This window comes from Natrix helvetica, assembly GCF_964273705.1.
Source record: "Natrix helvetica genome assembly, chromosome: 3".
In the NCBI taxonomy this organism is placed as follows: Eukaryota; Metazoa; Chordata; class Lepidosauria; order Squamata; family Natricidae; genus Natrix; species Natrix helvetica.
Window position 1 is genome coordinate 104,307,847 of NC_138549.1, and position 144,179 is coordinate 104,452,025.

A 144,179-nucleotide genomic window follows, 5' to 3' on the forward strand; every position below is an offset into this window, starting at 1 on the left:
AGATAGTCCTAGTACTTATGGGAGGGAGGGTTTTTTTTGTCTGGAGTATCTTGCAAGACTAAAACCAATCTTGCAAGTTCTCTTCCTAAGCAAAGCAGAAGATCCTGTATAGAGTTTTAGAAATAGTCTAATTTCTACAGCTTCTCTTCTTCCTCCTGTCTCAAGGATATTCTCATAGACCATTACAGAATGGGATCTCACTTACTTTCTATGTCTAAAACTTATAGTCTATAGCAGGGGTGTCAAACTCACATTTTCACGGTGTCATCATGTGACGTATCGGGATTTTTTCCCCTTTCACTAAACCTTGTGTGGGCATGACCAGCACGGATGCATCTGACCTGCGGGCCAGGAGTTTGACAGCCCTGGTCTATAGCATTTCACTTTTCTTCTCCTCCCTACAAAGAGGATGAGCTGGCTTCCCATTTGAGCTTCCTGTTTTTAGAACCTTATTATAGTTTTATTACTGCCAGAAAGATGACTTTTTTAAGCTTAATTCTTGGTGATTACATGGACCTGTTCTTGCAATTTCCTTAGTAGTAATGCACAATTATGTTTCCATGCTTTCTTCCAGAATTCCTTAAGTTAATTAACCCAACTTCTCACTTAGTTTATAGACCTAGGTATTTCTTAGATATTTATCAAGTGTTATGTAACTCTTTATTTTTCCAGGACAAATCAAAATTCACTAACTGCTGTAACCATTATTTTTAGTTTAGCCTTGTTACTTCAAATCCTTTCAACTTCATCACCAAACAAAGAAACTGAGTAAGCTGCGATGCAAAGAATAATCAGACACATGACAAGATTGTGTTCATATCACACACTAATTTATTTTTTATTTGAACCATGGCTTATGGGATTTACCCAATTGGGTAGACCTGCACAACAAATAAACTAATCATTGAGGCTGAGATTATTTTTATTTTATTTGTATCCCACCTTTTTCATTGTTACAAAAGCTAAAGTGATGAACGTATCCAACATACCTTCCTCCTCCTATTTTCCCCACAACAACAATCTTGGGCTGACAGACAATGATTGGGCTGACAGTCACTGATTGGCCTAGGGTTGCCCAGCTGGTTTCTTTGAACCATAAACTAGCTACGGTAACTACATCTTACCCAAAACTAAAATTCATTGGATTGAATTCTGAACTGTTAATCAATTATTGCTTCTATTCCACTATTGATATTTAACAAAGATATGATACTTAAAAGATTTGGAGAACATGCATGAATGGGAAATGGCTTGGTATAAACATCACACAAACAAGGTACCATATTTTTGGGACTATAAGATGCACTGGCGTATAAGACACACCATGATTTTGAAGAGGTAAATTTTTAAAAAAAGTTTTTGCACTCTGCAAGCCTCCCAAACCCTCTGCACGCCTTGTTTTTTGCAACAACAAAAAAGGACATGCAGAGTTTTGGGAGGCTTGTAGAGTGCTCCTGGGAGCTGGGGAAACACAAAAATGAGCAAAAAATGGCCTGCTTTTTTGCAAAAATGAGCCATTTTTAAAATGGGGGCATGCAGAGCTTTGGGAGGCTGGTAGAGTGCTCCTGGGGGCTGGGAAACCCAAAAATGAGTAAAAAATGGCCTTTTTTTTTTTTGCAAAAATGAGCCATTTTTTGGAAAAAAATGGGGGGCATGCAGAGCTTTGGGAGGCTGGTAGAGTGCTCCTGGGGACTAGGGGAGTTAAAAATGAGTGAAAAGGCCCCCTTTTTTGCAAAAAAAGGGGGGGCATACAGAGGCTTTGGGAGGCTTGTAGAGTGCTTTTTTGCTTGTTTTTGCCCTCCTCAGCCCCCAGGAGCACTTTGCAAGACTCCCAAACCCTCTGCATGTCCATTTTTGTGAAGGGGGTGGGGTTTTGGAAGGCCAAAAATGCTGTATTCACTGTATAAGCAGCACCCAGATTTTCATCCTCTTTGGGGGGAAAAAGGTGAGTGTTATACTCTGAAAAATACGGTAGTTACTATATGAGTAGTATGTTCTAAAAGTATAAAAGCCAAAATGATGTTGTTGAGCCAATGCAGGTCAGGGTTATCATAAGATTAGGAGTCAGGCTTCTATTGATGGGTATTTTGTCATGTACATTTTTTCTTTTTTTTCTATCTGCATACTATACCAAGAGTTGGCAATGCAACACTAGCAATAAACATTTTGATGGTTTATATTTTTGAAAATCTCAATACATTACAAAGTCATGATACTACACTCCAATCCACACAAAGTCTTCCAGATTTTATAGATGTTGTTGATTTGATTTTTGGTAAATAGGAAAGTGGATCTTTAACTCTTAAGAGCAGATATTTGTCCCTTGAGTATGGATTTACATAGATGAAAACTGGAAATAAGTTTCTTTTTTTCTCTCTGTAAGTTTATAGCTTACACATTTGTTCTTTTTTCACTGTCAGTCACAATCCAACTATCACCTTTGGTGAGGTTGCAACAGGGAACTCATAACCAAGCTTTTTGTTCCTTGACCATATTGCACCCTGGTTATGGGTTGTTTAATGAAATAAAATGCTCCATGGGGTTTTTTTCCCCAGTGGGACATACCATAATGGATGTATTCCAACAGTGGCTTCAGTCTAAAGCAGGCTTAGTTTTGTGCTCAACAATTGTTTTTTAATTATTTCATTTCTTCTATAAATTAAAATACAGCTACACCAAACATCAGTATGAATGCCTTCAGCTTGACTGAAGACAGATTCTGAAATTACTAGCATGGTTTTAATTTCAGAACTGACATTTACCGTACTTGTCTAGTGTTCTGTTACCTCTGAAGTTAGTCTATGAGATGGGCTCTGAGATAAATATAGCATTTCAATACTTCTTGCTCTTGAAGGTTATATAAATCTGATATCTTACTGAAATTTTAAGCTTGTTTGTAGAAGAAAGGCAATAGATAAGGCTATCATCCTTCAGACTGAATAAACATGATAAATAAATGAAATAGCAATATTAATGTTAACAAACATTGCATTTTTAAAAGATCTCCATTCACTGAACAGAGCCACTATTTTCCAGTCTTTAAAATCTGGAACTAACCAACATGCTGCATATAATTTATATAACCACTCTTTCTCAACATTTTTCTATGCTCAAATTTGAAAATGTAATAATGGAAGTTATAAAAATATATATTCAATGGTGATGCCAGGATTCTGGAGACTATATTTATAGTTGATAATGAAAATATTTTCATTACTGAAACCGACAACATATTCATTTCAAACAATTTGAGGTAATGTTCATTTTTTTTCACAAACCTTATTTCATCACAAACTTACTCAAAGATGCAATTTATTCTGTGAGATTCTATTGCATTCAACTGGGCCTTTTCAAGTAATCACAAGAAACGTGGATAGAAACAGAACATTGCAATATATTGGGATCAGTGCAGTGGTGGGTTCTGGATTCCGGTGTCATCCTCATACAGCGCGTAGCACGCGCGCACACATGCGCGGTGCGTGCATGCGTTGTAGCTGGAAATGACGCTTCCGCAAGCCTCTGTGACGCTCCAGCTGCTCAGCGGAGCGTCGTGCAGGCGCTCTACATGCCATGCACTTGCGTGGAAGCGCCGACAGCTTTAAAACATGGTAGGGAGCGCGGGCGGGCAGGTGGGCCCTCCGGAGCACCGTACTGGAACGGTATCCGGTGCTCCAGGCTGGCTCCGGTATGCCCATACCGGGGCATACCGCCTGAAACCCAGCATTGGATCAGTGGAAAATGAGTGAAGAAAAATGGGGAAAAAACCCACTAAAACCATCATAGTCATTACTTAACTTAAAATATAAAGAAGACAGTTACGAAGGATCAAAGAATAGTATTTACTGTGCATAATCCCTTATTTCAGAAGATTTCCATTAATCATTACCCTGTTATTTAGGATTCTATTATCTTTCAAGGGCTTCCAAAAACCACGGACGGGAAATAAATATCTGGTCTCCAGTAACAATACTATAAATTAGGGGTGTCAAACCGGTGGCTTACAGGCCGGATGCATCACGTGCAGCCACACCCACCCCAGCTCCATGAAGGGAAAAAAACATGAAACGTCACATGATGGCAATGTGATGCTGTGAGTCTGACACCCATCCTGTAAATCAACACTTCAAAACCAATACAGTCTGCTAATTCGTTAAGTGCAGGTGAAGCAATGATACATCTTCTGCATGATCATTTTTCCTTTAAAAAAAAAAGCCGCCTTTAGATTTTTAGTCAATGGAAGCCAAGATATAGCTGAGTAAAAGAGTACAGAATAGGATTAGAATAGTGTAACTAGAGTCTTTCACAGGGTGCAATAAAGGATGGGTTTATGATGCTCATAATGAAAATAGGGCTGTTGCAACCATGTCCCAAATATTATCTGTAACATTTTGGAGAATATAATAATTCATTCTCAATGCTGAGAAAAGAATAATACAATAGCAGAGTTGGAAGGGACCTTGGAAGTTTTCTAGCCAAACCCCCTGCCTTGGAAGGAAACCCTATACCGTTTCAGACACATGGCTATCCAACATTTTCTTAAAGACTTCCAGTATTGGGGCATTCACAACTTCTGGAGGCAAGCTGTTCCACTGATTAATTGTTCTGTCAGGAAATTTCTCCTCAGTTCTAAGTTGCTTCTCTCCTTGATTAGTTTCCACCCATTGCTTCTTGTTCTACCCTCAGGTGCCTTGGAGAATAGTTTGACTCCCTCTTCTTTATGGCAACCCCTGGATTTGGAACTGCTATCATGTCTCCCCTAGTCCTTCTTTTCATTAAACTAGACATACCCAGTTCCTGCAACCGTTCTTCATATGTTTGAGTCTCCAGTCCCCTAATCATCTTTGTTGCTCTTCTCTGCACTCTTTCTAGAGTCTCCACATCTTTTCTACATCATGGCGACCAAAACTGAATGCAATATTCCAAGTGTGGCCTTACCAAGGCATTATAAAGTGGTATTAACACTTCACATGATCTTGATTCTATCCCTCTGTTTATGTAGCCTAAAACTGTGCTTGCTTTTTTGGCAGCTGCTGCACACTGCTGGCTCATATTTAAATGGTTGTCCACTAGGTCTTCAAGATCCCTCTCACAGTTACTACTATTGAGCAAGGTACCACCTATACTGTACCTGTGCATTTCGTTTTTCTTGCCTAAATGTAGAACCTTACTCTTTTCACCATTGAATTTCATTTTATTAGATAGTGCCCAATGTTCACGTTTGTCAAGATCCTTCTGTATCTTAAGCCTGTCTTCTGGAGTGTTGGCTGTTCCTGCCAGCTTGGTGTCATCTGTAAATTTGATGAGTTCCCCATTTATTCCCTCATCCAAATCATTGATGAAGATGTTGAAGAGTACTGGGCCTAAAACAGAGCCTTGGGGTATTCCACTGCATACTTCCCTCCATGTAGATGCAGTTCCATTGAGGACTACACGTTGAGTGTGGTTGGTCAGCCAGTTACGAATCCATCTGGTGGTGATGCAGTCCAACCCACATTCTTCTACTTTATCTAGTAGTAGGTTATGGTCTACCTTATCAAATGCCTGACTGAAGTCTAAGTAAACTATATCAACGGCATTCCTCTGGTCCACTAATTCTGTCACTTTGTCAAAGAATGCAATAAGATTAGTCTGGCATGATCTGTTTTTGACAAAAACAGATCATGCCAGACTGTTAGATACTAGCTTCAGTTATAATGGTTTCCACCAAGGTCCTCTGTTCAGGCGGGAAGAGAGGTTTGATCTCATTGGTCGAAGGGTCTGACAGCTCCCTATAAAAGGGCTGCTGTTAGACTCAACCTTCACTGGATTGTTCATACTTGTTCTGTTACAATAAAGAGCTGTTGTTACCATTAGCCTGTGTCTGCCTTTCCATTACCCAATCTAACACTGGCGACAAAGATAGGATCAGAAGGCAACTAGGCGAACCAAAAAGTGAATAGCAATCTAGCAAGTAAATCCAGTCCGGAGTTCAGGGAGGCTTCGAGCAGCCATTTTTGAGCAGCAAACTCAAAACGTCCTCAGAACACAAAATGGCCATGCATGCCCCACCGACTCCATATGACCCAGTCACCGAGCACTGGGACTCATATATGCTGATGTTCAACTGCTTCCTCGAAGCCAACAACCTCATGGGCCTTTCTGAAGGCCGCAAGAAGAACATGTTCCTCGGTTATTGTGGACGGGAAGTGTTCGAAACTGCCAAATCCCTATCAGAGCCAACACCACTACAATCGGTCGCTTGGTCCATGCTCCAGCAGACGCTGAGGACTCACTACGCTTCCAAGCCATCTAATCACGTCCGCCAGCACGAATTTAATATTAGCAACCAGAAGGAAGGCGAATCAATCAACGAGTACGTTGTGGCGCTATGAAAGGCCGCAGCGTACAGCAAGTTCCGAGACCTACACAAGCTTATTCTTGACTGCATCATATGCGGTGTGCGGGACATTAGTTTACAGAGGAGGTTACTTGACAAATCTAACCTCACTCTACAAATTGCCTTGGACGAAGCCAGGGCATCAGAATCGGCCGTCAAGTCAACAGAAACCCTGCAGCGCCAAAGCACTCCACAAGACGCGCGAAAGAACACACACGTACATCGCGAGGCTGCAGAGGCCGAGAGCTCAGAAGGCGAAGAAGATGACAGCTATGCGCAGTAGCCGTACCAAGGCGGTGCACAAATTTGAACAGCGTTTCCCGCCTTGCGCAAGCTGCGGAGGAGACCATGTCCGATCGGCTTGCCGTTTCCATGATGCTATCTGCCAGCGCTGCGAGCGAAAGGGGCACATCGCCAAGGTTTGCAGAAGCGAGCACCCCACAATGACCTGGCAGCCAAGAAGCCGACCCAACCGCCAGCAGAAGCCACCATGGCACTCAGAGGGCAACACCAGAGTCCCCTACCACAACTCAATCGGCTAAGTCCGCACTAGGTGGTCAAAAAAGCTGAAGGTCACAATCCTCATCGAGGGCTCTCCATGTGAGATGGAGATCGACATGGGATAATCACTGACCATCATGCCGTGGTCCACGTTCAAGTGGGCTATCCCTAGCCTGAAGAAGCAGCATCTACGCGCCCCTGACATCTGCCTTTGCGATTACCAGGGGAACTGAGTCCCCAACATGGGCCAGGGCACCTTCTGGGTGCAATTCAAGAAATACAGCGGCCAGCTCCCAGTGACGGTGGTCAGCGGTGACCTGCAGAGCCTCCTGGGGCTTGACTGGTTTGAAGCCCTGGGCCTAGAAGTGACTGGTATCAACGCCTTGAAAGATGAGAGCGCTGAAGCCATCTTTAAGGAGTTCAAGGACGTCTTCAGCACCAGTCTGGGTAAGTATGTGGAGACTCCAATCTCTTTTAATTTGGACCCCAACATAGCCCCCATAAGGCTAAAACCCAAGAGAGTACCTTTTGCTCTCTGCCCAAAAATTGATCTGGAAATTGACAAGCTCGTAGGCCAGGGAATCCTAGAACCGGTTGATCACGCACGCTGGGAGACCCCTATAGTGACACCTGTCAAATCTGACAGGTCTGTCCGCATCTGCGTGGACTACAAATGCGCAATCAATAAAGCGTTACAACAAAGCGCTTACCCTGTATCCATTGTATAGCATTTATTACATTCTTTAGGCCACGGCAAAGTATTCGCTAAATTGGACATGACGCAGGCATACCAACAATTGCCTGTAGATGGCGCTACAGTGGAGGCCCAAATCATTGTGACACACAGGGATGCATTCAAATGTCACCACCTGCAATTTGGAGTCAGTATCGCCCCTGGACTGTTCCAAAGCATCATGGAATGGCTTTTGCAGGGGATTCCAGGAGTTGTCCCCTATTTTGATGACATCGTCACCTGGAGGAGAATGATTATCTAGACCTGCGCTAGTCCGGCTTCCGACCCGGGCACAGCACAGAGACGGCCTTGGTCGCGTTGGTAGATGATCTCTGGAGGGCCAGGGATAGGGGTTGTTCCTCTATCCTGGTCCTATTAGATCTCTCAGCGGCTTTTGATACCATCGACCATGGTATCCTCCTGCACCGGCTGGAGGGGCTGGGGGTAAGGGGCACCGTTGTACGGTGGTTCTGCTCCTACCTCTCCGACCGGATGCAGCGTGTGTTGGCAGGGGAGCAGAGGTCGTCCCTGAGGCCTCTCACTTGTGGGGTGCCACAGGGGTCGGTCCTCTCGCCTCTCCTGTTCAACACATATATGAAACCGCTGGGTGAGATCATCCGTGGTTTTGGGGTGGGATATCATCTGTACGCTGATGATACACAGCTGTACATCTCCACCCCAAACCACCCCAACGAGGCCGTTGAAATGATGTCCCGGTGTTTGGAAGCCGTACGGGTCTGGATGGGTGACAACCGACTCAAACTCAACCCCTCCAAGACGGAGTGGCTGTGGCTTCCGGCCCCCCGGTTCAACCAGCTAATTCCAACACTGGCCATTGGGGGCGAGCAACTGGCCCCCATGGAACGGGCGCACAATCTGGGCGTCCTCCTGGATGCCCGGCTGTCCATGGATGACCATGTGGCAGCCGTGGCGAGGGGGGCGTTCCACCAGGTTCGCCTGGTGCGCCAATTGTGCCCCCTATTGGACTGGGATGCCCTTCGCACAGTCACTCACGCGCTGGTGACGTCCCGCCTAGACTACTGTAATGCTCTCTACATGGGGCTTCCCTTGAGATGCACTCGAAGACTGCAGCTGGTCCAGAACGCGGCCGCGCGGGTGATTATGGGGAGTACGAGATACTCCCATATAACACCTCTCCTGCGCGAGTTGCACTGGCTTCCTGTGGTCTATCGGGTGCGTTTCAAGGTATTGATTACCATCTTCAAAGCGCTCCATGGCACAGGACCTAGCTACATGCGGGATCGCATCCTGCCCCATACATCCCTACGACCAATCCGCTCTCACAGAGAGGGACTTCTCCGGGTGCCGTCCACTAAGCAGTGCCAGAGGGCGGCGCCCAGGAGTAGGGCCTTCTCTGTGATGGGCCCAGCCCTCTGGAATGACCTCCCCCCGGATATTAGGATTACCACCGACCTCCGCTCCTTCCGTTCAAAACTCAAGACCCACCTTTTTCAACTAGCAGGCCTGGCTCAACCATAGCTCCATTTTATTCCTCCTGGCAATTTTTAAACTTGTAATTTCTATTGGGGTTTTAATTTAACTTATTTTAATATTTTTATGTTATTATAATATTGTATTGTGTTTTATACCTCCTCCGTACAATGTGTAATTTTATAATATGTGTTTTTATTTATTGTACGCCGCCCCGAGTCCCTTTGTGGAGAGGGAGCGGCTAACAAATTTAATAAAATAAATAAATAAATAAATACATCTTGGTATTGGCTGCAAATGAGGCGCAACTTTTCAAATGTTTGTGAACTGTTTTGACCAGAATTCCAGACAAAGGCTTCCGTCTCAAAAAAGAAAAATGACAAATTAACATGCCAAGGGTTTAATTCTTAGGGTACCTAATCGACAGCTCTGGGATTCACCCGACCATTAAAAAAATTAAAGCAATCCACGATGCCCCTACACCTTGCAATCAAACCGAGCTGCAATCGTTCCTCGGACTCCTTAATTTCTACAGTGTCTTTCTTAAACAGAAAGCCACCATTGCTGAGCCCTTACATTATCTCCTGGCGAAGAACGTGAAGTAGTCCTGGGACTGAGCCGAGGCTGGCGCATTTGCCATGGTAAAAAGACTTCTGTCAGCAGACACGTTCCTGGTGCAGTACAGCCAGACCCTGCCACTGGTGTTGACTTGTGACGCTTCTCCGTTTGGCATCAGAGCCATCCTCAGCCACCGTATGCCCAATGGAACTGAGGCTCCCATAGCCTATTACTCAAGGACCTTGTCTGTTGCTGAGTGGAACTACAGCCAGCTGGACTGTGAGGCTTTGGCTGATGGCCAGTGTAAAAATGACCAGATGGACCATTTTCCTAGCTGCCTACTCCTACCGTCTCATCCACCGACCTGGCTCCACTTTGGGGCATGCCAACACTTTGAGTCGCTGCCCGCTGCCACAACCTGTTGCAGACCCTACCCCTGCTTATTGACTGTTTAGAGACTGGTCCTGTCTCGTCTAGTGACGTTGCCTGCCACTCTGCAAAAGACTCCACCATCAAAGAAATTTTGAACTGGGTGTGGAGGGGGTGGCCCAAGGGGCCTGTTGGGTCTGATTTCAAAATGTACTATTGTAAGAGAGATGAATTCTCTGTGGTTAATGGCTGTTTGCTGTGTGGGGACTGGGTTGTTGTTCCACCCAAACTGTGCATTGCAGTATTAGAGGCTTTACACATAGGGCATCGTGGAATTGTCAGGATGAAGTCTTTGGCCAGGAGTTGCATGTGGTGGCCTAACATGGACAGGGAGATCGAAGAATGGGTGGCTACTTGCACACCGTGCTAGGAGTCCAGACCAGCTTCCCCAGAGGTGCCCGCTAAGGAGTGGGAGCGACCTCAAGGACCCTGGTCTAGAGTGCGCATAGATTTTGCTGGCCCAGTTCACGGCCAGACATTCTTAGTAGTTGTGGACGCCTACTCGAAATGACTAGAGGTAGTCCTCATGACCTCCACTATGGCAGAAGCGGTCATCAAGGTACTACGGAGACTTTTCTCCACACATGGCCTGCCCAATGTCCTGGTCTCTGACAATGGGCCCCAATTCACTGCCATGCAATTTGAGACCTACTTAGCAGCACAGGGAATCAGATATGCCCTGGTCGCGCCATTCCATCCAGCCTCCAATGGTCAGGCGGAAAGAATGGTGAGATCTGCAAACGAGGCACATGTTGGCTTTTGGCTATTACTTTGTTTACTTCTAGGTGTTCGCTAATTCGTTGCTTGATTATCTTTTCCAGAATCTTTTCAGGTATTGAGGTCAGGCTGATGGGTCTATAGTTTCCTGGATCTATTTTTTTCCTTTTTTTGAAGATGGGAACCACATCATCTCTTTTCCAGTCCTTTGGCAGTTCCCTGGTACTCCAGGATCTCTGAAAGATATAGTTCAGTGGTTCTGAGATCTCATCTGCCAGTTCCTTCAGAACCCTGGGGTATAATCCATCCGGTCCTGGTGATTTGAACTCATCTAGGGTAGACAGGTGCTCACTTATCATTTTCTTCCCTATTTCAATTTGTGTTCCTAATCTGATTTTTGTGGTGCTGTTTTTGATAGGTTGGACTGTTTTATCCCTTTGTGTAAAGAAGATGCAAAAAATGTGTTAAATAGTTCTGCTTTCTCCCTGTTGCTTGTCACCTTCTTGCCACTTTCTCCCAGCAATGGACCAATTGTTTCCTTAACCCTTTTCTTGTTTTTAACATGTTGGAAGAAGCTTTTTTTGTTATTTTTTACTTTTGTGGCAAGCCTTTCTTCATTGTGAGCCTTAGCTTTCCTTACTTCATCTTTACAGGCTTGGGCTATAATAGCCTTTTATGATACACCTTATCTGTAATAACAGTCAGGGAATTTGTAAAAAGTACCACACTTCCAATATTCACTTAAGGCTCTGGCTAGAAAATCAACTACCGAAGTACTTTGAGATCAGTAGATAAACACAAAATGTAAATGTTCTCATGACATATAATTTTAAAAATTGTTTCTGTATTTCAAGATAATATTGAATATTTATATAGTGGTGGAAACAACCAACCAGGGGATTATAAACAGTTTGAACTTCATACTTTAGAATCTTGATGTAGTCTATTAAATTTGTTATAATCCTTTTGAAATAGTTCATTAATTTCAGTTTCTTTTCTGCATTGTACAGTTTCTTATCAACATTAATGAATTCATCTATATGTCATTCATGTGCCAGAGAATCTGTTCTCTGGATGCTTTTCCTAATTTCTTATCTTATATTAAAGGTGAAATAAAAGTGTTAAAATTAATTATATCTGCAGATTACCTATATACGGTTTCATTAAAGAATCAGAAGGCAAACATAATTTTACAGCTTTATAATTGAACTATAATAAAGTCATTTTGACAGCATATGGAGCTCTGTTAGCTTCCATTTAAGTGTATACCTTATTGTAGAAACTCTGGTAATTCCAAAGCACTAGATTGATGTGATTTGGGGGGGGGGGGTGTTGGATCAAGGCATCTACAGTTTTGCATGTGTGTCATTTGAATGTTTTTAATGAAATATATTACAATATATAAAAATGTATGCAGAGTTTTTTTAACAAAGTTCTTAACAGAATCCTACTTTTTCTAAAGACCTGACAAGGAATCTTTCCAGTCAAGAGTCCTCCCTAAAATTAATGATTTGGAAATATTTATTTAAAAGAATAACAAAAGATAAAGCTGCTTCCAACTTTATTTAAACTGTTGGTGGCTACATCCATGCATTTTAGCAGCATAATAGTGGACACAAGCAACAAGAAATTGCAATGGAATAGATTTCCTGCTATTGGGCATACATTTTTCCTTTACAGTTTGAAAGGATATGGTATGCCATTGAGACATTACTGTAGACATCATATGGGAAAAGCCTTTCAAAATGATGCTGAAAGAAGAATGGGAAATATATCAGTCATCGGTGATAATCTCAGGAGCCTAAATCATCTAGTGCCTTCAACATAAACCCAGATTTCAAAAAGTACTTCCTTGAAATGCGCAAGGTTTGCTAGTTGGAGGATAACATGTTTTTCCATCAACAAAATAACACATCCAGAAATTGGAAAGGAAAGACTTTCTTAAAGAAAACTGTTAGATCTGGGCAACGAGAGAACAGACTGCGGACACGAAGTGACTTAACAGCTCTTTATTAGTAGTAGTAGTAGTAGTGATCCAGCTTGCTCTGTGGCCGGAGGGTTCCCCTTTTATAGGACTCGGGTACGCCTCTCGACCAATCAGAGCGATGCCTGTTTCCCGCTGTAGCAGCGGACCAGAGAGGAGACTTCCTACGATATATGCTAATATCTAACACCCCTCCACTCTTAGACGGAACATTGCGGTTGGTTATGTAGTCCTTAAGGTATGTTGGAGTTTGCCTTACTCAAGTGGAGCGTCGCAGTTCGGGTTGGTCAGGAGTAGTTGCAGGATCAGATGCTTTCTTTGCTTCGAGTTCTGGTGTTTTCAGACTTTCGTTGCTTGGGCGTTCGGGGGTCTGCTCGCTTACGTTGCTTGGGGGTTGTTCTGTTTCGCGCTCGACCTCTTGCTCTGTCCTGGGCTCGCAGGTGTCGTAGTTCTCTGTGTTGGGCCTCTCGAGTGGCTGACTTTGCATTGGTAGGTAGCTCTCGTCCTCAGCTCGTAGGTCTGAGTGCGCCAGGCGACCCCGAAGTTGATCGATGTGCCTCTTCCAATTCCGCCCATCTTCCAGTTCTAACAGATACGATCGTGGACCCGTGATGCCAATGACCGTTGCCGGCATCCACAATGTTCCCCCTGCATAGTTGTGGGCGTATACCAAATCCCCTATGCTGAAACTCTGAATTTTGCTTGTGGAGTCTGGGGGTGCTGTGGCAGAGTAGTTGGGGTGAAGACGGTCCAGGTGAGACCGTAGACGGCGGCCCATGAGCATTTCAGCGGGGCTCCTTCCCGTCGTTGCACTGGGGGTAATGTGCTGAATGAGGAGGTAATGGTCTATGCGTGTTTGCCAATCACCTGGACCCATCCTAGCGAGGGCCTCTTTTGCGGATCGCACCATTCTCTCCGCCTGTCCGTTTGATGCTGGATGGAATGGCGCGACGAGGGCATGCCGAATTCCCTGACCTGCTAAAAACGTTTCGAAATGCATGGCCGTGAATTGGGGCCCGTTATCGGAGACTAGGAGGTCGGGCAGGCCATGAGTGGCGAAAAGTCGCCATAGAACCTTAATGACTGCCTCTGCCGTGGTTGAAGTCATTAGGACTACTTCTAGCCATTTGGAATATGCATCCACAACTATAAGGAAAGTCTGACCTTGAACTGGCCCTGCGAAGTCGATGTGTATTCTCGACCAGGGTGCTTTCGGCTTTTCCCATTCCGTGGCGGGCGCTTCCGGGGGTGCTGGTCTCGATTCTTGGCATGGATCGCAAGTGGCCACCCACTCCTCTATCTCTTTGTCCATGTTTGGCCACCAAACGTAACTTCTCGCTAAAGCCTTCATCCTAACGATCCCCGGATGCCCAACATGTAATGCATCTAACACATTTTTACGTAAAGCATAAGGAATAACAACTCGATCCCCCCACAATAAGCAACCTTGTAACACTGAGAGTTCGTCCCGTTTTGACCAAAACACTTTGAATTCTGGGCCCACGTTTCCCTTCGGCCACCCCCTCCAAACCCAAGTTTGAACTTGCTTTATTAAACTGTCTTTAGAGGAGAACCTTGCAACGTCGCAGGAAGAAACCGGTCCAGAGTCCAAACAGTCAATGAGCAACACCGGTACTTCGGGAGTGGGGTCTGGCAAAAGGTCCGGTAGTGGGCAACGGCTGAGTGCGTCTGCGTGTCCTAGAGTGGAGCCCGGTCGATGAATTAACTTGTAGGAGTACGCAGCCAGGAAAACAGTCCACCTGGTCATGCGTGGAGAAAGGGAGACCGGGGTGGGGCGGTTTCCCGCCAAAAGTCCCAACAGCGGTTTGTGATCAGTAATTAGTTCAAAATCGCGGCCGTAGAGGTATTCATGGAAACGTTTTACTCCAGCTATAGCAGCTAACGCTTCCCTGTCCATCTGGCTGTAGTTCCTCTCGGCCGATGAAAGAGTTCTAGAGTAGAAAGCGATGGGTGCTTCTTTTCCGTCTGGCATCCTGTGGCTAAGGACTGCGCCGACTCCAAAGGGTGATGCGTCGCAGGTCAATACTAGCGGTAGTGTCTGGCTGTATTGGACTAACAGCGAGTCAGTTGTGAGCAGGCGCTTTACCCCGGCAAAAGCTGCTGCTTCGGATCGTCCCCATCTCCATGGTGCGTTTCGCTGGAGTAGTCGATGTAGCGGCTCAGCAACGGTCGCCTTCTGTCTCAGAAAAACGCTGTAGAAGTTAAGTAGTCCGAGGAAGGCCTGCAGCTCGGTCTGGTTACGTGGTGTGGGGGCGTCCTGGATCGCCTTAATTTTCTTTGAAGTGGGGTGTATTCCCTGACCATCTATTCTATATCCCAGGAATTCTACGCTAGGCACGTTAATTTGGCATTTTTCCTTTTTAAGGCGGAGACCCTTCTCTCTGATTCTGGCCAAAACAGTTCTGACTCTTTTATTTAATTGCTCCTCGTTTGCAGCGGACACCAAGATGTCGTCGAAATAGGGGACGACTCCCGGTATCCCTTGCAAAAGCCATTCCATGACGCTCTGGAACAAACCTGGAGCAATGCTCACACCGAATTGCAGCCGGTTGCATTTGAATGCCCCTCTATGCGTCACTATAGTTTGGGCCTCCGCTGTGGCGCTATCTACGGGCAGCTGCTGGTAAGCTTGTGCCATGTCTAATTTAGCAAATACCTTTCCTGGCCCCAACGAGTGCAATAAGTGCTGTACTACAGGCACAGGATATGCGCTTTGTTGTAGCACGACATTAATTGTGCATCTATAGTCCGCGCAGATGCGGACTGATCCATCTGGTTTGACTGGGGTCACAATGGGAGTTTCCCAACGCGCGTGATCCACCGGCTCAAGGACTCCTTGCTCTACTAATTTATCTATCTCCTTGTCTATTTTTGGGCGGAGTGCAAAAGGCACTCGTCTCGGCTTAAGTCGGATTGGCGCCACTTTGGGGTCTAAATTAAATGATATTGGTTTACCCACATACTTACCAAGACCAGGGCTGAACACATCCTTGAACTCCTTAAATATCTGCTCAGCGCTGCTGTTCTCCACTGCGTTTATTCCGGTGACTTCTAACCCCAAGGCTTCAAACCAGTCTAGTCCCAGAAGGTTCTGTAATGGCGCACTGGCGATGGTCACGGGCAGCTGGGCTACGATGTCCTTGAAACGGATTTGGAATGTGCCTTGGCCCACGATGGGGACTTGGTTCCCCTGGTAGTCTCGTAGCAGGATGTCTGGAACGCGTAGTTGGCTCTTTTTGAGGCTAGGGATAGCCTGTTTCATGGATGCCCATGAAATGATCGTCAGGGACGATCCCGTGTCAACTTCCAGCTCGCAAGGTGAGCCCTCCAAGAGGACTGTGACTTTCAGCTTTTTGGGCCGCTTGGTGCGGACCTGACTTATTGTGGTGAGATACGTTCGCAACTCCTCTCTCTGGGTCAACTCTATCTCAGCATCTGTATCCTGAAAATACTCTCGTTGAGCGTCTTGATAGAACGCTCTTTCAGCTCTTTGTGTGTAATCTCTCTGGGGATACGCTCGCTCAGCTCTTTGGGAATTTTCTCTCTGAGTAAACACTTGTGGATTTCTCTCTGGGCACCCTTTTTGGTTTCGCCAAGCCCCTGGGTTGGGCTTCTGTTGGCGGTACATGGGTGGCTGCCGTGAGGCAGGGACTTTGCTCCGGCACACTCGTGCGATGTGCCCAAGTTTGTTGCAGTGCGAACAAACAACATTCCTGAACCTACAGGTAGACCGGGGGTGATTCCCTTCGCAGCTTGCGCAGGGCGGCAAACGGAATCCGGGTCTCCCCCCAGGTCTTACGTGACTGCTCCGCATCAGGTGACTTTCCTCGAGTTCGGGATCCTCGAAATCTGGAATGGTGTCCTCGTAGTGGACTCTGGTGTGTCTTGGCGCTGGCTGGCCTGTGTTGAACCCGCGTTGAATTGTCTCCGCTGATCTGTCTGCTGCTTCTGAAGCTCTTGCCTCGTCGAGTACAATCTGTAGGCTTAAATTGGTTTTGGCTAACAGCCGTTTTTGTAGGGAAATGTCTCTCAGCCCACTAACGAGTCGATCCATAATCTGCTCATCCAGGTCTCTGAATCCACAATGTGTGGCTGCTTTTCGTAGAGCTGCAACGTACTGGTTGATAGATTCTCCCGCCTTCTGGTTCCTCGTGTTGAATGCTTGGCGGCAAACATGGCGGGAAGGTTTTGGCGCATAATGAGTCTGTAGAGCTTGTTGCAACGCCGTCCATGATACTGCCTGTATTGGAGTAGGCGCGGTGAGGTCTCTGGCCGTGTTGAAGACTTCTTTTCCGCAGTAGCCGAGGAAGATGTTTTTCTTCCGGGCGTCGGTGATCCCCGTGTATTCGTTCGCTTCGAGAAAACACTCAAAACGAATCATGAAGGCTTCCCATTCGTCGTTCGCTGGGTCGAATGGAGCGGGGGGAGCGTGCATCGCCATCTTCTCTCGTTTGAATTTGCCGCGCTGTGGTGGCCTGAGATGGCTGCCGGAATTTCCGCCGAATTCCTAGGCTGGATCAAATCTGGAGATTCTGGAGGTAGCGTTCTTCGTCCTATCTGTCTCTCGATCCCACCCTCGTCGCCAATGTTAGATCTGGGCAACGAGAGAACAGACTGCGGACACGAAGTGACTTAACAGCTCTTTATTAGTAGTAGTAGTAGTAGTGATCCAGCTTGCTCTGTGGCCGGAGGGTTCCCCTTTTATAGGACTCGGGTACGCCTCTCGACCAATCAGAACGATGCCTGTTTCCCGCTGTAGCAGCGGACCAGAGAGGAGACTTCCTACAATATATGCTAATATCTAACAAAAACAAATTTATATCTTCTGAAAAAAAGAGAGAGAGAATAACTACATATTTATTATGCAATAAAATGACCACCTGGAATACCTTTCATTACTGATGTGAGATTTACTGAAGCTGCAATAGCAAAGGTGACTGAGAGGATAGAGCAATAGAAGGACAACTTTTATTTATTTTTTGTTATTCCCTAACATAAGCCTTTATTAAAAACATTTGACAGTAGGCAGTAAGCAAAATAAAACACAATTGTGGATGTTATTCATTTCCTAGGTATGAGGGTGTTTGTTGGGGCACTTGATAAGTATAAGCCCTCTTGTTTCTTGTGTGGTTAGTCCCAGAGTTAAGACAAAAATAAAAATAACATCTCAATTCAGTAGGTAAAGCCCTTTATCTAATTATTGATTTTGAATCCTTTACCCCACATAAATTCCAGTCTTGAAGTTTTCTCTAAATTAGAAACTTATTTTACACATTCTTATGTGTAAGGGACAGTATATTTTGGGGGGTTGAGTTCAGAATATTCATAGGTCACATATGATTTATTATCAAACTCTTAACTGTTCTGTCTTGTAGAAAAGTAAGATATTCTTAGACTGAGCTGTGATTTTGCTGGTATGGGGTATTTGTATTTGTTGATGCTTGCTTTTTATTTTTTATGATCTATTATGTAAGGAGTTCCTTGGAGAACTTTGTATGTTTATACGGGTTGTCTAGCCTATAGAAATGGGCAGCATTCAACCTATATAAATAAATGAATTCTATCTCCTTACGTATCATCTGAGAGTCTACTGATTACATAGAAATACAGCCTAAGTTGAACAAACCAAACAAATTTGTTATAGCTACCAGCCTGATAGTTTATCTGCAAGAGATTGGAAAGCTAGTTCTCATTATTTCTTTATTAGGCTGTTGAAATAGAACCTGTTATCAGTGGTTCAAAACTCTATATTTTCACACACACTATATCATCTTTGAACATACTGGAATTACAGGCTAAATTGTGTAGGGGTTCAAATACCTAAACACAGAGAAAAAAATATCCTCAGAGAGGATGCTTTAAAATTTTAATATAGAACAAATGTCACTGCCTAGCAATGTTCAAGATATAAAGGACTTCAGAGTTCAATAACAAATAGAGAGTTGTTATTTGAAACAAAAATGTAACTCCAGAGAACAATCAGTTCAGTCTTCTAGCAGCAGTTACATTACGTGGTCATAACCATTCTCTTTCCCTTACACAGTGGTCTCAAGGTGCACATTTTTAATGCATTTTAACAGTTTCCAACTAATGTTTTTTATTTCTCTAGCTATTATTTTCTGTTGAAAGAAAACTAGTAAAGGTTGAATCAGGAAAGGGAAAACAAATGGGAAAAGATCAATATTAACACTCTACAAATATTGACTTAGCAAAGTGACTTGGTTGCTTTTCTCCCACCGGAACGGGTATTGAATGGATGACTTGTTTAAAAGAAATTACCTGTAAAACTTATTAGCGTAGATAACACTCAATATTTTCAAGCAAGAGTGTATATTTACCAATTAATGTCTTCTGATCTGAGCAGGCTTGAAGATATTTCTTTCCAATTACCTTTCCTATAATGATTGTGATATATAATCTTTCAGGCTACTTAAGCATTTAAGGTCCTGATAAATTATTCAATTTTGAATTTCTCAATGCAATTTTATTCAAGAATGCTTTGCTTTATGGAAAGGCTTAGGTTGTTTTACCAAACTTTCACACCTGAAGAGCCTGTATCTGGTGAGGAAAGCATGAAGAACAATAAAACACTTACCTCTATTCCATTAGCTTCAGTAAGCTTTGAAGTTTTGTTGCTCGTGGTATCCATACTAACAGAGCAATATATGTGATTTGCATTGACTTCACTGATAATTGGTAACAAATTTCTGTATCTGCCAAGCAACATTGTACTCAAACGTTACAGGATCCATCTGGTTTGAATTAATAAACATTAGAATCCATATTTTGAAATCAGCATCATTATGCTACTAAAGAGAGATCCAGTTTAGTGACCATAATTGGGAGTAGCATTCTGGCTGCTAAGTGCTACAGTTACTAAATGGAAAATCACATGATTGATGGTCTTATGACCCTACTTCCCCTTCAGTTGTTAACTGAAGCAGCAAAGAATCACATGACTGCAAATTATTATTTTACTTCCTCCTTCTCTAATAACTGCTTGTCACAAAGCATGGGATGATGATCAATTGGGATGCTACAATGGCCATAAATGTGAAGAATGATTTTTTTTCTTTCGTGTTTCTAACTTTGAATGGTTGCTGCATGAGGCAGGTGTTAAGCAAAGACTATCTGTATGTCTTCTCATTATGAAGGAAAATTCACTAGGTTATGTTTTTTCTCTCAATTATCAAACTAAAGTTGAAATAGAATATTCTCTGAAGTAAGCAAAGTGGTTATCAGTAAACGAATAAGATGAACTAACTTGTTAAATGACTGGGTATAACGAAATTTCCTATGCTCATATCACTTATCCTATATTTATTGCTTGAATTTAGATATAAAAGCAAATCACTGCTAGTTTCCACAATCTTATTTGCTATTTTCTAAGCTGTAATTGTATTATTTAAGTTGTACTATTTAAGCAAAAAAGAAACACTTATTTATGGAACTTTTATACTATTTCCTTTGCAATTGAGGGAAGAACACAAATTAAAACACAAATCACAGCCATTGACGATACTTCAGTAGTTCTGAGTCCACCTAATTTCAGAGGGACAGTCAAACATTTAATTAAGCTTATTGCACTACAGTCAATGGCACAGTTAAATGTTTCCTGCTGGCTGCATCACAACCAATATTTGAAGTAAAATCTACTCAATCTCTCTGTTAAATCAATGGAATGATAAACAGATGGTTGATATACCATATTTTATGTTCAGTTGTTTCTTCAATTTTTGAAACAAAGTGATATATGAGTCAATTCATAATATATAAAGAAAAGAACTAGAATGACAGATTCTAGTCTCTGGCAATAATGACAAATTATAATTTCTGGCATTAATGAAGCTAAAGTTATCAATGAAATAATGGTGCCAAACTGACTCTGTCCACTGTAAAATACAGTGTAGTAATATATAATATTCATTATTGTAACAGGCCTTTGAGATGGATTTTGCCTGGCTTGCTGAAGGACTGTACAATAGAGCAAAATATTCACATTTGTTGAAATGGATAGATTTGGTTTTTTTTCAAAGCAATCCAAATGTGTAGTTATTCAAATTTCGCTTTCTTGATTATAGTATTATTTAAATCTATTGTAAACTATTTAAAATTCATTAGCACAATAAAGTAAGGAGTCCAGTGGATTTAGTTCCGCTGGTTGTTAATAACTATAGTGGGTGGTGCACACTTCCGTTTCATTAGTGCAATACCAGAAACGAAATAAAAACTAGTACTAAGTGCTTGGCCTTATTTTCGGGGAGGTCTTATTATTTTTGAGGTGCAGGAGGCGGAGAGTGTGGTCACCTCATGGCTGCTGCTGTGCTGCAATATTTTTGGGGAGGGCTTATTTTAGCGCATGCGCTCAAAAGTCCAATTGGGCTTATTATCCGGGGAGGTCTCCTTTTCAGGGAAACAGGGTATTTTTGCAATCATTGTTGAATTAACAGGTTTGGGTGTAAAAATTATGTTGACTTTATTTTTCCAATTGCCACATTGCTTTGAGGGTCACACTTTGTTTTTTTTTAAATTACAGCTATAGTTCTCCTTTATTGGCTTCAACCCACACCTTATATGCAGGTATAACATGTGACACACCTGTTCATTGCTGATGAAACCTATGATAAAATAGATTTGTATGAAGGCTTTAGATATCTGATTCCTAGCAGTTTTATCAATACACAGCAACACAGTATATTTGGGGCATATGAAGAAAAACCTGCATCTGCAATAATTTACAGCACTTATTTACATTTTTAAATCATATCTAGAAATATTGATCACAATCCATATATTTCCTTTAGGCACTGTATTACCTAATGGCACTTTTACCTCTTTCTTTTTTAACAGCAGCCTCCAATGCTAAATGATTAACTGCAATCTGAATTCTGCTAAGTTTCCACTATAGTTTGTGAGAAGACTTCAGGTATGGGGGGAAAATCCTCCAAAGGCCTGGCAGCATTTATATCTACTTTCCACTGTTCATATTTTGCGATTAACCATTACATTGTATTTTTTCTATATGGCTATTTTAGTTACCCGAAGAGGTTGCTTAGCCTCCTTCTTTGACACAATGTTCATTAAAAGAAACCTGGGGAAATCCCAACTCTCTAGAGAGATACTGTAAAATTCTGTTACCTGATATTATTTGTACTTCCTGGGAACTATACTTGCTATGAAATGCTAACTTGCCTCCAAAGACTTTTAAAACAAGGTCTTTTACATTATAAAATGTACTTGTAAAGAACAGTTGGATGCTGGTAAGTGCCTTGAGACATTTTCACCTAGTTCATAACCTTCTATTTCAGCAAGTAGTTACAATTCATTTATGTACCTCAATTTGAAGAATATTGAAAGTTTGGCGCAGTGGATATGGCATCAGTCTAGAAATCAGGGGACTGAGTTAAAGCCCTGCCTTAGGCATCTAGACAGTTGAGTGACCTTGGGCTAGTCAATCCTAGGAAGGAAATTATGGCGAACCACTTCTGAAAAACCTTGCCAAGAAAACTGCAGAGATTTGTCCAGGTAGTCTCAGAGAATTGGACATGATTGAAAAGGGAAAGATGAAACATACCAGTTATAAATGTTATAAATATTACAAATTATAGAATTTAAAGCAGAATTTATCTTATTTATCAACCATCATGCAGTCGGTCTCATTCTAACAATTTGACTTATCAGTAGTTTGATATAAACTAACAGATGTTCTTCAGACATCTCTAATTATATAAAAGGATTGAACTCAATACTGTCTGTACTAAATAAATCTTCAAATGGGCATTGGCAAATATTTGTCATGTACTCAAGGGTCGTGTGGACAAAAATGAAAGAAACATCAGGGAAAGTTCACACGTTCATCTTTAAAATGCAGATTACCAAAAGGTAATGCTGATATTTGACCACTACTAACGGTAAAAAGCCACAAATACCGACCAAATAAGAAGACTAAAAAAGAATTTTTGACAAAAACGATTTTTTGGTATACTGGATAAATATATAAAAAAATTAAAAAGTATGTATTTCTTGTTTGCTCTGTATCAATTTCTTGCAAACTCAGCATGTTCTTGTAAATGAGGGGTAGACAACCCATGAAAGTATGACCCCAGAAAACTGTAGGAATACCATATGCCAATTTGATTAGTGATTTGCAATGATTTGAGATTGCAGCAAATGATTAATTTGGGGTAATTGTCCCCCTGTTTTTAAATGAAATAATCTGGTATATTAATCATATAGTGGTCTTAATGCATCTATTTTGAGCCAAATTCTATGGTCCCCTTCATGGGGCATATCTAGCACTCGGTTGGATGGGGAAGCAAAAAGTAAACATATGAAAAAAGGTTCTCTTCCTCCTTGGACCTCATTTGTTTATCATAATTAATCCTTCCAGATGTGCTCCTGATACCTCACACTTAAGATGCAACAACACTGTATAATAACAATAGAGGGCAGATAAGACAGGCAGTCAGCAGGCTGATGATCCAAAATACGCTACAATGGTTTCAAAGTATGAATATATGTTTCCCAGATATAAGATGAAATGGTGAATTAAACACTCACATACTATGCATCACTGATATTTTAACACATGAGTGTCAAACCTACCGCATCACATTGCCATCACATGACATTCCGTGATGTTTTCCCCATTTGAGGAGCTGGGGTGGACGTGGCCTATGTGTGACGCATCTGGCTGCCAGTTTCACACCCCTGTTAAACACTTCCTTAATATTTAAATTTAAAAACACCCAAATAAAGCTGTTGTTTTCAGTTTTCCCAGCTACTTTTAAAGACAGCTATATACGTTTCTCTGCAATATTTATAAAACATTGCCTCTTCATAACGCTGATTTTTTTTTAACTTCAGAATTTTTAGAGAATGGCATTTGCTTACAGAATGGCAATGTAATGCTCTTCTAAGTCACCAGACATCCTGTGAATAATGCAAACATATTTAGAGCCCATTTTTTTAATTTGGAAGCTTCACTACACATCACCATCTGTCCATCCCCTCTGGTTATAGAAAATACATTAAAAAATTAGCCATTGTACTTCCATTTCTGTAAAAAAGAAACCTTCATAAACTTCCATTTTTATTTATATTTCCATACAAAAGTGTAACATTAGTACACTGCTATTAAACCACAGTGGTTCTGGAACAGTCCACAATAATAATATCAAACTCGCAGGTCAATCATTCTGCCAAAACCCAGATTTTAGGTGCAATTCCCAAATGCCTTTCATTAAAATAAATCATAGCACCATGATAACATGGTACAAGATAATGTTCTACAGTGAATTGTTAAGTCTCCCAAGACAGAAATCTGAAGGTACCAAATTTCCTGTCTCCTGGGGACTGAACACACACACTTACTTTGGAGTAATACACAGATTATTCCTGCTGCAACCTGTTTTCCAGATGTACAGGTAGTCCTTGACTTATGACCACAATTGACATCGGAACTTCCATCACTATACAAGGTGGCTGTTCATCACTAAACAAGGGACTGGAACTTCCACTACTAAACATGTGAATTGTGCCTGATTATATGACTTTTTTTGCCATGGTCATTAAGCAAATCGTTGCAATTGTTAAGTGAATCTTGCTTACCCCAATGACTTTGCTTGTCAGAAGCCAGTTGGAAGATTGCAAATGGTGATCATGTGATCCTGGGATGCTGCAACGATTGTAAATACATGCCAGTTGCCAAGCAGCCAAAATTTTATTACATGATCACCGAGACACTGCAATGGTCGTAAACCTGAGGACCAGTCATGAGTCACGGTTTTCAGCACCATCATAATTTCGAATGGTTGCTAAATGAATGATCATATATCAAGGACTATCTGTACTTCGCTAATATGATTTCCCTAATCTGAATGTATGAAAGGTAGAGCTCACACATTGCACTGCCTTTCTGAAGACTAAACAACCAGAAAGCAAAAATTAAATATATTTCAATTGTGGCAACTGCTGGCCATGTAGCACAGATTCCTGGAGATTAGAAGATTCAACCTTTCTTCTCTACTACAATGTTCCATCGGCAAAATAGAAACAGAATGCTGTCTAAAGTAGTAACTACTACTGATAACTGCTAGATTTTATTTTCCCACTGTCTAGATTTATACATTATGCTATGTCATGACTTCTTCTGACCATGGGTTGAATAAGCCTGAGTTTTTGGATCTGCATAACCTAAATTGTAAACCATAACTAACAAGTTACCATGGTAAGCTTTACATGCTAAGACCAAAACAAATATTTTATAATTCTTTGCAATCTAATTTCACATATTTAATTAATAATACAAATTCCACTAAACAGGGGTTTGAGGACCTCTGATATACCTTATTGAATTGCTAAGCATGCATCAATAAAAATATGTTTTGTTAAAATTATTGTAAAAGTTCAGCCAATTATTGCCAGAATTTGCTTTGATGCAGTTAGTTGTGCTTTCTTTTTTCCAGAAAAGAATCAAGTGAATGTAAATTGAGTAGGTCTATGGAAAACACACGTCATCCATTACAAGTGACAACCTGTACAGCAGTTCTTTTTAAACAATTATAATTAAGCAAGTCTTTTTCTCATGTATAACTAGTAAATGTCGATAGTCATTGTCTTTTTTTACCAAAAGTGATTTAAGCTTTTAGAAGATCATCAGAAAGTGCATTCAACTGTAGCATACTGTACTGTTGGTAGAACAGCCTGTAAAATTATTTTATCCAGGGTTGACTTCTGAAAAATATATTTTGGTATAATAAATTGAATACATCAAGTTCAGTAAGAACACAACAATAGGTTGGGACCCCTTCAGGCCTCATTGGAGCCTTACTTGAGAGGCCTAAATCACTTGCAACTTTTTGAATTATCTATGCCTTTTACACTTGGGAAAGAAAGATAATAATCGCTTATCAGGACAAAGTACCCTATTTATAACAACTATTCGCCTTACTTGACAGTTTCATATTATAGTGGCATAAGGAGGACCCCAGGGACACAGTCCAGTTACTGCAAACATGTGTCACTATAATAATTAAGGACCAGTGTTAGCACACACAAAGGAGTTCTAGCCAATGAGTAAACAAAAGAATGTTAATTTTATAGTCATCCATTCCATCAAGTATGAACATGTGTCTCTGCTCATGAACTCTGTCATTATCTAGCCATTTCTCATTTGGGCAGTTATGCAGTATGCAGATTATTTAAGTGGAAGAAAGCTTTTTCACTGTCTTTATTCAAATAAAAGCTGCATTGAAAGTTTAATAAAAAAATATTGCTAGAGATAATTTTGGCCAGGCTTGTATGGTGGGAAGCCAGATGTGGAATTTTCAAAGTCTAATTCCTATTATTTCTCCAGAGCAATTATCTCATATTTACACTTAAAACTATTTTCCCTTCATAATGCTTTTCTGAGTCATTTATTTATCTATCAGCTAGACTAGAACACAACCATGCACATCTAATAATTCATATTGAATATTCTGCATGTAGTCCTCCCAATATGTTATTGATGTCAGCTTGATATACTAGGATAGTAAACCTGATTTGTACTAAAGGAAATTCTGTTAGTTCCTACACTTGTTCACTCTGCACAACTGAGGAATTACTCAACTAATATGTCTTCTCTCAGATATTGCCCATAATATGGCTACAACTGAATGAAAATGGCAAACAATGTAATGACGATCTATGCTTATAAGTATATTGATTGGGAGCTGTCCAGAGTTGGCAACAAGATGGGCAGCTATATAAATGTTTTAAATAAACCTCAATAAATAAATTGCATCTGACAAAATATTACTCAAAAGTGATGACAATTGGTAGCTGGGAGGGGGGAAACCAATATTTCTTCCATAGTGTATAAGAGAGATGAGTGACTCACAGGATCATTGAAGGAAAAGGATAGTTGGAGGTATTGTTGAGTTGCTTTAATGAGAACTCTCGATATTAGTGGAGAAGTAATTTTATGAATTGGGAAACAGCAATGTCGTATCACTGTATAGAAATGTTGATGTGCTCAATAGGTAGCCAGAAATAGCTAAGGAGGGGGAGGCTCAGATGCAATTAACTGATTTAACATTTAATTATACCTTAAATTTACATATAATTCAGAGCCAGTATGGTATAGTGAATCTTTCTGGATAGTAAGATGGACAGGCAGGATGGTCAGGGTCAGCAAAATTTATCTCTCAATCTGCAGTGAATCAGTGTGGCTGATGACATTCTATAACATTGAATGCAGAGGGATTTGTTCTGCTATGCATTGATTCAGGGCAGCAATAACATATGACTGTTATTACAAGCAACTATTCATGTAGATTTTTGGGGCATTGGCCACAGTGACATTCTTCAAAACCTAAACCAGATCCCATTGGGGAAACAGCTAATTCCTAGGATATCACATAGATACCGACTCTCTATGCAATTAAAAAAAAAACCACCTTAATCTTTGTTAGAAAACAGTTCCAAACTCCCCCCACCTTTTTTTTTTTACAAACTTAGTATTTACACTTGGAACTGGCAGAATAAGTCAAAACATTTTGGCATGTACAGAGAGCTTCTTCTTTCTAGAATGCAAGCATGACTATCCTTAGGATGTTTGAGATAACATTCATTTTTAATTTACTTACAGTATTATTTACTTTACAATATTTTCCCACACTTGGAAATAAATATAGCTGATTTTCCTTTCAGTTATTCATGATGTTATTTAAACCTTTGTTGGTGCGCCCACATGTGTATAAGAAGAGTAATGCAATAAAGTGCTCAACTGAGAACTGAATAGTTGCAGAGTGCATTGGTTTTCTGGAAACTTTTAAAAAAAATACAAGAGAATGAAAGAAGAAACAGTATTAAAATAGCAGACAGCAGACTTAATTTCATCTGTGTAACACCAAACGTCCTAAGACACTGCAATTCTTTTTAGAAAAACTTATAGCTTAGCAGAATTCATCTTAACCACTGAAGGAAAAATATCAGCCCAACTCTGGTTATTTTCATTGTGACTTTGCTTGACCTTTCCTAAAATAAAATCCAGAGTTTTAAGGCTGTCCCTTTTCTGTTTCTTGCCACTGCTCGCCTGCAAATAACTACGGGAAATTTTCTATTGGCGAGAATCTGATGGTACTCGAAAAGAACAAGAGGAAAGGAAAATGAAAAGAGAACGATAACAGCGAGCAGAATAAAAAGCCTCGGCCGCTCATGCTAAGCCAAGCAAAGAGGAACGCCGTTTTCAGACTGATGTTTCCGCCCGGCCGCTTTTGAGCGGTGCACCGTTTGGACTTGGGGCGGGAGTCTCAGCTTCGCTGCCGAGGAAAGGCTTGGAAGTGGTCCCGATGCCGCGGTAAGAGGGAAATTGGGGCGAGGGGGCAGCGGAGGGGCACCGTTGCACAGGCGCATTGGCTGCCAGCGCAGCGCCGAGGTTGGGTTTGCTGGTCGCATTTCAATTCAGCAAGTCTTGCGCAGTAGGAACGCAGCCGAAGACCAACGAGTTCTGATGGTTCCACGGAGTGCCCGTTAAGTATGTCTGTAAGCCGGAGGACGGACAGGGACCTATTGCATCAATAACTGTCTTTCACTACACTGACAGAGGAATGTATTTAGGTGCTGTTGTTTAGGTGTTGAGACTCGTCTAGAAAAAGTGCAGAGAAGAACAACAAAGATGATTAGGGGACTGGAGGCTAAAACATATGAAGAACGGTTGCAGGAACTGGGTATGTTTAGTTTAATGAAAAGAAGGACTAGGGGAGACAGGATAGCAGTGTTCCAATGTTTGGTTGCCCCAAAGTAGAGGGAGTCAACCTATTCTCCAAAACACCTGAGGGCTGGACTAGAAGCAACGGGTGGAAACTAATCAAGGAGAGAAGAAACTAAGAACTAAGGAGAAATTTGCCTGACAGAACAATTAATCAGTGGAACAACTTGCCTCCAGAAGCTGCGAATGCTCCAACACTGGAAGTTTTTAAGAAGAGATGTCTGAAATGGTATAGAGTTTTCTGCCTAAGCAGGGGGTTGGACTTGAAGACCCCCAAGGTCCCTTCCAACTCTGTTATTCTATTCTAGGCAAGGTACTAATTTTTGCATGTGTTTGCCAAGTTAGTTTTTCACTCTTGGCAGCGCCTGGCAGTGTCTGCAGTTTTCTTGACAAGGTTTTTCTGGGAGTGGTTTGCCATTGCCTGTACTTAGGTCTAAAGAGTGACTGATCCAATCAGTTTATTGGCTTTGTGCCTAGAATTCATGGTCTCCTGGTTTATAGCCTGACATCTTAACCTTTACACTAAGCTGCCACTTAGAGTGCTATTAATGCAGGAATATATAGAAATAACTATGGGACTTGTGCTTTGGAGTGTGTACAGCCTATGAGTTTTCTCTGCCCCATGGTAATAAATATTTCTAACAGTCAATAGCCAGTCTGGTGTCCTCTAAATGCATTACATTAGCAGCTCAATCATTTCCAGCCCAAGTGACACCAGCTTTTCTGTTTGGGAATGATATGAAAAGGGCACTAGATTGTGAAAAAGTTCCATGAACATATTGGGTAGAATATTCAGGTGAAAAGTTATTTCTACCTGCTTGTTAGAGAGCCAAACATGCTTTAGCTTGATAAATTAGGAAAAAGTCCTGCTGAGATTTATAATGTTTAGGTTGAGGATTTTTTTTTGTTTACTTGAAAAGGTAAAAAATGCAGCACATATACCTCATTTTGTTTCTTTTTCACCTCTATTCATTTGTTAGTACTTTAGCATTGATGAGAATTCCCATTTAAATGCTTGTCCTAAACATTTATTTTTGAGATTTTATATTGTTTCAGAAAAATGTATATATTTAGCATAATAAAAGGATAGATGAGGTTACTACTGTTGTTTGGGTTCACACATCGCATTAATGATGTGGCTTAGCGCAATGTTATTAGGATCTTCAGCAACCTATGATTAAATATATGACTCCAACTAATACATAAAGTTTTTATTTTTGAACCAAGCATTCCTCTTGACAGCTGCTGCTGCTGCTGGGAACTATACAATAATGATAATCCACTGAATAAACATAACTTATTCATAATTTTCACTGATCACTATCTATTGGGGTTTGATTCATACCACATGATATGCTAAATTATGGTTTATGGTTTAGTTTGACAGGCAAACATAGATAGTGCCATCCTAGTAAGATATGAAATTAAAGTAAAAAGTGAGCAACATCCAACTTTCAGTTTATACAAAATGTTAGACTATAATCTTGACAATTTGATTGATTTTGGCTTTAAACATTATGTGAACCCAGCTGTAATCAGCATAGATTAGCAAGAGCTTTAAAAATGTTCAGGCACATGTACATATGTGAGCTGACATATATTTGACAGATTTCTGTTAATTCTCCAAGTCAATTTTTGGTGAGTGGAAGTTCTACATAATGTGATGAAGGACAGCTGAGGACTAAATTCTGAAGTAATAAGGCAAATTGCTCCATTACAAGTAAATAAACAAGATTTTTTTTGGCTCTGATACTATGAGGAGTTTTTAATCTTTAAACTATGCCAGGTCTATTTCAGGATCTGCTAAACATTTTTATAGTTCTTTAAAATCAAAGATGCAGAAAAATGTGGCCCAAAATCTGCAAAATCGTGCACCAAAAGGCAAGACAAGAAACAATGGTTGGAAACTAACCAAGGAGAGAAGTAACCTAGAACTAAAAAGACATTTTCTAACGTGAGAACAATCAACCAATGGAATGGCTTGCTTTCAGAAATTGTGGGTGCTCCACCACTGGAGGCCCAGAAAAGAGATTGGGCAACCATTTATCTGAAATAGTATAAGGTTCCAACTCTACTATTCTATATTCTATGTTCTGTATGTGACTCATTAATATTTCAGATTTCCCCAGAATGACTTGGATCAAATTCTAGATCTTGTATTTCCATTGCTGAGGGATTATGAAGTGTACAGTATAATGGATGTCTGAAGTATTTCAGAAGCTTAATGTATCCATGGAAATGGTGATAGTAATAATTTATTATGGTTGATCAGAATTCTCAGTTATTCACATAATTACTTTCTATTTTGAATAAAACCAAGAACATAAAATTATAACTAAGTCACTGAGGCAATCAGGGTATATTTAATTTATAGACAGTGGAAAAAAAACTTAACTACATTCAAAGAAATAAAATTTACAGGTATGATAAAAGCAACTGTACCAAAAATAATTCAAAATTGTCTGGATACTTTGCCAACTAGGGAATTATGAAGCAAGCCCTTATGTTCTTATAGAAGGAACTATTGGCCATGAGCTATGGCTTCAGTGGATCTTTTCACACAAGGGTACAATCTCAATTTGTAAGAGGTTATTTTTTGCAGAATATTTGCCGTGAAACCAGCTTTTGAAAGAGGATTGAAATATGTTAATGTTCTTTTCGGTTTAGGGGCCCTTATTTAGTTTAAGTATCTTGCTGGTTCAAGAAAAGGCAGTTGACTACTCAGAAACACTTTCTTGGGTAGGGCAGATTGATCTGATTAGGCTTCCAATTTTGTAGCACTTTAAAACTATATGATTGTCATAGAAATATGAATTCTAGCTGCTTTTCATGTAATGCAGATTATACATATTTCATGTAGACTTATTGATGTAACAATGGTAGATTCCTTGAGGTTAAATGAACAGGACAGCTATATGTTGCTGTTTTGGATTACTGATTCTCAAGATGGCCAAAAAATGAATATAACCATGATTCATAACATAATATGTTTCAGACTGCTAAAAAGGTTATAGGATTTCCTTCAGAGCAAAAAACAAAATAAAACTATTGCTAGAATAGGTGACTTTGTGCCTTAAGTTAGAAGTTACTATCTCCAGTCTTGTTGCTGAGAAATGATGGGAAGATATTCAAAATATGCCAAATTTCCAATATTATGTTGTCACACCAGCTTTAATGAATGGGTATAAGAGCATAAGAATTCTATGTCACAACTGAGCCTATGCTCAAAAGACAGGAAGTGGTTCCAAGGCTTGTTAATCATTTATGATAGGTTTCTTTTGAAATCATCTGAGCAAGAGTGTTACGACTTTTACATCACTGGATTTCTTGGGAAAATAAATTTAATTTAAACAGGCTTATGTATTTTTACAGGCTCTATATTTACAAGGCCCTGTATTTAAAAAGGGAACATGCTGCTAAGAATTTTGTGAAATCGTTTTAGCTTTGCCAATAGAATAAAATATAAGGCTGAATAGTTGGATAGTGGAGTCCTTGGTGCCCTCTGATCTTAGTTGTTTGATCATAGATGTTTCATTACCTGACTAGGTACTATCATTGATACTATTGAGCATGGTGTTTGCTCTGGATTGTCTCCTTAGTACCCTGATCCTGAAAGCCTATGAAGAATTAAGGAAGCCAATGAAAAATATGTACTCTAATCAAAGGAAGTATGAATGAGAAAACCATTCCTCCACCAACAATGGCAAGGCAAGTTGTTGTTTATAAATAAGGAATAAACAACATACTCAGTACCACTAATGAGTGTGTACTCAGTACACTGTACCTAGTCAGGTTATTAAATATCTGCAAGCAAACAAGCTCAGAGAATACCAAAGACTCAACTGTTCAGCTTTGATTGTCTCTTGGAAAGAATACAAGTGGCTCTTACCCAGTGGTGGGATTCAAAATTTTTTACTACCAGTTCTATGGGCGTGACTTGGTGGGCATGGCATAGCATGGCTTGGTGGGTGTGGCTTTCTGGGCGTGGCTTTCTGGGCGTGGCAGGGGAAGGATACTGTAAAATCTCCATTCCCTCCCCACTCCAGGGGAAGGTTACTGCAAAATCCCCATTTTCTCTCGATTAGCTGGGACTCAGGAGGCAGAGAATAGATGAAGGCGGGGCCAGTAAGAGGTGGTATTTACCAGTTCTCCAAACAACTCAAAATTTCCTACCATTTCTCTAGAACTGGTCATAACCTGCTGAATACCACCTCTGCTGTTGTCATGAAAACATAAATACCATATAATTTACGGTAGCTTATTCTTTTCATACACAAAAAATGTTTTTTTCAGTAATCCCTTTTCAAAATAATCCTAAAATCAAAAGTAGCATATCAAAGATGCCCTTAAATTTTTCTCATTATGTTTCATCATCTCAAGAGAATACAGTAAAAATATTTTGGTGAAGATTGGCTTGAGTGTTGGCCTTGCTTATATGTTTTTACATGGAAGCATGTCTCATTTAATTCTTAAAACTTAACTTTTGAGAAGATGAGAATAAGCTACCTCCAACTAATAGGCAGCTTTAGCCAAAGCACATCATGTGCACTGTTATACATTTCATTGATTCACAGTCCCATTTAGCTATTTGATCTAAATGATAAACCAGTCCTGCTTAAATAAAGTGTATTTTCTCCTCCTTTAACTGTATGATATAGAAGAGCAATACAAAGGGAACGTAATAAATGCTGCTCAGATTATGCTTTCTTTTTCACAATATAGCCTTGAATTGATGCCCCTTCACTTTCCCATTTAAGAAATGTCATTCCCTAAATCTGTAAAGGTCTTTGCAGCTGTTGAGTTTTACTACTATTGCATAGGGGAAATATGTACCTAAAATAATTGTGTAACAGAAATGTGGCAACACGATTTTTCTTCTCCTGGTAAAGTGGTAATTTCTTGGACTGCGAATGGCTAACGAGTTCAATTATTTCCAAGTTTCCAGCATCTCCACAGGCAGCGGAAAGAAAATTTGGGTATGCTGTAACTCTGCTGCCACCCAAAGTCTCTGACAGATTTTAAATAGCATACTGCTTGGCCAGTCTACCGTTTTTCCTAGATTTTTTTTTTGCTATAGTTTAATGGGATTTTCATGTAGTTTGCCATTTATCCTAATCATAAAGCTATCTTGGGTGCAGATTCCACTGTACTTTTGCTTCCAGCTTTCTTTGAAGTCCACCATAAAAACTTCCATCATAACATGCCTTAGTGTCGAATGCAAATACATGTCCCCTACAGCATCTTTGCAGAGTGAATGTATTAATGTACACATCGTTTCCTTGCTGCCACTGAGATACAGAAGATCTAATGGAGTCTGCATTCTTTAAGCAATACAGGGCACTATGTTTTAAAAAGAACATTCTGTTAAGAATTTTGTCAATTTTTTTCCAGCTTTGATTGTATCTTGGCAAGAATGCAAGTGGCTTTTAACATGAAAAATGTAAATACCATATAGCGTGGCTTGTTTGTTTTAAAGACAAAAATGCTTTTTTAAATTTTCATTTCAAGCTAGCAATTCTAAAGTCATACTTCAAAGATGTCCTTAAACTTTTCTCATATGTTTCATTTCAAAAAATAAATAAAGTAAAAATACGTTGTGGGAGGTTAGCTTGGGCTTTGGCATTGCACACAGGTGCCATTTATGCAGGTAATTTTTTGTGAGGTTTGCTCATTCTAGCACTATGGTTGTTTGGAAACAGGAAAACGGGCCTGCTTCCAATGTGATACCTGCAATGTTCTTTTCTAAAATGAAAACCCTCTGCAGACATTGTTTAATTGAAAATTATCTCCTGATGCATTTATTAAATGATTTTAAAGGTTCTTAGTTCCTCTACAGGGAAAAAAGGCCTTTTAAATATTGTTAAGATTTAAAAAGGTACATTGGAGTTTTCTCTGGGAACAATAGCCTTAATTTATGTTGACCTTTCTTTCTTTAAAGTATTTAGTCTGCATTCAATAACATTCTGACGACTGCTCTTGAGAAGACAGCTGTACAATCTAAAATATTATAAATATTCAGCTTTTCATTTCTAGTATTGCCATTAACAGCTGGGCATCTAGTTCAGGAAAACAGATTTTACAGAGGAAGCTGGCACGTTCCTGAATCAGTACAGTGAAGAATGCGAGAAAATATTTTCTTATGGTTTAGGGACCTGTAAAGTCATAGAGCATCTGTTCCTTAATTCAGTCATAGTCTAGCAGCACTGAATCATGTTAAGAGCTGAAATATAAGAATTGCTTTTTTCACCTTGAAAAATAATGAGGTAAGTTACTATGCAATGCTGTATAACAATGTTCATTGTTAGTACTTTATAATTAATAAATATTTTGGGTAATCTGATATTGGTATTCTAATCAAAGTGTTTATTTCAGTTGTATGCCACCTGTGAGAAAATGGCACGGGTTTTCAAAGCAGTATTTACCAACTTGTTCAATGTATATCTGTATGAGATTAGCTCTTACTGTAAGAAAATGTTTTTTGCATGTGGTTAGGGTTAGTTAATGGGGATTACTACTAGCTACCAGTAAAGGATTTTCTTAGATTAAAATTTCCCTTTGCTTTCCTTCTTTTGTAGTGCTAAAAGAGCTTTGAAGCTGGAAAATCTTATTCCAGAAAAAGTAAGAGTTTTATTTTTCTGTCTGTATTTAAATTATTTTGTAAATTATTTTGTAGAAAGTGTGTGTGTGTAAATAAGCAACATTTCAGAAAAAATATATAAACAATTTAATAATGATACTGTGTAGAAGTGATTGCTAGAGATCTTTGAAAAAATGCTATTTTATATAATATTCTAGCTTTGCATGAAACAATTGACTATAACTAAGGAAATATAGTGCTGTTCTTTGTTTTGTTATATTCAAATCTCTCTCCAACACCAAATGTTTTTATGACATTGTTTATTAGAAATTTGTTTTATAATTAGTGAAGCAAATGCACTGCTATCTGAATGTACATATAACAATATGCAATTATGATAATACTATAATCTGCATATTATAAACTGCAAAATTGAAAGCAAAACAAAGACATTTTTATGATGAGAATGCAATTAGCTGAGAGAAGTTATTTAACCTAAAATAATATACTGTAACATTGTAATAAATTACCCATTCAGTAATCACAATAAAAATAAAATTATATTGTTTTTGTGTTTCTCTCTTGTTCTCCCTCATTGGTAAAATGTGGCACTGTGTGTTTCTAAACCCATTGTGCCATGACATGTGCCAGTTTATTTTTTCCCAATACCAATTATGGGTGTTTCTGTGAAGCTAAACCAGGTAGCTTGTGGAAGAGAACAAATAATAGGAAAATATATCAAAATGTAAATGAAATGAATTTCCATTTTTGTTTGCCATGTTTTTTTTTCCAGAGATTTGCTACAGTTTAGCTAAACTGGAAATTTGACCTTGCTAAAATATGTATATTTTCTCTTTGTTTGGATTGAAACGAAATTCAAGCCAAACAAATAACAATCATTAGCAATGTAATTTGCAATTTCATTTTCTATTATTCATTATGTGCTGTAAATACAGCTGTGACTGTAATTTTGCATCTGTTTTCTAGGTCAGAAGGGTGTTTTTGGAAACAAGCGATCCAGCTTGAAATTATTTTATTCCACACTAAAGCTGCTTTTTCTTCTGAAATGGAAATTTAAAAGAGGGAAAATGTTTATTTTAAGAATAATTATTTGGCATGTTTGCTTAGTCAGATCTCTTGCTGCAGGTTTATAATTTCATTACTTTTTCAAAAATCAGAGGTAAAATTAATCATGAAAATTGGGAGAACTACTTTTTTTGCTCAGAGTGAAAACTGTATTGCTAAATGTTGCAAGAAAGTGTTCAGATTACAAGACTGCTATAATATATCTCATCCAGAGGTAGCTTCTGTGGGCTGTTTTGAGAATATATCTAGGCGATAGAAACTTCAATTTGTAATCCTAAAAATTAAATCCTGAATGTTCTTAATTTCTTATTTCATTCTACCTTTCCTCCTTTCTCTCCACTTTCCCCTAAATTTTGAGTAGTAAAACTAGAGTTAGAAATGTCTTGCTCTTTATATGGTGTTTAATAAATATTAAATTAATAATAATAAAAACCTGCAGCTATCAGGCCCAAGTCGAAGATTAGACAGCAAAATCCAATTGACTCAAATCATTTATTTGCTTACACCTAATAGAGAGAATCTTGCCAGATTAAAGCTATAACCTTCTAACCTAATAGAAGTACCCCTGAGAGATTATAGGATGTTGCTGCCTTGAATTTCTTCCTCCCTCTCCCATCCAGTTCAGGACTGTGCAGTCTCTTATTTTGGGCTTTTCTCTGGAGTGTACTTTCTCCTCTCTGGTAAATGGTGGTGCTTTTGCCAAAATCCCCCTCCTCCTCCAGTTATACATTCTAATACAGCGGCAAAGATATTTCCAATTATGAATGAGCGATAAACATTATTAATGTTTATTTATACACACATACACATTAATGTTTAGCAATATGGCAATGTGGAAAGGAATACAGAATTTTATATTAAATAGTAATTCTGTTATGTTTAGTTATAATGTGATGGTGAAGGATGAAAAGGCAAAAGTTCATCATATTCAGATTCTGGCTTCCATCTTTATAATGCCTCTATTGAGATAAAAGGTTCCCTTTCTCCTGAATCATCTATAAGCAGTATCTGAGGAGGATTATCTAACAGATTAGTTTGTACAGCACAGTCTCAATCAGAGTCAATATCAGGCAAAAGAAAATCTTGCCTTTGAGGACTATGCTGCTTAATTCTTGGTCTTGCTGTAGGCTTAAGCCTACAGAAATAATTTCACCTTCTTGGAACTGGATTGAACAGGTAAGTTGGGAAGTTACCCTGTCCTCTAAGTCAGTGATTCTCAACCTGTAGACAGCAGATCTCTGGGGGCTCACAATGTCGTCACAGGGGGTCCACAAAGGCTTGAAGAAATGTTATTATTTAAGTCTTGGGGCCACAGTGGTTAGAGTGCAGCATTGTAGGCTACTTCTGCTGACTGCCGACTGCCTGCAGTTTGGCAGTTCGAATCTCACCAGGCTCAAGGTTGACTCAGCCTTCCATCCTTCCAAGGTCGATAAAATGAGGACCCAGATTGTTGGGGCAAATATGCTGACCCTGTAAATGGCTGTAGAGAGAGGGCTGTAAAGCACTATATAAAGCAGTATATAAGTCTAAATGCTATTGCTATCAGTTAGGTCGGGCTGAGGGGTAAGCTATATCAATGGGAAATTCTTTTTGTGGTTCTTTAATCTGGAGTCTGTTCTAAAGATTTATTAACTGAGCATAAAATAGATCATTGGTGGGGAAATGGGAGAAAAGGATGATTGCATTCTCTCGGCATTGAAGCACTGGTTTTAGTAATGATTGTCCTCTGCTCTTGACAGAAGACTGTAGCCTTAAGCAGGTGAGAAGAGTGTAGGTGGATCAGGGGCTGGACTAGATTATTCCTAAAAAATCTAAAGGAGTATTTTTGTTGAAGAGTTTGTCCCATCCTAAAAAAAAAGGTACATTAAATGGTTTATGAAAAAGATACTTTTGAACCTTAGTGATATGTATCCAACCTATTGGCTTGAAGTCACAGTTTTAGGAGCTTGCTCAATAATTTATTACAGCTTTCCAAAGTATAAGATTCCTAGCAAACAAGATGGAGAGCAGAGCCTGGTTCTTTTGAAGCTATGCCTTCAGATTGATTGCTTTTTTAAATAGAGCACCTGGCATTGTTGGATGTTGTGGTATGGCAACCAGTTGTTAGAATTTGAATCAACTTATCAAGTTTAGATTGAATGCCATTTGGGGAATTAAAGATGTCCACAACTATGGAACCTGTAAATAAATAAAGGTGGTCTAGAATATTTGGGACGGTCTCTGAAGAGTGATTTTTGTGTAGCCTTTCTTTTCTATTCTCTTCAGTATTGTAACTGAGGGTTAGGGTTAGGGTTAGAACTAGACAACTATTGTGTTTCTTCAACCTCCTTCAGAGAGGTAGTTTCCTTTCTCATGGTAGCAAGCTTGTTCTTAAGTAAAAAAGGGTAGTTATAACTCTGTAAAGATCGTGGTGTGGTAGGAAACAATTTTTGTTGTTTCCTCATCTTTTTTTCCCACTGTTGAATACTATTTCTCAGTTGCTTCTTTCATTGCTGGTCATTTTCAAGGTAATCTATTTAATTCTTCCTTGCCTTGTCTTGGCTTTTCCTTCCTTCCAGAGTCAGTGAATAATTGTGGATCTTCCTAATTTCTATAAGTGTTATCAATGGCTTTGTTTTGGGCTAGAATCATATTTGCTCTGTAGAGGACATTTAGGAACAGATTGATACAAAACTACTATGCATATTTATTTTGGTGCTAGATTATACCATACATGTTCCTGTATAGATCCAACTTACTAATATTGTCTTCTGCAAATGCCACCTCTGCTTATGACTCTAGAAGCATTACTGATCTCTGAATTTATTAAATGGGTTCAGTGTTGGTTTACTAACAGTGATTTCAACTGAACGTTAGTTCTTATATTATCAAACCAATGCCACCAGCACAAGAAGAAAACAGTAATTTTGAAGAAATCTGATAGTTCACAGAAGTGCTAGAAGATAAGATAATCTTTAGAAGTAAAAGTCATTTAAATGAAGGGGGGGGGGGATTTGAAGTAAGAATACTGACTATGAGTGTTCAGTATTATATGGCACTTTATTACAGGAGTGTCAAACTCACAGCCCGCAGCCTGGATGCATCACACGTTGCCCATGCCCATGCCTGATTTAATGAAGGGGGACAAAGTCATGATACATCACATGCCAACCCCATGACGATGCGAGTTTGACACACCTGCTCTATTAGGATAAAGCCAGAAATGGAAGCGACAGAGTAGAATAGAGTATCACGATCAGCGTCCCATCTTTCAGCATTTTGGTACAAATATAATTGCGTTAATATGTGGCCCCTGCATTATCTTCTAGAAGGTTTTTGTGTGTAATTCAAGAATGCTGCTTTTAATATTTGGGATAGGTCTGTCTTGTGCAGTCTCTTCCCCCAGCCCCATCCTTTTATCATGTGTATTCACTGAACAACTGATAAGGCTTAGGGAAGGCAACCATTATGCTGGAGAAAATGACATTCCGCCCTTGCTATAGGATAAGCTTTGGTACTTTTGGGAGTCATTCAGAAGGCACATGCTACTACAATAAGATCTAGATTTTGAGGGTTTTCAGGTATTAATTCAGCATCCATAGGAATCTGAAAGGGCAGCCAGAGACATTTGTGCCGCTTCTTCTAGATATTCACTTAAGATCAATTATATTTTTTCTGTTGTGACACCCATAACTTAGATCACCCTCTTGCAAAATTACATGAGTTGACTTTGATGCAACACAGAATAATGCTGAAAATATTAAAACATATGTAACACTAGATCGCAAGGTGTATTGCATGATAGGTAAATTACGACCATTTTAAACAGTAAATAAGTAGATCGGCATTGAAAGGAAGAAAGTGATGGTGCCTTTTTATTGCATTATCCACATACAAACTGTTTTTTGTTGTTTTTTTATTGGTCCAGGTGCCAGCAACATCATCAGTAAAAGAAAAGAAAAATGCCTTTCTTTTTTCACCAATAACAGGAACATGTCTAATGAGTTCATTTTCAAGTCCCAGGAGAAATGATCTATCAAATGGTTAGTTGAACATTTTATCCTACTTACTATGGAATTTTTCTGGTTACTGATCAAGTCAGATTCTTGATTTAGTAATTTATGTCTATAGTTATATAAATAACTATAATTTCTTTTTTATTTTCTCCCCCACCCCCCTCCCCGGTGAAATGAGGGCCAAGAGTTTTACAACTTTTACAAGCATGCTTAAACCAGTGGTGGATTCCTACTGGTTTGGACTGGTTCAGCTGAACCGGTAGTGGTTTGGCGGCCTGGGTTGCTGGAACCGGCAGCAACCCAGGCCTGCCATACCCCCGAACTGGTGGCGCTACCATCTTGTTTTTTGTTTCTGCTCATGCGCAGAGCAATGTATCAATTGAGAACTTTTGATTAAACAGAAGTTGTGGGATTTCTAAAGATAGAAACAGACGGAGGTAGAGACATTTCTGAAGCAGAATGTTCTCAAATGAACACAGAGCTCTGTAAATACAGCCAGGGTGGGCTGCTGGGGGTTTGCAGGGGTTCGAGAGAACTTCTAGCTAAGATTCTGTGCAGTTCGGAGAACACTCAATTCCCAATCCTAGCTGGGCCCGCCCACCCACCCCGCCTCTCCCAGGATTCCCTACACAGCCCTTTTTAGATGCAGGTAATTGCAGAGCGCGTGTGGAGGCTCGTGGAGGGTGAAAAACAGGCCTACCGCACATTTGAGAAGGCCAGAAACGAGCCTCCAGAGGGCCTCCGGAGCCTGGGGAGAACATTTTCGCCCTCCCAGAGGCTCAAGGAAAGCCTCCGGAACCTGCAGGGAGCTGACTAGGCCACACCCACCATGGCCATGCCCACCCTGCAATGAAGCCTACCCCTGCCATGAATAATTGGTTGCATTCTTTTACATGTAAAGCTCAGAGGGGAAAATTCAGATGAGAAACTCCTAAGGGGGAAATATAATTGATCAGCTAGATTTTTTTGATAGTCTTAATTTAGAAAAAGCCTTATAATATCTATTCAGCTGTGGTACTGAAAATGTTATATCTTCTGCAATAGCTATTTTTGAAAGATCTTAATGTACAGTAAAAGGACGGCATCTCTCACAATGTTGAAATCTGCTCATTATTTTACCCAAGTCAATTTGCAAATATTAGGTTGTTAAAAATAATAAAAATGGGCAAAAAGGTTAGAAAGTTGGAAAAAAAAAAGTCTGAGAGAAATGCACTGGCAAAATTGTGGCCTCCCAAAAATAATAATCCTAAATGGACCAGGAGTTAAGCTAACTTTGAAGAAGGCTTTGTTTTGTTGGTCAAGTAAAGAAAGAAAATATTGTTTGGAAACGTATGTCTTAAAATGGACCAATTAAAATAAGGAGAATCTTAGTACTTTTTGTACATCATATTGCAAATTAGAGCTACTTTGTAAAAAAAGCAATGATACAATTTGAAGAAATTATCATATTCACTCAGTAATTCCTATTCTTCTCAGTTGAATATTAATAATAGATTTATCTATATTCATAATCTATAGAGTAATCCACAACTTCAAAACTCCAAGCACTGGATTTCCTGAATGAATCTTTTATTGACAGTATACAAAGTGTTTGCTTTTTCCAACGCTATGATTTTTAGTTTGTGTAGCCCACATGTATATGGCGTAGAGATTGACTGAATTTTTCATATGCCTGTTCTCTGAGTGGGGGAAAAAAGGAGAAATAAATGCCTGAAGTAAAATCCCTGAACATTAAGTGTCAAAGGCAAAGGTGAGTGTGCGCTATATTTCCATGCTGTAATTAAGTGTGGGCATAAGGGAACAGTCCTTTTGCACATAAAATAAGGAATCACATATTCGCAGCTGACATTTAGATGGATAATTATACAGCAAAGCCTCAATAGCTTTCCATTTTTTAGTTCTATCAAGCTGCAGAAATAATGCCAAAGAATCAGATGGTGAGCTGTTTTTTTTTAATTCTACTCTTAATTTCTAAATTTAATTTCTTACAAATAGTGTGAGCACAAGTAAGTTGTGTGTGTATTATGATAAACATGTCATAATGCATAGTTGGAAATTGAAACAGGCATTTTAAAAATCCTAAAGGAAATTCTCTTCGGTGTCTCTGTGTCACCTCTGCCTTGACATGTTACGTGGCCCTAAGCCTGGTTTAAGGCAAGATTTTAAATGAAAAGCCCTTATTGTTCCTCGTGCCTTTATAATGTATGTTACACTACAAGTAGTCCTCGTGTAACAACTGCAGTTGGGACCAACAACATGACATGGCTCTTAAGTGAAACTTTGCATGACAGCACCAGACTTAGTATATCAATTCTGCTGTGGTTGTTAAATGAATCAACTGCAGTTGTTAAGCACAATGTCGCAGGACCACGATTTGCAACTTACTAACAGCTTCTCCATTGACTGCTTGTTGGAAGCTGGCTGTGAAGCTCACGCAAGGGTGATTCTGTGATGCAGGATTGTAAATGTGTGCCATTTGTGAAACACCCAAATTGTGGTCATGTGACCATGGATACACTATGATACTTGTACGTTTGAGAGGCAGTTATAAAGCTACTTTTTCAGTGCCATAATAAATTTGAATGGTTGCTAAAGAAGAGTAGCCATTAACCAAGGACTACTCTATTTTCTGTATCTGATCCCATGCGAAGTCTAAAAGTCAGATTCCCCCAATATCCCTGTAGCTCCCATCTTGTTGGCATTCCAGAAGGCCTAAAAACAATCGCCTGTTGTCCCAGGCCTTGTGCTAGGGTGGTCAGGATTTGTTTGAGAGGACCTGTGGGTTAGTCATTGGTTCTTATTTTTTAATCACTTTCTTACTTGTTTTTATAACTGTTATATTGTGTTTTCTATTCTATTTTGTTTTATTATGCATCTCTCAGTTTAGAGCTGAATGGTGCCTAAATTGAATAAAGTAAACCAAAATAAATTAATATATGATCCCATAGATGTGTGTGTGGGTAAGATTATCACTCCTGCTGTCAAGCAAAACCAAGCATGTAATAGTGATTGCCATACCACGTGCATGAATCACACAAATGGCAAGAAAATAGGGGCAGGCAGGCACAACACAGGTTATGTAGACAGTAAACACAAGGTCAATCAAAATGGACTCAAATGTCTATACACCAATGCACAGAGTATGAGGAATAAACAGGGAGAATTAAAAATTCAAGTAAAAGAGGGCAGATATGATATTATTGCCATTACAGAAACTTGGTGGGATGAAACTGACAAATGGAACATACAGCTAGAAGGATTTAAATTATTTAAAAGAAATAGACCAAATAAAAGAGGAGGTGGAGTTGCACTATATATAAGAAATAATTACCTCTCTACAGAAATAGAGCACAACAACGATGAGAACTATCTTGAATGCATTTGGGTCAATATTAAAGGTTGTGGGGGAAATGACATTGCCATAGGTCTATACTACAGGCCACCCAACCAAGCAGAGGAAGTAGATGAACTTTTTGCTAGTCAGCTAACTAAGGTAGGAAGCACACCACAATAGTAATGGGAGATTTTAACTACCCTGACATCAACTGGGAAACAAACTCTGCACCAAGTGGAAGATCCAACAGGTTCCTAACAAACCTAGCAGACAACTTTGTTTTCCAAAAAGTAGAGAAGGGAACAAGGGGATCAGCCATATTGGACTTAATTCTCACTAACAGAGAGGAAATGATAGAAGGTATTGAAGCCATAGGAACCCTGGGGGCAAGTGACCATGCAATATTGGAATTCAACATTATGCAAACACAAGTAGTAGAACAAAGTCAAACTAGAGTCTTGGACTTTAAGAAAGCTAATTTCAATAAACTTAGAGAGAGCTTGGGAAAAATTCCATGGATGAGAATCCTCAAGGGGAAAACAACTCAAGAAGCTTGGGAAATTTTGAAAAATGAGATTACAAAAGCCCAGTCTAGCACAATACCAATGAAGAAGAAAAGTAACAGCTCCCAAAAGAAACCAGCATGGCTGCATAAAGAACCATCTGACAAACTGAAAGACAAAAAAGGTAAGTATAACAAGTGGAAGGAGGGGGACATAACTAAGGCAGAATATCAGCAAATAGCCCGAGCCTGTAAAGATGAAGTGAGGAAAGCTAAGGCTCACAATGAAGAAAGGCTTGCCACAAAAGTAAAAATTAACAAAAAAAGCTTCTTCCAACATGTTAAAAACAAGAAAAAAGTTAAGGAAACAATTGGTCCATTGCTAGGAGAAAGTGGCAAGAAGGTGACAAGCAACAGGGAGAAAGCAGAACTATTTAACTCATGTTTTGCATCTGTCTTTACACAAAGGGATAAAACAGTCCAACCTATCAAAAGCAGCACCACAAAAATCAGATTAGGAACACAAATTGAAATAGGGAAGAAAATGGTAAGTGAGCACCTGTCTACCCTAGACGAGTTCAAATCACCAGGACCGGATGGATTACACCCCAGGGTTCTGAAGGAACTAGCAGACGAGATCTCAGAACCACTGAATTATATCTTTCAGAGATCCTGGAACACCGGGGAACTACCAGAGGACTGGAAAAGAGCTGATGTGGTTCCCATCTTCAAAAAAGGGAAAAAATTAGATCCAGGAAACTACAGACCTATCAGCCTAACCTCAATACCAGGAAAGATTCTGGAAAAAATAATCAAGCAACGAATTTGCGAACACCTAGAAGCAAACAAAGTAATAGCCAAAAGCCAACATGGATTTGTCAAAAACAGATTATGCCAGACTAATCTTATTGCATTCTTTGATAATGTGACAAAATTAGTGGACCAGAGGAATGCCGTTGATATAGTTTACTTGGACTTCAGTAAGGCTTTTGATAAGGTAGACCATAACCTACTACTAGATAAAGTAGAAGAATGTGGGTTAGACAGCATCACCACCAGATGGATTCGTAACTGGCTGACCAACCGCACTCAACGTGTAGTTCTCAATGGAACTGCATCTACATGGAGGGAAGTATGCAGTGGAGTACCCCAAGGCTCTGTTTTAGGCCCAGTACTCTTCAACATCTTCATCAACGATTTGGATGAAGGAATAAATGGGGAACTCATCAAATTTGCAGATGATACCAAGCTGGCAGGAATAGCCAACACTCCAGAAGATAGGCTTAAGATACAGAAGGATCTTGACAAACTTGAACATTGGGCACTATCTAATAAAATGAAATTCAATGGTGAAAAGAGTAAGGTTCTACATTTAGGCAACAAAAATGGAATGCACAGGTACAGTATAGGTGATACCTTGCTCAGTAGTAGTAACTGTGAAAGGGATCTTGGAGTCCTAGTGGACAACCATTTAAATATGAGCCAGCAGTGTGCAGCAGCTGCCAAAAAAGCCAACACAGTTCTAGGCTGCATCAACAGAGGGATAGAATCAAGATCACGTGAAGTGTTAATACCACTTTATAATGCCTTGGTAAGGCCACATTTGGAATACTGCATTCAGTTCTGGTCGCCACGATGTAAAAAAGATGTGGAGACTCTAGAAAGAGTGCAGAGAAGAGCAACAAAGATGATTAGGGGACTGGAGACTAAAACGTATGAAGAACGGTTGCAGGAACTGGGTATGTTTAGCTTAAGAGAAAGAAGGACTAGGGGAGACATGATAGCATTATTCCAATATCTCAGAGGTTGCCACAAAGAAGAGGGAGTCAAACTATTCTCCAAAGCACCTGAGGGTAGAACAAGAAGCAATGGGTGGAAACTAATCAAGGAGAGAAGCAACTTAGAACTGAGGAGAAACTTCCTGACAGTTAGAATAATGAATCAGTGGAACAGCTTGCCTCCAGAAGTTGTGAATACCCCAACACTGGATGTCTTTAAGAAGATGTTGGATAGCTATTTGTCTGAAACGGTATAGGGTTTCCTGCCTAGGCAGGGGGTTGGACTAGAAGACCTCCAAGGTCCCTTCCAACTCTACTATTGTATTATAGCTAGTATTCTGTCTATATTAGCATGACATAATAAACAACAGGCTATTTTACTAATTTAATTAGATTTCTAAGCATTAATGTTTTAAAAAATTGATTTTAATCCTTACAAATCCCTTTAATGGCTATACATAAATGCAAAAATCCGTGAGTGCCAGATTCAGTGACCAAACAGAAATGTAATTAATATACTTTAATGAAAGAATGCTTCATTTCTGTATCAAATATGGGAAAGGACCAGGTTTCTCAGGCTAATAATAGTTATTCAGGAACCATTTTGCAAATGTTCAAGAGCATTTTTCAAGGATGTTCAGGGCATTCAGATTAAGTCCAGTATAAAAGCCACTGTTATTCATGAATCAAACATAAGGTCCTTCTGTATTTAGAACACAATTTAAATTTGGTAATGGGACATCATTTGTTGTAATCTGCACAGAGGCTGCCTGAAGAGATCCTGCAGCCTTTCTCTACTTCAGTTCTGCACTTAAGATATATTCCTGAAGGAGTAAAATAACAGAATGTTATACGTTGTAAATTTTAAGTCATGACTCTTGACATTGCATACAATCAGTAGATCCAGTGCAGTGCAGTAAAACACTGCTAGTGATATTCACATGGTACTTTAATCATCACTGACCTCTTTTGCTTTCAGATAGCCTTTAACTCTCCCTTAGCTGGAATTATTTGGTGTGCTCAGTCGGTTGCCACCTCCTACTACTTGTGCCCTATGCTCAGCATTAATTCTGCTGCCTCTTCTTTTAAGTCCGGTCCATCCTGTCTCCCAGAGGGAGGCGACATAGACCACACAGTGAATATCTCTTTGCCTTATTCATTAATGTGCTTGGTTAGAGAGGGCAGGAGAGGAAAAATAATTGAGCCAAGCAGGCTCCACGATGGAGAAATCACATGATCCACAGTCATGTTGTCTGTATTGTCCCTTCCTGTTAATTTGAACACAATGCAGATTATGACATTTTAGTTTTCCGAACATAACTATGGTACGATTCTTTTGAATGAATGTTCACTAAGCTTCATTCATGTGTGAGTGAATGTTTGTTGCTTACTCTTGGCTCGATCTGCACCTCCTGTGTTAGGATAGGGGCATATACTTGTTCAATTTGCCATTGAGAGACAGACTGTAAGGATAATCTTTGGCCAGAAGATCAACAGCAGCTATTTAGTTACTTGGATTTTTATGCCAATCCTCTCATGACATTCTCTCTGGGCAGCTTCTGTAAATAAAAGGTTAATGCTGTAATCCTAAAAAACAAGCATGTGCAGAGTGAGTTACAGTAACCTAATAATGAGGGCATGAATGACTATTGCCAGACTATCAACTCAAAGAACAGACTGGTGCTCTAGTCAAAATTGAACATGAGCAGACAGAACCTTTCATGTGTTTGTTTCCAAATCCCCTTAAGAAAAGGACGGGTTTTAAACCATTTAGCCAGAGAATAAGGCAGTAAAGAGGGGAGTATCTATGGCCTGGAACCTTTACATGCTCTGTGATGCTTTTTTGGTTAAAGGATGGGTTTAGGGGTTTGAGGAAAGAAAATTTCTCCCCATCTCCCTGATGCAAAATGTTCTATTTCTCTAGAATCTCGAATTCCTTTTTCAGATCCTTTGAACTTTCTCTGGATAGAGAGAGAAAATACATCCCGAACTTAAAGCCACTGTTTGAGGATTTAAACCTCTGTCCTGTAAAAAATGTTTGCCTATCTTACCCAGCTATTGCAATGAGAGCAACTGCTAAAAAGTGTTATGGTTGCTAAGCATTGACTTTCATAGGGTTTTCCCCACTTTGGGCGTGATATTGCACATATTATATGGTGTGATGACATTGAATTAAAATCAAAGTCTATGTACGGTTTCCTTTCAGTGATTTGAAAAGTATGAGGTAACCCTTATTCTTTTTATATTCTCTGTTGAAAACTTTTTCAAACCATTTCAAATGGAATGTCTGTTTTTTTTCCCTTGCTCATTCCAGTCCTTCTATCTGGGACAATGATGGAGTCTTTGTAAGTGAAATCAGGGGCTGGCTGATGTACACACACACACACACACACACACACACACACACACAATTTGATAGATGGATGGATGGATGGACACATACAGATACATGCATAAATACACACATATTACTTTAATAGTGAGAGGAGTTTCTGTTCATCAGCAAAATGGGAAATGTTCTTTATTGAGAAGATAAATAATTTGTTCCTACTTCTTTAATTATCTTTCTAGAAATCAGAGAGTCTTCCAAAGTCTTGCCAAGCCAATCCAATAGAAAGGAGCAACATCAAATGAAAAATAATGACAAGTAAGTTTTTCTATTGGAGTAATTGAAGTTCCAACTGCGGTTGATTTGGGGATGTTCAAAGCATTAGCACTTTTAGATGCCATATATACAATTCCTTTTTTTGCACTAGTGTTTCCTATGCATTTCCATGTTTTAATGGTTTGAATGACACATTCATCCAAGGGATTGGAAAGGAGGATTAAAACCCTCAGTTTATCCTGCTCGCCATACTTTTTCTTTGTATTTTAAGTTTTATTGGTTTTATTTGTTTGTTTGTTTGTTTATTTATTTATTTATTTATTTATTTATTTATTTATTTATTTATTTATTTATTTATTTATTTATTTATTTATTTATTTATTTATTTATTTATTTATTTATTTATTTATTTATTATCTGATTGTTGTGAGCTGCCCAGAGTCATTGAAAGTTGTGAGCTGTGTTAAATAATTTATCTGTACAGGTGGTCCTTGGCTAGTGATGATGATTGGAACCGGAATTTCCATCACTAAGTGATGTGGTCGTAAAGCACAATGTACTTCACGTTACTTAGTGACAGAAACCTCAGCAATTCCCATTGGTATTGTTCATTGAATTCCCCTGGTGGGGACCTACTCCAATCCAAGCCATTACTGACTTGGTACCTCCCAGTCCTGAGTTTCAATAAGATAATGGACTTTCTCCTCTTGAAGTCCCCCCATCTGCCTAGCTCCCCCCCCCCCACTCCCCTGTTCTTTTGGCTGCCCTGCATTGTGACATCCTTCAGCAGCAGTGGCAGAACTGGGACTGAAGTAAAAGTCCAATACCTTCAGTAGATTCTGCTGGCTGTTGCTGCTTTGGGCCTCTACTTTAGCCCCAGCACTGCCAGCCCCATTGTAGAGGGCTGCCTCAAACAAACATGCCGCAGCCAGTAACCCAGCACCACAGCACAAAGCCACAGCTGCCCCTACCACCTAGTATCAATTGTACCTTGTGCTCTTTCACCAGCCCTACTGCACCTAGGTGACATTTGATGTCTTCTCCCTCCCGCTGCTGCTGAGGCATCTCTGGCCTGGCCCTATGCAAGGTGGCCACTGGTCAACCCAGCCTTCTTCCCTTTTTACAAATTGCATGTACTGTTCTCCAAATTGCATATGTCCTTCTCACAATTCTTTGGAAGGCTTCTACTTCAGCCCCAGCGCAGCTGTCACTACGACCACCGCTGAAGCAGCACTCAGGCAGAGCTGGGGGCCCTGGAAGCGCCCCTGAAGCCATTACTCTTGTTAGTGTGAGTGAATGACCATGCCTCAATTTTGATCATATGACCACAACAGTGCTGCAACAGCCATAACCAGGCGTAAATGCTATTCAAATGATTTTTGAATAATTTCAACAATTAAATAGGATTGCCTGTGTAATAGGTTGTCTAATCCTGCAAGAAACTGTTATTCCTTCTAATGTTGTTGAACTGGATTTGGCAGCAATGCCATCCAATATGGTTGATGGTGAGAGAGGTTAAGAGTTGTAGTTTAGCAACATCTGTGGAATCCTCATCTTTATCCTATAATATCAGTTTGGTTGTTTCAGCTGTTCGGAGCAAAGCAATTGCTACTTGAGCTTTTATTTAATATATTTGTACAGTGTAGTCCTTCTGTCAAATATCGACCTTCTAATGGCCTTCAGGATAGTGCTGAGGTTTCCATTATTCTTTTTTTTCTGTTATATCCACTGTTTACTTTCTCCTTGATCTTGAACAACCATGAATTTGGAATGTGGCTTGGTTGGAATTCTTATGTACAGTATTAACACTGGGATATCTGGGTAAGTAGATACTAAATTAGTACACTGAAGCATGTTTGCAATCTTAATGCAACCAGGAAGAAACCTGATGAACTAGAAATATTTTTCAGATGCATGCCATAATGTAAGTAGTTGTAACTTTATATGGCTGTTGTTTTAACCTTAATTGGGGTAGGGAGAGATTGTTTGCTAAAAGCACAACCTTACATGGAAGATCTAGTTTTTCCTTATTGCTATTTTGCTTATTCATGTTTCAAGTATTGTGCCATTGATGTTGTATTTGTCTTTTTACATAGACTCTTGGCATTGCAGTCTGAAGTTGAACATTCCCTGGAAAGATTTCTGAAAATCCGAAAAAAACTTACCAATCTGAAGGTCCATCATTATGCTTTTCTGCTTTATCAAATTAGTTCAATTATTTTGATTTTTAAAAAAATTCATTACAGCTTAGTCTTTATGTTGTTCCTTTTCTCATTGTGAGTTGAGTTCAATAGAAATACTAAATATTCCATAGATACATATGTGTGCTTGTGCCATCCCTTCAAGGTAGACCTGACTACGGAACCAAAATCATGCACTCTAAGGATACATTTGTTATAAGTTTATATTAACAGAATTTTACAAGTCTGAGTGGGTTTCCCTGCTCTCTTCCTTTGTCTTTGTGAAAACTAGGGAAGGTCTTCTCTGAAGTGCTTGCTCAGGCTACAATTTTTCTCTGGATTTAGATTTATTTTCTGACTATATTTGTGGTTATGGATCTTCCCCCTGTTCCTCAAGGAGACTCTTTCTTCCCATTACATCTTTCTAGGGGTGTGTGAATCAGCTCTCTATGTTCTCACAAATTCTTTGCTAACAAGTTGCCCCTTTCTGCATTTACCTACTACTATCACTGTCTGAGAGGTGCGTGTGTGTAAGAGGATTTAGGGGTGGCTTTGCTCCTACTTTTAATTTTGTTCAAAGTTTGTAATAATTGAAAAATATGGGGATCATTGCCAGTGAATTTTTAAAATGTAACAGTGGAATAATTGAATTAATTATAAGTAATAATAGTACAACTTCTTTAAAATATGTAAGTAATCCTACTTTTTTGCAGTGCAACTTCTGATATGCTTTTTAAAAGTCTAATGTTTCCCTTAGCCTTAAAAATGTTTGGATCTTTATATAGTGGCTGAATATGAATTTGGACTGGGGGACATTTGAATTAAAATCACTGTTCAACCATCCCTGCATTTTTATTGGGCTATGTTAGTTCATGATATGTCAGAGTTATGGTAAACAATACATTTTATTTGATTTGCTCTAGGAGAGACAGTAAAATAATCCAAAGGTTACCTCCAACAGGCAAAAACTTCAAATCATATCCAAAATGAAATTCCTGGTTTCTCAGTTCCCTAACCTACCAAATGTAGCCAGGAAATTAACTTTCCACCTCGTTGGGCTGATTCTAATATCACATGCTAGTAACATTATATGTTCTATGAATTGAAAAGAGTGGAAGATTTAAGGAATGTTGCTTTTAAGGTTAAAACCCTTAGCACTGATATTAACTTTTTCAAAAAACAAAATCTGTTTTTCAGGCTTTAGAGGGCACCAGAGAGCTGGAAAATATTCTGGGCACTTCAAACAAGTCTGGTAACTTAAAAAGTGAACTGAGAAAATCCAGGAAACTGAGTAAGAAGGATTTTTTCTTATTCCAGGTTTTTTTTGACAGGATTTAAAGTTTACATTTTGTAGGAGAGCTTGGACCTATAATTGTATTATGTACTATTTTCCCTTCATTGGTTTATTTTTTATAACTTTTGGAAGGCTCTAAAGACACTTTACATGGAACAAAACAATTACAAAGATAAGTAGAATATATATATATAGAATATATATATTCAAACATATATATATGTTTGTGTTACAACCCCTGGTATGCCCAAATATGGGAGGGAGCTCACTCCTCCCTCTTTCTGTCCTTCGGCTCATCACAGAAAACCATGCAGGCAGAAACCCATATTTTTATTTTTAATGTTGCCTTTTTATATTTGTGTTGTATTTATGCTGATAAATAAATAAAGGGAGACTAGTATGGATCCATTTCAAGCTGTTTAGCTCTCATCAGCTAGCCATACCCTTACTGGGATTTGAACCTGGGATGTGTTACATATTAGGCAGACTTGCTAGCCACTACACCACCGGTTCTCCTCCTTTATCAGCTAAGCCAGGGAAATAAGTATATGTTTGTGTTACAACCCCTGGTATGCCCAAATACATTATATATATATATATATAATTTAAAGCAACACAGCTCAATCCTGTGTTTGTCTAGTTAAATACAGTATTAAATTTAGTGAGACTCACTCTCATGCAAATAGGACTATACCCTTAAATTAAAGTGTTCTGTTGAGGAAGTTAAAAAGTAACCTAATGTTTAATTCTTCACAGATGAAACAACCAAGCCTGGCATCCTATCTGCATTTCTCAATTTACTAATTTATTCATATATAAGACTTTCTGGGTTTTGATTTAGACAATATCAATATTATGGCTATTAGCTGCATATTTTCTTCTAATACTTATCCTTTATCGGTTCTTGTAATATTAGAATTTTGTTTACAAACTCTTTAGTGTATCCTAATATCCTTACCGATGGGTGTAGTAATATATACTATATATAAGATAAATTGTGTGTGTGTGGGGGCGGTATTTTCATATATTAAGATACTGTATATTATTGCCATTTCTGTGAAAATTTACTAAGATTCTATTTGCTGCTTTTCTTTTGGGGGGTAATATAGAAGTGTTACAAGGTCTAAGGGTGATTTCCCTTCTCATTTCCTTAAGTAATATGAGAAAACTGAAAAAAGCCTACAAACCTATAATTTGAATAAAAGTTGCAATAATGAAAATAACTTTTCAAAACATACAGACTGGATTATTAAAGGTCTATTAAACATAAAATCTCTGAGACCTTGATTAGTGTTTAAAATTTGATTTTTATGCCTACAGCTGGTTATGTAAATAAAATGGCTTGATTGCCTGTCTACCTGGAACCCTCCGTTTTCATTCCTGATGCTTTCTTAGGAAACACTCGTTCTATTAGTATAACGGATGTAGCAATCTGCATCCAATTCCGTATTTTTTAATGTAATGATATCATTGGTTGTTACATAACCACCATTTTAAACATTTGAATCACACAAATAGAGTTCTCGTGATATCTAAATATTGTTTCTTCTTCAGTTGAGCAAGTCAGAAAGAGAAACCTGCAAAAACCGGGTGCTGTTAGACTTTCTACTCAAGGTGAGGTTTTTATTCCTTAATATTGTATAACATTTGCTTTGATGGCTAAGTTACTAGGGGATTCCATTTCTTGACACACTGTTTCGCAAGGGCACCATCCCACCCTCCCCCACCCCTTACAGTATAATGTAACTTTCTTCTCTTCCCCAAGCATTTAAGCAGGTATATAAAGACACATTGTCACATTTAAGGGTCTAACTCGAGGTGTCCAACGTTGGCAACTTTAAGAACTGTGAATTCCCCAGCCAGCCATGTTTACTGGTCTTATTGTTGCCAAGGTTGGACACTCTTGGTCTCACCAAAGTGATATGGTCTAAGAAGCTGTGTTTGGTATTAGTTATTTTGCAATTTATCAAATGCCAAGAAGCTACATATTTTGAACAGATGTTTCATTTTTTTAAAATTCCAAAAGAGATGTTGAACATGTTTATTTACATATCTTTCCCCTCTGGCTAGCAAGGTGAAGGAAAATCTGCGGTGCCTTGTGATGTTGATGTCCTTTTTTAATGATTGAGAATCACAAACGTAGAAGTAGCAAACCCGGTTTTCTCCAAGCAGGTGCCTAGGCACCCCAGGAGAAAGAAGCATTCTGCTGATGAACTTCAAAAACCTCATTCCCATTTTTTCCACTTTATTAACAAACTTCCCCAATTGGCACTCGCTCCATCAATGTCCACTAATAAGTGGCACGGAGTGGTGGAGTTGAAGTCCAACACGGTTGAAGAGGTCACATGAAGGAAGTTGGATTTATCTTTGTAACAGGGATGATTGGTTGGTGGGGAAGCAACTACTGCAGGGTATCACAGACTGAACCAATTTGTGGAATGTTCATTCATCCATTCATATATCATATATCTGCAAATTCATTGGAAGCCTTGAGTGGGAACACTTTACAACTTGGTTGTCCAATCTTTTGGCTGGCCTGTACCACATAGAGTGAAGAGGAATGATCTTGGGCTGCACGTAAAATATAGTTAATATATATAAATAACAAACTTCCTTTATTTTTTAATTTTATTTTTTTAAAAAAAAAATGGGCTCAACAAAAATGATTTTGTTGGGCCCATTACCGGCTCATGGGCCATGGATTGGACACAACTGCTTTAGAGGATCAAGAAATCAGGGACAATTTTGATTTGTATTCTGGCCTTGCCTTCACGTAATAAAATAACAGAATTTACTGTCTGACATTGGTTTTTGCAGCCTGTTATCGTGGTCTTTGAATAAGCTATATGAAATCCAGTTTCCATGAAATCCAATAATTCTCTTACATCATTGGAAAATCTAGTCCTACAGGATCAGCATTGATAGAATTGATATTTATTATTTACTGAGTCTGCATTAGATCTGCAATAATTTGACAGTTACAGTGGCTCTTGACTTTTTATTTATTTCTTTGATTGCCAAATGCCATTATTTTCTAAAATGAGTTTTGCAGCAAGTTTTTAAAAAAGGATACTAAGGCAGTTCAGAGAGAATATCTAGTGAAATACAATTGTATTCTTCCACATGGAACCCTTGCATTGTCCAACGTATTTTTATAGAAGACTGGCCCCTTATAAAACAATGGAAATGTGGGAGAGAGGTCTGGAGGAGGAGGAGAAAGTTGGAAACATTTTGCATGGATGGTCATAGCCCCCACTATTTTGAAATCATTTTGGGCTTTCCAGAGGTCCTTACTCAAACGTGCAGAAATGTTTGTTATGAAATTATTTTCCTACCGAAATCTTTTTGTTTGCAATGTTGAATCCACGGAAAAGAACCAAATGCACACATTTGGGGAGTGGCTTACTTTTTTTTTTTTTAAAGTGCAATCTTTATTTTAAGCCACACAAACATATTCATGTTTTGCATTTTGAAAGAGTATGACAAAACACAAAGAAATATGATTCAGTGATCATGGTCATGAAGTATTGAGAACAGTGGTGTCCAGCCTTGCCAACTTTAAGACCTGTAAATTTCAACTATCAGAATTGTTGGTAGTTGTATGCTGGCTGGGGAATTCTGGGAGTTGAAGTTCACAAGTCTTAAAATTGCCAAGATTGGACACTGTTGCTCTAGAGGCTGTATGTGATCCTAGATCTGTGATGGCGAACCTATGGCACGGGTGCTGAAAGTGGCACAGAGAGCCATCTCTCCAGGCATGCCAGCCGTCGTCCGTTGCTCTTCCAAGTTCTGGCATTCACATGCGGGCTGTCCAGCTGGTCTTCGTGTGCGCGAGAGCACCGAAAACTGGAGGAGCAGCTCCCTGGCGCCCATGCATGCGCCAGGAAGCTGAGCATGTGCATGCACGCCAGCCAGCTAGTCTGCGCCAAAAACAGGAAGACCAGGTGACTGGTGCGCATGCACACGCCAGAAACCGGAAGCTCAGCTTCTTAGTGCTTGCATGCACGCGGGGAACTGCTCTTCCGATTTCTGGCGCTCCTGTACACATGCATGCTCCCATTTTGGCACTGTCCTAGAGCACCTTCAGTTGCTACCCTTTATGCTAAGGCAGTGATGCAGTTTTCCTGCAGAAGCAGTGATACAGTCATTTATGGTAAGGAGCACTTTGCAGAAATTCCATTCTCTCTATTCTGCTGGAATCCTTGGCCTTTAATACAGATTAAGCCTCACTTAGTACTTGACTCCCTTTAAGGAAACACATGCTGCCATTTTCTCCCTCGGGCATCTTTAATTCACTGATCTTAATAAAAGCTACCTTTTTTTGCAGTGTTCTTTGGGAAGCTTACAACAAATTGGAGCCAAAACATACAATGCTTTTAGTGTTCTTGACACCATGAAAGCAGAATATTTAAGGGAAATATAGTCTGTTAATGCCTGGATCCACACACACACACACACACACACACACACACACACACACACACTCTTACACTTCTGTATCTGTGTTACCCATATCCCCATTTCTTTACTTCAAATCTCTTCGTGTACAGTGTAGCCTTGGTGCCACCCAAGGCTTTAATAATGATAATATTTCTCTAAAGTCTATTACTGGGGGACTTGAGAGAGCACTCAACATTTATGAATACAGCCTTGCCACGTTGCAGAGACAAATGAACTCTATTTTACAAAGTCCAATCTCACCAAGGCACTTAAAAAGATGAGATGCTTAACTGACATTACTGCTTAGCTGACCCACCTGAAGGTTTAAGCATATCTTATTTAAAAATAAGCATCTTATAGTTCTGTTTCATATTATGCATTTCAGTGGCTTAAAATCAGGTGGTTATGAGCTACTGAGATAAACGATATTTTTCCATGGTCTTGAGTATTTTTGATCACCAGTTTTTCATAGAGATTCTTTTTAAAGTTGTCTAAGTTTGACAGATGGAGGAAAAATCTACCTTGAAAACATAACTATATAATGTGTTACACAGATTCATAGAATTTGAAAGACTGTTTAGACCAAATCCAATTCCTTGTTAGTGCAGGAATCAAAATTAAAGCACCCTGTCAGATGACTATATATTGAGCATATCCAGCACCAGACAGCCTTCCACTTCTTAATGTTATTTGTTCCATTATCTAACAAGCTGCTTTTGTTGTTAAGATTTTCCAAACATTCAATCTCTCTCCCTCCTCTCACTCTCACTCTCTCACTCTCCTTCCCTCCCTCTCTTTCTGCTCCCTCTCTCCTCCACATAAGAGAAGCTGTAAGGCCAACCTCTTTTCCCCTATCAACACTGATTGATCCTTAAATGTGGAGGAGATTGACAATATATTGTGCCCATCACTCCTAACCTCTGGAGCTGGTCCAAAAAGATTTCATGGAAGATAGTATTGAAGGCTGATGGGAGATCAGGAGAAGCAAGGAGAAATACTGCCATCCTGATTCTTCTAGTGGTCATCCAGAAATGTGACCAATGCCTTCTCAGTTCCATACTGAATCTCAACTGCGAGGGGACTGCATGATCCACTTCAGAGGGCCCTCTGAAGCTTGCCTTAAAAAGACAGGGCAAAGGTCCCTTTCCACTTCCTCATATCTAATGGGATCATGTTTGCAGTGGCATATGTGCGTGTCTGCTTTTTTTGCTACACTGATCGTGTTTACAAGAAGACTTGATCCCAATCTGTAGTTAGTCAATCACTACGAAAGAATTTTTTTCATCATAGCCAGTATAGCTGTCCATATAGCATTGTTTCCAAAATATTTGGAAATGCACTTACATAAGCTATGAGCCTAATTTTATTCTTGGCCCTATATTCATTACTTAAATACACGTGATTTAATGTGATGGATACAAATTAGGAGCAAAACCTTCGATTGATATAAAGATAGGAAAAAACAGCATGTGTTTTTTCTTTCACAAAGTTTGGTTAAAGGCTAGCAAGATAAGTAGCTTGTCTGTCCTCACAGGCGAAGAGTCAACCGGGGAAGACAGCTAGTTCCCAATTTTGTGTCTTAAAACTCAAGGCAATACTTCCTTTTTCCTGAGCTTGAAGTCATTTCGCATTTCTATTGATATCTGAAATCTCCGTAGCTCAGCAGTGTGTTCTTGGTGCCAGACAGGCAGCCACACATCTTGATCAAATAGATTAGTTTTTCCTTGTGGTTATGATTTAGTTTTTAAAAGAAACCGAATAAAGGACATTTCAGCAATGAAGACTTAGCTTGCTCGGTGTCAGATGTGTTGAGTAGGGTTTTCTCATTCTTTATTGTTAACATGAACTGAACGGATAACATTCTTGCCTTGTTTTTTTCCCTTTCTTACTACATTTTTTTATACATGCTTTATGTCTGTATATAGAAAATTTTAGCATAGATTTTTCAATTTTAAATCAAAACACTATATTTAGTAAATGGTGTTGCTATTTAAAAATTACTTTAAAGATAAGACCGCCACAGTAGCAGTTTGTGCCTTAGCTTAGAATGGAGTTTGGTTTATTAGTCCAGCTACATAAAGCAGGAATGAGTATTGCCCAAAGATTAAACATGATATGTGTTGCCTGCTGAAGTTCTCATAACTCTTTATGATATAGGAAGCCACTAATCCATGGCTGGCTGGGGAATTCTGGGATCTCTTCTTCATGCTGTAGAGGGTGAAAAAAACTGCACTAATCAGTTAGTTGCATAAACCTGTAAGCCTATTTCTGGAAGCCAACAGTGGATTGGCTTGGATTCTCTTTCCCTACTTTTGCTACTTCTCTTTTTTTGTCATCCCCACCCCTGCCAGCTTTTTGCTTCCTCTCTGTCACTAGTTGTTTTGCTGGGAGCAATGGGAAACCATGAGGGCTCCAATTTATTCAGAGCAGACAAGGCTAAAAATTATTTCTCATTGCTGGCTTTTGTGTAAGAGTGCTCATTTTCTGTGATGTGCAAAGGCAGTTTCTAAGGTCTCACCTGGAAGCTGGTGGTGCATTCAGGGCCCCAAAGGTTGCTCATCTGTAGAAGATGATCAGCTGAGCCAGTGGGCAGGGTCAAATATATCACGAGTTTGAGTTTCACTATTCTCTCACAAGAGAGCTAAATTCAGCTCCCCATGAATTCCGTTGGCTCTTAACTACCACCAATTTGCCTTGACCATTAGATTCTTGTGTATGAAATAAACTCAAGGGTGATGGAAAGAGAAACCATACAAGATTCGAGGATAGTGCTAGGTCTACTTTTCCCTCTCTCTTGTTCACTTGGGGGGGGGGGGAATCAAGCAAACATTTATTAATATATAGCATAGCTGTGAGGAATATAAATCCATTATATCATTTATGGCAAACTGAACCTTTTTATGTTTTCAAAAAAATCTGTTGAACTGGATAGAGTCCCCAATTCCAGTGAAGATAAATGCATGTCAAAGTTGCTAGTTGAGGTCAAGAATGTTAACACGATGGAAGTCTTTGGATCTTGAAATCAGAGGTTATTTTAAAAACTGGCCATTAGCTAATGAAAAGAACTAAAAACTTAAAACAGGTCCCTACTGGATTGGACTCCTGGCCATCTTAGCCCAGTTCTTACAGTGGTCAATGAACTGTACAAATAAATCTTCTGCTAATCTTCCATGGTCTTCATGACACACTTCATGTTGTGGCCTGCCAGACTCAGATGATGAGGAGGTTGGGGAGGAACGTGGGCCAGTTCTGGAGTCTTGGGAAAGCTCTGATGGATGCTCTGCATTGGATGCAGATAGAGCCAGGGCTATCCGACATTTTCCAATCATTGGAGAGGCAGCTGCCTTTGGAGGCTGATATGAGTGAGGAGAAAGAACAGCTGGGGCCTGTTCCAGATGGACATCTGCACAGAGCAGTTAGGGGAGGTGAGCAATGGAGGACAAGGAGTCAACTTGGGAATCAAAGCACATGTGGATGCTTTGATAGAAGGGGGGTGGTTGTCGTAGGAGACAACAGTTTGTATTTCTGAAGATTTTGTTCATTGTGTTTTGTGCCACAAAGACTGCTTGCCAGAATTTAATTTGCAGTCTTTCGGCTGGAAGCTCACAGCCTTGCAATTATCACAAGGAACTGATAGTCTGTTACTGCAGTTAACTGCTAGAAGGACTATTGCCTGGACTTTTCAGTGAGTGAATGCAATTAATTGGCAAGAGGTAACTAAAGAGGGGTTTTTCGTGACCAGGAGTCTGTTTCTTGCTTCTGCTAAGGCTGGGTCAGAACACTTCATCTAGGCCCATAGCCATTGATCTGCTTGACTTCCATGAATTGGTCCAAACCTTTTGTGAAGCCAGCTAGGCTGTTATCCTGCACAACATCTTGTGATAGGAAATTCCAGAGTTATTTATCAATACCATAGTTTCCTCAGAATCTCCTTTCAATTAACACAAAAACAGAACAAAGCATTGAGTGTTTTGTGTTCAAGAACAGCTATTAATGAGATGTTGAATTGAGATGATTTCTTCCATTTTGAAAGCTAGATGCATCCAACTCCCCTTTCCCGTCCCTCCCCAAAGCACATAAAATTTAGCATGGTGTATACAATTGGTTATGGAACACAAAACATCTTTTTAGATTTTAACAGCATTGATGTTAACTTCTGCAATGGTATCTGTTTTGCTGTCCTGATAAGAATGGGTGTGTCAAAAATAACTGCAAGGAGGGAAGGGCAACTGAAGAAGGAACATAGTGTTTTATTTTGCTTTTTTACTTTTGGATGTGGTTTTCTATAATTATTTTTAATTAGTTACGCTCAGGACACAAAACGTATGACCGTTCCTTGGTTTGGTACTGATGGAATGTCACATTATCATCACATGGTGAGGCATGAAATTTATTTACTTTACATAAACAGCCTCTACTTAAAACAACTTAATTCAGAGCATTCCTTCATCAATGGACGGCATTATATAGATCTTACTATATCATTTTATGTTAGCAGCATAAAAAATAGCACCATTGTTTGCCCATGACTAGCATTTACAGTAAACAAAATGTTTTTTGAAGACAATGTAAGCAAACTTGAGAGCAGCTGTCAGGAGATGAAATCGAGTTGTGTTGCTGCCGCCTAAAGCATGCAGTGTCTGTGTGTAGGATGGGTGCTGCATATTTCCAAAGGGAATTTTTGTTTCAGCATATGGAGGAGAAAATCCAAACACAATTAACCTTTATCTTGCTGAGTCCCGGACAGTACTTGATCACTTGGGGAGAGGCTTGTGTCTTGTGCCAGATAGAAAAAGCGGTGCTTATCCACTGGGCACTTTCCTATTGATTAGAAAACAAAAGGATCTGTTACAAATGAGTTTGCCATGTCCAAGACAAAGCAGTGGAGTTTTGCAGTCTTTTTATTACTTTTTTTTTTAAGCTGCCTTCTGAGTTTTGCAATATTATTTTATTGTATTTAGCCTGATTTGGATAATCCATCTAATCTAGCTTTCTGCTGTAATGCGAAGCTATCAGACTTTGCTTGCCCCCTCAGTCAGTTTGTCATTTGCCACAATTGTATAGTGCCACTGGCTGATCCCAGAAAGATACAGTGGATCCCAAAAAGTAGAATGGAAATCCTTGGACAGGTAGAAGGCAAATGGTGTCTAGGCCTGATATTTAGAGCAAGATAAATTACAACGTACTGTATTAGTAGTCTAGACCGTTATTTCTCAACCTTGTCAACTTTAAAGTAGGGGGACTTCAACTCCCAGAATATCCCAGCCAGTGTTAAAGTTTCTAATAGTGAAAAGCACTGCTCTGGACATTATGACATTTTCATGTGAGAAGATAAAAAATGTCATATACAAAGACAGACCCATTAGTCCAGCTTGTTCAGAGCGACCTACATTGATTGGTACCCCATCAAAATACTCATCCGGCCTAACTTGGCTTGTCTTCCCAATCTAACCAAGGTTGGCCAAGTCCTACATCATCTGAAAAGTGTAGACTGCAGACCTCCTGGTTATAGCAGTTGCCTTATATACTATTAGATTCTCCATAAAAAAAGATATATTCTGAAATTGCTCTGGGGGGGATTCAAAGTACCACTGGCTGGAGATAATGGGTATTGTAATCCCACACATCTGGATCATGGAAAACTGGATCATGGTAACTTGATGCATTTTATACATTTAGTCTAAGAAGGTTTTTAAAATGTTATTATTTAATGACCTTTCTGCATTTTTTTCTATCAAAGCCTTTTTTGCAAACCGAACCTGGTTATCTATAAGATAGAATTTATTATCTTTGTTACAATATTTTTCTTAAATTTTTTTTACAATTATAACATATTCCTAGAGTCAGTCCTATACATGTATATTCAAAAGTAATCTCCAGTACAGTAGGACCTCTGGTCACCAACACTTCTGACCACGACCAAATCGGGTTCCGACCAAAAAATTCACAATTTTTCCCTCCCATGGCACTAAATTTCCAAAATTAGTTTTGGGTCACGACCAAAATCGGTTTGTGACCAAAGTTATGGAACAAATTATGGTCGTGACCAGAGGTTCTACTGTATGTTCAATATGGCGGGTGTTGTGATTTATTTCTCAGAAATAAATTCCAATAGCATGATGTAAAATGGAAACTTTGCATTGCAACCCCATGAATGCCTACTCAGAGATAAACTCCTAAGAGTTCAATAGGATTTAGCCTCAGAAAAGTGAGAACAACATTGTGGTCTCACTTCACTTTGAAGTCTGAACCGTTCTTGAAATTATTTTGTAAGAAACTAAGTTTGGGCTGTATCGATTTTGTGTGGCATTTTTTGCTTTAGGTGAGATTTTAATCTGTCTAGGAGAGAAATGCTACTTAGTGGGAAGAAAAATGGTTAGTCCTCCATTATTCTTTTGGCCTCTGATTATTGCAGGATCTAATGCTTTTTTCACTGTATAAAATTTGGTTGTCTTAATCTTTGGCCCAGCAGTAGTTAAGATGTCAATTTTAAAATACAACATTAGAGGTATGTAGTGTCATAGTTTACAGTAATGTTAGATATTTTGTAAGCAAACTGAGTGTTTCAAATGTAATTTAATGTTGTATACTTTCTAGATTAAATGTTACTTATCAGGTTGGCGGTGATACTCAGTTACAGAAAATATATACCTGAATATCTTCAGTTATATTCCAAATCAACTATACGTATGTATCTAAACATAGACAAGCTTACCAAATTGCATTTCTTATAGGCAAACCTTTCGGGATTCGCTCGTGAACTTGGATCCAATTGTTGTATGCTCTTATTTCTTATAGTTTCTTTTTTAGCGAGTCTTACAATAATATAGGAATATGAATATCAAGTGAAATGAAACCTTAAATTATAAAATGTTATCAGTACTGTGTTCCTACATGACTACAAATGCTCAAAAAGAGTACCTGTTTCTTTTCTTTCAGACATGTAATGGTTATTTAAAATAAAACAGGGTGTGGGAAGGCACAACTGAGGCGATTAATAGCAATTACTTTTAAAGAGGTGTAAATAACTTTCTATCCAGACATTACAAATATCCAGGTGCTCTCTATGTGCTGATGACAACAAAATTGAAAAGAAAGACGGTAATAATTCTGACTGGTTTTCTCTGCAGAAGATATTGATTATTTGTGTGTGGTGAGAGATTTGGAAAATTCAATTAAAGGAGTTGTGCAAAGGTTTCATAAATTTTCCTTGTACAGCGTGTACACAGACAATGTTGCGTATTAAATCAATGCAGCACTTCACAATATATTTTCTTTGAAACATAAAAATAAATAACATTTAAACAGTTCTGCTTACTACAGAAACAAGTTTTATTTTCTGCGAAGCATTTAGTCATGTGCTATCTGACTCATACACATTTGCCAGCTATAACAAATTTTATAGACATTTTCTCCAGAGACATAGTTCATGTACTATGAATTTTTAAATGAGCAAATGGTGAAGAGGAGATGTCAGCAATATAAAAATTGATCAGTTAAAAGATAAAAGCATAAGTAAAGAGATTTGTATGGTAGTCTTAATAGGTTTTATTAAATAAAAATACTATAAAAAGAACCATAATGAATAGTCTAAAGATTTTAACTGTGCTTGAGGGTTATGGAGAAAAATTATTCTGGCACATTTAAGAAAAGAGAGATTTTATATCAGCAGTCAAGTGATCATTTTTTCTCTGTTTCTGCTTTCCCTACCCACTTTGGAGTTGCACGTGGCTTAAAATGCACTAACTTTGCATGCACTTGCAAAAATCAAAGCAAAAATCCAGAACAAACTTTTAGAGAGCTTGTGGTCTCTTGTGATTCTTATTGAGATTCTTATAGACTTCACCCAATAGTTACAAATGCCACTTGAGGTTGAATGTCCCATGTTACCTCTGGAAAATTATCTTCCTACTCTTTCTTGTGAGAGACAAAAAGGGGGAGGGAAAGTGGGGAAAAACAGTTTTCACAAAAGAGGTCCTTTTCTCTGTAATTGTGACTATAATAAAAGCAGGACAAAATCACTAATGCAATGGAAATGGAATGGGAATAACTTGGGAAGGGTATTGGATTTTGGATTTGGTGGGATTTTTTTTTGTTTAGTTCATCCAGCTTTATAGCTGTAAGACACCAGTAACCCTTAAAAAGTAAATAAATATCCATTCTGGCCACTACTGCTCAGCTGAAAAATCTTCAGCCTTCACATTTATTTGAATTTAATAGTAGGTTGTACTCTATAATGGCCCATAATAAGTGGGAAGAACTGCAACTTGAGTGTGTTAAAACATCATGTTAAGTGTAAGTTGTTCTTGTTTTGCAGAAAATCTCCAGCCTGCCAATAGCTTTGCATTCCTGAAATCTCTCATTGGCTAAGGTGAGGAGACATTTAATGCTTTAAATGTGCAATATAGAAAATCATGTAATGGGAACTTTCGCGGGAATTATAGACCTCTGATAGCATTACATTTTTAGTGTAATATAATTGATTAAAAACTGTTTCAAAAGTGTTCATCTGATTGAATTAGTCAATGGAAAAACACTGCATGTGATCATAATTATTTTCTCTGCAAATGAGTGATTCTGATTTCAGATACGATGTAATCAAAAGCATTCTTTAATCCTATTGTATATTTATAGGTTGTAATTCCATCCTTGCATTATTCAAAGTAAATCCCATTTTGTGTGTATTAATATATATATATATATATATATATATATATATATATATATATATATATATATATATATATATATATATATATATATATATATGTTAGGATATTAGTTTTAATTTTTTTTTAAATTGGATGATCATTAAAATGAAGTTGATAAGGATTTCAATCATTTTTGTGCCATATTCAAAAGTTTTATGTTTACATGGGTACTCAAGATGTACAGTTTGATATTTGTTTTTAGAAATGCATTTCATTCAGCCTTGATCAGATGGTCATACTTCAGAACATATTTCCTTGCTTTTATAATTTTGTAAAATCACGTTGTGCTAACCAGTACTAGTTAGATCAAATTTTCATGAAGTAATCCTCATCAAGTTGAATGTTATTTATTCCCTACTAAGTCAGGATAAGGTTGTACTCATTTAAGTATATAATATTTTGAAGACAATGGTTTTCTTATCATCAAACAAAATTTACATATAATACAGAATCAGCATTGTATCAACCCAGGCTGATTTATATTGGAATTTAAGATGGCAGCCCTGTATTTCAGCATCACTGAAAAGTGGATGATTCTGAGTTGCATAGTGGCCTGCTCACCCTCTCATTCTATGAAATATATATTTCTCCCTTGTTTGTTACCGTTATAGCACCAGAGCAAGTGGACTGCAGTTTGCACTGCCGCTCTGATGCTTATAACTCTTCTACTAATAAATATAACTTTATTGAAGAGTACAGCAGTAAGAAAAACAACAAATAGCACTGTCTTAGGTTGTTCAACTAGAAAGAAAAATGCACTCTGGACTGCTCAAGGGATGAAAGAAGCATATATACTTGGAGCTGAATCAGCAGAAGTTGAGCAACAAAACTTAGTGCAGCACAAAAGAAAAGCAGGGTGTTTTTTTTTTTTTGCTGCTAGTGAGAAAGCAATAGAGTTTCTTCATCCTTGGCATTTTGAAACCCAGTCCGAAAGCTTAGCAGGACAGCACAAGACCATGCACAAAGTGCATCCTAAACACTCAATAATCCAAGAGAGGTTTGACAATCTTAAAGGCCTGAAGGCCACCTTTAGTAGGATGCCAGATGCGACACAGAACGGGGATGTACAGCAAAGCTCAACAAACAAACCAAGACAGCATTAGTAACTGTGCAAAGCAAAGTAATGCATGTATTAACATACAAACAAACTTTTTGCAATACTTGCCTGTAAAAGTAGGAATGTATGCTTATGAACAATGTAACTTGTCCATCCATATGTACTTTTTAAAAAAAAGACCAAAGTGATTTCCCAACACCCCTACAGCGTTCTTATTCATGCAGTACTTTCCTTTCAACACTCCCTTCCTCTTATTCTATTCAGTGCAAACTAGTAGTAGCAGGTGCAATACTAGCTATATGGGGAAAAGTTTGGAAAAAGAAACTTGCACATGAATGATAGAATAAAAACACAGAACACAGCACTTAAAATGGTCAGGACATTGGAAACAATTAAAAAGCTAAGGTGCTTTTTTTTAATTTCACATACCACAAATGTATTGTAATGAAACTACTATTTGATATCAGAGCATTTTCCCATATTCCTAACATGAATTGGAGGTATGACTTTCTCAGGTGAGTTGATGACCTGCTATGAGGGCAACCCAGATAAATTAATATCTAGGAGGCAGCATTCCCATTGGCTTTGAGAGGCAGGCAGAAGACAAGAGGCTGCCAGAGTTTTCCTATTGATCTACCAATCTACCAACCAGTTTCAGAGAATAGTCTTGCTCAGGTTGCTGGTACATAGACACAACAGTTTGTGGGATCTGGTTAGATATGAGCACTGGTTGCCAACAAATTGTATCTTCTCATCCTGCTCAGGTAGTGCAAAATAAGAATGTTCAATGTTATTATTTAAGCCAACAGATGAATTCTCTCTTCTCGTTAATTTTCAGCTTTCCTCGTACACTGAGCATGAGGATACTACATGTGAGTTCACCAATAATTAGAAAATAGAAAAATAACCTCCATTTATTGTAAAAGGGGGAATTTGCTGAAGAGACATAAACTCATTTGTATTATTATAGTAATCCATAATACATGTTTCAGAATCTAAACTTTCCAACACTTAAGTGTCATTATTGGTTCCTGGTAGCCATAAGTTGTCAAAGCAATTAAGATCATTTATTTATTTGTGCCACATAGACCAAATAATCAGCATGAAATAGTGTTGTGTTAAACATCATCCTCTTTATTCTCTTGAAATATTAAGACATTTGGCTCTGCTCCCATTTTAAATGATAAACTAAAATAGTAGTGAGCGTTTGTATTGTAACAAATGTTTCCTTGCACATCACCGGAATATTTTATTTCCCAATGGTTTGTGTGTGCTAGTATGTTTCATCTTTTAATTGTAATTAGCAATGGTAAACAGTGTAACATTGGTGCTATATCCTGTTATTTTAATCGTTTGTGTGTGTTTTTTTTTAAAAAGCCACAGGTCTTAAGAATATACCAAGCAAGGCTGCAAGATTCTCCAACTGCCTGATCCTACTTAAAAGGTTAAAAAAAAACTCTCCTGTAAATCTATCTCTCCAGCAAATACCAGCTAAGGATTGCTCAGTGTACCAGGCAGGTGCACATCTAGATACAGTTTCTTGCATCTAATTTAAACTTTACAATCTGTACAACCAGTTAATCTCAATGTAAATAATACATTTGCCATAGGTTTTTATGCAAATATGTAATGGCATAAATTGTATTCCTTCTATATAGTTTAAAAAAAAAAAACCTAAGAAAACTTGCCTGATGTTGGAAAAATTATTTAATGGGCTTTTCATTACAATTTGAAAGAAGACCTACTTTTAGAGATGGATGCTATTTCCCAGGCCTTCAAACAAACTGCAAATTTCACAGTCATTATATGCGCCACGCTGCCTTTGATGGCCTGCCAATTCTACCACAAACAATGAAGATGCTTTGCCAATTTACAGCACATTGTTTATCTTATCGGCACACACAAATTCAAGCAAATATGCCATTTATCTTTGTATATAACTCTTCATTTGTTAATAAAGACTTATGAGGTCCAAGCATTGTATATGCAATTACTGTTTTAGAAGCGTTGGTTTCCCAGTGAAGTTCGGTTCTTTTATTGTTAGTGAAACCATCCAACACCGGTGTATGTTTTGTGTTATTGGAACTTAAACGACTAAATACATTAAAGCTCAATCCTTAAAAGGTTAAGTATTTTTGTGAAATAGCATTTGCAAGCATAAAAATTAAGCTAGCTCTAATATAAGGTAATCCTTGCTTAATGTCCATTTGTTCAGTGACCATTGGAAATTATGGCAGTGAACAAGGGGTACGTACTTACCCATGGATCCTTGTAGTTGTGACCATTGCAGTATCCTCAGGATAGCCTTATGTCCAGTCCTCAAATTTACAACCATCCCACTATGATCATGTGATCATGCACTTATGTGATATGATTCAGGCACTTTGTAACTGGCTCACATTTATGTTGCAGCATCCCACAGTTATGGATCAACAACTGTGAATTTTTCTACCAGTGTCTAACAAAGTCAGTAGGGAAGCCATCAAGTAGTTACAAATGGTGGTCACATAACTGTGGGACATGACCACCTGGGATTCATCTAAATGACATCAACTTGGGACTGCTGGAATTAATGCTGTAAGTGCAGTCATGACACCACACATCTTATGACTGAATATCCAAATAGCAGAGTTGGAAGGCACCTTGGAGGTCTTCTAGTCCAACCCCTGCTCAAGCAGTCGATCCTATATCATTTCAGATAAATGGTTGTCCACTCTCTTCTTAAAAACCTCCTAAAGCACCCACAACTTCTAAAGGCAAGCTGTTCCACTGATTATTTTTGATCCCTGTCCAAATTACTGTTGGTGAGGACTACCTTTATATGCTTTGGGACCCATAAATGATTTCACATTTCAGTTTGCATATTAAAGGAACATTTTTTAAGACAGATGATATTGAATGGAACTAATGAAATGTGTTTTTTTTTTTTTTTTGCTTTATGAAAACATATACTTTTCTAAATTACTGATAGCTTAGTTTAGGAATAGCAAAGAGTAGGAATTGAAATTTACTTTCTAATTTTCTTTAATTAGCACAGTATTATTTATTATTTTTTTCTCTTACAAAAAGAGAAAGAAAATAGATTGCTTCAGAAAACTCATTACCAAGAAATTATCATAAAACAAAGAGCAACACTTGTAAAGTGAATGTTTTATGTTCTTGTGTGATTCAATAAAGGTATTTGAGAACTTAGAATATGAATTAAGAATTCTCATCTCCTTATTTTAAAAAAAGAACATAACATTTATCTGTATGACTCTTAAATTTAGAAATAATTAGGAAGGAAAAAACACATCTCAGGATACCATATTTGCCATATATGTATGTGTCTCCCTAGAGCCATTGGGGCAAAGTCTCCAAGGATAAGGAGCTTAATGAAATCAAAAGAATATTACAACAAGCTTTAGAAAAGGCTCATCTCAGGGTTAAATTGTCTAAATACGCAGCAACAGAGGGCCTACAGAAGTCTAACATTGGAAGCTAAAATTCAGGAGCATGAATGCTTTACTATTGAATGGGCCTCCATAAGGGTTAAGTAGCCTATATATTCACTAGGAAAAGCAAGACTACATTATTTTTCTATTCAAGTTTGATACCAACGCAATCAGTAGCTGTCTATCAATCACAGAGAGAACAGGCCTGGAGATGACTGGAGCTTTTAATTTTCATTTCCTCTTTGTAGATAACAGATTAACAGAGTTGGAAGGGAACCATATGTCATCTCGGCCAACCCCGCCCCCCAGTGGTGGGTTACGACTGGTATGCCTAGGTACAGGTGTACCGGTGCCTACTGGGAGCACCAGGTACCATTCTGGTATGGTGCTCCAGAGGGCTTGCCCGCCCGCTCTCCTTACCTCTATTTGACCCGACCGGGGCATTTGCGCACGTGCACGGAGCATATGGCGCCTGTGCAACGCTCTGTTGAGCAGCTGGAGTGTCGCGGGCAGTGGGTACGTGGACGTCCGGCCCCGTTGCAGTGTACCGGTTGCAACAGGATCCGGAACCCATCACTGAACCCCCTGCTCAAGCAGGAGACCCTACATCATTTCTGACAAATGGCAGTCCATTCTCTTCTTAAAAGTCTCAAGTGATGAAGCTCCCATAACTTCTGAGGGCAAGCTGTTCCATTGGTTGATTGTTATCACTGTCAGAAAGTTCCTCCTTATTTCTAGGTTGAATCTTTCCTTGGTCAGTTTCCATCCATTATTCCTTGTCTGGCCTTCAGGTGCTTTGGAAAATAGCTTGATCCACCTTCTCTCTGTGGCATTCCCTCAAATATTGGAACACTGCTGTCATGTCTCCCCTGGTCCTTCTCTTCACTAGACTAGGCATGCCCAGTTCCTGTAACCGTTCTTCATATGTTTTAGTCTCCAGTCCCCTAATCATCCTGGTTGCTCTCCTCTGAACTTTTTCTAGAGTCTCAACATATTGAGACTCTAGGTGTGGTCTTACTAGGGCTTTATAGAGTGATATTAGTACCTCACTTGATCTTGATTGTATACCTCTGTTAATGCAATTTAGGATTGCATTGACTTTTTAAGCTGCTGCTGCCCACTGCTGGCTCATATTACATAAACCATAATATCTTATAGCACTTTTTCTTGTTTTTCTTCATGTTTAGCTGTTTATGCCTTTTGAAAAGCTGCTCATGAGAAGGCACTATAGAAACATTTTAAAAAGTAGTAGAAAGTGCTTCTGTAGACAACTATTGTGTACCGTATTGGCATGATTGGGAAAATTCATCATCTAGTTTTAAAATAGACTAGTGTAGTGGTTCTGGTGTTGGAGAGGCCCAGTTCAAGGTCACTGAATAACCTTGATCCAGTCACACTCGGCTCAACCCCTCTCACAAGATGATTATGAGGGGAAATGGGAGGGATGCTGTGTATGGGAATTTGTCTTCCCGTGGAAAAGCAAGACATACTGTAAATCTCATAAATTATAATAAAGCTTGATTTCAATAAAGTAAAACTTTTATTTGATGATTTTCCATTTACCAGTTCTTTTCATTTTGACATTTCAGTGTTAAAAAGTAGTCGTCCCCCCCCCTAAAATGTATGCATGTTGTATGAAAACACACACACTGAAGGACAGGATTTATCATAGTTTTAAAAGCAGAAAGAGGATTATTCATAAAAGGTAATCATGTTATGCTAATCATGCATAACATGGTTCCAAAGAGCTTAATGTTTTACACCAAGTTATAACACAATAGTACACAACATAGCTAGTTCTAAATTTCTTAATTACATTTGTTTTGCTGATTTTAGTAGAATTTGCTTCTCTATAGGGTTTCCAAAGGATGTCAACTACTAAAACTTCATAGTTACCAGTTTTAGGCACTTTCCCCTTTTCAATAATAGCTGTGTAAGTAAACAACCCTTTTAGATTTCTATGAAAGGAGTTATCATAACTCTCCCTGTACTGAAAGCCATCAGAAGGAGAAAGGAGAAATAATGCATATAATAGTAAGCTTTTTCTATGCTAATGAGCACTTGCTCTTGACCTCTGATTACTGCGTGGGAAAAAGATAGCATAGGGTAATAAAAACATGAGACCAGTACAGGTAGCCCTTGACTTATGATTGATCACTTTGCAACTGTTCAAAGTTATGACAGATCCCTCAAATTACATCTAATTTGTGTGCAACAGAAGGATATCAAATTCAATGGTATTATTTAATTGATTTGCTTTAATAAGGTTAAAATCTTATATCATTTTTCCATACATGTATTTTTAGTAGGTAGCTGAATCTAGAGAAATCTATGGAAAGTAGACCAATTGTGTCTATTTTAAAAAACTTTATCCAATATAAACATTTAAATTTAAATCTGATATGTGGAATAATGCTTGAAATGCCAGTGCAGCCTGAGAATGGTTATGACACATCAGTAAAAATCAGTATTATATGAAAAGACTTGCCCATATACACAACAATCTCTTTCCTACCACTTCTGAATGAAACTAATCCTTTAGGAAAGAAAAGAACCAATGCAAATATTCATTTACCATTACTGTTTATTTATTTATCTAGTTTGTCACTCATGTACAAGAGGAATAAGAATAAACATGAATAAGAACACAGGAAATGGGTACAAATAAATGGGAACATTAGGACAGGGACGTTAGGCATGCTGGTGCATTTATGCATGCCCCTACTGACCTCTCAGGAATGGGGTGAGGTCAACAGTAGACAGTTTAAGCTTAAACTTATGGGAGTTTGAGGATGTAACAACAGAGTCAGGTAGTGAATTCCAGGCATTGACCACTCTGTTGCTGAAGTCGTATTTTCTGCAATTTGGTGCGGTTTACCTTGAGTTTGTATTTATTGTGTGCTCATGTATTATTGCGGTTGAAGCTGAAGTAGTCGTTGACAGGACCTTGTAGCAGATAATTTTCGAGCCTGGTGGCATAAGGTATTCTGTTGCAAGTAGAGGAGTGGAATGAAATACTTCTGGATTCGCTCAATTGTGTTAATATCCAATATACAGTGCGGATTCCAGACAGATGAGCTATATTCGAGGATTGGTCTACCAAAGCTTTTATATGCTCTGGTTTGCAGTACAATATTACCGGAGAAGAAGCTTTGCAAGATTAGGTTAACAACTCTTAGTGCCTTTTTGGCAATGCTGTTACAGTGACTCAACCCAGCCTCAAATCAGTTATCTGGTAACTTTTACTTACCATTAATGCTAGGGATTCAGACTACATATGGTAGATGCCAAAGAGAACCCCATCCATTTCTTCAGAGCTTAGAAATTTACATTCATCCCAGAATCATCATTGAAAGCCTAGATCAATCTAACAAACAAGCTTGCTAATTAGCAAGCAAGCAATCATGCATACATACATACTAACTCTATACCTTGAAGAAAAGGGAAAGAGAAATAGAGAATGATATCCAAAGTCAACTGAACATGGATCTTAGAGTAAGAAAGATTTACTGTACTTAGTTGCATCTCTATTGAGGATATTCATATAGAATAGAAAAGCAAAACTTTTAAATATTCCATTGGTCAGAATGGAAGTCTGACTAATCAAACCATATTTTTTGTTAGGACCTTGTATTATAAAACTGCCTTCATTTGTCACATTATGAAAAAGCAAGAGTCTTGCAAGACAATATGCAAAACAACCTGATTTTGCAACATAATTTGAGCTTTTCTGAGTGATCTGTTAATTAAGCATTCTAGTTTTAGTGCTGCACTGAGGTTCTCTTTCTCTCAGTCTACTGAAGGATGAAGGCCTCTTAGTTCAGCACATTGGTAGGTTGTTTTTCAACTTTCCAGTCAGAAGAGAAAGCATAGCTGGCCCAAAATTACACAACCAGCTTCCATGCCTATGAAAAGACTAGAAAATTCCTAAATCAATTATCTGAACCCTAATGACCACAATGACTCATGTTTATGTGGCAAAATCTCCCAATACTATAAGGTTTATATATTGATATACATGGAAAATAATAACCACAGCTATACATTGTAGCGGCTCAGTGGCTAAGAAGCTGAGCTTGTCGATCAGAAAGGTCAGCAGTTTGGTGGTTCAAATCCCTAGTGCCACATAATGGAGTGAGCTCCTGATACTTATCCCAGCTTCTGCCAACATAGCAGTTCAAAAGCATGTAAAAATGCAAGTCGAAAAAATAGGAACCACCTTTGGTGGGAAGGTAACGGCATTCCGTGTGCTTCGGCGTTTAGTCATGCTGGCCACATGACCATGGAGATGTCTTTGGACAGCGCTGGCTCTTCGGCTTTGAAACGGAGATGAGCACCACCCGCTAGTTTCGGGAATGACCAGCATAACGACTAGCGAGGGGAACCTTTACCGTTAGCTTTTATACATTGTAATTCCTGTTATGGCCTTCAGATATTATTGAGGTTAATACTGAAATAAGACTGTCAGGAAAGGATGAACGATGATACTGAATCACTTGACACTTGACCTTGATGATTTTAAGCTTATAATAGAGAGGATACTGAAATTTAGTATAAGGCAATTTATTATGTGTAATCAAATACACTGTAAGAGATAGCACTTAGTAGCAATAGACATGAGTAATTGCTGTAACATACAATCAGTAACGTCAACATGTTTTATTTTGGGAAGTACATTAAACCAATTCAATCATAACATTATTAAATTATTGGGGTATTATATCTGTTTAAAATAAACTTGCAGAGATTGTTGAGATGCTTCTTATTTTCTGGATTTATTTTGAACTTACTGTCAAATGTCAAGGGTTCTTTTTTTACTGCACTGAAAAGAGCAGTAAGCACAAGTCTCTTGTGAACAGCACATATTAACATGTAAATATTTTCATCTGGCTTTTCTTAGAAAATACATGAAATGACAAAAAGAATTGCCTTCCATTATAGAATGCTTTAAGGCAAAGCTCCATAGAAACATAAATGGTATGTTCCAAGTAAGAGGTATTAATTTTCCAAGTTGGCACTTGAAATTAATTTATTTTTTTCTGGTTTCGACCATCTTTTGATTCCCACATTGCAATGATATTAAAATACAGCAAGAAAAAGAGGAAGTGTAAGCAGGATACAACAGAGACAGCTACTGGAAATAAATCTGGTAGATGCTTTGGAGGTTCCACTGTGGCACTCATTAAAGTCAGGATGCTCATCAGAGTTACTGAGATGAAAAACTGAATGTTGAAGAGAAAAGGCATGATGGTTACTACAATTTTGCCCAATAAGGGGTTTCATTGGGTGTTGTTTTCATCACCCTTACATAGGAAATTGGGTGGCATATAAATTTAATAAATAAACATTTCAATGAATTCAATGCCTCCGCAGCATAACATCATATTTACCAGTTGCCAGGGTTGATGCTAATAAAATACCATTAAATACACACATTTTTCAAGTAGAAAAATAATTCTATTATTACTAACTATTATTACTAGTATAGTTATATTACTAACTATTATTACTAGTATAGAAAGTGCTCACTGCATTACTAACGTGGGCACAGGGATGAAGGAGTTCATTTTATTAGTCAACTTGAAGGATTATGATTATAAGATGCTAGATGCTACTTATAAGTAATGTGGGTTTTAGCAATTGTTTGATAACAGCAGTACTGAATAACGTAATGCAATAGTTTAACTGAGGAAGTTTGGCAACTTAATATAATGATTTGTGCTTTGGTAAGAAAAACATGCAAAGCATGAATATGCTCTTAGTAAAATTAGTGCACGTAATATATTTTTGTAAGTTACTTACTAAACTCTTCATAACTTTTGAAAATGTCTTAACCCAAGTAGCGTATTTCCTTAGGTAACTGGAAAGTTTTTTTAACTGCAGATCTTCCTCAGCTGTTTTTTCAAATATTGAAAAAGAAGTTGTACAAACCAGGAGGAAAGCCAACATTGTGACAGTGTAAGACAAAAGAAGGCCATCCTTTAATAGAAGAGGAAGCATGCTGTAAAGGGAAACATGAATTACTGTGAATTCTAGCAAGGTTATACAAGCCAAAAAAATTACCATGTAAAATAAATCTTAAAATGTCTTCTCAAAGTATGAAGAATTGTTTAGAAATAACATTCAAACTCACCTGAAAGTTGAAACTAGAAGAAACCATGTAGATATAAAAGGAATTTCATGTATTACTAAACAGACTGGCCTAAGGGGAAAACAGAAATATAAGCTCAAAAGCATTGTTTAAGAAACATAATAACTTTTCAGCTGCTGCTTCCCTGATAATCAGAAAAGCATATTAAGACAACAAAATAAATGGATTAATGCTCCAAATAATGGATCTTTCTATAGGAGTAAGCAATACCTCATGTCCTTGATACCTCTGCAATAAAAGAATCTGCCTGCATGGTCATTGCTGATCAGCTACAGCTTCAATGCATACTCAGTATTCTGGGACCTAAGAAAAGTCCATGATTTCACTTTCTGGATTCTATTACATTGGGAGAGCAGAAATTCATGGACACACAACTCACATGTTTTATAAATGTGTTGGTGCTTGTGTAGGAGCTTGAATCTTATTCTAAAACATTTTTGTCAGCACTATAGTTTCCTCACACATATTTCCAGATACCAGTGTGAAGTGTTTTTATACAATAATTAAAGTATTTTAAAATATAAAATACTACTTACACTGAAACAAGAAGAACAGATTTTTCATGCACTTGGAATGAGAAGAGGAAGAAAGACAATGAACAGCAAACCTTTGAAGAAGAAAATGGAGAATGTTAAATGCTAGACAAGATCTGCTTTTACTTATATTGACAGGACTACGTAGATCATTTTTGTGCTATTAGTCATGGCCAATCAGTTTCACACTTTTATTACCAAAAGCTTTTATTTATACCATAAAATATGGCTACTTGACCACGGCTCACAATATGATAAAAAGCTTTAAATTAGTAGCATGTCTACCTAGATAGCTTTATTAGCTGATTAGTTGTTGATGAAAGCACGAACCATCAACTAGGTAAGTGACTCACTGGGGCATCTAAACAAATCAATATAACTGACAAATCATTGATGTAAAACTTAAATGATCTAGACAAATTGAGAAGGATTTAAAGTAGGTTTCTGGTACGGTAGAGCTCTACTTTCCCTCTCTGATCTGGAATACTAAATTGGGCTGAAAAATTTCATGATCAGTTTTTATTACATCTTTAGGTTTTTCAGTGTTCTGAACCAATATTGCAGGTAGAAGTCCAATGTCAAAGACCACTAACAGTGCAAGAGCCTATCATTTAGGATCGATGACAATTTGCCCACGGGCAACTTGTCCCGGCCAACTCACCATGGCTCACCACACCCAACTTGCCACGGCCAACTTGCTGCAGGACAACTCACTGCTGGACAAGAGTTACACTAATACCAAAGAAATGGTGGAATAGAATCATTGAAGAAAGGATGCAAAAGGAGGGACAGAATGAAATGCGAATGACAAAAATTAAAATATTTTTTATTTATTTTAAATAATTAAATAGAACAGTTAAATTGTCCCACGGCAAGTTGTTCCATGGCCAGATGTCCTGCATTGAGTTGTCTATGAAGAGTTGGCTGCAGCGAGTTGGCCGTGGCAAGTTCGCTGTGGCAAGTTGTCCCATTCTCATCATTTAAATCATGTTTACTATTCTTTAGCCATGTTTACTGTTCAATGAGATATTGTGAATGAGGTTAACATTGATTATTTTATTGCCAAATAACTCCTTGGACATTATAAACAGACTATTATAATGATGCCAATGGAATAAAATATCTCTTAACTTTTTGTGCATGCAGTTGATGACAGATTAGAGACCATAGTTGAAGATCCTTAAAGAATTGATAGGAAAAAAATCTAGTTCTAACAGAAGAGAATATATGTGGTTCACAGGGTTGAACTGGGGAGTTCTTGAGATTCTCTGATCTTGGTTTGATTCAGGATATTTCATTAGCCAACTAGGTAACGTCATCAGTGCCATAACTTTGTGCCATAATCATGATGTTACCTAGGTGGGCAATTAAATGTTTGCAAGTAAACAACCAAGCTCAGAGAGCATCAATGACTCCACAAATCAAGCTCTCATAAGCTGCATTCTAGGATACTAAAAGAATTTGACAAATATTAAAAAATGGACAAGTTATAATAAGATAGTAGACAAAGCATTATAAAAGATAGATCTGGGGTATTTTCCCAAGTCAGAAATTTTAAAAACAAAATAGCATGTAGGATCCCTTCCACTTTATGATTCCCAATACTACAGTGTAATTTGTATCTTTGCTAAATAAATATTTCATTTCATTCAATTTTGGAATTGTTTTTATCAATTTTACTATGGTACTTTCTTTCAGTAATGGAAAATTAAAGGAGTTCTTTGCAAAAGAAAAAAAAAGAACAAAACATGGAGTTTTAAGTTGCCACTGATGGCCTCCTTTGGAAAGAAATGTTTTATTTTTTTATTTTGTTTATTAGATTTCTACCTCACCTTTATTACTTTTTAAGTAACCCAAGGCAGTGAGCATACATATCAAACATAGATAATACTCCTTACTCTCCTATTTTCCCAACTACACAACCTGTGAGTTGGGTTGGCCGAGAGAAAGTGACTGACCCAAGGTAACCCAGCTGGCTTTCATGTCTAAGGCAGGACTAGAACTCATGATTTCTTGGTTTATAGGCCAACACCTTACACTCATACACATACACACACACACAAATTAGAGAAAACACGCAGAACGTAATTTCTTAAATTCTTTCCAACTCCCTAGTCTCCAAGCTAGATCCCATGATCAAATGAAGCAGGAAAGGGGGAGTTAAGAATGAAGAAGTCAGCAGCATTTAGCCCAACTGATTGTTTTATAGGGAATCACTGATTGGAATTGTTCTTTTCCCCTTTCTACATCCCTATCAACTATAACAGAGATAAAAGAGATTATTACATATTACAAAGCTATGAATTTTTATGTTTAAATATGTGTTATTATACACTTACCAAGCCATATTTAAATCCTCTGAGCGAAGGTTGCAGAGTCAGTTTTATGCAACTGGGAAGTACAGTCAGGAATGTTAAAGCAAAACTAAAAATAAAGTAATATCATATTAAAACCATTGATTTCAATAACCGGATTAATTCTGAATCAAGAATCAGTTGAGAATTGTTTAGGAACACTTTGGTATTGCTCAGTTTTTATAGTTACTGAAGAGAAATAAGAGTCCTTTCATAATAATGATGATGTTATTGATTCAGCTGAGTCCGACAAAAATCACAAATGACAAACCAACAAGCAGAGAACAGCTCCACAAAATGTTGAAATAATATTTTTTATTAAGGCCATTTTATATAGTTCTATATACCATAAATAATTCTAAATCTAAATTATTCTAAATTATTTATGTTCTTTGATATGCATCTTTTGCTAAAACCATAACAGGAAATTGCTTGGGGAATTTGATATTTACATACCTTAATTTAAGTTGTGTTTCTCTTGTCAGGATTGTCTTTATTTTGAAAAGAACGCTTACAGCGCACCAAATATTGGCTACTTTATCCTGAAAATATATTTTAATGTATTGCATTACTTTGAAGGTAAAACATAATTTTATATACATGGAATGGCAGAAATAATCAACATGAAATTAAACGTATCTGTGTAGCCTTCTCATAAAATCATAGATTTTTGAGGAGACCACAGACCGTCAATGCTACAAAACTACCTATAACTATGTAATATCCATATTTTATAAAGCAGCATGAAACATTTTTTTCAAATGTGAAGCCACGCTACATTCTGCCTCATTCTTACTAGTACATATTTAGCGCCGCTTGCTAGCTGCCAGCAATGACAGAGTTAACCCCTAATAAATCACGAAGTCTAAAGACATTAGCAGTTGTGCTAGGATCACTTTCCAAATTAAATTTGTAACCACACAGCTAGCATACTCATGAAACTCATCCCTAAACAGCTGCTTGAATCACAGCTGTGTAGACATAACAGCAAGAAAGCTACTACAAACAACTGAACAATCTCCTTGTTCTCTTACAAGAATACAGAACACACACTGCAAATTTGCTGAAGGTGACAAGTGCCTGGCAGCACCACCAACGTATAAGGTGCCAGCTTAATAGCCAGTGAAGTCTTACAATCATCAGCACTGAAGACATGTCTGTAAATGGGAATCAATTCAAGGAACCTGTCATAGGCACCCCAGGATAAACTTACTGTGCATTGCTTAGTAGACAGTTTCTTAGTTTACCCAGATTAATATCCCAATCAGCCACTCCTGTGCCAGCTCTAAACGTCTTAACACTGAATAAACTGTGTGAAGTTTTTAAATCATACAGACCCATTTCATTAAAATCTACAATAGGTTTCTTTCGTTTTTAAAGCATGAAGCGAGATTAACAGTCAGAAAAACCAACTGCTTGACAGTCCTTTGACTTATGAATTTCTATTCTTCATGTCACATTTCTATTTCTATTTCATCGTGTAGCATTTCAGTCAGTTTATGAGTGGGAAACAAGATCCTAAGTGTTTCTTACGATGTGCCATCACCACTGCTGTATGTAATGATTTTCAGATGCGAGTCTGCTGCAAAGTGTATCACTATTTCTCTGTCTGGTGCAAACAAATTAATAAATTAATACCATCAATAAAACCATCCAGTTTATGATCAACATCTTAAGGCTTTACCTTAGCCAAGCAAACTCTAAATTTTCCACCAGGACAAATTTAAACCATGCAAATGTGAGCATCAATCCAATTCCTATTTTGGAAGATTTTTTTTTTTTTTTAAAAAAGAAACATTGAATTCATTTTTTTCCTATTGAATTATTTTTTAAAACCTCTAGATTGTGCAAGGACATTGTTTATTATTGTGGAATATATTTGAAAAATGTATGCCTGAACTATAGATCTGACGATGGGATTAATTCTATTTGTATAATATCCTAGAAGATGCCAGCTGAGCTAGGGGTTAAATGCTGGATTAAATAACTGGCAAGAAATGACAGTCAGAGAAGTCAGATCATATTACTAGCCTTCTGGTGTATCTTCCACATGAAATCCCTAAGGGTCAAAGTGAAGGTTTCTCAAGGGAGCTAAAAATATAAAACATTTACAAGAAGCTTGGGAGGGGGAACATGAGGCATACCTCAAACAAACCACGATCTACAGGAAAGAGCCTTCTGAGCACTTGCAAAATTTGTTCAATGTCTGTACAAAATGGGAGCCAGCAGATTGCAAAAGAAAGAATGACAATAAAAGACAGTTTCATCAACAACCATAACCTGTAAGAAAAAGAAGGGGGGGGGGGAATCAAGCCTCAAAGAAAGAGAATTTTTATGTACAGTACTTTCAAACTTAAAGTTTACTTTTCCAAGTAGGAAACCTGTTACAAAAGTTAAGAAAACTGTTAAATATGCTCTCCCTGCCACCCCCAGGAAGAAGAAAAACATTCTAAACTCTTATCTTCTAAATATGGGTGTACATTTGTGACCTGTGCTTAACTAATGACAGGTGTTGAAGAGAAAAGATAGTTGTGTGTATTTTGATACGCTATAGACACTCTTAAAACTATTTAGTATGTTATTTAATGACTTAGGAGAAACATGCTTCTCTGGGGGAAGGGGGATGATAATGACATGGATCCCTACTGCAAAAGCTAATCAAGAAATGAATGACATGCATAAATTCCCAAGGCAAAACAGCCTAAGTGCATTCCAGGACCATTTTCTGGATGTCAGCTTGTAAAGATACTCACCCTTTGCCCATCAGGCCTTTCTTGAAGCACTTTCCCAGCAGGTAGCAGAAGAAGGGCAAAGCGTGGTAGAGCTCCATTTGTTTGTAGTTTATAGCAAAACAAAATGCTACAGAGCCCAAAAGGTCCAAGTCATAAGAGAGAAACAGCACTCCCCACAAAGCAAGACCAAGACTCACAGAATTATATATGTTTGTTCTGTTAAGGACAACAATCTGTAAAGAGCTTGCTAATGAAGAATATGCAACTCTAATAGGATTCTGTTGCTCGTCCACTGCCACCAAAACCTACTTGATGCCACAGCATCATTGTGAGATGGCATGAAAAGAATCTTCATGTCTTAAAATAATAAAATGGGGCAGAAAAATATAGCTTTCCCTCTAGTTGTGCCACATATTGCTTTGACTTCCCTCCTCCCTCCCCTTTTCTTACCCACACAGCAACAGATCTATTCCACAATATCCATGCATTGCAAAAGAAAAAGATACTGAAAATGTCCATAGTCAATCAGAATGAGACCGGGATAAAGCAATGTGCAGAGAGCACTTGAAATCTGAGGACAACAAACAACAACAACAAAAATCAATCATACAGGTAAAATGTGAATATTCATTTTCTTTAGAAAGATTGTACTGGAACTGTCAACCCATTGAACTTCCTCCATCTAAAAAGATGCAAATAAAGTAGTGTTAAATCTATTGCAATGGATACAGTATTTTGTTTTTTACTGTTTTTCAAAAGTATAACTCAATTACTTCACATGTTTCATGTTTATTAAATTTATATTCCAACCTTTGTTCACAAACTGAAGGCACTACTGCCTTCCATTTCCCCCCACAACTATTGCATAAGGAAGGAAAGTTGGAACAAGAGAGTGTGGTGGTTCCAAAGTCAGCCAGTGAGCTTCCATGGCTGAGAGTACCCTTGTGACTCAGAACATAAAATGATCATGACACACAGACATTTTATTACAATAAGATCTGATATTTGCTTGGCCCAAGGAATTACAAGTTATCTGATAGACACACCCACTAGACAAGAATAACATGTCTCTCTGATTATTTTATGTATGAAATCATTCACAACTACTCTGAATTGTATGCCACATGGATACGGATCTCATGAGATGTCAAAGATAGTGTCTGGTCGTGGTAGCTGGGAGATTTTTGAGCCAGTGATTCACAAAGAAGTAGATAAGGTTGTCTGTAGGCTTACCACTGCCATTTTTGGACTTGACCCCTGACCCTTTAGCTAGTTAAAACATGATATTTTTGAGACTACCTATCCCATATAAAACTTTTGGTGCCAGGAATATTATATCCTCCCCCTATTTTCCACACAACAGCAACCCTGTGAGGTAGGTTGGGCTGAAAGAGAATGACTGGCTCAAAGTCATCTAACCTGCTTTAATCGTTAAAGTGGGATTAGAACTCACTGTCTCCCACTTCCTAGGTTGATACTTTAACCACTAGACCAAACTGGTTCTGTGTTAATCTTGTTTTATAATTATGCTATGTTTTAATTGTAAACCTTGTTTATTTTACACAAATAGATTGACATGTATTTGTTTCTTGTGAAACACTGTAATGAAAACTGTTAAATTAATGTTTGTAATCATAATTGGACTAATATTGTTTATCTGATTATTCACTACATTTCTTACTTTTTCATATAGAAACAACATTATTTTGCAAAGAAAAATATACTAACCTTCTTTTTTACTGATGTCTCTTTTAAATACCAGCAGTATAAGATTACTGCAGGAATATAAACTAGCATATCAGCAACAAGAACTGCAAGAGAGAAAAATTATATACAGCAGTCAAACCAACATTTCTCATAACTCTAATTCTGCTTTGCCTTAATTGTTATAGCAATAGCACTTAGATTTATATACCGCTTCATAGTGCTTTTACAGCTCTCTCTAAGCGGTTTACAGAATCAGCATATGGTCCCCAACAATCTGGGTCCTCATTTTACCCACCTCTGAAGGATGGAAGGCTGAGTCAACCTTGAGCCAGTGAGATTTGAACTGCTGAACTGCAGCTAGCAGTCAGTTGAAGTAACCTGTAGTACTGCACTCTAACCACTGCGCCACGCTCTATCATTATCATTATGAATCATTTATGGAATTTCCCTTCATACTTTTTCCCTGCATGTTATGGCTCAGGAATGCAACCTGATCAAATGGGCACCATCCACAGCTAGAAGGTTGCCACTTTGCTGCTTCTTTTTTACTGAAAAAAAACCCTAATAAACATTCCATTGAAATGATCCAATGAAGTTTAAACCACCATGGCCAAAATGAGGAAGGCTTATCCACATTTTCTGCCCATATTTCATACACACTTAAATGACTATAATATGTGCAAACATGGCTGTTTCTGTATGTGTCTGCTTGTATGTGTGCTTATGTGTTTACAACCATAGGGAAAGGGTTCCTAGTTACAGGCACTATTAATACTTAATATGCTAGGAAAAACAACAAAAACACCATCATGTGTCTGGTGGGCCTCTGAAACATGGACCCCACTAGAGTGCTTGATGGGATTGTTCCTGGAAGGTTCCTCACCAATTAATGATCCTGGGTAGCTGCTTGGTTTAATGAAGAATTAAGGAAAATGAAATGACTAAAAGGACCTCTACAAGCAGGGGTCACAGAAAAACCAGAAATGCACCAGAACAGGTACTGATAAAGGTTTATTTTTAAGCTGTACATCAGCAGCAAGAGAAACAGCATGATTTCTCTGCATTCACAGATTTTTCTCCCAGCAGCCTCAATCAAAGCCATCAGAGGTTTTTAGGGAAATATGTGTAGATTAAGATATCTAGGGGCTCAGTGCATGGTTTTGTGGTTTTCTGGGCAGATAACATTGCTCATATGGGCTAAATACCAGTTGGACAGAACCCAATACAGTGAGCAAATCTGGATCCTGTACTGTTATCTGAGATGCTTTTGAGAATACATTCAATGAAGTGAGCACGTCTTATTGGTATCTCCAAGAGGGGAGTGTGTTGTTCTTGGTCCTTTAAATCTTTTATTGGTGTTTGATACTATCTATCATTGTATTCTGTTGGGCTGCCTGAAAGAGATGGGAAGTTGGAGGCTAGCAAAGTATCTGGACCTTTTTTATTGCCAGAAACATCTGTTTCGAAGGAGGTGTTTAGAATTCATTTACTGTTCTATATTTATTCCGTTGGAATCTATCCAGAGTTCTCTGATTGGGGTAGACTATAAAAATAGGAAATATGATAACAAAAATTCATAGCAAAAGATACCAAAACAAAATATCAGCAGAAGCTGATATTAACCCAATGAAACTGTTGACTAGTTTCTAACTTTAAAAGAGATGGGGGGGGAGGGAGGGGGGGTACACGTGGTATGTGGGACAGAGGTTCATTTTCATAATGATTTTCATAATTTGATTATTTCATTGTTTGATTATTGCCACCATATCAGCCACCTGAGTATATACATTTCATTTGTTACATAATAATTATAAAATTATTGTAAACTTAGTTAGTTTTTTTAAAAAAAACATATTTTACAATGCCAAACTATGACTTGAGTGATTTGTCAAAACATTAGGTTTTTTTTTTCAGTATATACATTCCAGAGAGGGAGAATTTTCTAAAATGGGTAAAAATAATGGCTAACATTTAACATTATTGAATTCTGTAACCTTGATAACATGCATTTAATGGCTATTGTTTAAAAAATGTCTATCCATTTGTTTGGTTTATACATCAATGATTTATCCGGCGTGTTGACTTGAGCATTATTAAAGACTATTTCAAGGGTAATTTGGTTCTAGTGATTTTTAAAATGCAGTCAATTACTAAAGACCAGATGGAAAGGTTTGTGGCCAGCATAAGAGGTGAGGCGGAGGATTGTCTAATTCTGCCCAAGCTAATCAGCAATAAGAAGAAACTAACATAAGATTATTATTTTTTTGCACAACTCTATTCATTCCTGGAGGATGAATAACACAAACTAATTAATTGTTTATGATGCTTAATTAAAAAAACTCATATGACATTGCTGGGTTTGTTTTTCTTTCATTATTAACTATCATATTAATATCAATTAATGTGTCTATGAAAATAATAATCATTTTGATTTAATTGTAAAAGTAATCACTACTAAATGTTATAATTCTGCATAGAATACTAGCAGTTTTTAAATGGCTGGAAAAGGCTATTACATAATAAGAAAATATTGTTATACAGTAAGAAGCATTTAATCTTTTATGTGCATATTAGCATCCATTTCAGTAGCACTCTAAAAATGTAGGCTGGGCCCAAATTAGTCCAAATATGAACACTTCCAGCTACTGCAAGAAGAGCAGGACAAGCAATACAACTGTCTGTTGGTTCTTTCTTTGCTGTTACAATACTCTAAATCACCAAATCACTGACAGTATCTCTTCAGGAAGTGTGGAGGGTAACATGTAAGTTCAGGAATGTCCAAAATTAGCAACTTTAAGACCTGTGGCTTCAACTCCAGCCTGGCTAGCTGGGGAATTCTGGAAGGTCTGCCAAGGTTGAACACTGCTGGTTTAGTCTATCAATGTTTAGTCTAGTGTTTCATAAAAACTGAAAACACTTGATGAAGAAAAAGTACCTATTTTATATATACTGTACATATGGAATTAGAATTAGTCAAAGATTCTATTTCATTTAGCGTTGTAATCATCTTGTACACCTCTATAGATAATTATTGACATGAACTTCAGTGTTAACAAAAATTTAGTTTTATATAATATGGAATAGAGGACAAGCTGTCACTCTACTGCCATTATTTATTGATCTTTTGTATTCAAATATTTCTAGCATATTAGACAAAGCAGATTTGATTATATAAGGTAAAATAAGACAATGTAACAGCTACTATATATAAATGTGTGTGCGTATCTCAAAAATATTAAAAATATTTACTGCTAACCACATATTAAAATGATTTAAATAACTGAAAACAAGTTAAAACCAGATGTATTGCTAATTATTCAACATTTAAATGACATTTAAATATTGAATAAGGAGCAATTAAAAATACCTGTTCATTAGTCAAAACTGAATAAAGTCAAGCATACAGTTACTACGAGAAATTCCACAATATGGAGAATATTGAAAAATCCAATCTCTTTTGCTCACTCAGTACAATTGGTTTTAAAACTGAATCTAGGAAGAAGAATATTCATCTTGTGTAATAAAAAATGTTAGCATTATATCTGGCAAGTTATTCAGAATCCTGTAATGTAGGTTCTTACCTTGAACAATCCCTTTCATTATAGTATTTTGTTAGTATACAGCTGTACTAATATTAGCATATTAAAGATTATAGTCACTTGTATCAAACTCTGTGAACTCCTCTGATATGGAGCATCTCCAAATACACAATACAGGATCAGATAAAATGCCTTGTATAGTTTACATTATAAAAATAAAATTCCTACCTGATGCACGCATAAATAACTTGTGTGACTGACTCTCATACCCACGAGATGTGTGTAGAGTAATCCAACTGGGATTTATTAACTTTGCTCTAAAAAAGTTACAAATATGAAAAAACACAATTCTCTTAAGGTGTATTTATAAGATATGAAAAATTAATTTAAATTTGTAATAACTGTTCTTTTAATGGTAGTTAATAATCAAATATTTTAAAAATACATAAGTTTTTTCTTTTGAATGTTGTAAACATGTTTCTCAGATTTTTAACTGTATAAACAAGGTAGCAGAGACCATTCTGAATAATATTCTTTACCTTAAATGAATTTACAAGAATTCTTTGGTTTTAGTCCAGTTTCTGAAAACTAAAAGCAATAATAAAACACTTTTGATAATTTCAACATATCTATTCCAGTGTTTTTTTTTAAGACAAAAAATAGCTATGTTGACCACAGAAAAAAGTAAAACCCATATTGGAACAATAGTATTATAAAGCCAGTTTAAGATAATAAAATAGCATACAGTTTTCTAGATCTATGCAAAGCTTTTATCAGCTAGTTGTATTTCTTTTAGAAAATTAAAAAAGGAAATTGTAGCCATTAATTTGTTCATTACAATTTTGTAAAGAATAGAATAGGCAATTTACTATCCTCTTGATATTTTTAATTTCAATCCCTGTCACCGCAAGGCAGTGTAACCCCCTACAATAGAACTGCAGTTTTAAAAATCTAGAGAGACTGTCCATTCCTGAGGCAGAATATAAGAAATAAAATCTAAAGTCTCTTCTGTCCTTCAGCACAAGATTTCTGTCATTTTTAAATTTTAAAGTAATATCTCTTCAAAGCTGCTTCTCAATTGGTCTCTGCAAACTAAAAACATAGGTGCATATTGATATACTGTGAACAAATGTTGTTTTTATCTTGCTACAGATTTAAACAGGGAAATCCCACTTAAAGCTTATCCTTATTACCATGATATTGATAGTGATAATCATTTATCAAACTTGTGTGCCACCCAACTCTCAACAACTTTGCGTAGCTTGTGATAGTGGATTGTATGATCACAGTTGTAAAGCATCTTAATGAAAAATGCCTTGGGCATTTACAATAATATAAAATCAAATACAGTCTTTGTAAACATAGGATACATGATCTGGGAATTCAAACATTGTATATAACGTCCATATCCAATTATTTTCCTGATTCTCCATCACATTAAAAAAAAATCTTATTAGAGATGTTAATCTCTGAATATACTACAGAACACTTATGGATGTAAATAACTTCTGAATTAGCGTACTTTTTTTCTTTTTAAAGAATTATGTTAAACAATTGGCTATATAATAATTAACTTACACATAAGCACACAGAAGACTGTGATAAGCAGTAAGAGGTGGGTAGTCAAGGCCCCAATATTGTAAATTATTGTCACTGGTGTTAAAGTACCTGAAAGACAAAGTGAAATTCAAAATAAATATACACGTTTAGCATATTATAGGGACAACATCTCTTTTATTTTCTTATATAAATCTGAAGCTATTTTGTGACAGCTTCTGAGAAAGCAAGCTTTTTTCTCCACCACCACCTCCAAATGATCTTTGGATATTTTTCTGAATAAGTGTTTCTTAAATAATAGTCTGCAGAATGATGATGGAAATAAAATATGGTTTTTATATTAAGTATATGTAATTGTATAAGATGCCACAGTGGCTTTAAAACCTTCAGTATAGGTATAAGATTTCACAGACGTTTTCTAGTCTTCAATATAGGTTTTCCTATATTTAGGAAAAACCAAGATCTAATTCTATTACTTTCATTGGAAGTAACACACAAACATCCGGGATAAAAAGGAATGATTGACTGCTTTTGTCAGTACACAAACTGCTGCCATTAGAAGAAAAAACTGCTCTATGTCAAACGTGTTCAGATGGTACTGTTGTTTTATAGAAGGATGAGCTTTTGAAAATTACGGTTAATTGCACCTTAACAAAACGTAACAAAATTGTTGACTCTACAGAATTTGAACAAAATAAGTGACAAGCAACTCAAACCTGCTCAAGACATCAATAGTAACAAATTCAATCGGTCCTCTAAATCCTCTAAAGAACAATACAAAAATGCAAAGGCAAAGAATGTTCATTCGGTATGAGTCTTCTGTACTGTATATTTGAGTGGAGAATAATCAGAATTTAGACACATCTTCAAGTTGAAAGACTTCAGAAGATTTTATGCCATGAAAATAAAAATTATAAAAATAAGATATCAGAACCTTTAAGTCTGCGTGAAACAGAGTGACTAGTATTTTATAATTGCCAGGGGCAAGTCCTTAGTTTTTCCAGTCTATCCAGTCAAATGCTGCCAGTTTCTGACATTTATTGCAATAAATGATATTTCTTGAATACCTTATAAGCAGCCTGAAGTATCTTATGAACAATTCATGATAAATCATATTTCCTAAAGCTGCATCTCTACACTTTTATCCCACTATTTAAATTTTCTCACACCAAGATAGTTTTAACTTCTTCATTACACTATTAATATTCTGCGTTTTACTTGTTAATATCTCATTTATTCATCCAGCATTGCCCTCTAATTCAGTCTTAGACTCCATTAGAAAAGGTTCGTGCATACTGATGAAGAGAAGGCTAAGAAATTCCATATTTCTAACTAGCAATAAGGAAGAAAAGATGCTGTCAAGATTGTCTTTGATAAATATATGCATGGACTCCAAAGCAAGATAGGGAAGGCAGAAAGATTTAAATTCATGCCTCTGGCTCAGGAAAACCACATATAGGAAAACTACATACAAATCACATTTCTAGTTTATTGCCCACCTTTTTAATATACTTTGCTTCTGAACAAAGGAGGCAAACGTGAAGTACATACAATATCACTTGAGCATATATGCATAGTGTTATCACTGTACAGTAGCTTCTTCAAAGGCAAAGACTTTGGGGGAACCAACTTTCTAGAAATGCCAAGTTGCACGTAGTATAATGAATCACAAAATATTTGATGCTGTTACAAAACAAAGCTAATATAAAATTGCTTCCAAATATACTTTCGATACTGCTATACCCCGTTATTCAGCAATATATGAAGGAAAATTCTAATTACCCAAGAAGAAACTAGTGGAAAGGATTCAATAATTGTAATTATATGTTTTGATGGCAGATAAGTGCACTTTCACTGGCTCTCATTCCCTTACTTGTAAATTCTTATACTTATTAATCTTTTGGAACTGAACAATCTTCTCTCTCCCATCACTTCATCAAACCCAATTTGCCTATCATTTAAACATATCATTTATTATTAAGTATAAATATAATTTACACAAAAAAACATTTTTCTTTATTCTATACTGAAACCTTATACTGAGGCAATACATTAGCCCATTAGCTTCTAGACTATGTGCTCTAGTAAGCAACAAACTCCAAATTTATTAGTCTTAGCACTATCTTTGGTTTTAACTGTGGAAGGGAAATGTTGAGTCTGAGTCTTCAGAAATTAAAATAATACATTTAATAAACATTAGTCTTTAGAATATCAAAATAATAAATTTAATAAACATCAGCTGTGCACATTTTGAAAATGTTATGAGAGTGCAGCATCTTTTTGCCATTCATTAAAACGGCCCAGCTTTCATTAGAATTTTGTCTGAGCCTGAAAAAGGTGTATTTGCTTTAGAACAGTGGTGGGCAACCTTTTTTTTCAACTGAGCCAAATCTCGCCAAAACCACGATTGAAATTTATTTTGAGAGCCACATTTTTAAAACCGAAAATACATAGGATGGTACACTGTTTTTAGTTTCAATAAACTCTGGCATTTGAAGCACGCAAGTTTTAAAGCTGTCAAGTTACAAGATCCTTGCATCCCTAACCCTTTAGGAAAAAAACCCCAAGGGGTCTTCAAACCTGACAGCTTTAAGACTTGTGGACTTCAACTCCCAGAATTCCTCCTCCAGTCATGTTGGCTCAGGAACTCTGGCATTGAAGCATGCAAGTCTTAAAGCTGTCAAGTTGCAAGACCCTCGCACCCCCAACCCTTTAGAAAAAAAAAACCCAGGGTCTTCAAACCTGACAGTTGAAGACTTGTGGACTTCAACTCCCAGAATTCTGAGAATTGAAGTCCACCAAGGGCATCAATCATATTAGCCCAGGGATCTGCAAAATTGGCTCTTAAGACTGGTGGACTTCAACTCCCAGAATTCTGAGAATTGAAGTCCACCAGTCTTAAAACAGCCAATTGTTACCTCTTAAAACTCCCCCATTGGTAGAGCCCCAAGAAGCGAGGAGGGAGAAAAAGAGATGGAGGCCAAGGAGCTTCCCCCCCCCCGACCCCTCCCAGCAAAAATCTAACCGGGGAGACGGCTAATTTGCTACTGCCCGCCCGGCTCCCCGGTTAGATTTTCGCTGGGAGGGGGCGGGGGGAAGCTCCTTAGCCTCCGTTTCTTTTTCTGCCTCCTCGCTTCTCGTCCCCGCCCGACTTCAGGATCCTCCCTAATCATTGTGAGTCGAAAAGAAAAAAGGGAAAGGGGGGCTTGTTTTGAAGTGCCCGAGAGGAGGGAGGGGAGCGGGCGCCCGGCACACAGAAGAGCCGCATTAAAATGTGTAAAGAGCCGCGTGTGGCTCGCGAGCCGCGGCTTGCCGACCACTGCTTTAGAAGAGCTGAATTGTTAAGAGTTAACTTGACCCTTAAGCAATCGCAACTTCAACTTTGAAATAGAAGCTCGAAAAAAGAGGGGCTACTGGCTGTGCTTGCATTGCTGCAATGTCCAAACTGCAGCACCTTTCCACTCATTTGCAAAACAGGTGTAGCTTAATAAGCAAAAAGAAAAAGTGGGGGAAGGACAGAACTTCTATATCACTGCTTCTATATCACTGTTTCTTTTTATCTTTCTGAATGCTTTATTACATCTGGAAGATGAGGAAAATCTTGACAATGGGCTTTCTCCTTCAGGCAGACTCTTCCCTTAGCACACCCTCCCAATCATTATCTGTCCTGAATCATAATCATAATCTTCCCTTATCCAAGATATGGTGAGAGAAAGGCAAATACTTATTGCTAGTTTTTCTTAACTATAGCTTCAATGCTTCATCTTTCTCTCTGGTGCTTTGCTCATCCAATGGATAAACAGCATTTTTCTCCTCTTTTCGGATTCCAATCAAACTAGGTTTCTTAAAGAGAAGCAACAGCACAGAAGAGGCATGTACTTCTATTCAAAGGCAGAGCATAATATAGAGACATCAGATAATAAAGCCAAAGATGAGAAACAATGTTTTCTGCTTCAACTACACATTTTAGGAATTGAATTTCTAAACTGTATTTCTATAACACTTGCAAACCTATTTAATATTTTAATTAATCTGCCTAAGCATTGTAGATATAGATACTTAATATGATCATAATGACATCTTTTGAGATAATCTGAACAGACATAATATAGTATATTGGATCTGAAAAATAATTGCATTTCTATAATACTATTTTGGATATCATGTTGAAGAAAAGTGATCTTATTTCTACATAATTATGTACAAACCTATATGGTCCAGCTAAGTTCCCCCCCTCCAGCCTATGAGCACTCCTTGTCTAAATTGAAATAAAGACATACCAGTTTTTGACTGGCAGGTTATAAGTAATTTCTTGCCAGTGTCTTTGAGCTTCATAGTCTCCATACATAGGTGCTTTTCCTGCACCTAAAACACAAAAGAAAGAAAATATGAGAGATACGTTTGTGTACTTATTTGTTAAACTATACGCTAACCATTGTTATGATTCTACTAGTGTTTTTATTAAATGCTTGAGAAATAAATGTTTTCTATTCTAAATGTGTCCATGTTAAACAGAAAATATTTCTAATTCTTTCAAATACAAAAATAAAACAGTATTGATATTCTTCCGTCTGAAACATACAATCATACATGATACTATACATGCAGAATCCATCTTCAGTGTTTCTTAATGTAGCACCCCATCTCCCCATTTCACAGACTCCTCTGGCCAACAGCATGCAATATATAGCTTGATCTTCTGATCTTCAAGAAAAAGAATTGGGGTGCCACAGGAACGCAAAAAGTCAGCCCTATATCAAAGACCTTCTCTAATCATCATTTTTGGTCCTAACACCTAATACTTGGTATTCTCAAAAATATGGTCCTACTCAGTGGTGGGTTCCGGATCCTGTTGCAATAGGTACATTGCAACGGGTCCCGGTGTCCATCCCGTGAATGTGCGCAGTATGCGTGCAGTGCGCACATTCATACTTACTGCCCGTGACACTCCAGCTGCTTGGCGAAGCGTCGCGCAGACACCCTACGTCTGTGCACGTAAGCCCGATTGGCTCAAATAGTGGTAAGGAGAGCAGGCATGAGGGTGGGCCCTCCGGAGCACCATACCAGAACGGTACCTGGTGCTCCCAGCAGGCACCGGTACGCCCATACCGGAGCGTAGCCCACCACTGGTCCTGCTGCATACTTCCATTCATTTACTAATGTACAATGAAGGAGATAAGTCACTTTCCTTTTCTTTAAGCTTTATACAAAAAAGTACTTTCTTTGCTATTGTAATGCTTGAGTCAAATTTTATGCTTGAGTCAAATTCAGCTTGAAGTTAGTACCAATTTTATATGTAGCAAATTAGGTTCCATTTTGCTCAATTCTACTTGCTATTCTCTCAGCCAGTATTGAATAGGCTTCTTTTTAAACCAGATAGAAAATATATGAAACAGTGTAATTGTTATACCATCCAAGTAAATATCTAATATATACCATTATTCATTTCTTGTCTCCTGATTAACTAATGAAAGCACATATATATTTCAGCTAACACACTATAACTTTACATAAATTGAAAAGTTTCTTTTAAATCTAGGAAAGACTTTTATCATTCTTTCATATAATTTACTTTTTGATAGTTCATACATCCAAGAAGAAAAGGGTAATATTTGTCCCTTTGTAAAATGTGGACAGGTTCCACCAGAAATGAACTTCTGGAACAACTAAATATCATTATTGCCTGAGCATAGGCAGAGGACTATTGCCTTGCCTTGCTTTTAGTAAAGAATTGCTTTAATGCAGATAAACATATGCACATATAACTCTTTTTGGGTGGGGATTGGGAGAAAAAGCTGCCAATCATAACAATTTGAAGTTATTATTAAACAGATGCAGATCTTCAAAATATCATACCAGTATTACTTTATTGTAATGATTGGAGCCTACGCCTTCTGAATAAGGTCCCTAAGTATAAAGTACAAATTATAACCCACCTACCCCATTAGTTAAATACCAGCATATTCTAACCAGCTGCCTAAACCAATATACAGAGACAATAAACAGTGCCATTAACTTATACAGACCTAAGTGTCTGAATGAATGGTTGCAGGTTGAAGATTACTTGTACTATGCATTTGTTCACGCTAGATTTTATTAATGAGTTACTTTAAGAATAATAGATTATTCTATCTTATTACAGATAGTTCTCATTTAACTACTGCATCATGCAGTTATTGTATACCCTTGACTGAAGATTGGTACACTCTTTCTATCTGGGATGGTTGTCCTCCTCCACCAAGTGTCCAGATTTCAGAAGAAGCACATGGAGTGGTAAGGGAGGAAAGAGGCACTGACTAGCCAGTAAATCAGCTAAATCAACCTTGCCTGGTGATCTATAGGGTGACACATGTCAGATCACCCTCACATCTGCCTCATATAGCAGCTATTCATCATTACAATCGTGATGAAAAGTGACCAATCCTCACAGTCCTCATAAGTATATAAAGCAAGGGAAAGCTGAAGTAAGTTCATAAGCAAAATCACTCAGTGACCACTTCACTTAACAACCGAATTGCCAGTTCCAATTGTGATCACTAAATAAGTACAAGGAAGAGATAACTTTAGCAAGTCTTTTTATTTATTTTACTGGAATTCTGAGCATAAGAAATATTTTTTACTGAAGTATTTTAATACTACAACTTTTGGTTTTTATTCCGGAAATGTCTACTGTTGCAAGTCTTAATAACATTTCCAGTTTAAAAGATGATTACCATAAAATGGATAGTGTCTGAAGAACAGAAATACATTCAGGTGTTTAAAATATGTGATTAGAATCAGTGGAATAGGAGAGAAGAGCTGTCTTTACTAAGCCCGTTCCCACTAGAAATACTGAGGAGGAAATTCTACCCTATAAGCATAGCATCCCAACAGTAGATTTAAAACTATGATCCAATAGGCTAAATATATAGAAATGAATCCCCCCCCCCCCCCGCTCTTCCTCCAATCTTTGCTTTTAGCATATGGACAATGGCATAAATAAATTTATTGAATAAATAAAGTCAGCAAGTCTATGGAGATTCTCAGTCATCCGGGTCATGGTTGTCCCAAAGGTGCTTTTTCAAGAGGCAACTGGACTTTCTGGTTTTTCTTTGAAGGCTTTTGCTTCTCATCCAAGAAGCTTCTTCAGCTTCTTGGAAGCTTTTTCAGCTTCTTGGATGAGAAGTGAAACATCTTCAAAGAAAAATCAGAAAGTCCAGTTGCCTCTTGAAAAAGCACCTTTGGGACAACGTCAACATGTACGAGCTTACTTTCTTCTTCACATGTTTTGAATCATATTAAAGATAAAACAATTAGAACAGGGGAGGGGGGAATAGGCAGAAAGCCATACAGTACTTGACCTCTCAATTGTATGTCTGACAGACACAATTTAAAGTGTAGGTGAGATAAGATCAGCACAAAACTAAATCTGCTTTAATTTAAATTTAATTAAACTTAAATGCATCAAATATTTTATTATTGTTGTTGTTGTATTTTTACATAAAACAGTTCAGCTAAGTGCTTCTTGGACTTAACCTTATGTATGTACTAACACAATAATGAAATACTAGATTAGATTAGTCATATGAGGATTATTTTTAGATCAGTTAAGAATTATCTAAATTTTATAAGATGCTCAAATAATACAGCATTTGTTTATTTCAAATAGATATTAAACATGGAATGCTCAGGATATAACTGAAGAAGAATGAGTAAAGATCAAATAGATATTTTTGTTCATATAGTTATGCTGATATTTGCAGTTCTATAAAAATACAAAATAGTTGCTCATATATCATATATTATGTACAACAATCCCATATTAAGATTTCCCACTATCATAATCTGAACTTTTAAAGAAAATTATCTTCATACACTAGCTCAAAGTCTGAATGTGTATTACCTGAATAAGGACCAAGTGATACAGTCCATCGAACAATAAGTCCAAGTAACACAGTAATTGTGATTAAGCTCCATTTTTCCATAGCTGGTCTTCAGTCCAGACCTGGAAATAAGAACAATTATATTACACACTATTTTACATTAATTTAGTCCTAATGTATTGCCATAATAAAACAATTTCTCTGTAATATGCACAACTCTGTTTCAAAAGGCAGCAATCCAACGTGGGCATTTTATAATATTATTATGGGGAAAAGAAAACCAGTGAAAACAAAGAGCAAATTCAGCATAGTATCAGGGGGCTATTCTGCAACAGCCAGAAATGCTATTGAAAGAATCATAGCAATAGCACTTAGACTTATATGCCATTCCATAGTGCAATAAGATTATTCTTTCCTTTCTCCCCTTCTTTCTTTTCCCTATCCCCTATCCTATCCTTTTCTTTCCTGATGCAAAACTGCCTAGTAAGAAAAGAGAGCCATTCCTGATTTACCAGGCTGCCAACTGGGTCTCTCAGACTGAATTGCAAAGACACTTGAAAGCCAGTCTATGCCATATGGGAGCTACCATAGTTCACCCTAACTGGCTTCTGTAAGACAAATGGGCAATGGAGATAGCAAATTTTGCGCTGATTTTAGTTATCTGCTGGCTCAAAGGTAGATGAATATCATTTTAACCAAGTCATAGAGAAAGGGCCATATTAAACACAGACTAACCAAAGCAATGCATTTTAGAAACTATGCCAATATAGTTAATTTTGATTTAGTGTATAATATGAAACCAGAAAATTGGGTTGAATAAACCAATGTCATGGGTACACAATTAAACCAAAGTATTTATTTCAAAATATAATAGACCTAACCTGTACCCAAATGTTCAACCAAAATGTTGGAGATGCGGGTGCCTAGATGCTACCTTTTTTCATGTATGGTGGACTTGCAACAAGGTTAAAGCTTTTTGGATAAAAATATGGTGGGTTATGCAAAATGTATTTAAGAAAAGAATACAATTTACTCCGCAAATGTTTTTACTGGGTATAACTAAGGACTTTAAGAAAGGGGAAACAAAACTGGTTTTGTACATGGTTACAGCAGCTAGGTTGTTGATTGCGCAACATTGGAAAAAAGATTTTTTACTGACAATTGATCAATGGATTCAGAAAGTGGCGGGGTTTGCCGAAATGGCAAAAATTTCAGCTTTCCTAAAAGCTCAGAAGCAGGAGAATTATACACAGGAATGGGTAAAATGGATTGATTACATACAGAATAAATACCAGACTAGGAAGTACTATGTAGCCTTTAGGTAAGAATGTTTAGATTGATAAATGATTAGAGTATGATTAGAGTAAATAATACAGGGGATGCTTGGAATTGTTAGAGGTGTATAGCGGAAGTCAGGGGGGTGAGTTCGAGTGGGAGGTGGGGGAGGGTTAGGGTGGAGGGTGGGGTATATATATGCATAATCAACCTAGAAGATGGGATTAATGAGATATTGTCACTTTAAGAGAAATTTATATCATGATTTATATATGTTCAATTAACTTAGAAGATGGGATTAATGGGCTATTGCTACTCTAAGAGAAACTTATATTATGATTGTTGGGAGGTGAGGGGGTACAATACCTGAATGAATAATTTACCTTAATACGGGGGGAGGGGAGGGGGTACAGTATTTGGCACAATATTTGAATGAGAATTTTTTTCTAAGTTGGGGGGAGGGGAGGGGTTATAGTATTTGTATGTGATTTACATTATATGGTGGGGGGGGTAAAAAGGGGGGAAAATGTGTTTGTATAAAACTTTTTCAATAAAAAAATAGACCTAACCATATTACAATTTATCATTCCATATTAAACCTAGTAATTGTCACCTGAAAACTGTGCTATAGCAGCTTGCATGAATCCAGTCACTAATTTTTATTAAAACAACCTTCTCCAGTCAGGAATCATGCACATAGATAGTCCCATCAATCCCACTCGCCATACCAATGGTTAAATGCATGCAATGCAGAGAACCACAAAGTACTCAACCACTTGTTAATGATGTAATTATTTTAGGATTCAGTTTGTATAAATGCCGAAAACAGTATGGCAATGAAGAATGCATGAAAATAAATGGAATTATTAGCAAAAGGTTCAACATTAAAGAAGGAGTAAGACAAGGATATATAATGTCCCTGAATTGTTTAATATATTTATAGATAAAATAGGAACTGGGCATGGTTAGTTTAGTGAAGAGAAGGACCAGGAGAGACATGATAGCAGTGTTCCAATATTTGAGGGGCTGCCACAGAGAGGAGGGGTCAAGCTATTTTCCAAAGCACCTGAAGGCCAGACAAGGAACAATGGATGGAAACTGAACAAGGAGAGATTCAACCTGGAAATAAGGAGATTTTTTTCTGACAGTACGAGCAATCAACCAATGGAACAGCTTGCCTTCAGAAGTTGTGGGAGCTTCATCACTGGAAGATTTCAAGAAGAGACCGGATTGCCGTCTGTCAAAAGTGGTGTAGTGTCTGCTGGGGGTGGTGGTGGTTGACTAGATGACCTATAAAGTCCTTTCCAACTCTGTTAATCTGTATCTAAATGTATAAGAAATGCTTGTGGAATTATTAATGGGAGGGGGCTTGTTCTTGCTTTCAGTGGTTTTGCCTTATAAGTTTTATCTTATTTGAAAGGCACCATGAGTTTGATTAGATGGCAGTGATGTAGTAATCTAATAAGTACAATGTCAGACAGAATGTGCAATATAACAAGGGGTATGGCTCTGAAAATTTAAAGAATCAGACATCAGAGTAGTTGTGTTTGGCAGGAAATGTGGAGTGAATGATTGCAGATTGTAAATGGTGAAAAACTATAACAAGTACCGGTAGATGAAATTGCATACTGGGTGGCATGGGAAAATGGTTGGAGAAATGTTGGTATAAAAATAGGTGATACATTGATACATGTTTCTATCAGGAAGAAACATTTATCAAAAGAAGCAGAAAAAAATAGCTGTGCTCCTACCCACTTTCTTATTGGGTAGTATAAATTTGATGTCAGAAAAAAACAAAGAAGATGAAGGAAGCGGAAATGTAGTATTTACAAAGTACATGTGGGAGCTTAGTGTTAAAACAAGAATAGATAAAAATCAAGAAAAAGTCGATGCCAAATTAACAGAGAGTCAAGTAAAGAAGTTAATTGCTGGTATGAAAGCAGTATATTTAAGTGATTTGATTAGAGAGGGAAGAAAGTAAAACTTGTACTTCAAAAATATTTCCTTTTATTTCCTTTTAAATTGCTTGCTGTTTCCCTGCAGATGGCAAAACATTACATACAAGAAAGGGAATAGCATGATGGGGATGTATGATTAATTCAAGAATATACGTCTATGTAAGACCCCATAAACATTCCGCAGAATGCAGAATTATCTAGGAAGCATCATTGGTATTTATGAAAGGAAGCCAGATTAGGGCTCTTGTAAGTATTTGACCATATTGTGAAGCCAGATTGTGGGGGGGGCAATATGCTGACTCTGTAAACCGCTTAGAGAGGGCTGAAAAGCACTGTGACGTGGTATATAAGTGTGCTATTGCTATATGCAACCTGCACATAGTTCAGGTTGCATATAGCAATAGCACACTTATATATCTCCGCGACGCCCATTACTGGAGAGATTGACTATGTGACACCCCACACCGATGTGGGTTGGAAGCAGAGTCCCTATAGGTTTTTTTTAAACAATCCACGAAAGCTCCTCCCTTCCCCAGTGGAAGAAGATTCGGGTTCCGTATCCAAAGCCTCTGTATCGCTTTCCTTGCCTGCAGTACAGCCTTCCCCAACAGGGCGCCCTCCAAATCAGCACGCTGATGTAAATCCCGACCGTTGGCGAGGCTGTTGGGAGGTTTTTTTTTTTAAAAAAACCAACGGTTCTGGGAGGCAGGAAGCTGAGCACCCACAAAGGGTAAAGAATGCAGTTCCTGACTCCCCCCCACCCAAGGGGCCCGCGCGCTTCTCTTAACAGGAAACGCCAAAGCTCATCCAGCTACCAAGCGCGTGCTCTGCTCCCCTCAGGAGCGCTTATAAATTATAAATCCCGCCTTTGCCTCGCGCCATGTCAGCGGACCCCCCCCCTCCCCCGCCGCAATTGGACACTCTCCTACTCACCGAAACTGACAGGCGCGAGAGGGCATTCAATGGGCGTGCGCGCGTCCGACCGGCTCATTGGTCCCGCCTTGCTGGCCGCCCGCCCGCCCGCATGCGCAAAAGGCTTCCTGAATGGGTGACGTTGCGTATACTCTGCTTGTTACGTTTAGGCTGAATTTTGCAGCAGGCTCGTCAAAATCGGTGAAGGTGGCTGCTGATTTTAGATGAGGCTAGTCTCGCAGGACATTAAAATAAATCCATGTGTCTTTTCAGTTAGGACATGAAGCCGTTTAGTTTGTAAACAATAAAAATATAGCTCACTGTTTTATTTAGACGGGGATCGCACATTACACTGCACTAAGCTATGGATTTATTAATCATGATTTCTTGAGTAAGCCACGTTATAGTAGTTCAGTATCATTGGGCACATCAAAATGGGAACAATAAATACGGGGGGGGGGAATTAGAAAGTGCAAAAAAAATTATCCTATATCTTCAGGCTATATTCTATAATTACAGAACACTACAAGCCGAAATAGATCACAGTCTGATAAAATATATAAGTTACTTGGCCAGAGTCTTTTAAAAAACTGGAAAAAGTGAAACAAAGTAAGCAAATAAAAACAGTGATAGATAACATTTGTTTTAATTCATTTCTTTCACTCATTCATCACTTTTACATAGCGCCCATCTCAGAATGATGCTGAGAAGTGTACAGCTAAAGCACTAATACCATATAAAAATACCACACATCAATAAAAGGATCCGGGTAAATAACAATAAAATAAGCTAAGTTTTAAACAAATGTGGTGGGGGGAGGCTTTAAGGTGTTAAGCACACTTAAGAGTTGCATGCCACTCAGCAAATCCCATGTGGGTTTGCAGAGCCAGGTTCAGACCTCTTTTGAAAGGTGAAAAGTGGGGCTGCCTCATTTCTTAAAGGGAAGAATCTCCACCATGCAAAATTCTTTAACTGACAGCGTGTGTAGCATACTTTTCCTGCCTGACCGGGTGGGACAGACGGATGTGATGGTGGGTAACAGGTTCTTCTGGTAACCTGACCCCATGTTCTGTAGGATTTTAAAAGTAATAACCAACACCTTAAATTGGAGTCAGAAGCAAAATGACATTCAACCCAATTTACACAGCAAAAGTGTTACATGCACCATTCTTGGGACCAAAAAAATTACTTGCACAGCCACCAGCTGAAGCTTCCACATATTCAGGGATAGAGCCATGCAGAGTACATTGCATGGGAAATGACCAGGGCATGGGTGATTTGATATAAGGGCCTCCCAATTCAGGTAAGAGGTGTAACTGCTGCACAACACGAAGTTGAACAAAGGGCCTCAAAGTTGAATAAAGGCCACTATTGCCACCTGCTCTTTCAGCAGGAGTCATGAGTCCAGGAGGTCCTATTACATACCAGGCTGGTCTGGGGCAGAGCATAGCATGTTCTGCTATGGATGATCAAATCATACAGTAATTCATCTACTTTTGCCTAGTGATTTTATTTACCCAATATTAGTATTAAATTATCTTTGGTTAGGCCCTTTGTAATTTTGATGTTTTATGGTCCTATATGAGATTCATTTATGGTAACTCAAGTGTTGATTTCTATGTGTATTGGCTCTATTCCTCTAGCACTGTGTTCCTAATCCTGTTTGCTGAATCTCAAGATTAAAATGAAAAATAATTGCTTGACAACTTTACTTCAGAAGGATCTAAGAGAGTGGAGTTCTTTAGCCTTAGTTCTTTTTCTTAAGATTAATGCTGATAAACTTTGATAGAATGTATAAAAACGTTAAGAAGATCCAACCATTCACCTCTACCTTGGTAATATGTGTTTTAATGCACTTCCAACAGAACAACCTGGCATTAGCCAGTTGCAGTCAGGTTTTCTTTCCCAGTAACCAACTAGGTTAAATAGTATAAAAAGAAGAGAAAAAGGGGGATGAATATTAATAGGAAACATTTTGATTTTACGTCATATATAAGACATTTCAGGTAATCAAAATCTTACTTCCTGCTCACTACAACAGTTTGGCCATTATATTTACATATATGAGATCACTATCAATGATTGTTGTTGTTTGCTTTTAAGGCATAAATGGAAATATGAAAATTACATTAAAACAGCTGTTTGAAAGAGATAATGGAGCAATTGTTTGAAATATGGTTCAGTATATGATTCAGTACTTGAAATGATCACATGGAACAATATTCATGCTGAATACAACTCATTAGTTAGTCAGAATATAAGCCCAAGAAGTAATTCATTTATTTTGACTTTAATAGGAAAACATAATGGAAGAAAAATCACTGACATAGCATGCAGTGAGAAAAAGGGAAAGCTCATGTACTCATTCAGCCTCCAATCTTCTCAGAATCTTAGCCATATTCTGAAAACCTCCAGACACTGAATTATGGGTATCTGCCCAGCAAAATAGTTGATGCCTGCATACTCCATTAATACAACATGATTAATACAAGAGGAAAATGTCAAGGTTGCTAGCGTGTTTTCCCGAAAATAAGACAGGGTCTTATTTTCTTTTGATTCCCCTACCCCCAAAATAAGCACCTAGCCTTATTTTCGGGGTAGTCTTATTATTTTTGAGGTGCAGGAGGCAGCCAGCATGGTCACCTCATGGCTGCTGCTATGTTGCAATATTTTAGGGGAGGGCTTAATTTTAGGGGAGGGCTTATTTTAGTGCATGCGCTAAAAAGCCCAATTGGGCTTATTATCCAAGGAGGTCTTATTTTCAGGGAAACAGAGTATTTATGGAAATGTTCATTCTCTTAATTTGCTTATGTTCTCTGTATTTATCCATTTACACATGTGAATTTTTTAAAGGACTAGAAGATTATTGTAATTTTTAAATTGCTCATTGATAAGATCCAGTTTACTTGGCTTTGTATTATCTTACTCTTATCTGTGCACATGGTGAATCAGTAAATATAGTCACTTTCTTTATGAAAAGTTTAAAGAATTGCAAAAATGTGGATTGTATTCTCAGGTTTCTGACATAAACTATTCTATGAACTCTGGCCATCTCTTATCTTCTCCCTTCTCTTCCATTTTTATACTTTCATCTAATTTTATCTATCCAGCAATCTTCTGCAATCATCATCTACCGTAATTGACTCTTTAACATGATTTTGTGAAACCCTTATCATTTATTAAACTTTTCAAATGAGAAAATGTTTAATTGGTTAACTAAGATATGCTATAAAACTGTGTTCTAATTTGGAACACACTGAAATAGGTTTGCAGATATTAAAAAGACAAATGTTTTCTGCATGCTTAAATATGCTTATATATTACTTGTATTTATTAATCATCGTTCCAGAAGATACTCAGACCAACTTTGAAGACAGTTGGAAAATATTCTAGAATTGAATAGCAATAAAACTGTTCTATTTAACTTTCAATCATTTAAGAGCTGTTAGTTCTACTGTGTGGTGTGAATCCGGGCTGAAATGCAGAAAATAAAATCTCCTCAAATTTGATTTCTCTCTCCCTTTAGAATTTATTGCAAAATTCATTTTTCCACGCAGGAGTCATCATTTGATGCCAACTCCTCCTAATTAAGGCAAGGATAATTATCAAATTCTGAACTGTACGTATTGTTTTTATTCACAAGAACAACACTTAGACATTTGAAACTTTTTTGGATTATCCATTTTTACCAGCACTAAAATAGTAGTATATACTAAAAAGATACAGCGCATTGATATTATTTATACAGAGAGTATGTTAGTAAGTGTCTGGTGTGTAGTAAAGTGTAATCAGGGTTAGGGTTAGGATCTGGCCTGCAGGATGCTTAGATCTGGTCCATGGGGCCGCCCTGGAAACAGCAAAGGACATGTCCGTGGTGCTTCTGTCAGTGAAAACAGAGCTCTGAAGGGCCATATGCAGCCCCCTCGATTTCCGTTTTCGCTGGCAGAGGGTTGCAGGGAAGCCGTCGCACCTGAAAATGGAGCTCGGGAGCCTGTTTTCGCTGGCAGAGCACTTGAGCCACCACAGCCTGCCCCAACACAAGTGACGTTGAGCTGCCCACGCCCACCCTGCCCACGCCCACACCAGCCCCTGAGGTCAAACACAAACCTGATGCGGCCCTCACTGAAATTGAGTTTGACACCCCTGGTGTAGATAGAAATGAACTTAACCTGGGCATCATATCACACAGAAGAACAGACTTTCCAGTCATAAAATGTACTTAATAGTCTATGTAACACTGGTAAATACCTTGAAAATACGTACATCTACTGTTAAAACAGCCTCTATTTTTTTTTAAAGTGAGAAATTAAAATAAAATAAAAGCAGGTCAATAACATACAGATTGCCTTCTACATCAAATGACAGTAGTAGAGAAAGCTACTTGTTTATAGTGGTGTTTGACCAATACCTGTTTCAGGCAAGCAGTTGAGGGCATGTTAGCTTGGGCACATTTTAAAAAGATTATAAGATTGGTTGCCTTGAGCAAAATGAATCTGTATTGAACAATTAAGTATTTTCAAGAGTATAGTGTGGCCTTACAATCTTGGATAAACTTCATTAATGTGATTTATTTTATAAATACTGCTTGAATGTCATCACATCTGTAGAAAATAAGCCATTGTATTTTTTCCCCAGAGAATCAACTATACAGTCCAATATAGGACTTCTCACAAGTCCCATCTGTATCAAGACAATTTGTACTTCCCAAGAAGTCAATATTTTAGAATTAGGATATACTTCTTTCAATCGACCAGACTCTGCTAATGTCTGAACCCCCAGAGTCTGCTTGCTAATATATTTATTTTGTTCTCTGCTCTCACTACTCAGGAGTGCCCTAAATCCAAGAGGGATTTAAAAATGATATTTGCTACAACCCCCCGCCACTTCTGTGATTTACAAAAGTTATTATAATGTTTTTTGCTGGCCGCCTAGATTAGATGCATTATAATTGAATTTCATTTTGGAAAATTAACATCTTCCATCCTTCCATCCCTCCATCACTGAACTATGCATCCAGGGTGCATGAGTGGACTGAGGTGGGGATGGGAGGAGAAGGACAGGTCCAGAAAGCCACCCAGTGTGCGGAAAATTAGCATGCAGTGGCTGCCTTTTCAATTCTTTTCTCCATTTATTGCCTCATTTTCCTTGAGCAGTGCTCTGAAGTGTCCGCCTTAATTTCCTTCCCAGATCACCACAATTGTAATTGTTAGGCAAGCAATCCAGGAAAGATTTTTTAGTAGTCCTAGTTTACCCTTGCTTAAATGTAAGCCAGCAGTATGCTGCGGCTGCCAAAAAAGGCAACAGAGTCCTAGACTGTATCAACAGAGGGATAGCATCAAAATCATGAGAACCGGTAGTACCACTCTATACTACATTAGTGAGGCCACACTTAGAATATTGCATCCAATTCAGGTCACCATGATACAAAAAAAGATGGTGAGGCCCAGTGGTAGGATTCAAAAAAATTTACTACCGGTTCCGTGGGCGTGACTTTGTGGGTGTGGGCGTGGCAGGAGAAGGTTACTGCAAAATCCCCATTCCCTCCCCACCCCACAAACCTGCTTTCTAGCTCCGTTCTCCTGTTCAGGGCAACAAAAGAAGATCAGCTGGGAGACAGTGAAGGTGGGGCCAGCCTATTTGCCGGTTCTCCGAACTACTCAAAATTTCCGCTACTGGTTCTCCAGAACCTGTCAGAACTGGCTGAATAGCACCTCTGCTGAAGCCCTAGAAAGAGTGCATAGGGAAGCAACAAAGATGATAAGGGATCTGGAGACTAAATTGTACAATGAAAGGCTAAGAGAACTAGGTACCGTATGTTTAGCCTAGCAAAGGGAAGGCTTAAGTGTGACATGATAGCTGTCTTCCAATACTTGAAGGGCTGTCACAGGGAAGAGGGGGGCGATTGATTTGTTTCAAACCATCTGAAGGCAGGAGAAGAAGCAATGGGTAGAATTTTGTCAGAGGAAGATCCAACCTGGAACTAAGGAGAAATTTCCTGATAGTGAGAACAACTAGTCAATGGAACAGCTTGCCTCCCACAGTTGTGTGTGTTCCATTGCTGAAGGTTTTCAAGAAAATATTGGACAACCATTTGTCTGGGATGGAATGAGCCAGGGTTTTTTGACAGGTTCTGGAGAACCAGTAGCGGAAATTTGGAGTGGTTCAGAGAACCAGAAAATACCACCTCTGGCTGGCCCCAGAATGGGGTGGGAATGGAGATTTTGCAGTATCCTTCCCCTGCCATGCCCACAGAACCAGTGGTACAAAAAAATTGAATTTCACCACTGGAATGAGCAGAGGTTGGATTTGAAGACCTTCAACCCAGGGGTGGCATTCACTTACATTCCCTACTGGTTCACAAATGTGAGCACGCGTACTGCCTTCCGCGCCTGCGCTTTTGGTGAAAAAAGGCCCTAAATGGGATGCTGTAGAGCTGGGGTGGGTGGGCAGAGCCACCCGCGATTTCTGCTTCCAGCCCTATTTCTATGATTCCCTCTGCAGCAGAGGTGGGTTCTTACGGGTTTGGACCGGCTTGGCCTGCCACACCCCCAAACCAGTTCTCTCGGCGGCAGCATAGGCAGCGCCATCTTGGTTTTTTTTAGTATTGCACGTGCGCGCAGCGCGTCCCCAAGCGAACCGGCAGTAGCAGCAGCCAGAACCCACCCCTGTTCTGCAGTCAGAGAGAAGCCAGTTGCCAACAATTGACAACAGGCAGATAAGACTGAAATAAGGCCCAAAGGCATGCTAGTCAGGAGGGCAGGTACAACAGGGTTCAACAGCCTATTAGACCTGAAAAACAAAAACAAACCTATAGGAACATTTAGGATCTTGTTCCACCATAGTGTCATCCCTTCCATTCTTGAGTGAGCAAGAACTATATGAGGACTCAGATTGTTGGGGGTAATATGCTGACTTTGTAAACCGTTTAGAGAGGGCACTATAAAGTGGTATATAAGTCTAAGTGCTATTGCTATATCAGATGAACTTTGTTGCCCCTACTACTACTACCCCTACCTGCCTCTTCCTAGTCCTTGCAGTCCCTTGACTTCAAGGGAAAATTGACAAATTTTAATAGATTGAAAATCATTAAGGTTGCCCTTGGGTGATGTCAGAATAATGGAGGGGAGGAAATAACCACTTCAGCACCAAGGATAACTTAAGCCTCCCTTATTTATGGAAGACAAGGCAGCGTCTTAGGACCAGGGCAGAGAAGAGAGGTTGCCAGTGCAGTGTTAAATATGCGTGTAAAAAAAACCCAACACACCATTGTCCTTGTCATAAAACTCATGCAAACTCTTACGTATGTAAAAGTCTGTGGTACAGGTTCATTGTATATTTGGACACATGGACAACAACTTTCAACCAGCCTGAATACTTGCTTTATTAGAGGTTAGCGAGGAAAGTATTGATGCATAGTGTAATCCTTTTGCCCATAAAGTGGTCTTAGAAACCATCTGTATATTTTCATGTTATCACATTCTCCTTTCCATCCATTGCAGTTCGTTGCCATACTTGCAAAGGGTGCCTATACATTCAGATCAAAGCAGAGTGGGATTCGGACTTGATCTAAGGCCTACAGCTTTTCAGATGATACCCATAGAACCTCCTTGTTAGCTGAAATCAGGTCATGGAAACTTACGAACATGGCTTTTAAAAAGCAAACCCAAAGGCTTCTCTTGAGCTTTAAGTGGCATTTGAGGAATCCCTGTCCAAAAATAAATAAATAACGGATGGAACCACAACAAAAGTTAAACGTGTTTTGAAATAATGTGCATATAATTGTAATTAAAATTAATCACCTTTGGTTTTTAAAAATAATTTTAGTCATGCTTTTAATCATTTTTCCTTTTTTGTCATTTTGGAAGTCACAAATTATTATCAGCTTTTGGATATCTTCAGGGATTGCACCCAAGGCTTTCAAGGGCTATCTGTGGATCTTAAGTTTCAGATTGTGGACAAGTCTCTGACCTCCAGTTGATCAAAGGAACCATAATCATACCAGCCTGTAAGCGTGGACTACTATACCTGAGCTCAAGGATCTATGTAGTATTCCCTCTCTCAAATTCTTCCTCTTCCACTCTGCTGTCTAAGTTTTAAAATACCTGCTCAATTAGAATCTATTTCCTATGTCTTCCAAATCTTTTTCCTTGTAAGGCAATAAACAATGATCACCTTTGATTCACAATAGTGAAAATCTGGTTTCTCTAGATCTGGTTTCTCTTTTTCTCTCTGAACTTCCCCTGCCTCCTCATGATTTTAGGCCGCCACTCCACAACTGCAGCCAGCACAGCTGCTGTGAGTTGAAGTCCCTCCAATATGGAAGACCCCACCTCCATATTGGGAGAATGTCCTTAATGCCTCTGATCTCGAAGAAGGCAAAAGGAAGGGATATGATGCCCTCTTTCAGCTTTTCCTTCAACGGGCTTCCAGGATGAATGGGACAAGTAAGGAGCAAGGATTTAAAAAAAAAAAAGCAACCAAACACAACTCAGCCCATCTTGGAAGACTCCTAGTGCAGCAGGCCATGTCATCGCACCAGCAGTGCAGCCACTTCAACTGCTGGTTCCCTTCATCTTATTGCCTCTTTCATTTGCCCTTGGGCTTTCTGGGTTTTATCAGTAAGGGCCCTTCCTCTCTTTCTCTCTGTCTTCTCCCATCCAATCTTTCGTCCCTTGAACTCAAAAGCTAAGTTGCTTATTTCTGCTTCTATAAATGGAGCAGTTAGCTAAATCTAATGCCCAAGGAAGGAAACTCATTTTATGCAGCTGAACAAAACAGGGCGGTAATTTATATCCGATAAAAGTTTAGCGGCTTCTGGATTTGGATACATACTCCTTTCCCATTCTTAAGTTGCTCCCGATGCACCAAAATCATCTCTGGCTATGTTAACACCACATGCCAAACTTGAGCCAGCCAAAAAAAAAAGTGGCTAACTTTCCTTTTTAAAAAATTGCTCAGTGCATTAGGCAAATTGAAGCCAGGGGATTAATTCATGGGCAACCAAATCTTGCAAACGCATAAGAAGCAACTTAAGTTGGGTGTTTGCAGGAGGGCTGATATAGGTGGTGGCATTCAGATCAAAAAGCTAAAAAGGGGGTGCTTTTATCTTCATGGAACATCTCTCTGCCTCTCTCACCTGTCAGCCTACCTGCCTGCCCATCAGCTGACCTCAGGTCCACACATTCATGCTTGGAGTTGCCCTGAAACTTCAGGGGGACAACCTACATTTCCACCCCAAATCTGAGCACCTACACACCACTCCGGATCCCTGCGAGGCCGAAAGCCCCAAATTCCTGCGGTTGTCTTCTCCCACCGCCAGTGGAAAGGCGAACGGGGAAGCCTTCCCCCACCTGAACTTGAGGCCGGAGAAGGGAGCCATCCTCCCGGCCGGGAGAAAAAGATAAGAGACGCGCGCACCGACCAGGCCGGCCGCGCGGTATTGGAACTATGCGAGGCACGCGGAGGGCGCGCTACTCCGGCTAACAAAAGGCTCCGGCCTGGAGCGAGGCCTCGCGATCCAATGTCACGGCCGAGGCCGGAGAGCCCGCTGGGCGAGTCAGGAAAGGCCCCTGCTCTCTTTTCCCAGGGGGATCAGCTAAATATAGGCCCTGGGCCTGGCTCTGGGCCCAACCTCCGGACCGTGGGCCGTTGGTTGTATAGGGGGAAAAACGATTAGCGAGGAACAACTGCGAAGCGCCGCGGGGCTTTAATGGCGACGGAGGTGCAGTCCTTCCCACCCTACACCCCTCCCGGCCTCAGAGATTCGGTAACTCGGAGGGCTGCTGGTGGTGGTGGTGGTGGTGGGAGGGATCCGCGTAGGGACCTGGCTGGACCCGCGGCTGACACCGAATCCCCCCGCTCGATCGGGAGGCCACCTGGCCTGCCTCGGGGTGTCAAATGATTAGCAGGTCCTTATTTATAAAGTTCAAGCGGTTTTCCCCCCGCCCTCCGGGTCAGCGGGCGGCTTACTTTATTTTCGTCCGCATATCCGCGGGTATAAATGTTTACTTAGGGTGGAATAATATTTATGGTTTCTCTAGAAATCAAATCGGGTCCCGGGCAAGGCGCGTCATCCGGCCCTTGTCCAGCAGGCGGTTCCTCCGGCCCGCCGATTGCTTAACGAGAGAGGACAGATCCTGCAGCCGAGCGGCGGAAAGGCGTCTTCCTCCTTCCCTTTCTTCCTTAGGGCACATGCTTCGTATTTAGGGGAGAATAACAAGGGTTTTTAAAAAAATAAAAATTCCTGCGGTTTCCTAATAAAAAAAAAGGAAGGAAGGAAGGAACTGATCCTCCGTTCTTTAATCTGATCTTCCTTTTATTTTACAGAACGGAAAAAACAGACCTCTTCCAAATTAGTGATCATATCCAGGGGTTCTAACGGTTCGACGCTAAGCCCTGATTTCCCAGGCCGATCCCGATTTAAAAGATGCCACGGATCTTTGCCTGCGAGACTGAGACATAACATGTACGAGGAAGTTCCCCCTATTAGGCCCAGAAGGCTTAATTAGGTTAAAGTCGTTTGGTACATCAAAGCATTTGTCCACCAAGATTCAATTAGGAATATGCGGTTAGATTCTCTCCTAATTTTGCGGAGTGGCAGGCTGTCAACAGTGGCATATCAGTTAGTAACTGAGCATTGGTATCAAATTCTTGGTATCGAATCTTGTGACTTTGATTGCAGTTCAAAAGAAATGAATTAGGAGCTTTCTCGAACTTGATTCCAGAGGCTAAGGTTAGATGCTATTTCAACAGAAGAAAAACATATTTGATTTAAAGACAAACAGAATCATAACACCTTCTGCATTTCTTTGAAGGGGGGAGTGAATGCAGTTAATATAAAAACCTAGGTGGAGAATTCAAATTTTTAACTTATTAAATGTAATTAAAACAGAAATGAGATTTGTCTTCTTGGTTCTGTATTAATTCAGTATAATTCCTTCCTTCTTCAGAATTAATTGTTTTTATTATCAGATTATCTGACAAATTGTCTCAATCCTATTTCTTTATTATGGAAGTTACTTTACCATCTCTATCGTAATATTTATATAATATCCAAATGATTTGCCTATAAATGTAATCCAATCTGTAGCAATTTTATAACGTTTTTACAGAAGTGCCACTAGATATATCTAGACTTAGATATACATTAATAGAAAAGGTCAAGGATGATCTTTGGGAGAGATCTTCTTGCTCTTTGAGGCATTAAATTTTTCAGTCTGTTGTATTTTTAACAGAATAATTGTATCTCATATATAGGTTCTATTTATTTATTTTTGTTTCCATCTAGCTGAATGACTACAGAATTTTCCCCAATGGAGCAAAAACGATTTTTATAATTTTCTTTCATAGGATGTGCTAATTGGAAAGCAAACACCAAAAGTGCCATTTTAAAAATTTATTTACAAAGCTGTGTACAACACACGAAGGAATAACATTTAGAATACATATATTCATTCATATATAAACAGACTTCTATAATAGAATGAGAGGAGTATTTCTCCCCTTCTTTTTTTTCCTGCTCAGTTTTTTCATATTTAAAACGCCTTCCTTTATCGTTTGCTGCAAATTTGGATTTATTTCAAAGAAAATTACCGGAGGAAAAATGAGAACCTTCAACAAAAGTGAAAGTTCGGGACTCCTAAGCTTGAGCGTTCTCGACTTCCCGTTTTCCCTTTTTCTCTGATTTTTTAAAATTTGCGTTTGCTTTTTGTGTGTGCCAAATATGGACCATTAAAAAAATAAAATAAAAACGGCAAAGGAAAGTCCGTCATTGTCTCTCGCCCTCCCCGCTACAAATATCGAAGAAACAGGTCGCCGCGGGGTTGCATGTCAGCTTTACCTGCAGCGTCCGAACCCTTCTTTCCTATGCGTTTTGCCAGCCTTGTTTCGGGCTCCTCCGAAGCCTCCGGGTTTACATCGCGAAGGCCACGGACTAAGGTAGAGAGATGCGGCCACTGGACCCGATCGAGTCCGCAGAAGGTCGTGGCGAGAAAAGGAGTCTCTTGGCGAAGCGGGAGGCGGCCAGGAACCCTCCCCCCCTCGATTCTTCGCAGGATCGGAGAAAAAAAGGCGAAGGGAGGAGAGAGGAAGGAAGGAAGGGAGAGCGGGTCCCGCGCTCGCCCGCCGAGCTACTGCGCCGGCCACTTGGCCTGGACCGCGCCGGCCGAAGTGGCGGGCTGCAGGAACTGTCCGGAGAGAATGTTTGTAGGCACGCTGAGGATGGGCGCGATGGCCGCCGTGGTCCTGGCCAGCGAGAGCGGCTGGTGGGCCAGCAAACCCGACTGCGCGGTGACGGGCGTCCGGAGGAACGTCTGGGCGGTGACGGCCGAGGCAGAACTGGCGGCCGCCCCGGCGCCCGCCCCGATGATATTCTCGATGCTGAAGGAAGGCCGGCCGCTGGGTTCGGCTTTGACCCCGCCGGCCGCGGGGCCCGAACCGGCCACGGCGCCGAGCCCGCTGAGATGGAGCTGGAGGCTGGGGGTGAGCTGGGCGTTGAAGGCTTTCCGGCTCAGCTCGCCCGAGGGCAGGAGGGGCACGGCGGGCGGCAGCATGGGCCCGACGGGCGGGATGTAGGGGTACTGCAAGGCGGCCGGGTGCGGGTAGGCGCCGTGGGGCAGGCCGTAGGCTCGGCCGTAGGGGCCGGAGGAAGAGGCGGCGGCGGCGGCAGCGGCGGCGGCCAGGCTGTAGGCGCCGAAGCTGTGCATCATGAGCGCCGTCTGCTCGCGCAGCTGCTCCTGCTGGTGCCGCTTGAAGCGCTTGCGGCGGCGCAGGAAGGAGCCGTTGTCGAACATGTCCTCGGACTGCGGGTCCAGCGTCCAGTAGTTGCCCTTGCCCGGGTTGCCCGGCTCGCGGGGGATCTTGACGAAGCAGTCGTTGAGCGAGAGGTTGTGGCGGATGGAGTTCTGCCAGGCCGGGAACTTCTCCCGGTAGTAAGGGAAGCGGTTGCTGATGAACTCGCAGATGCCGCTCAGCGTCAGCTTCTTCTGCGGGCTCTGCAGGATGGCCATGGTGATGAGGGCGATGTAGGAGTAGGGCGGCTTTACCAGGCTGCTCTTGGGCTTGCCGCCGCTGGAGGCAGCAGCCGCAGCGCTCGCCGCCGCCACCCCGGACGGTGCGCCCGGCGCCGAGCCTTCCTCGCTCCCCTTCTCCTCGACGGGGCTCCCGCCGAGGCTGCTGCTGCTGCTGCTGCCGGAGCTCATCTCCGCCGCCTCTTTGGCCATCAGCAGCTCGGCCGCCTCGTCCAAAGCCAGCGAGGCGGGCAACCGAGCCAAGCCGCTGCCGGGGGGGCTGCCGCCGGCCTCCAGATCGCTGCCTCCGCCGCCGCCGTCCCGCTCCTCCATGCAGTCGTCCCCCTCGCCCACCACGTCGATGTCCACATCTTCCGCCGTCAGCACCGTCTGGCCGGACATGTCGTTGGCGCTCAGGTTGCCCGACAGAGTCATCTCCCAGCTCAGGAAAGGGGAAAAGCGGCGGGCTGGAGGGTGCGGGGTCGTCAATGAATTGGCGGCGGGCGATAAATCGGGAGAGTCGAAAGAGAGAAGCAGGGGCCAGAAGTGTCTCTGTGTCGGGGAGGAAGGAAGAAGGGGGCTCCCGGGGATACTTGGATCCAAATCCGGCCCCTCTTTGAACAAGGCGCTTCTCCAACAGGTAGCGGTGTCAGCAGCCAGAGAGGGAGCGCACCCCCTCCCCAGCCTTCCTCTTCTTCTTCCTGCTCCTCCTCCTCCGCTACCTGCCGGCCACGGGGGCCTCCTCCTCCTCCTCCTTACCCAGCTGTCGGCATCCGAGAACAGACCGCAGACCCTTTGCCCACCTTGGCGGCGGCTGCGCTGACAGGCGCCCGGGAGATCTGAGGGCCAAGCCTTCCTTGCACACAGCTCGAGTGCGACGCCGGCAAGCGGGGCGGCCACTCGGGGCTTTCCTTTCAAGCAGCCGATCACCAGTCAAGCAGCAGCAGCAGCGACGGCGGGGCGGCAGGGAGTGCAGGCAGAGGCCGAAGGGGCGGCGGCGGCCAAACAGAGCGAGCGATCCGAGTTCCTGGAACCGTTTTTGGCTCCTAGTCTGGAGCCCTTTAAGGTTCCCCCGGCCCGGGAGGACTCCGGGCTTCCAGACCACTCCCGGCTGCTGCGGTGCTGGACGGTGCTTTTCCCCAAACGGAGCGATTGGCGAGCGGCAACCTTCTCCCTGCTCATCGGAACGGTTGTGCCCGCCGCCACCGAGGCTGTTGCTGCAGGTTAGCTCTCTTCGACTGCGGGGATCTCCATCTCTCTCTCCTCTGCTCCAAACCTCCCTCTTTCTCTTTTGCCTTCTTTACTCCTCTCTCTCTGCCCCCACCTCGCTGTTTTCAAATCCCACAAAAACACCCCCTCCGTCTCCTCTGTTTAAATTCCCCCCACCCTTTCCCCCCTTCTCCCTTCTATCTCGAATGGGCGGAGGGAGAAAAAGGTTCGGTTTGGCAGCCCAGCGAGCAGGAGAGGGCGGGGAATCCACGGGCGTTATAGAGGAACTCGGTTGCCACTTAGAAAGTGCCTTTTTTTTAAAAAAAAGGCTGCCTGATAGATTACTTTCCAGTTAAAGATATACTAGGGGGCGGGGCCACGTGATGGCTTGACGTCAGCGCCCCCCTGGCAGGCCAAGCCCGTCTCAAGTTGTTTCAGGGGGATTGTCAACAAAGAGACAACGGCTCCTTTTCCCCCCCCTTGATCCCCGCCAAGTGATCAGCTCGCCTCCCTTCAGGGAAAACTTGCCCAAACAGGCCTTGTGGCAGGTCTCCCCAGCTTGGCCCCTTAAAAACAAACATCTGCCCAGGTCGCCAAATTTATTCTAATATGAATGGATGGAGCATCAAAACAAATCAAAACAAAACAACCACGCTGGAATTCGATGAACTCAGACACGCACACACATAAGAGAGAAGATGCCCTATGCAATCTTTTCAGAATTGGGCACAATTGGACACACACACCTGCACCTGGGAAAATAATATGTTCCCAGAGAATAGAAAGCAAAGTAAGTCTTCAAATGTGTCAGTCAGGCTGGATTAAAAATTAAATGATAGAGCCAACTATAAATACAATTATTATGCTGCCCTGGAATGTTTTGGTTTTTTAAATCCGTTTTTTGGGGGGAGGGCAGTGTTGAACATCTCTATCCCCTCCACAATTTCCGAGAAAATGTTTTCCCCCCTCCCTTTACCTTTACTAAATAAATACCAGCATCCGCTGGGAAACGAAGAAGGAAAAGATGGGTATCTATTCATCTGGTAGGTCAGTTGAGGATCGAAATAAGACCAAAAAGACATAAAATAACCACGCCTCCCTCAAAAAAAATGGGAACAGAAAGAAAAATAACCAAAAGAAGAGAGAGTGTGTACGCTGTAGCTTTATTATTATTGGTGGTATCTTGCAGAGGTGTTAACGACGTAATAATAGCTCATTAGCATATTAAAAAGTAGGAAATGCGGAAGGGGAGAATGTGTGTGAATGGAACTATTTTGGTATTCACCTTCAAGGTAAGCCTTGTCCCAAGAAAACAAACTCCAGGAGGTAGCCAGTTCTCAAAGTTTGTTGCAAATGTCTATTTCCTCCTCTTTAAACAAAAGCCTCCGTTTCCAGAGAGAGAACAATTGCTTGGGGTTTAGGTAGGAAATGACTCGCTTGGTAGGTGGCTTTTCTTTTTGTTTTTCGTCCTATGTATGGTTGTAATGATTGTTGTGACTTCGGAGAAATGTTGATAGGAACAACAACTACTACTACAAAAACAACAATCGTCAGGGGAAAAAAAAGAAAGATCTGACTCTCCAAAAGAAACGTCCAAATCCACTTGCCTGGACTGCCCTTGCGTGGCCGCTTTTGTTTTTATCACAACATTTTACGGCTTTCGGATAAAAAAGCGGGACATCTTTATATTTATACAGGAGCGAAACACGCGAACCAAAAAGGTGGGTCCCGTGTTGCGATGGAGAAAAGGGGAGTTGGCTTAAGAGTGTCGAAACGTGCTAATGAAGACAGAAATGGCAAGAATAGTATATACAGAAGACACCGTGTTTGTGTGTGTGTGTGTGTGGGGAAACTCCCCCCCCCCAGTGATTTATACTCTGAGCAAAGGGAAAGTAAGGGGGGGCTGGCTCTCTGCATGGAGGACCAAACCTCCACATCACTGTTCACACGAGAGGGGCTTGCAAGTTTTACCCTCTGGAAAAACCGGCAATCCGTAAGTTACATTTCTCTCCCCCACCCCACCTCTACCGGCCGTCGCCCCGCCAATCAGTATGGCACGGAGGGACCACCGCCCTATTGGGTGATCTGCCACAGGACATCCCAAAAAAAAAACAAGCGGGCAGGACTTCGAGCAAATGCGACACGTTTTATTTGGTCCTTCTCTGTTTTGCTAAGCGCTGCCTCGCGGGGTAGAGAGGAAAGGGACTTTGCATAGCTCCTTGTCAGAAGCTCTCACCTTTACAGAAGCTCTTCGGTGCGGTTCTACGATCGCTGCTTTGGAGCGATTCATCCCAGCTGGGACTCCTTAGCAAGAGAAAGCGACTGTTTCCCAGCCTTGATTAGATGAGGGAAGAAACCAGGCTAATTCGGACGGGTGTTAGGAGATGTACCTGTTCGCGGGAAGGATTCGTAAAACCAGGTTTATCCCACCCCACAAACACGCGTCCCCTTGTCAGTCGCCGCGGGTGGCCGTGGGACGTTTTTCTCTATCGGTTTTTCTTTCTTTTTTCCCCTTGGTCTCTTCCTGAGGGAGCTTTTACCTTTCGATGGACCCGGGGTGAATTCCCACCCTTGGGCCAGTAAAACCTTTGCAAATCTCCGCGTGCGTGTGTTACAGCAATGAATAAAAGGAATCCGAGCAGGAGTGGGCCGATCCGTCATCCATTCCGATCCATTCCGTGACAACAACAACAAAAAAAAACACCCTTTCTCAAATATAGTCACGCATTACAAAAACATCCGTTTCTTAGGTGGTTTTCTTGTGAAATCTCACCGGGGATTGTAACAAGGTGATGAGAGAGAGAAAGAAAGAGGGAGGGAGGGAGAGAACATCACTCTAGAAAGAGTCGCCTTCATTTGTTGAGCTTTTTGCTTTGACACAACTGAAGTCAAATTAATTGATTCATATCATTAATTACGGTGCTTAGCGTGGAAGAAACGTATCCCTTCGATTAGGACTCTATTGTGCTAATCTCTTGTTCCATCAGTGTTAGCATCTGATGCTGGGAGAAAGAGGGAGGGTGACTACCGGAGGGTGTTTGTGGGTGGGGTGGGGTGGGGTGGGGGTGGCCCGGGGAGAGAAAAAAGGAGACAGGAGAAAGCATGGAGGCAAAGTTTGGGGCTCCTTTTGGCAAATCGAGCGGGGCGCCTGAGTCTGAAGCCAGACACCATCCGCAGAGCTAGTATTCATTCGCTTGCGTGCCTCCTGGAGGAAGGGCCAAACCTGGGTTCACCTGGCTTGCGGGGCGGGGGAGCATCTTTGATTTGTCTCCTGTTCACCTTTTCCTGTGCTGCAAAAATTTGTTTTTATTTATTGGATCAGTTGTACGTTGTACGTTGTATCTCCCCCTAAAGTACTCCCCAAAAGGAGTGAGGAGAGGAAAGCTCTTCGCATCTGGAAAGGTGTCCGAAGCACAAAGGCCGGTGCTCACGTCCAAAAGCTAATTTGGGGGGGAAAGAGGGATTCTCTTTCTCCCCCCCTCACTCCCCCGCTTTCTCTCTACCTCGTGCGTGTGGAGTGGTGGAGGAAAGGAAGACGCGGTTGCCGAAAGGAAGGGTGAGGTTAAGCCAAAGGCCAGGACCACCCACCAGCGAATGGGTAAAAGGGAACTCTTCAGTGAAGTTTGCTCTTTATACCCTTAAGTTTTCAAACTTAGTAGGCTGCGTCCAGTTTGGTGACTGTGGAGCGCATGTGTGTGTGCTGAAGAAAACAATTTAATTTTAGAATAATAGCTAAACTTTCTCCGAAGCACTCCTCCTAATTACTCTCTCCTAAAGGAGAAGGCTGAAAAAGAATATTTTTAAAAAATTCATGCGAGAGAGCAGCTACGTGTAGATATGTACAATAATGCACAGGCGCGATTTAGCAAGCGGCTTTTGAAAGTGCTGTTCAGATCGATAGGGAGTCAGATAAAGACGTTGCTGGGCTTGATGGGGGGGGGAGAGGGGGAGACGCGGAACGAACAACTTATGATAGGAGAGGAGAAATTAATTACAGTTCACTTGGAACCTAGGATGAGCAAGTGAGTGTCTAGCCCACAAAGTGAGTTAAAAATGAATCCGGAGAGGAGGTAGGAACTGAAAAGGAGGCGAAAGGAGGACGGCCAACTGCGTTGGGCTAGGCTTCTTCTCCCGGAACCAACTGCTATATATATTTGCTCCCCTCCTGTGCCCCGTGACTTTCACGGAATAGTTGTAGAAATCTTGACCTAAATCCTTATCATTAAAAAAAAAAACTACGGGGCGTTTTTTAATCGAAGAGGGAGTAAGTAAATATAGGGGAGGGGGAAAGGAAGCTTGTGGATGAACTAGCGTGCCAGTCGAGAAACAGACGAGGGCTGGTGTCTATAGGTTTCGATGTGAATGCTGTGAAATAGCCCAGATGCTGGTCTGAGAAGGGGAGCGTTTTAGCAGCTCGAAAAAAGAATTGGGGAGGAAAAAGCCGCGCTCTTGGATAGGCTTGCTATCCGGCTCGGAGAAGTAAGGTAGAAGTCAAGGAGAGGAGAAGGAAGAAGGTGGGGTGGGTAATCTAATCCAATTGACACCCTCTCCCCGCAAGAGTTTCACTGTCACAACCTTCCTACTGAAGGCGCATCCAACTTGGCCTTTTAGAACACACACACACACACACACGAAGCCACGATCCCATCGAAATCTATCCAAAGATGGGGATACTGTAATTACAAAGTTGGTGCTCTAAAAGGAATAAAAACAAACCACGTGTAAAAAAATCGTGCGCCCGCGGCGAAACGAAACCACGGGAGACGTTTGAATACGGAGGAGAATGGGGTGGGGGTTTGGGGGAGAAGCAGCAGCCTCGTGTTTGCAAACGGAGATCTTTGTCCTGGAAAAATGTACAAACATCCCTTTTGTGAAAGGCAACACGTTTAATGAACGAGGAGAGAGAGCGAGAGAGAGCAGGTAGGGGCCAAACCCCGACTAAAATGGTGTGCTAAATTTATGGCATTGTTAGCGTGCTTTTAATTATGGCTATTATGTTAATTATTGCCCATTAGCGCGGAGTTATCAGCGGCGTGTCAGCTTTAATCAAAACGAGGCTTTCTCTTGAAAATGGTTCTTTCCCATCCGCCCGTCAGGGACAACGAAGAAGGGAACGAGGCAGCGCCCAGGCGGCAGAAAGACCCTCCGTAGGGCGCGGGTCGACGGGGGGGGGGGGGAAACACACCAAATAAAATGACTTCCCCATCGAAAAAAAGCGACTTGGACGTGACCCTGCGCCGGCTTCTCTCTCCGGAGATTTCCCCCTCCGGGCCAACGGGGGGGGGGGGGGGAGAGAAAAGAGCGCTTGGCCCGGCCTCCCCCCACTCTTTCGCCTCTCCGCCCCTCCTCTCTGCCCCTTCTTGAGAGAGGCCGCTTTATCATGCCGGATCCCTCTGTCAAACAAGATGTTCCGGCTCGTTTTTATCCGTCCCGTTTTACGTCTCTCCCCCCCCCCACCTCCCCAAGTCGTGTGGGCCGGGCTCGCCAAACAAACAACCTGAAGCGCCCGCCGGCCTCAGCCAAGGGCCGGGTGGTGGTGGTGGTGCTGAGGAAAAACCGGGGAGACCAGATCCGCGGGAGGGGCGCCCCCTTGAGGGGAGGTCTGGATTTTGGCCCCGACTGAAGGTGCCCCTTGGAAAAATGTGGACCCGGTTTTCTCTCCCGCGGTCTTCGGTTGGGAAGAGTTCGCCCCACGAGGCTCTGCTTCCTAACCGGCAGGCAGGAGCTCCACTTATTACCTCAGAATGTATTGAGGCGGGGGGGGAGGGGGAAATGTTCTCCTTGGAGGCCTCCCCGAGCCAGATAGAAGCCCCCCCTTTTATTGTCTGTACTGTACTGGTTCTCCAAGGTGCCCCCCACTCCCCGGTTTCCTAACCGGAGGGGGGGGGGAAGCACCTTTGAGAACCTGTACAGTTTAAGGTTGAAAGGCTGCTGGGTGGGGGCTAGAATTGCCCTGTGAAATTATTCTGGGGTGTCTGGCACTGGCCAATGAAAAGAAAAAGGACAATAAAAGCCCCCGCCCCTTCTATCTGGCTCGGGGAGGCGTCCAAGGAGAACATCTTTAACCCCCCCCCCTCAATAAAGCCTCAGGTAATAAGGGGAGTTCCTGCCTGCCGGTTAGGAAGCAGAGCGTCAGGCCCGTGGAAACGAACCTAGGATTCGAGAGCGAGAGCCATCTTGGGGCAGGCCGAGCAACGCACCCAAAGACTCTTTATTGCTCCAAAAAGCCACTTTCTGGACTCTTTCTCTCACAGGAGGAAAACTCCTCGATTTAAGGAGGCTTGGACTCAGTCTATGCCAGCTCAGGATTGTTGCCTCTTTCAGCCCATAGATCAGGCTACACCCCCCCCCCCCGGGGGGCTCGCTCGTTGTCCTGGACTTGAAAGCCCAGTCATCACCAACTGGTCCAGGGATTATAAGGATGAAGGATGCTGCAGTCCAACATACTTAGGAAGGCTCTACTTACCTGGGAGAGTGAATCTCATGGAACTCGCTTCGGCTTCCTCTTAGCGTGGAAGGGGATTGGACTATAAAGTTGTCTATTATCTTAAATTCAACGTGGATTCGAGCATGGGTCTCGTCCATTTTTGGGGGACCTACCCCAAAGGGGGCGGGCCCAAAAAATAAAACTCTGCAGTCCTCTGGACTGACTAGACAATTTCAGGCAGATCCCTCCCCCCCTCACACTTCCCAGCTAGGACTGGGACAAGCACCGTTCTCTTACTTCCTTTGCTGGCGGGGTTTTCAGGAACACGTGGTCCTTCTCTAGCCACCTTTCTCCTCTCCTCTATATACTTCCGAGCAAGATACATCGCACACACACATCCCTCCAGGAATGAAATTCATCAGGTTCTAGAGAACTAGTAGCAGAAATTTTGAGGAAATTTTGAATAGTTCGGAGAATCGGCAAATTCCACCACTACAGAGTGGAGTGGGAATGGGAATTTTGCAGTATTCTCCCCCCCACCCCAGGAGTGTGGTGGGAATGGGGATTTTGCAGTAAGCTTCTCCTGCCACCCCACCAAGCCACGCCCTAAGAACTGGTAGTAAAAAAAAAAAAGAATTTCACCACTGCCCCCCTCCTTACCCCACCACAGAAACCCAATGAAATCAGTTGCCCGAAGAGAGCGAATCTCTCTCAAAGGTGAAAACTTCCGACTTCTTGAACCTCGGAGAATCCGTTTGTCTTGGTTAAGAGGAAGTTCAAGATCAGGGGCAGCCGCCGAGTTATTTTTAGAACCGCCCCCCCCCCAATTCCTCTTGCTTTAAATTGAAGGTGATGGATGGTTATTTAGATTTAACACCGATGCCTTCATCCAGTGGCTGGGGAAAAGGGCGACCCGGCCAGTTCACGACTTCAGCCACCGGGGCTTCTAAATAAGAGAGGTGGGAGATCTCTAATGGTCTCCAGATGGTAACAATGCCCATAACACGAACAGTGGATGAGGTGGGGTCGTAGTCCAAACAGCTATTAAAAGCCCCCCCCCCCCTTTGGAGGCAGCCATAGCTGTCAGCATCCCACTCATATAAAACAAAGAAATGTTAGCCCGAGCGCAGAATTCTGCTTTGACCACTTCGACAACTTGCAAAGTTCTGGGATTCTTTTATTTTTATTTTTGCAATGCAATTGCAAGTATCCCAATTGCCACAAAAGGCATTCCCATCGAATCCAAACAATGGAAGCGAACAATGGGGGTTACTCAAAGGAGGGAGGGCAGGCCCCCGTCCAAGCCCCTCCCCGATCCCTCCAGCGTTAACATTTAGAGCAAGGATTGGGTTGATTTCGATTGCAAATATAATAAGCGAAACAAAAGGAAGTACGAATTAGAGCCGGTTTTTCTTCCCATTCTTTCCCAGCACCTCGGTTTTATTAGAGGATTCTCGCCTGCTCCATTGCCACCCCTTCGATCAAGGGATATAAGAGTTGTTTCTTATCTTTCCAATGTCCCATTTCCGGAAGGATGGGCGGTTGTATTTAATGTATAACTATGGCAGTGAAGAGGACGCCCCATAGAATTCCACGGGAAAGGCTCCCCCCCAAATTCTCTTAAGAACCGGCAGCTTCAAGGCCGCTGGAAGCCTAGATTTTTTTTTAAAAAAAGAGGATTGAAATGATGTCCACGGTTTTAAACTCTTGGGTAGCACGGCTGCTCTTTGTGTGACACGGAACTGCTGCGGGGATCATTTGTAGTTTTCTCCTTTGAGGAGATCCTTGCTCTTCGCCTGCCAGGGGCTTCCATCCGGGCTCGGCCGCCTCGAGAAGCCGAGGAAAAAAAGAATCGAAAGATTGGCGAGATAGGATTTTCTTTCCTCCGCCAATAATTCTGACTCCTCATCGCAATGCCCATTGATAGGAGGGCTCTGCGAAGAGATCTCCCTGTAGCAACGGGGGGGGGGGGGGGGGGATGAATTCAGCCTGCGACTTGGATTAGAATCTGGCGTGGTAGAGGCGGGTTTGAGAAGCTTATTCCAAGAAGTCGTTGGGGACGAAGGCAATGTATTACTGTGTGTGTGTGTGTGTCTGTGTGTGTCTGTGTTAATCCTTGTTATATTTTTAGGATTGGTATTATCCCTCACTATCGTTATCACAGTAAAAATCGAACCATTAAAGTACCAAAGATGAACCAGTGGTGAAATTCATTTTTTTTTACTACCAGTTCTGTGGGCGTGGCTTGGTGGGCATGGCAGGGGGAAGTTTACTGTGAAATCTCCATTCCCTTCCCCACTCCTGGGGGAAGGATATAGCAAAATCTCCATTCCCACCCCACTCTGGAGCCAGCCAGAGGTGGTATTTGCCGTTTCTCAGAACTACTCAAAATTTCCACTACCGGTTCTCCAGAACCTGTCAGAACCTGCTGAATTTCACCCCTGCAAAGATACAAATGAAAGTGACCTCTCTCCCACACCCCCCAGCATCTCATAAGAATCTTATTTTCATTGCTCTCACTTAGGCATTCAGATGGCTTCTTCTCAGACATCTCCGTCAAAGCCGCTGCATCCCCCCTCTGGATTCTACTGGAAGGAAGAGTTCGCGGCTCCTTGGCTCCTTCGCAGGAGAAAGAAGATTCGTCTTCCGAAGCGACTGGCCCCCGGGCATGCAACGATTTCGGGATGTTGGTTGGCCTTCCGTGGAAGCGTACCCCATCCATTGGTTTGGGTGGGTTTTGGCCAGAGCTGACACAGCTGTCGTCTTCTTCTTCTAGCCACGTGCTACTTGTTTGAAATGGTGAAAGTGGTACCCCACCTTTCCTTTCATTACCCATGGCCAATATTTCTCAACTTTGGCAACTTTTAGATGCGTGGACTTCAACTGCCAGAATTCCGGAAGTTGAAGTCCTCAGTCTTAAAGCTGCCAAGGTTGAGAAATACTGAATCAGAATAGAGCTGGAGGGGGCGGTTGGAGGGCTGAGGTTAGTGGTCTGAGTTGGAGGTTGAGAATCAGAATCAGAATAGAGCTGGAGGGGACCATGGAGGTCTTCTAGTCCAGCCCCCTGCTCAAGCAGGAGACCCTACACCATTTCAGACCAGTGACTGTCCAGTCTCTTCTTAAAAAGAGTGATGAAGCACCCACAACCTTTTGACTGCAAGCTGTTCCACTGGTTAATTGTCTTCTTTGTTAGGCAGTTTCTCCTTAATTAAGGAGATTAATTAAAAACACTGCCCTAGATCACAATGGTCCAGCTTGATCATATCCCTTCTTTCAGGAAAGCATGGTGGTGCTATGTGACCGATATAGTTCTATAGTTCTCTCTTCTTCTACTCCAGTTTTCTATTGGCTGCTCTTTACCAACACAGGGTCTAATGAAATCTAGCCCCATTCCCTGCCCAGCCAGTGGCTGAAGCAATTATATCCCAGGATACCCTTTCTTTGCCCTTAAGGCTTCGATCCAGGATCAAATCAGTTTGATCCTGTTAGTTAGAAGCAGTTTTTTCTAGTGGTTGAAAGGCTGGTCTAGAAACCAGGAGACTGTGAATTCTAGTTCTACATTAGACATGAAAAACCAACTGGGTGACTTTGGGTCAGTGACTCTCAGCCCAACCCACCTTACAGAGTTGTTGCGGGAAAATAGGAAGGGTACGAATATGTTCACCGCCTGGAATTACATAGAAAAAAGAATAAAGGCAATTAAAAAAACATCAAATCAATCATTTCCTGACAGTTGGAACAATTAATCAATGGAACAACTTGCCTCCAGAAGTTGTGAATGCTCCAACATTGGAAGTTTTTAAGAAGATGTTGGATAACCATTTGTCTGAAGTGGTGTAGGGTTTCCTGCCTAAGCAGGGGTTGGACTAGAAGACCTTCAAGCTTCCTTCCAACTCTGTTATTCTATATTCTATTCTATTTCAGGAAGAGCTCAGCTCTCCCTTGGCCTTTTCTTGTTCCCTCTTGATTCCACTCCTACCTTTGGAGCTCCAAATCCCATCTTTTCAATTGCAACACACGCAGAGCTCACACTACTCTTTCTGGTATCTCCAGCCCTTCCCCCCCACATATCCCCCCCAAAAAAAAGAGGGAGAGAGAAAAACGTAACTTAACCGAAGCGGATTCCTCCAACCAAGCATAGCCTTCCCCAACTGGCATCCTTTAGTTAGGTTGGATCCAACTCTCAGCCACAGTCATTTTCCAGGGGATGGAAGGTGGAAGGTCCAGTCTAAAGGATCTGCCGGAGGCCAGATTAAGGGGCGGGAATGGGCTTTGGACATAGGTAAAGGCAGAAGGGGCAGCCAGTCGGCTTCCCTCCCTTCTCTAGCTAAAGAGCCATTCCTACTTTATTTATTTATTTAAGTTTAGATTCACTTGGATGGGGTGAGGGTGCGGGCTTTAGGTTTCAGAAGAGCGGAGAAGAGAAGATTTCTGGAGACGGCACTGGAATTATGTCTCTCTCCCCTCCTTTTACGCCACTTATTTGCAGCTCCTAAGACCTTGCAGGGGTCTTTTTGTAGGAAGGACCACTAAAAACAAGAAGGAGGATGGGGGCCCACCCAGGAGCACTGGAGGTAGGGAGGAGTGTGTGTGACCCAGCCCTTCTTTACCAGTGAAAATATTAAAATGCTGCCAAGTTGGGGGGGGGGAGATTCTTTCTTCCTCCAAAGAGATGGGAGAGGAAAAGTTGGGGGCTTTGAAGCAGCCCTGAATCTGGGGCGGGGGCAGGCAGGAAGAGTGGCTCTTGCCACTCCATCTCCTGACACTTCTCTTCTCTTGTGACTCCACCTGCTGTTTGTGAGGAGGGGCAGCGTTCCCTCAGAGTCTGGCTGAGAAAGTGAATGGGTTCGGGATGCTGAGCCAGGAAGTCCTGGGGTCCAAAAGCGATGATCGCTTGGGCTGTTCCTCTTGGTCCCTTCCTCCCCGACTTCGCAGCTTTTCAAGGCCAAGAGCACTTGAGATCTGTGACCTCTGGTATTTCTTCCTGTGCTCAGGAGAGACCCCTCCAGGGATGGGAAATGCCACTATATATATTGGGCCCACTGACCCAAACCAGGACTCGCTTCCTTCCCAGAATCTCACTTTGATCCAAATAATGTGCATACTTTTAACTATTTTCATCAAGGTTTTTTTAAAAAAAATTGGGGGGGGAGGAGGTTTTTTTGGGGGGAGGGGAGAGACCCAGATCAGTTTAAAAATTCAACATTTCTGGAAATTCTGTATGATGAGTTGGTTGGGAAAGTTATGGAGATGCATAGAATGAGCCTGTGGTGGAAAGCTATCTTCCCCAACTTTGTGATCTCCACAAAGAACTTTACAAGTCTGAAGTGAGATGAGCTTTACTAATTTAACACATGGACAGCACCAAGTTGTGTGAAAAGGCTCCCTAAAATCTTTGAATGGGAGACCACTAGGAAAGCTCAGGCCTACTGGATAGACTAAAAAGAAAATCCCTTGGAATAAGGCAATAGCAAAACACATTGATTATGTTGCTGAAAAAAAGGTAATATATGAAGTCATCCACAACTGAAGGACATCTAAAAAGTCTTCAGAGGCCAGCTGAAATGGCCAAACCAGATGTGCTTTGTCCAAAGGTTGACCCATAATAAGTAAAGTTTATTAATAGGACGCTTTGAATTTTGATACAAACCTGGTCCCTTCCACTCATTATTCTCCACGGTTGACGCCCAGCTTCCTGCCCACAACTGTAGAGTAATTCTTATTTTACAGAATAGCAGGGGTAAAGGCTGATGCTTGGGTGCAGTCCCCTAGAACTCCTTCCAAAACTGCTTCATGATAGTCATTCAGGGGGATCTTCAAGGTCTGGTTAAAAAAAGTAAAAAAAAAAAGGCAACCTCAATGGTGTGATGGAAGCGCCACCTGGTCTTTACCTGCTATAGTTCACTGCAAGTCAAGGCAGATCCCAGATGTAGCAAAACTAGGAGTATTACTAAGACACAGGGTCCAACACAAAGAAGAGGTGGGGGGGGAGAGCGTTCAAGGTGCAGTGGAAAATACGAAGTTAGCCCTGCGTATGGCTGAAAATCTGCAGCATAATTTAAACAACTGAAACATTAATTAGTAGAATTCACAGAGTAATTCATTAAAAAAAAATCAGAGATGGAGTGGATGAAGGGTCTTGCAAAAAGACAGACAGAGACAGTGGGAATCTGGGAAGAATGATATAATGAATTGCAACCATTTTCCTATGCTCTGATCGAAATCCTTGGATGAAATCACATATCCTTGCTCAAAGTGGGTAGGATTCACACCATAATGTAGTAAAATCCTCCATTAACCATGGAAATGTGCTGAATGATGGGAGTTTCTATGATGATAGGCATTTGAGTCTCTCTCAGTTCAGTCTATCTCACAGGGGCTATTTGGGGTGGCAAAATGAAGAGAAATCCCAGGTAAGTTCTTGGAGCTCCTGGTGAACATGCTAGATATAAATTGAATACATTGTTGGTCCTTATTAGGTATGGAGCAGATACCAGGTCGCACCAGAGACCTCCTCAAAGCTTGTTGACAACAAGAAGCAAGCAGATACTGTAAAGATCATTTCCAGTTCGGGAAATGACCCATCCAGCTGCTAACAGTGTAGCTTGTTTTTGACTTTGGGACACGGCAATGACCGACAATCCAAGTATAGACACATTAGTCACAGGCAACAAGTAGACATCTCTTATGCCTCCATCAGTTATTGAACAGGTGAGGGAAATGTGCTTTTGGCAATCCCACTGGTTGGCAATGGTTCTGCACACGCTATTTCCATGTATAGTTTTTTGATACAATTCTGTGCAGCAAAGTTACATTTTTGGAATGTTACAATGTACAGTAATAAAAGAAGGGAAAAGAAGGATAAGTTTCTCTGTTCCTTGTTTTGTTCTAGGACGAAGGCAAATGTATTTCTCAACACAATACTTCAATTTTTAACTTCAATGGAGACTCAACATTGATAAATTGAAACAGGTATGGGCCAGATCTAGAGAGAGAAATCCTTAGGGTCTCATTGTGGGCTAACCTCAAACTCCATAAGGAGAAGCAAATTCTCACCAATTCTTAGAATATAAATATACCATATGCACATATGTTTGTTGATGTGTTGTGTATGTGTGTCAGAGGTGGTATTCAGCAGGCTCTGACCAGTTCTGGTAGCGGAAATTTTGAGTAGTTCGGAGGACCGGTAAATACCATCTCTGACTGGTCCTGCCCCCATCTATCCTCTGCCTCCCGAGTCCCAGCTGATTGGGAGGAAATGGAGATTTTACAGTATCCTTCCCCTGCCACACCCACCAAGCCATGCCATGCCATGCCACGCCCACCAAGCCACACCCACAGAACTGGTAGTAAAAAAATTTGAATCCCACCACTGATGAGTGTGTGTGCAGTATTCAGTAGTAGACACTGGTAATTATTTGCTTCAATGTGAGACACATGGCTATATGTAGCATACTTAATTTCAAATCGCTTCGTATGAAGCGATTAAAGTAATCCTTGTCACAACCTTGACAATTAGGAATAATATTATCCTCTCCTTTGTAGAGAAGGGACTTAGGATGAAAGAGTAATGGTTTACCTTAAGACTGGTACCAGGTGAATTTATGGCTGATATTTCCCTGTGATAATTCCTTGATGTCAATTCCCACCACTCCCAAGGTATCATGTTGGCTGACAGAGTACAAATTGAACGTGTACTTACACATGGCACAAGACAGGAACTTAACCTCAATGTCATGGGAACTTAAGCTTCCATGTGGAATTTAACATACAGCGTCTACTTCCATATTCTTCTCAAAACTGAATTTCATTCCTTTTTTGTTTGCTTTGTTTGTTTTCATTTTTGGCAATGGGATGGATATACTAGGTCAGAAAGATTGTGGAACGGGGGGGCAATTAACACTTTTCTTACTAACAATTAAATAAAACCCTTCAAACTCCTCCCTCAACAAATCTCAAAAAATGTTTCAGGGAGTGTATTTGTATTGTGGCAATGTGCTATGTGAAATAAACTACATATTGTTCATGTCCAGATATTCTTGTGGAATTCCAAGATTAGTTTTAGCTGGCTGGCTTTTAAATTCTTCTCTTCTCTTCTCTTCTCTTCTCTTCTCTTCTCTTCTCTTCTCTTCTCTTCTCTTCTCTTCTCTTCACTCCTCTCCTCTTCCCCCTTCTCCCTTTCCCCCTTTTCCTTCTCTCTTCTCCCCCTCTTCTCCCTTCTCTCTCTCTTCTCCCCCCCCTGCCACATTCTCCCATTCTTGCTTATTATTTTCCTACAGTCTTTTGAGAGCAGCAGGCCAAAGTTCCAATGCAAGCAGCTCTGCCCTTTCACATGTTCCCTTGTTTCCCTGGGAGTCAATGAAAGCTTTGTGTCTATTTTTCCAAATACATTTTTGAGCCTGTAGCACTGCCACATTGAGAACATCCTTGGGTTTCTTTTTTTATGACCCAGAACAGAGCATGTGTTGAAATGTGAAGCCCATAAATAGACGGATTCTGAATACACACACAAACATAAAAGGGATACAATACAAGTCAATATTAATTCATGCTGAGTAAAAAATTTCCATCACCTCCCAGCCTTGCCTCCCAAGCCTTCTTATCAAAGCCATTGGGTTGTATGCATGTTTTCTTAGAAATGTCCCCAAAGATGAAAGGAAAACACATTTGGAAGAAAATATGGTCAGGATTGCACAGTTGTAGCCTTAAAGCCTTCAATACGGAGGCCAATCAAAGAGAAATTCTAAGAAAATCCTAAGAAAACCAGAAGTTAAAATAGAACAATCTAGTGATTCATAGCCACTCAGTACAGACTCTGACCACACATCCAAAGGAACACCATGTTTACTTGAAAATTGGTCACAAATTCAGGAGTATCCATTTTGCCAAAACTGATTATATGATTATAATCCTTGTTTGCTTTCCTAACTGAACACGGATTTCAACACATAAGACAAGATACAAGATGTGTTTGTTAACTTGCTGGTTATGAAGATGTCCAGGTAAACTTAGATCGTGATGGCCATCAGGAAAAAAGGAGAAAGACTACTGAAGGTAGAGTTGTACAGGTGGTCCTCGACTTATGACCACAATTGAGCCCAAATTTTTTGCTGCTAAGTTAAACATTTGTTAAGTGAATTTTGCCTCATTTTATGACCTTTCTTGCCACAGTTCATAAGTGAATCACTGCAGTTAAGTTAGCAACATGGTTGTTAAGTGAACCTAGACTTCCCCATGACTTTGCTTGAAGAAGGTTGCAAAAGGGGATCATAACATCCTGAGAAACTGCAACCGTCATAAATATGAATCAGTTGCTGAGCACCTGAATTTTAATTGCATGACCATGGGGCTGCTGCAATGGTTGTAAGTGTGAAAAATGATCATAAGTCATTTTTTTCAGTGCTGTTATAACTTTGAATGGTTACTAAATGAACAGTATAGCGGTCAAACAGTCGAGGACTACCTGTAGAACTTTTGATACATTAGAATATTATCCTTGGATAAATAATTTATAATGTTGACTTTTTTAAAAAAATGAAGATGTAAAAGGAGGGAGCTAAATCAAAGATAGAAAATACCCATCATCTTTTTATAAAGGACAGAGCTTAAAAAGACAGTAATTTATTCTGAAACCAATCTGCACCAGTCTGGGGTCCTTCAGATGTTTTGGATTCGACCTCTTCCATAATTCCCAGACATAAACTATGCTGCTGGGATTATGAAATTTGATATCCAACATTCAAAAAGATCCCAGTTTTGGGATGGCTGGATAAAGTGATATTTATAGAAGAGAGTATGGGAACCTTGGTGCTCTCTGAGTTTGGTGGTTTTCTTGCAGACATTTCATGATCAAACTAGGTTACATCATCAGTGCTAGAAACACATCTAGCACTGATGATGTAACCTAGTTTGGTAATAAAATGTCTGCAAAAACCCACCAAGCTAAGAGAGCACCAAGAACATCAAAATGATACTTCCCATTATTTGACATAGCAAAATGCAGTAATGTTTTTTTTTGGGGGGGGGGGGGGGTTAGAGATATAATTCCAGGAATTTCAAACCATGATATAGCTGCAAATATTACTTTGGGAAGATGGAGCATCACTTATTGTCAAAGGTTGCAGATGAACATTAAGGGAGGGTATTTCAAAACAGACCAGCTGCTACATCACTTCACATCCCAGAACTGGCGTCAGTATGGAAGTGATCCAAGTTCGCAGTCCTGGCGTGATAAGAAGAAACAGTTCCTGCTTCAAACATGCTAAAAATGCCTTCAGGCCTAGATGTTCTAAATCAGGGGTGTCAAACTGGCAGCCCACGGGCCAGATACGTCACACGCAAGCCACCCCCCCCACAGCTCTGCGAAGGGAAAAAATATTGCAATATGTCACGTGACAGCAACGTGACATGCTGAGTTTGATACCTGTTGTTCTAAATGAATGTGTCAGGGTTCCAAATAGCATCCAAATAGCAACTAGGTTTCCCCCACTTAGTTGAAAGTTCAAGATCTTGCCCCTACACCCACAAGTCCATCACATGGTCCAATCTCCCACTGCCATGCAGTTCCACTCATCCAATTCCTGTCAGGTGCAGAAGTGCAAAGACAAAGGATGACCTTGTCTTTCTAGAAATAATTTTGTTATGGCTACATAGTATGTAACTCCTTACAATACCCCCTCCCATTTTCCCACAATAGAAAATACATAGTAGAATAATAGAAAGTGTGGCAGGCCAAAGATCCAAAAGAAAAGATGATTGCAGGTCTGATGGTTGTTCTTCAGCTCTGAAGCTGTAGAAGCTTCTTGGATGAGAAGTGAAACATGATGTCTTCAAAGAAAAGCCAGAAAGTCCAGTTGCCTCTTGAAAAAGCACCTTTGGGACTTGTGAGTAATATCCAGGCCTCTTAAGTTAGGTACGACAATCATTTTAGAAACTACACAGATAGGCAAAATATCATATAGAGGTGCTATCATCATGACAGTAGTTTGGAATATTAACTTTTACTGTAGAAAACCAATTTAAAAGAACCACATTGACAATATTCAGAAGTAAACTTGGATGAACTCCCTTCTAGACTGATCTAGGACAAGTGAACGTTCAGTGAATTCCTTCCCACCTTCTTCTGATGTGGTAAGACTTCAGCTCTTAGGATTCCCACCAACACGATCTTTCAGTCATTGAATTACATTGGAACATTGAATTATTTATTCACTTGCAGACTTAATTGTATGTTTGGAATTATAGTTTTGCTAGACAATCTACTTGTGTTTCAGCTTCAGTCAGCAGAGATTTCTTATGGACTGCTCTGATAAACAAAACAAAGTGATTTTAATTGTAAGCCACCCAGAGTCACATTGCAAGGTGAGATGTGTGTCATATAAATTTAATATAATAAATAAGTAATCCAGTTTCCCGAGGATGCAAACCTTCCCTCAACTAGAACACTACCATATTTGACAACTAATATGAGGTTCTTATGGTGGAATCCAAGGTTTGGTTTCTGTCAGACATAATTACACATTTATTGCCTTAAGCTTTCCACTTCTGGTTCATCTATCCATGTCCTTCAGAAGTTTGAAATGCTCATCCAGATGGTTTTTGGCCAACAGGTTACATAGCAATGGCTTACATCTTGCTATTCACCCATGAATCCTAGTTTTATCCAATGCTTTTCTGATAGGAAGACATGAACATTGATTTCAGCCAAGGAGAGAGAAGCCTACAAATTACTGGTTGTTATTTTTGGTAGCTTCTGGACAATCACCACATATTTTTGATCTTACACAGATTCTGTATTGTCCCAAACATTTTTTATTTGAAGATTGCACTTTTCATTGTGAATTTTAAAAATGTTTTTTTATTTTTTTTCCTCCAGAAAAATAGGTAGTAATTTTTTTTTAGCAAACATTCTTGGGAATTTCTTCTGAATAGGATATGTGATGCTTCTAAGTTTTGTGTGGTCAGAACTTCATCCTAGTGAAGGGAGCCAAAATCTCTGAAATTTATATAGCGTAGGGTTGTGCATGTTATATAAATTTGTTGACAGTTCAACAAGTTACTCATGAAACCTGGTTATTATTTTAATTTTTTTACACTGGCAGATGACAAATGGGCTGATTCTGTTGACTTTGAAACAAGTACTACATGGCAGTGGTGGGTTCCGGATACTGGTGTCCTCCACATGAGCGCGCACACATGTGCTGAACGCCCATGCATCTTACCCTCTAGGGACACCTCCGCGAGCCTCCCTGATGCTTCAGTTGCTCGGTGGAGCATTGTGCAGGCGCTGTATGCGCTATGCGCTGTGCATGTGCGTGGAAGTGCTGAAGAGTTTAAAGACAGGTAAGGAGCTCGGGCGGGCGGGTGCTCCGGGCAGGCACCGGTACGCCCATACCGGGACGTACCTCCTGCAACCCACCACTGCTACATGGTTGTGTTATTCATTCACCCAATATTAGTGAATGATATCACATAAAGTTCTGATAATATTCAATAGCAAACATACAGAAAATCCAAAAAGAAGAGAACACTTTTTTGCAGAAAGGTATGCCTGACATAAGAACCGCGAATCAATCGCCCACATTTTAACCCAGCATGTTATGCAGACCTAGCCCTTATGGCTAGTTCATGGTTCAGGTTTTTTTTTTTTTAATATCACCCACAGGACATTGAGTTAACTGAACAATCCACGGCTCAGTTAATCACAAATAAACCTGTTGTGGAAACATGGCAAATACATCACATATGAAACTTGCCAATTTAGACTTTGATGAAATTCTGAATGTCAGCTCAATGCTCTCCCTCATGTCCCTTTCTTAGTTTTGGTCACAAAGATGTCTTAATCCAGTGCCTAGTGTGATGTCATTTGGGAAGACACTAAATTGCACAATATATACATTCTAGCTCAATCTTGAAAAGTCTGAATTGGTACTTGATCAACTTTTAGCCTAGAAATAACTTTGTCCCCCACATAGACATTTTTGAATGGAGAACTTATATTTATTATAGCTGAAACAAAAGGATAATTACGTCAATAAAGACAAATACCGGTAATTGTTTTAAGGCTTTTCACCTTAGTTACTATCCTTCTGTTATATCTTTAGTGGTTTCTGGATGCCCAGATGTTTAACAAGTGATGCTTCTTTTGACATAGTTGGCCGAATTAGAAACCTCCATTCAGAAGCTGACATTTGGAGTGTTTGTAGTTGTGTTTGGATAACTAGGACAATGTATGAATCCTAGTAGTGTACTGTCTACCTCTTGTACAACAGTCCTTCTTTCTCAGCTAGTCTGCACAAAATCTTTTATGGGAATAATCTACTTTACACCTTACCTTAAAATTCTTGTTCTGGTGGACTTCATTAAGGTCTATGATGAAGTTTCCAGTGAGGAGGGGTTCAGGAGTTCATGTCCACCCTCATAATAATGGACTTTACCAATTGTTATCTGGATCTATCCACTAGCCAGACTAAGTACTGGATATGGCATATTATTTGTCTGGAATCAGTGATATGAAAATGTAGGACATTTTTTTTACATTTGCTGTCAGGGTCAGGTCACTCTCTGTTCAGTTTTAGACATAGGTCATTGGTGCAAAACTCTGTGAGGAGAGGGATGAATGATTTAAATGTTCCAATCTGAGCAACTGATGGATTTCATAATCTTTATAATGGGCTAAATAATCTGAAATTAAATCCTGGCAGAACAGAGCTCTTCTGCATGGGAATTTGCTTCCATAAATCTTTGGGTTTAGCTAAATTGCTTTTATTTTTCTGCTTTAGAATACTTCTTTTTAATTGTAAGCCACCTGGGTCTTGCAAAAGAAGGTGAGACAAAATCAAATTAATTCATTAGCTAATTTTCAAAAACAAAAACTACCCCAATCTTATCTGCTCATGCTGACACCATTAAAGAAGAAAAGGAAGGAAGGAAGACCTGTCCTAGAGCCAAAATATTTTCAGAGGCTTTTAAAATGTAATCCAGAACCCTCAGCTCAGCCCATATGTTTTTATTAAAGGGCACTATTAGATAACTTTTACCACCTCCTGCTTTGAGATCACTTTCCCACCACCTTTTAAAACAAGACCATTGTGATTATTTTACAGCATCCTTGGTATTCTGAGATCAGTCCCCAGGGTTGCCCATAATAAAGCCCATAATGTGAATTATATAATACATTGTAACAGGGCAATTACTATTATAAGAACACAGTCTAAGTTTTCTATTCCATTTATAAGAAACTTCTGCTCAGAATAAAATGGATGCACGAAGAGAGAAAAAGTGTTTCAGTTTATGTAGATTTAGGTAAGTAGTTACATTAAATGTAGATCTGCTACCTCTATATACCAATAGTATTATTTATGCCTGGTTGCCTGTAATTGAGAATGGTTGCTTACAAACGCAATCAGGTAATCGGTGTGATCCAGAAACAGCATCTTTTCATAAGACTCCACTGGGTTGCTTCCAGTAATCCTTTCTTCTCCATTTTGTCACTTTGATCACTCTTAAACAGTGGCTTTCTTTGTATAGCTGGGCAGAAAGCAGTACACTAATAAAAAGGGACTCAATAATTACTTTGGTTTCTTTTGTGTCCTACAGTTATTTTTCATGGATAAAATTATCCATGTCTTTCAAGTTTCCTTCTAAAACGGAAGAGGGAATAAACAATAACAGGATAAATGAAAACAAGAACCTAGTCTAAATGTGCATAATTAAGATTATTGCAAAGAAAACAGAGCTAAACAATTTTACCCAATATTTGGGTGCACAGTTGTTCACTGGCTTCGTATACTTGTGAAAATCATGGTCTCCTTTTGAATTCATGTAATACTTTAGGCCACTGGTCTACAAACCACAATAGCTGGGTTACAAAGCATATGAAGTTTATGTCAAAAAAAACCCCACCACCCCTCCACATTATATCTTTTTGTAATGTGTGAGACCAACCACTCACTCAAATGAATTCCATATAAAATTTGTTTTGACAAGTCCCATTTTTTCCTCCAACAAGTTTTGCGATCGTAGTTATGAATTCCTTCCTATTTTATCCTCACAGGCAGCCTGAGGGATTTAACCAAAAGACTAAATAGATGGCAATAGCCACTAAAGAGATCTCCAAGACAGCAGAAATATGACTTTATATCCTAGCTGCCACAGTATCAGGACCCAAGTTTATGATGACTGAGTCAAAACGCTCAGATTTTACTTTGACTATGCCTGAAGTATCATCTTCCATAAAGTAAGAAGTGCCTTCCTAGATAATTTGTGCCATTCTCTGCTTCCATCATTTACCATAAGTTTATATGTCAATTGTGATTTGCACTAGAACAGGGAAGCCTTTGATCTGGTTTCCTTAATAGGTATCTAGTCTTGTGCCCAAATTTACAAGCTGCTTTTATGCCTTCCACACAATACTAATCACTGGACACTGATATTTGGGTTAGTAAACTTTAATTTCTCTCCCAGGTAATTGTCACCTTTTGTTTCATTCCTGAGCTTTTATTTTTCAAGCACCACATCTGACCCCTGAACTCAATTTGCACTTGCCTATTGATGCATAAATATCTATAATATCACAGTAAATTAAATTCCATTTTAAAGGGTTTCTATTTAACACTCTGTCAGAACTTTCACAGTATTTGATTTCTGGTTTCCTCTGCCCACTGACAGGTTTATCTCAATATGGCATGATTAATGAAACCATATATTTAGGGAAAGCATGTCTGGCATTACCATAATCTCTTAATGCTTGCTTAGGCAACATTGTATTTTGCCAGCAGGGCTCCAAAAACTTCCAGCCTCTTTAGTTCTCGCAGAACAAGCAGGAAAGATTAGCAGGCTGAGGGAATAGGTGGGATTGTAATGCATAGCAGGCTGATGGCTTGCTAAATTGGACAACTTTCCACTTAAATGACTCTGGCAAAGCACCATTGAAGTGTTTGTGGGTTTTAAAATCATCTTTTCTTTCACTGGTGAAAACACCAGGATGTTTGAGAAGGCAGGTCTTTGTCAACTAAAGGAATAGCACCTGTTTAAAATAACCCAAAAACAAACCCATTTCATTCTGTGTAACAAGTGGGCAACTGAGGATAACACAGAATTAACCCCTTAGGTCACAAAATCTATGCCCAAAAGAAATGTGTGTTAATGTTTGAGGCTTTAAGGGATTAGGTATATTTGTGCAACATATTTACTTATGGGTTGTTAAACCATAACTTTCCTCAATTATTTCAGTTTGATAAAGGTTGTACAGGTACTCCTCAACTTACAACTATTAGTGAGCCCAGAATTAATGATGTGAAGTGAAAAATTTGTTATCTGAGTTTTGCCCCATGTTATGATTTTTCTTGCCACAGTTGCTAAGTGAATCACTGTAGTTGTTAAATTAATAACACATTGTTAAGTGAATCTGTTTTCCCCAGGGATATCGCTTGTCAGAAGGTCGCAAAACGAGATCATATGACCCAGAACACTGCAACTCTCATAAATGTGAATCAGTTGTCAAGAATCTGAATGTAAATCGTGACCATGTGGATGCTGCAATGGTCATAAGTGTGAAAAAGGGTCATGAGTGACTTTTTTAGTGCCATCATAACTTTGAACAGTCACTAAACAAACTGTTGCAAGTTGAGGACTATAGGCTGCTGTATCCAAGATATGAATCTGATCATTCCCCCCCCCCCTTTCTCTTCCTACCACCATATCTTTGACTCTCCCACTCCATCACCCTGGCATTCATCCTATTCTTCTTCCCCATGCAGTATTGTAGGTGGACGGCAGAGGGATTAACTCCCTAAAATGATAAAGGAGCACAGAAAATTATGCTGAAGGTTTTTAAAGACCTAGATTTAACAGACAACTAACAGTCGACTGGCTTTACATATCATGTAAAACTTTGGGGTCCTTGGTGCTCTCTGAGCCTGGTTGTTTTCTTGCAGGCATTTTCATTACCCAACTAGGCAACATCATCAGTGCAAATGTCTGCATGGCATGGGTCTAGGCTACTTGTCTCACCCCAACAGGACTGGCCTAACCCACCTGCACCTGCAGGGGAGACATACTGGGGATCTTGTCAGGCAAGGCATTTCAGTTGGCTGGTTCCAGAAGAAGAGCCTTCTCTGCAGTGGTTCCTCTCCTTTGGAACATCTTACCCCCCTAAAGTGAGTTGTTTTTAAGAGCCTTAAGATCGGGCTCTGCCAGATGACTTGGGGACCCAACGGGGGAGCTTCATCCTGGAGGTTGTTGATTAATTAAATTCAACCCCACCTCCCTCCCCATGTGTCCAGCTCCCCTCTTTGCTATCTTGTGCCCATGATTTTATGTGATAATGTTTTTTATCTGCTGTGGGTTTTTTTTTTTTTACAAAGTATGACTTTAATATTTTTCGATGTTTCTATGTTGTAAGCTGCCCAGAGTATTTGGATTCGAGATGGGTGGCAAATAAATTTTATAAATGAATGAATGAATGAAATGTCTGCAAGAAAACAATCAAGCTCGGAGAGCACCAGGGATCCTACAGTTCAACCCCAAGTTACAAATGTTGAGACTCTAGAAAGAGTGCAGAGAAGAGCAATGAAGATGATTAGGGGACTGGAGGCTAAAACATATAAAGACTGGTTGCTGGAATTGGGCATGTCTGGTTTAATGGAAAGAAGGACTAGGGATAACAGGATAGCCGTCTTCCAATATTTTAGGGGTTGTCACAAAGAAGAGGGAGCCAAGCCATCTCCAAAGCACCTGAGGGCAGGACAGGAAGCAATGGATGGAAACTAATCAAGGATAGAAGCAACTTAGAACTAAGAAGAAATTTCCTGACAGTTAGAACAATTAACCAGTGGAACAATTTGCCTCCAGAAGCTGTGAATTCTCCAACACTGGAAGTTTTTAAGAGATTGGACAAGCATTTGTCTGAAATGGTATAGGGAAAAGGTTTCCTGCCTGAGCAGGGGGTTGGACTAGAAGACCTCCAAGGTCCCTTCCAACTTTGTTATTCTATTCTATTAATGTAAAATTTTCTTTTTCTTGTGGTTTGTCGAATATGCTTTGCTTATTGTTTCATTATTGTTTTTCCCACTTCAAGTTCAACACAGGATGGTGGTGACTAGTGATGGTGGTGAGAAGGACCTGGTGAAGTGTTTAAGGCCCCTTGACTAAGCAATGCTATCCAGTGAGACCCAAAGAAGATCCCTTCTTTGTCGCTGTGCCTACCTCCAGAAAAGCATACACTATATCTATGAGATTTGTTTGACCTATTTCCCCACACTCTTCCTTAGAAAGTTCCAATGAATTAATTTAGCTTTTCTGACACATTTGTAGATATTTAGAACTTGGATTTCCCCCAGCTTCCCCCAGATATTCATGTATGAAATATAAGTGAGTCTATTTTGGAGCTATTGATGGAAATATATATGCCGCCTGAGATATGATGGTGTTTGGGGGGGAATTATTTCAATTTGTTGTTCATTATACAAAATCAGATGTCATGTGGGAGACCGTATACATAGTGAATGAGTGAATAGCTGAAAGAATAACTGAATGAATGATATGTGGTTCCAGCCAGTATGTGGATTCACACACAGCATTAAGCTATTTTTTTTATAAGATTCATGGCAAGGTGTATATATTATACTATATACATAGCTTTCAAATGACAAATATTGAATCCATATAATAAGCTCACTCCAAACCAAGCAAACGATGCATTGGCTTAATGTGATGTATGAATCCAATCATTCTTAATGCAACCAGTAGAAATGTTGAAATGAATTCTAGACTGTTGTTTGTGTCTATGTCTATAAACAGAGATGTGCACCCAGAGCCACATAAAGACATTAAACCCTGTGCTTTTTATTTCAAAGATATGGATTTTTTAAAATATAGAATTTGTACTCTTTATATGAACCATAATGAAATTTCTTAACATGAATGTAACAATGGATCAATACTAGAAAGATAATAGGTAATAACATCCAATCGAAAACCTGTGAATCATTTTGTATAGTTTAAGTCTTATTCTGTTGTGCAAACCAAAGTCCAAACCACAACATAGTTTGTGTACTCATCCTGCCACAATAGGGTGAGGGTAGAATCTGTTGGGTTTGTATTGACATTTGAATCAATATAGTCTATTTCCCTCAATATCAAGGTCACACTACAGCTGCTCCCATGATCTTTAGAATGCGAGTTCACTTTTTACAAAATCAAATTTCACGCTTTAGGTTTTCTGGAAATACATAATTACAAGAGAAAAGAATACATTTCCCTTTCTGGAATCTTAGTGATAAAATTATTATAATTCTCTGGCACGTCCCTGACTTTTGGAGTCATTTTGTATCTTGCTTTTTAACCTTTGACAACAAATATTGTTGTATCAAGAAGACAGCAAATCCAAACAATTACATATGTAGTCCAATGGCATACTCAAGAAAATCAATATTTGACATCTTTGCAACTCCTTCTTCCGAACAGCGTTCAATAGCCTTTATTCACTATACATTTATATCTCTTTCAGATTTGCCTTTGTCACCAGAAACCCATTTTTCTCTTTTGACTTCTACATAACTTCTTTGCCCTGTACTTTTACAGATGCCTTCTGGCTATAAATACTAATGAAATCTCTTTGCTTAATTCAATTTTGCTGGTACACTTACAGTTATGACCTAACTTTCCCACGAGAGAGAGACTGATTGAACATTTCAATACCTTATGGATGGGAGCAAACATTCTACAGAACTGGACTGACAATTTCCATAATTATAGAATTCACAGCCTAATGACCTTAAAAAACAATAAAAGGATCTCTTGTTAATTCCATTTCTGTTACTGACATTCAGGATATTTCATTTTTCACGGGACAACAAATTTACTTTTTATTTTCAAAAGAGCACTCTATCCTTTTACCCTAGATTAAATTTTCTGAAAGTTGAAGGATTTCATTGAATATTTAGCATTTCTTTGTCTTTTAAAAGTTAGAATATTTATGATCCTTAGAATGCTTTTGACTGATTTATAGCAATCAATTATGAGAGTGCATTTTCAAATAGCTCCTTTAAAAAAGAGGAATAGAATAATTAAAAAGATCAGAAGTCCTCCCTTACATATAATTATTTCATTATGCTGCTATAGAGCCGAAATTATTTTTGCTGACTGGGAACTATTGTAAGTGAACAAAATCTATAGTAATATACTGTATACTAGCCGGCAGTTCTTCATGAAAATTAAGGCTACTAATTGCATAAATTGTTATGCAGCCTGGTGTTTCACACTGTATATAAACCTAATGACTAGGATCCTTTCTTCTAGTATAGACAGACTCAAAGCATAACCTTACAATACAATCAATGTATTTCTCAAACAGGTTTATTGCTTTGTTAAACATTCATTTAGATAACGATTCACTCTGTAGTCACCACAGGGGGTGGGGTGGGAATACACATGGTCAATGTACAGATGCAGTGTTTTCTCCCAACCAGAGCTGCAGTTAAAGGATTGATCCTATTATTATAGACCACATATAGACCACCATTATAGATCACATGGTCTATAATCAGGTGGAGTGATGTTTTGCCAATCTTCACAAAGAAGGCTACTGCTGTAAAATCTTTAGACTCAACAAATATCCTTCTGGCCTGGTTTCCCTCTACTTAGCATTCTTCAAATATAGTGGCTCACAGTTCCTTTACTCCATAGGAAGCATGAGCTTGATGGTTTGGAATTATGGGATATGGAGCCAATCACATTGGGAAGGAGTCAGGTTGTGGAAAGCTGAGATAATCATGGTTATTCAAGAAGCTTAATGTCAAGACTTGACGTGGAACTGCTGGTGATACTTGCAACGGGACTTCCATCCACCTACCTCTCCAAGAAACATTGGATAGCTGAAGATAGCCTATTTTAATTTCTTCTATGCCCCGATAAGAATTTCAATGGGAGTCAATATGATTAAGCTGTTGAGCTGGAACCAAGGAGATGCAGTATTAAGTCCCCATTCAACCCTAGAACAGGTCCTGCATATTGGATTGAGAAATAGTGATTGGTCCAAAGGAACCTATTGACAAGATAAACTTGACTATGTCACAGAGGAGTTTGGGAAGAATGGCATGTTGTGCAAACAGAAAAAACAAGTCTGATGATCTAGTCAACAAGTCAAAGAAGTCAAATTTGCTCAAGGAGCTGGATATATTTGAGATAAAACAATTGACTGGAATGTTAACTAGGCCTTTCTTCATTCATAACAAAGATAATATCCTAGGGTTCCTGAGGTCTTGTGAAAATAGAGCCTCTTTATAGGTTCTCTGTATGGAGGAGTTGAAAAAGGCTTGAAATGGGTGTGTTTGGTTAACCAATTTCCTGCCTCATGTAGTAGTCTTGCAGTGTAATAAGTGAGGCTGTGAGTTTACTGAGTTGTGTGAACAAGCTACAGGATTGCTGCTCCGAGCCTAAGATTAGAAGATATCATTTCATATCGCCTTGCGCTTTTAGAAGAAAGACAGGATCTACATTGAATGCATGTAGATGGACAGACATAAAATACAATCACAACAATTCAATGACCTCTAGCTAGCTTAATCTGGCTTCAACATTGCTTTTCTGGGAAGATTACAGAATAAGCAACCCAGATGACATATTATTAAACCAAGGGGTGGGTGGGGAGGAAAAACAGAAAAGTATTAAGATACAAATATACAACTTAAAAATGATACAAGTGGACTTATGATAGGGGAACAAAATGTGGAAGAGGAAAATTATTTTTATGTAAATATAAAGCCGGGATCGCTGGAATGCCACCCTGAAAATCCATCAGAGGAAGAAAATAAGCAAGAGCAACAATGGAAGGAGGAAGGAAGAGGAGGGAAAAGAAGAAAGGGTAAAGGAGAGGAAGCAAGGGAAGGGAAATGAGAGTAGGAGAAAGGGCAAGAAGGAGAAGAAGAGAGGAGGAGTGGGGGAGAGGGAGGGGAAGAAAAATAGAGGAAGGAGAGGAGGAAAGAAGAAGGTAGAGAAGGGAGGATGGGAAGGAGGAAGGATAGGATTGTTGCAAAATAAGATGGGGATGCGGGGAAAGCGATTCCAATTGTGTTTTCTACATTTTTCAGGCAGATTGTAATAAATGCTAGAAGCCAACAGATAAATGTTAATGGTGTCTATGAGAATGTATATTTGTGACTGGCTGTCACTACTGCCACTAGGTTTCATTTGCCAGAATGCACAGGCTGGCAGAGTTACCAAATGGCTCTTTGCACAGGGTCTCTTCAAGGGTGGCCCTGACAAGATGACCCTATCACAAAGGCCTGCAATTGCTGCCTGTTTTGGTTGCATCTTTTCCTATTGTAAGGGAGATGCCTGGACTCTTACCCCTGGAGACAGGCCCCACCCCTCAGTATCTTGCCCTAAAATAGAACTTTTAGCCGGTGCCTAGTGATGTCAGATTGGATATCTATCTGATGACTTGAATTCGAGGACCTGTACTATATTTAGGGCTTCACGTCAGACCCCATGCTTTCTACGTGTCCTTCTGGCAACTTTGAGCACCTGTTATTACATATCTTTCCTCTGGCAAAGCACACATCCTGTAATAGTTGGTCACATCCTTACTCCTGCCCTGCCTTTTTCCCTGCTATTTCCTAGTGGGCAATTTGGTCTTTTGAAAACTTTGGCACATCTGCTTTGGAGAGCCTTGCCAGAATTTTCTCATTGGCTAAGATCATCTGCACCTAGAACCAGGCTGTCAATCCTGGGACAGCTGTATCCAGAGGGTTTATTGCAAATCTGCCATCTGTCTCTATGTGCATGCCCAAGCTTATTGTCCTCTATGCCCTGGGAACTTACTGGTCTCCAGTGCATTGCCTGCTGTTGAAAGCTTGCTAAATAGTCCTGCACTAACCGGCAAGTGTGTCCCATCCTAGACAAGGAACTAACATCTTGTTTTCATCTGATCCAAAATGCCTACAACAGTTATCCATGTTGATGCTTCATTTGGTACTTTAATTGTCAAATATAGTTTAAAATTGTACCGGACTGAAACTGTAAATAGCTGCCTTCTGAGGCTGGTCCAGATAATGGTCATTTTCTAGACAAGACTCCAAAATATTGACTCCCAAGTTCATAGTAGTTGAGCTAATTAATAGATCTTGACTGAAGGTTCAATGTTTCAAAGAGATCTAGAAGTCATGTCTATACTGTAATTTCCAATAATATAAGATAGATAATTTTGTCCAAACTTCAAGAACAACATTTTAGACTAGGAAACACATCCCCCCCAAAAGACAAACACATACATAATGCATATTGATTGGCTCACATATAATATATAACAAAATTAATCAATGCTCTGGCTTAAAATGTTGTTTAAATCCAGCAATTGTGATTTGTAAAGCATGGTCTTTGACTTAGCCTGTTGTGCGCACCTAGCTAATTATGATTTATTCAATAAACAATGGCTA

General features: G+C 39.7%; 3 protein-coding genes across 5 annotated transcripts; 1 reads left to right on the forward strand and 2 right to left on the reverse strand.

Moving 5' to 3' along the window:
- Positions 1–27,778: 27,778 nt before the first annotated feature.
- ITGB3BP (integrin subunit beta 3 binding protein) lies at positions 27,779–68,059 on the forward strand. 3 transcript variants are annotated; one of them, XM_081949462.1, is made up of 10 exons: positions 27,779–28,114; positions 35,101–35,143; positions 40,096–40,210; positions 48,369–48,444; positions 50,499–50,577; positions 51,780–51,873; positions 53,431–53,490; positions 64,634–64,687; positions 66,923–66,956; positions 67,462–68,059. In XM_081949462.1, exons 1-8 carry the CDS (start codon positions 28,107–28,109, stop codon positions 64,684–64,686), a joined length of 528 nt encoding a protein of 175 aa, XP_081805588.1. In that variant the 5' UTR covers positions 27,779–28,106; the 3' UTR covers position 64,687; positions 66,923–66,956; positions 67,462–68,059. The 3 variants fall into 3 exon arrangements, with proteins under 3 accessions (XP_081805588.1, XP_081805589.1, XP_081805587.1); XM_081949463.1 differs by having other exon boundaries at positions 67,468–68,059; XM_081949461.1 differs by having other exon boundaries at positions 27,780–28,114; positions 66,923–68,059.
- Positions 68,060–72,084: 4,025 nt separating this feature from the next.
- On the reverse strand, positions 72,085–100,193 carry ALG6 (ALG6 alpha-1,3-glucosyltransferase). Its single transcript, XM_081946110.1, has 15 exons — positions 100,120–100,193; positions 95,974–96,075; positions 92,372–92,456; positions 88,113–88,202; positions 86,763–86,851; positions 83,017–83,099; positions 81,795–81,859; positions 81,310–81,504; positions 80,701–80,836; positions 79,013–79,098; positions 78,542–78,626; positions 76,206–76,276; positions 75,652–75,720; positions 75,321–75,519; positions 72,085–74,740 (listed from the first exon to the last, which is right to left on the reverse strand). The coding sequence occupies exons 2-15, from the start codon at positions 96,053–96,055 to the stop codon at positions 74,543–74,545; spliced, it is 1,533 nt and encodes a 510-aa protein (XP_081802236.1). The 5' UTR covers positions 96,056–96,075; positions 100,120–100,193; the 3' UTR covers positions 72,085–74,542.
- Positions 100,194–111,485: 11,292 nt separating this feature from the next.
- On the reverse strand, positions 111,486–114,338 carry FOXD3 (forkhead box D3). The gene has a single exon (XM_081949235.1). It carries the CDS (start codon positions 113,538–113,540, stop codon positions 112,227–112,229), a length of 1,314 nt encoding a protein of 437 aa, XP_081805361.1. The 5' UTR covers positions 113,541–114,338; the 3' UTR covers positions 111,486–112,226.
- Between the last annotated feature and the right edge of the window lie 29,841 nt (positions 114,339–144,179).

Excerpts from the sequence above, each read along its gene's own strand:
- ITGB3BP (XM_081949462.1), top strand. Across the intron at positions 48,445-50,498 it reads CAAATGAAAAATAATGACAA|ACTCTTGGCATTGCAGTCTG; the intron begins GTAAGTTTTTCT and ends CTTTTTACATAG. Across the intron at positions 53,491-64,633 it reads TGTTAGACTTTCTACTCAAG|AAAATCTCCAGCCTGCCAAT; the intron begins GTGAGGTTTTTA and ends CTTGTTTTGCAG.
- ALG6 (XM_081946110.1), bottom strand. The coding sequence starts at position 96,055 with ATGGAAAAATGGAGCTTAATCACAATTACTGTGTTACTTGGACTTATT. Across the intron at positions 88,203-92,371 it reads AACCTGCCAGTCAAAAACTG|GTACTTTAACACCAGTGACA; the intron begins GTATGTCTTTAT and ends TTTGTCTTTCAG. Across the intron at positions 80,837-81,309 it reads AAAGGCCTGATGGGCAAAGG|GTTATGGTTGTTGATGAAAC; the intron begins GTGAGTATCTTT and ends TTTTTCTTACAG.
- FOXD3 (XM_081949235.1), bottom strand. The coding sequence starts at position 113,540 with ATGACTCTGTCGGGCAACCTGAGCGCCAACGACATGTCCGGCCAGACG.